At 42.2% G+C, this 138,475-nt stretch overlaps 4 protein-coding genes across 18 annotated transcripts; 1 reads left to right on the top strand and 3 right to left on the bottom strand.

The window, feature by feature from the left end:
• Nucleotides 1-20,001: 20,001 nt before the first annotated feature.
• Nucleotides 20,002-23,236, bottom strand: LOC121865547 (vegetative cell wall protein gp1-like). The gene is made up of 3 exons (XM_042365063.1): nucleotides 23,214-23,236; nucleotides 20,615-21,007; nucleotides 20,002-20,545 (listed from the first exon to the last, which is right to left on the bottom strand). The coding sequence occupies exons 1-3, from the start codon at nucleotides 23,234-23,236 to the stop codon at nucleotides 20,002-20,004; spliced, it is 960 nt and encodes a 319-aa protein (XP_042220997.1).
• An 11,201-nt stretch (nucleotides 23,237-34,437) lies between these two features.
• Nucleotides 34,438-53,585, bottom strand: LOC121865493 (ER membrane protein complex subunit 1-like). The gene is made up of 17 exons (XM_042364999.1): nucleotides 53,467-53,585; nucleotides 50,830-50,948; nucleotides 49,988-50,159; nucleotides 49,713-49,865; nucleotides 49,273-49,465; nucleotides 46,431-46,556; nucleotides 45,843-46,038; nucleotides 45,430-45,543; nucleotides 43,181-43,350; nucleotides 42,722-42,877; nucleotides 42,322-42,459; nucleotides 41,490-41,645; nucleotides 40,663-40,852; nucleotides 40,154-40,302; nucleotides 39,717-39,923; nucleotides 39,118-39,316; nucleotides 34,438-38,674 (listed from the first exon to the last, which is right to left on the bottom strand). Exons 1-17 carry the CDS (start codon nucleotides 53,574-53,576, stop codon nucleotides 38,514-38,516), a joined length of 2,709 nt encoding a protein of 902 aa, XP_042220933.1. The 5' UTR covers nucleotides 53,577-53,585; the 3' UTR covers nucleotides 34,438-38,513.
• A 585-nt stretch (nucleotides 53,586-54,170) lies between these two features.
• On the top strand, nucleotides 54,171-59,325 carry LOC121865494 (trafficking protein particle complex subunit 4-like). Of its 4 annotated transcripts, none has more exons than XM_042365002.1 (5): nucleotides 54,171-54,205; nucleotides 56,953-57,132; nucleotides 57,638-57,795; nucleotides 58,420-58,540; nucleotides 58,969-59,325. In XM_042365002.1, exons 2-5 carry the CDS (start codon nucleotides 56,958-56,960, stop codon nucleotides 59,166-59,168), a joined length of 654 nt encoding a protein of 217 aa, XP_042220936.1. In that variant the 5' UTR covers nucleotides 54,171-54,205; nucleotides 56,953-56,957; the 3' UTR covers nucleotides 59,169-59,325. The 4 variants fall into 4 exon arrangements, with proteins under 4 accessions (XP_042220936.1, XP_042220937.1, XP_042220935.1 ...); XM_042365003.1 differs by having other exon boundaries at nucleotides 54,180-54,193; XM_042365001.1 differs by having other exon boundaries at nucleotides 54,184-54,245.
• A 1,963-nt stretch (nucleotides 59,326-61,288) lies between these two features.
• On the bottom strand, nucleotides 61,289-122,748 carry LOC121865492. Of its 12 annotated transcripts, none has more exons than XM_042364987.1 (25): nucleotides 122,460-122,748; nucleotides 121,145-121,641; nucleotides 109,393-109,652; nucleotides 108,950-109,066; nucleotides 105,708-105,893; nucleotides 101,841-101,941; nucleotides 100,054-100,152; nucleotides 95,349-95,442; nucleotides 95,046-95,248; nucleotides 94,620-94,899; nucleotides 93,666-93,846; nucleotides 92,508-92,647; nucleotides 91,493-91,814; nucleotides 90,415-90,653; nucleotides 89,084-89,269; nucleotides 88,709-88,879; nucleotides 88,300-88,508; nucleotides 85,911-86,790; nucleotides 85,137-85,281; nucleotides 84,616-84,940; nucleotides 74,415-74,546; nucleotides 73,706-73,862; nucleotides 73,108-73,574; nucleotides 72,640-72,771; nucleotides 61,289-64,031 (listed from the first exon to the last, which is right to left on the bottom strand). In XM_042364987.1, the coding sequence occupies exons 2-25, from the start codon at nucleotides 121,231-121,233 to the stop codon at nucleotides 63,669-63,671; spliced, it is 5,478 nt and encodes a 1,825-aa protein (XP_042220921.1). In that variant the 5' UTR covers nucleotides 121,234-121,641; nucleotides 122,460-122,748; the 3' UTR covers nucleotides 61,289-63,668. The 12 variants fall into 12 exon arrangements, with proteins under 12 accessions (XP_042220921.1, XP_042220922.1, XP_042220931.1 ...); XM_042364988.1 differs by having other exon boundaries at nucleotides 122,472-122,748; XM_042364995.1 differs by adding an exon at nucleotides 64,272-64,337 and having other exon boundaries at nucleotides 63,891-64,031; nucleotides 121,145-122,748.
• Between the last annotated feature and the right edge of the window lie 15,727 nt (nucleotides 122,749-138,475).

The raw sequence follows: 138,475 nt of genomic DNA, 5'->3' as shown, positions 1-138,475 counted from the left end.
GCATAGTGATAGGTTGACTTTTAATGCAATGTTGCAATTTGTGTTGGAATAATTTAGTAAGATATTGAGTTTTAATAGGACGTTGCAATTTGTAAAGGTGTAATTAGTAAGATATATATACAGTCTTTTAATGCAACGTAGTAATTTGTAAAGGAATAATTCAGGTCTCCAAGGATATGGTCATTTGACTGTGTTAGGTCAGCCTTGGAGAATATAATCATCCCTCATACTCGAGTTATACAGTATACACTAGTCAAGTCAGGAAAGGAGGATATCGTACTGGACCTAAAACACCATAACAAAAGACTAAGCGATAACAGCAGTGTAATAGTTGATATATTTTACAGTATATATATATATATATATATATATATATATATATATATATATATATATATATATATATATATATATATATATATAAACAGTTGATAAAAGCAATAAAATTTGTAAATGAGATATCTTAAAAGTGATATCTTAATATGTTAAGACTGATACCTTAAGTGATACCCCGACAGTGAGAATTTGGGAGTGACATCTTGAGAGTGACATCTTAGATATCTTTAACATTTGACATCTCAACGTATTTCAACTATTGCAAGAAAGAGTTAGGGGAGTAAACACGTGTGGTAGCTGAAGTATATGACAGGAGTGACAAGTTAATCTGTTGTTTTAAGTTGAGAGAAAAAATATTATCCTTCGGGGAGTCAAAATATTTCTAAGTTCCGACGCTTATTAGTGATTGAGTGTTGCTGTTCATGTTGGTGGGGAATTTATGTAATACTGCAATTATACCGAGAAGGGTAGGGGGATGAAAGTGGGGGGAGGGAAGGAAGGGTGGGGAAGGAGGAAAGGAGGGAAGGAGGACGGGAGAAAGTGGGGGAGGAGGGGAAAGAAAGAGGGGAAAGGAGGAAAAAATGCGGTGGGCTACGGAAAGAGGAGGAGAAGAATGGATAAGATAGGGTGAGGAAAGAAAGTGGATGAAGGGAGGTGAAAGAGTGGTGAGGAAAGGAACAAGGAGGGCTGGGGGTTGAAGAGGGAGGAGGGAACAAGGAGGGGGTGAAGAGGAGGAGGTGGCGGGAAGGGGAGGAGGGGAACTTGTCACGTTAACTAAAACTAAATAATCCCTCACAATGCACCTTGTTCTATAATGTCCTTTTAACGTGTAAATCTATACCCAGTAAACACGCTGTTACTAATGACTGCATGTACGTATGAATGGTGCAAGGATGGTATGATATACATAAGGACGCCATACATACAAATACACAAACATAAGCCTGTTACACATATAAACATACACAAATACATAAAACAATAAATATACACCGACACATACAGTACATATATACACGGACATGGTTCAGGCGAACACAGCCACGGGTCGAGCTAATCTCACTTCAACACGAGGGGGTGAGCTACCATTAGTTGTATATAATTCTTTCTGTCTATTTATATATATATATATATATTAACTAACTAATAATAATAATAATAATAATAAATGGTTTATTAATAGAGTTGCAGCCGGTGGCTGAAAATATACAAACTTACATTTCATTTAGTCATAATGATATGTGTTGAATACATTTACAGGGCTGTACAGTACATAAATCAGGAGTTGTTTATTATTTTAACAATAGATGGGATAGTGCTACCACTGTATCTATCCGTGTATGTGAGCACACATAAATAGAAGACACACACACACACACACACACACACAGGTAAGCAAACATTTACTCTTTCACTCAGGGATAGTTATGTACACAGGGGCGTTTGTTAGTGTTAATTGTACTAAAACCAACACACCTCTCCCTCACACCTGGCGAAATACTGCTACACGAGAGGTGAGGTGAGGTGAGGTGAGGTGAGGTGAGGTGAGGTGAGGTAAGGTGAGGTGAGGGAGGGAGGGAGGGAGGAGAGGATAGTTGAGGTGTTGTTTTTTTATTATTATTATTATTATTACTATTATTATTATTATTATTATTATTATTATTATTATTATTATTATTATTATTATTATTTCTCCCGTCTCTCAGGTATAGGTCCTTTAGCTCTTCCTCATTTATCGGGCCCTACGCCTCTTCCTCTGAATCCTCAACTCTCTCTTATCCTTCCCATACACATTTCTGTATTAACTACCCGCCGCTGTAGTAATTTAGTTGTTTGTAAGTCCTTTATAAGTACTCTGAGTGACCTTCGTTGCCCAAGGCGTCATTACAGAGGGACTTAATATACCAATACTGGGTGAGAAGTGGGAGGTGGGAATTTACATAATCGTTCAGTAATGTGAGTAAACAGTTATATACAATGTGAGGTATCAGTTTGTTTGTTTTATATATATAGGGGTTCTCAGCCACACACAGAAGGGAGGGGACGGATAACTGTTGATATATTGCTTTAGCGTGTGTGTGTAATAATAATAATAATAATAATAATTAACGGTTTATTGAAAGTTCTGCAGCCCGAAGGCTGAAAATATACATTGGGCATAAATGACTTATTACATACATTGGTGGTTTAACAAAAGCCTTCATTAGAAAGGTAAAGGAACACAGTGAACATTCAGATTAATGTAGGTGTTGAACAGCAAAAATAAGTGTAGTAACTCCTCCCAGATGGTATTAAAGGACTCGTGGTGTAGTGGATTTCCTCACAGATGGTGTTATGAGGGGCCTCGTGGTGTAGTAATTCTCACAGATGGTGTTTCACGTGATAATTCCCTCACAGATGGCGTTATGAGGGGCCTCATGGTGTAGTAATTCCTCACAGATGGTGTTATGAGGGGCCTCACGTGGTGTAGTAATTCTCACAGATGGTGTTATGAGGGCCTCACGTGGTGTAGTAATTCCCTCACAGATGGTGTTATGAGGGGCCTCACGTGGTGTAGTAATTCCCTCACAGATGGTGTTATGAGGGCCTCACGTGGTGGTAGTAATTCCCTCACAGGTGGTGTTATGAGGGGCTCACGTGGTGTAATGCTCCTTCACATATGGTGTTATGAGGGCCTCACGTGGTGTAGTAGTTCCCTCACAGACGGTGTTCTATAAGTGAGGTGTGGTCCCAGGCCTTCCTATCAGACAGGATTAACACATCGCTGGCTGTTGGGTGGGCCGTTATCACTGGGTACCTGGGACCTCACTGTGTGAAGGTCACTTGGGTACCTGTTACTGTTGAGTTGTTCTCACTGACTTAGCACTGTTCACCACTGTTCACCTCTGTTTAACACTGGTTCCTTCCTTTTCCCAATGAAATAGTAACTTCTGGCGAGAACTTGTTGATATTCCGGTGGGGAGAGGGTTCAGGGAGGGTTGGTATGGGCCAATATAACAGTTGACGTGGCTGCTGGGAGGCGCCAGGCGTCTTGACCCTTCGGTGTGTGTGTGTGTGTGTGTGTGTGTGTGTGTGTGTGTGTGTGTGTGTGTGTGTGTGTGTGTGTGTGTGTGTGTGTGTGTGTGTGATGGAGAGACAGAGAAAGAGTGTGTGTGTGTATGTATGTATATGTGTATGAGTGTATGCGGTATATGTACAGTATGTATGTGTGTGTGTGTGTGTGTGTATGTATGTGTGTGTATGTATGTTTTATTGTTGTTGTTGGGGTGGTAGGAAGTAGTAGGATAAGTGACATGATTTTAGGCAAGGTAGACGCGAAATACTTACAAGGATCCTTCAGGTAAAGCCAAGAGGTGTATCTGAAGGAGGCGTGCGTGAGGGAGGGAGACCCACTGTTGTTGGGAGGTTGGGAGGAGCCACCACATCCAAACAATATTATCCTACAAAATTTGTTTTATTTTACGACGATCGCATCCCACACATTATACGACCCCTTATATGGGCTTAAGTTCATCCTGGCGCGCGCGGTGTGTGTGTGTGAAGAAACCCACAATGCCAGACGACTTAACTCACCTTCACCCCAGTATTATATTTTCGTTAATGATGATTGTTTTTTTCCTCTGTTCCTCGCCACAGGTCCCAAGTTGAGCCTCCCGCCCCGCCGCCGCTGTGTTCACCTGTGGAAAGATTCTTAACTTAAGTCTTCCTCAACGATCACTTACTTTACTCATAAGACAAATTCATTGATTTACCTTTGAACTACCTTACCATTTACACCTCTTTACTTCAATAACATCTAATTAATACAGGTGTGGAAGCTAAGGTAATTATCAGCCAAAATATCATATATGTATACAGTATAAATATATAATTTCCTCTTATATGATGAAGAAATTAAACACTGTATTTTCATAATCCATAAAAAAAATCTACCAAATGATTTATTTACGGAATTTTTTAAGAATATTTAAATAATACTTTAAAAATGACGCCTTTAACTCTAACTGCAGCTCTTAATTAATCACAATACATCAAAGAATTTTACCAAAGTCATCTAAATTTTAATCTTCCTAAGCTGGCTATTACAAATGTTAATAAGACCATTCCTATAAATTGGATTACTCTAAATAAAGTTTTTCGCTTCACTAAAATCATGTGTTTAAGAGACTCAGGTGAGGGCCGTGTGGCTGATCAGGTATTGGAATGATGAACCTGTAGGGAACACCTGGCTACACAACAACACCTGAACCATACTCTCTCTCATTAAGTCCAAAATTTCCTCTGCTAAACATTAATACTCCTTAAACATCCATCACCACCACTACAGGAGGGGAACCATCCACTACCACTCACTAAGCAGGAGGAGAACCATCCATCACAACTCACTACAGGAGGGGAAACCATCCATTACCACTCACCACAGGAGGAGGATCATCCATCACCACTACCACAGGAGGAGAACCATCCATCACCACTACCACAAGAGGGAACCATCCATTACCACTCAATACAAGGAAAACCATCCATTACCACCAACAGGAGGAGGACCATCCATCACCACTCACTACAGGAGGAAACCATCCATCACCACTCACTACAGGAGGAGAAAACCCATCTTTATCACTCACTACAGGAGGAGAACCATCCATCAACACCACTACAGGAGGAGAACCATCCATCACCACTACTACAGGAGGGAAACCATCCATCACCACTCACTACAGGAGGAGAACCATCTATCACCACTCACTACAGGAGGAGAACCATCCATCACCACTCACTACAGGAGGAGAACCATCCATCACCAATTACCAAGCAGGAGGGGAACCATCCATCACCACTCACTACAGGAGGAGGACCATCCATCACCACTCACCAAGCAGGAGGAGAAACCATCTATCACCACCACTACAGGAGGAGAACCATCCATCACCACTCACTACAGGAGGAGGACCATCCATCACCACTCACTAAGCAGGAGGAGGACCATCCATCACCACTCACCAAGCAGGAGGAACCACTATCACTCACTACAGGAGGGGGAACCATCCATCACCACTACCAGGAGGGGAACCATCCATCACCACTACCTACAGGAAAGGAGGACCATCCATCACCACTCACTACAGGAGGGAACCATTCATCACCACTCACCACAGGAGGAGAACCATCCATCACCACTACCAGAGAGGGGACCATCCATCACCACTCACCAGCAGGAGGGGAACCATCCATTACCACTCACAACAGGAGTGAGACCATCCATCACCACTCACCATGTGAGGGGAACCATCCATCACCACTCACTACAGGAGGAGAACCATCTATCACCACTCACTACAGGAGGAGAAACCATCCATCACCACTCACTACAGGAGGAGAAACCATCCATCACCACTCACTACAAGAGGGGAAACCATCCATTTACTTCCACTCACAACAGGGGAGGAGGACCATCCATCACCACTCACTACAGGAGGGGAACCATCCATCACCACTACTACAGGAGGAGCAGAAACCATCTATCACCACTCACCAGCAGGAGGAGAGGGAACCATCCATCACCACTCACTACAGGAGGAGAACCATCCATCACCACCCAGGAGGGGAACCATCCATCACCACTCACTACAGGAGGAGAAACCATCCCATCACCACTCACTGGCAGGAGGAGGAACCACCCCATCACCACTACTACAAGAGGGGAACCATCCATTACCACTACCACAGAGGAGGAACCATCCATCACCACTCACTACAGGAGGAGAACCATCCATCACCACTACTACAAGAGGGAAAACCATCCATTACCACTCACACAACAGGAGGAGGACCATCCATCACCACTCACTACAGGAGGGGAACCATCCATCACCACTCACTACAGGAGGAGAACCATCTATCACCACTCACCACAGGAGGAGAACCATCCATCACCACTACCACAGGAGGAGAACCATCCATCACCACTACTACAGGAGGGAAACCATCCATCACCACTCACTACAGGAGTAGAGGACCATCCATCAACACTCACTTACAGGAGGAATCATCCACTACCACCACCAAGCAGGAGGGTCCCAGGGGAACCATCCACACACTCACTCAAGGGACCATCCATACACCCACAGGAGGGACATCATCACCACTACCGAATTCATCACACTACTACAGGAGGAACCATCCATCACCACTACAGAGGGGAACCATCCATCACCACTACCACAGGAGGGAACCATCTATCACCACTCACTACAGGAGGAGAGAGAGGACCATCCATCACCACTACAAGGTGGGGACCATCCATCACACCACGACAGGAGGGAACATCCATCACCACTCACTACAGGAGAGACCATCCATCACCACCACTACAGAGGGAACATCCATCACCACTACCACAGGAGGCACTAAGGAGAACCATCCATCACCACTCACTACAGGAGGAGAACCATCCATCACCACTCACTACAGGAGGGAACCATCCATCACCACTACTACAGGAGGGAACCATCTATCACCACTCACTAGCAGGAGGAGAACCATCCATCACCACTCACTATAGGAGGGGAACCATCTATCACCACTCACCACAGGAGGGGAACCATCTATCACCACTACCACAGGAGGAGAAACCATCCATCACCACTACCACAGGAGAGAACCATCCATCACCACTCACTACAGGAGGAACCATCCATCACCACTCACTACAGGAGGAGAACATCCATCACCACTATACAGAAGGAGAACCATCCATCACCACCACTACAGGAGAGAACCATCTATCACCACTCACTACAGGAGGAGAACCATCCATCACCACTCACTACAGGAGGGAACCATCCATCACCATCACTACAGGAGGAAACCATCCATCACCACTCACTACAGGAGGGAACCATCCATCACCACTCACTACAGGAGGAGGACCATCTATCACCACTCACTACAGGGGGGAACCATCCATCACCACTCACTACAGGAGGGGAACCATCCATCACCACTCACTACAGGAGGAGAACCATCCATCACCACTCACTACAGGAGGAGAAACCATCCATCACCACTCACTACAGGAGAACCATCCATCACCACTACTACAGGGGGACCATCCATCACCACCACCACAGGAGGAGAACCATCCATCACCACTCTCAGGAGAACCATCCATCACTCTCACTAAGGAGAACATATCACCACCACTACAGGAGGGAACCATCTATCACCACTACTACAGGAGGGGGAACCATCCATCACCACTCACTACAGGAGGAGAACCATCCATCACCACTCACTACAGGAGGGGAACCATCCATCACCACTCACTACAGGAGGAGGACCATCATCACCACCACTACAGGAGGGAACCATCCATCACCACTCACCACAGGAGGGAACCATCCATCACCACTCACTACAGGAGGAGAACCATCCATCACCATCACCAGGAGGAGAAACCATCCATCACCACTCCACACAGGAGGAGAACCATCCATCACCACTCACTAACAGGAGGGGAACCATCCATCACCACTCACTACAGGAGGAACCATCTATCACCACTCACTACAGAGGAGAACCATCCATCACCTACCACAGGAGAACCATCCATCACCACCACACAGGAGGAAATATCATCACCACTCACTACAGGAGGAGAACCATCCATCACCACTCACTACAGAGGAACCATCCATCACCACCACTAGAGGGAACCACTATCACCACTCACTACAGGAGGAGGACCATCCATCACCACTCACTACAGGAGGGGAACCATCCATCACCACTCACTACAGGAGGGAACCATCCATCACCACCACTACAGGAGGAGAACCATCCATCACCACTACACACAGGAGGGGAACCATCTATCACCACTCACTACAGGAGGGAACCATCATCACCCTGCTAGAGAGGACCATCCATCACCACTCACTACAGGAGGAGAACCATCCATCACCACTCACCACAGGAGGAGAACCATCCATCACCACTCACTACAGGAGGGAACCATCCATCACCACTCACACAGGAGGAACCATTCTCACTAAGGTGAGGAGAACCATCTATCACCACTCACTACAGGAGGGGAACCATTCATCACCACTCACTACAAGAGGGGAAACCATCCATCACCAGTCACTACAGGAGTGAGCAGAACCATCCATCAACACTACTACAGGAGGGAACCATCCATCACCACTCACTACAGGAGGAGAACCATCCATCACCACCACTGCTGGTGAGGGAAACCATCCATTACCACTCACCACAGGAGGAGAACCATCTATCACCACTCACTACAGGAGGGAGAAACCATCTATCACCACCACTACAAGAGGAAACCATCCACCACCACTACAGGAGGAGAACCAAACCATCCATCACCACCACTACAGGAGGGGAACCATCCATCACCACTCACTACAGAGTGAGAACCATCTATCACCACCACTACAGGAGGAGGACCATCCATCACCACTACTACAGGAGGGAACCATCTATCACCACTACCACAGAGGAGAACTATCCATCACCACTACTACAGGAGGAGAAACCATCTATCACCACCACTACAGGAGGAACCATCCATTACCACTCACTACTGGAGGAGAACCACATCCATAACCACTCACTACAGGAGGAGAAACCATCCATCACCATCCTTACTACAGGAGGGGAAACCATTCATCACCACTCACTACAGGAGGGGAACCATCCATCACCACTACTACAGGAGGAGAACTATCCATCACCACTACTACAGGAGGAGAAACCATCTATCACTACTCACTACAGGATGGAACCATCCATCACCACTACTACAAGAGGAGGACCATCCATCACCACTCACTACAGGAGGAACCATCCATCACCACTACTACAGGAAGGAGGATTCATCCATCACCACTACCACAGGAGTGAGGACCATCCATCACCACTCACTACAGGAGGGGAAAACCATCTATCACCACTCACCACAGGAGGAGAACCATCCATCACCACTCACTACAGGAGGGAAACCATCCATCACCACTCTCACTACAGGAGGAGAACCATCCACTACTCTCACTACAGGAGGGGAAACCATCTATCACCACTCACTACAGGAGGAGAACCATCCATCACCACTACCACAGGAGGAGAACCATCCATCACCACTCACTAAGCAGGAGGAACCATCCATCACCACTATCACAGGAGGAAACCATCCATCACCACTACCAGAGGAGAGAACCATCCATCACCACTACTACAGGAGGAGAACCATCCATCACTACTCACTAAGCAGGAGGAGAACCATCCATCACCACTCACTACAGGAGGGAACCATCCATTACCACTACTACAGGAGGAGAACCATCTATCACCACCACTACAGGAGGGGAACCATCTATCACCACTCACTCAAGCAAGAGGGAACTATCCATCACCAGTCACTACAGGAGGAGAACCATCCATCACCACTCACTACAGGAGGGAAACCATCCATCACCACTACTACAGGAGGAGAACCATCCATCACCACTCACTACAGGAGGAAACCATCCATTACCACTACTACAGAGGAGAACCATCATCACCACTACTACAGGAGGGGAACCATCTATCACCACTCAATACAAGAGGGAACCATCCATCACCACTACTACACGGAGGAGAACCATCCATCACCACACTACTACAGGAGGGGAACCATCCATCACCACTCACTACAGGAGGAGAACCATCTATCACCACTTCACTACAGGAGGAGGACCATCCATCACCACTCATCATGTGAGGTAGGAACCATCTATCACCACTCACTACAGGAGAGAACTATCCATCACCACTCACTACAGGAGGAGAACCATCTATCACCACTACTACAGGAGGAACCATCCATTACCACTACCATAAGGAGAACCATCCATAACCACTACCAGAGGAGAACCATCCATCACCACTTACTACAGAGGAACCATCCATCACCACTCACTACAGGAGGACCCATCCATCACCACTCACTACAGGAGGAGGACCATCCATCACCACTCACTAAGCAGGAGGAACCATCTACCACTCACTACAGGAGGAACCATCCATCACCACTACTACAGAGGGAAACCATCCATCACCACTACTAAGCAGGAGGAGGACCATCCATCACCACTCTACCAGGAGGAACCATCCATCACCACTCACTACAGGAGGAAACCATCTATCACCACTACTACAGTGAGGAGGACCATCCATCACCACTCACTACAGGAGGAACCATCCATCACCACTCACTACAGGAGGAGTGAGACCATTCATCACCACTCACTACAGGAGGAGGACCATCCATCACCACCTTCACTACAGGGGAACCATCTATCACCACTACTACAATAGGAGAACCATCCATCAACACTACTACAGGAGGAACCATCCATCACCACTCACTACAGGAGGAGAACCATCCATCACCACTTACTACAGGAGGAACCATCTATCACCACTCACTACAGGAGGAGAACCATCCATCACCACTCACTACAGGAGGAGAACCATCCATCACCACTCACTACAGGAGGAGAAACCATCCATCACCACCACTACAGGAGGAACCATCCATCACCACTCACTACAGGAGGAGAACCATCCATCACCACTCACTACAGGAGGAGAACCATCCATCACCACTCACTACAGAGTGAGAACCATCTATCAAATACCACTACAGGAGGAGAACCATCCATCACCACTACTAAGCAGGAGGGGAACCATCCATCACCACTACTACAGGAGGGAAACCATCCATCACCACTCACTACAGGAGGAAACATCCATCACCATTCACCAAGCAGCAGGAGGAGGACCATCTATCACCACTACCACAGAGGGAAACGTAACCATCACCACTCACTACAGGAGGGGAACCATCCATCACCACTACTACAGGAGGAGAACCATCCATCACTTACTCACTACAGGGGAGGAGAACCATCCATCACCACTCACTAAGCAGGAGGAGAACCATCCATCACCACCACTACAGGAGGGAACCATCCATCACCACTCACTGGTGTGAGTGAGAAACCATCCATCACCACTACCACAGGAGGGAACCATCCATCACCACTCACTACTACAGGAGGAGAACCATCCATCACCACTACTACAGGAGGAGAACCATCCATCACATCTCACCATTGAGGAGAACCATCCATCACCACTACTACAGGAGGTGGTGAAACCATCTATCACCACTCACTACAAGAGGGGAACCATCTATCACCACTCAATACAGGAGGAGAACCATCCATCACCACTCACTACAGGAGGAACCATCCATCACCACTCACTACAGGAGTGTCCATCTATCACCACTACCACAGGAGGAGACCATCCATCACCACTACTACAGGAGGAACCATCCATCACCACTACAGGAGGAACCATCCATCACCACTACTACAGGAGGAGAACCATCCATCACCACTACCACAAGGGAGGGAACCATCCATCACCACTCACTACAGGAGGGGAACCATCTATCACCACTCACTACAGGAGGTGAACCATCTATCACCACTCACTACAGGAGGAGAACCATCCATCACCACTCACTACAGGAGGAGAACCATCCATCACCACTCACCACAGGAGGAGAACCATCCATCACCACTCACTACAGCAGGAGGAAACCATCCATCACCACTACTACAGGAGGGGAAACCATCTATCACCACTCACTACAGGAGGAGAAATCCACCATCACCACTCACTATAGGAGGAACCATCTATCACCACTACTACAGTGAGGGGAACCATCTATCACCACTACTACAGGAGGAAACCATCCATCACCACTCACTACAGGAGGAACCATCCATCACCACTACCACAGGAGGAGAGGACCATCCATCACCACTCACTACAGGAGGAACCATCCATCACCACTACTACAGGAGGAGGAACATCCATCACCACTCACTACAGGAGGAGGACCATCCATCACCACTACAGGAGGAGAACCATCCATCAACACCACTACAGGAGGAAACCATCCATCACCACTCACTACAGGAGGAAACCATCCACCACTCACTACAGGAGGAACCATCCATCACCACTCACTACAGGAGGAGGACCATCCATCACCACCACTACAGGAGGAACCATCTATCACCACTCACTACAGGAGGAAACCATCCATCACCACTACTACAGGAGGGGAACCATCCATCACCACTACTACAGTGAGGAGGACCATCCATCACCACTCACACCAGGAGGGAACCATCCACAACACTACCACAGGAGGGAAAACCACATCATCACCACTCACTACAGGAAACCATCCACTCACTACCACAGAGGGAACCATCCATCACCACTACAGGAGGGAAACCATCCATCACCACTCACTACAGGAGGAACCATCCATCACCACTCACTACAGGAGGAGGATCCACCACTCACTACAGGAGGAAACCATCTATCACCACTACCACAGAGGGAACCATCCATCACCACTCACTACAGGAGGGAAACCCATCCGGGTCACCACTCACTATAGAGGAGTGACCATCCATCACCACCACTACAGGAGAAACCATCCATCACCACTACTACAGGAGGAACCATCTATCACCACTACCAAGGAGAGGACCATCCATCACCACTCACTACAGAGGAACCATCCATCACCACTCACTACAGAGGAGGACCATCCATCACCACTCACTACAGGAGGAGGACCATCCAATACCACTCACTACAGGAGGGGAAACCATCTATCACCACTCACTACAGGAGGAGAACCATCCATCACCACTCACTACAGGAGGAACCATCCATCACCACTCACTACAGGAGGAGAACCATCCATCACCACTTACTACAGGAGGAACCATCTATCACCACTCACTACAGGAGGAGAACCATCCATCACCACTCACTACAGGAGGAGAACCATCCATCACCACTACTACAGGAGGGGAACCATCCATCACCACTACTACAGGAGGGAAACCATCCATCACCACTCACTACAGGAGGAGCAGTATCCATCACCACTACTACAGAGAACCATCTATCACCACTACCACTACAGGAGGAGGACCATCCATCACCACTCACTACAGGAGGGAACCATCTATCACCACTCACTACAGGAGGAGAACTATCCATCACCACTCACTACAGGAGAGAACCATCTATCACCACTCACTACAGGAGGGACCATCCATTACCACTCACTACTGGAGGAGAACCATCCATAACCACTCACTACAGGAGGAGAACCATCCATCACCACTTACTACAGGAGGAACCATCTATCACCACTCACTACAGGAGGGAACCATCCATCACCACTCACTACAGGAGAACTATCCATCACCACTACTACAGGAGAGCCATCTATCACCACTCACTACAGGATGAACCATCCATCACCACTCACTACAAGAGGAGGACCATCCATCACCACACGGGACCATCCATCTCCCTCACTACAGGAGGAGGACCATCCATCACCACTCACTACAGGAGGAGGACATCCATCACCACTCACTACAGGAGGGAACCATCTATCACCACTCACTACAGGGAGAAGACATATCACCACTCACTACAGGAGGGAACCATCCATCACCACTCACTACAGGAGGAGAACCATCCATCACCACTTACAGGAGAACCATCTATCACCACTCACTACAGGAGGAGACCATCCATCACCACTCACTACAGGAGGAGAACCATCCATCACCACTCACTACAGGAGACCATCCATCACCACTCACTACAGGAGGGAACCATCCATCACCCTCACTACAGGAGGAGAACCATCCATCACACTCACTACAGGAGGAGAACCATCCATCACCACTCACTACAGGAGGAACCATCCATCACCACTCACTACAGGAGGGAACCATCCATACCACTCACTACAGGAGGAGGACCATCCTATCACCCTCACTACAGGAGAGACCATCTATCACCACTCACTACAAGAGGAAACCATCTATCACCACTACCAAGGGTGTGTGAGGAGAACCATCCATCACCACTCACTACAGGAGGGGAACCATCCACTACTACCACAGGAGGAGAACCATCCATCACCACTTAATACAGGAGGGGAAACCATCTATCACCACTCACTACAGAGGAGAACCATCCATCACCACTACTCACAGGAGGAGAACCATCCATCACCACTCACAGGAGGGAACCATCCATCACCACTACCAAGCAGGAGGAACCATCCATCACCACTACCAGGCAGGAACCATCCATCACCACCTTCACTACAGTGAGGAGAACCATCCATCACCACCACTACAGGAGGAGAACCATCCATCACCACTACTACAGGAGGGAGAACCATCCATTACCACTACTACACAGAGTAGAGAACCATCTATCACCACCACGCCAGGAGGAACCATCTATCACCACTACCAAGAGGGAACCATCCATCACCAGTCATATAGAACCATCCATCACCACTACTACAGGAGGAACCATCCATCACCACTCATCACAGGAGGAGAACCATCCATCACCACTCACTACAGGAGGAACCATCCATTACCATCACAGGAGGAGAACCATCTATCACCACTCACTACAGGAGGGAACCATCTATCACCATACCACTACAAGAGGGATCCATCACCACTACCACAGGAGGAGAACCATCCATCACCACTCACTACAGGAGGAACCATCCATCACCACTCACTACAGGAGGAGAACCATCTATCACCACTACTACAGGAGGAGGACCATCCATCACCACTCACTACAGGAGGAACCATCTATCACCACTCACCACAGGAGGAGAACTATCCATCAACACCAGCAGGAGGAGAACCATCTATCACCACTACTACAGGAGGGAACCATCCATTACCACTCACTACACAGGAGGAAGAACCATCCATAACCACTCACCACAGGAGGAGGAACCATCCATCACCACTCTCATTACAGGAGGGAACCATCTATCACCACTACCACAGGAGGAACCATCCATCGCTCACTCACCACAGGAGGAGAACTATCCATCACCACTCACCACAGGAGGAGAACCATCTATCAACATCATACCATGTAGATGGAAACCATCCATCACCACTACTACAGGAGGAGAACCATCCATCACTCTCACCGCAGGAGGAGAACCATCTATCACTACTCAGCCACAGGAGGAACCATCCATCACCACCACTACAGGAGGAGAAATCCATCATCACCACTACTTCTACAGGAGGAGAACTATCCATCACCACTCACTACAGGAGGAGAACCATCTATCACCACTCACTACAGGAGGAACCATCCATCACCACTACCACAGGAGGAGAACCATCCATCACCACTACTACAGGAGGAGAAACCATCTATCACCACCACTACAGGAGGAGAACCATCCATCACCACCACCACAGGAGGAGAACCATCTATCACCACTACCAAGGGTGAGGGAAACCATCCATTACCACTCACAGGAGAGGAGAACCACTATCACCACTACTACAGGAGGAGAACTATCTCATCACCACTACTACAGGAGGAGAACCATCTATCACCACTACTACAGGAGGGAACCTGAATATCCATTACCACTCACTACAGGAGGAGAACCATCTATCACCACTACTACAGAGGAGAACCATCCATCACCATCACTACAGGAGGAGGACCATTCATTAATACTCACTACAGGAGGGGAACCATCCATCACCACTACTACAAGAGGGAACCATCCATCAACACTCACTACAGGAGGAAAAGAACCATCCATCACCACTACTACAGGAGGTGTGAAACCATCCATCACCACTCACTACAGGAGGGGAAACCATTCATCACCACTCACTACAGGAGGAGGACCATCCATCACCACCTCACTAAGTGAGGAGAGAGAACCATCCATCACCACTACCACAGCAGGAGGAGAACCATCCATCACCACTACTACAGGAGGAGAACCATCCATCACCACTCACTACAGGAGGGGAACCATCCATCACCACTTCAATACAGAGGAGAACCATCCATCACCACTCACTGGCCAGTGGAGGAGACCATCCATCACCACTCTCACTACAGGAGGAACCATCCATCACCACTGCCAAGCAGGAGAGGAGAACCATCCATCACCACTCACACAGGAGGAGAACCATCCATCACCACTACTACAGGTGATAGAGAACCATCCATCACCACTCATACAGGAGGAGAACCACCATCACCACTCTCACTACAGGAGGGGAACCATCCATCACCACTCACTATGGGAGGAGAACCATCCATAACCACCCACTAGACATGATCAGGTATCCCGCCGTACTATACCACGTCCAACACCTTATAATAAAGCATATACCGGTATAGCCACGACAGGAGTAGAGCTGTGGGAGTGCCAATGAGGTTTGTTTATGAACCTGAGACTGGAAAACAAAGGGGGCCACGACCAGGCTAATTACCTTCATCTAATGAGCCGTCTTCCCGGGGCCTAATAATATTGTTGTCGTGTTTTTGTCAATTTTTCTTTTCTCATCCTAAAAATATATGAATATGCGAAGACCAATTGTTTTTTATCATTATTCTTTTCTCTCCAGTGTGTGTGAGTTGAGTTGTCGTATTTAAAACAGACAAAAGGTGCTGTTTGAGTGTGTGTGTGTGTGTGTGTGTGTGTGTGTAGAGTCGACTAGTTCAACAGAAAACCAGCACCACTGCCACCAACGTAATACCACCACCATTACCACCCCACCTCTATACCACCACCATCTTCCCCCCAGCTCACCACCACCACCACCACCACCACCTCTACCACCACCAACCAGTACCTATCAAAGTATACTGTATATATTCCCACATACATACACACATAGCCTACATACATACATTTCCGGTTATCAATATATCTTTAGAGTAACTAAGATAAAGAAATGATAAAATTAATTCTGGCATCTTTACCTCCAAAACCCCCACCCCCACAAAATTGTCACTGAAAATAGTAACACAGTGTTGTTATATATTCAATGATTTGATGACTTTTGTGGGTTTCACGTAAAAAAGAGGAAGCAATCACAACGTTTACTAAAAATAGGTTTAAAGTTGAGTGTAAATGATCGAGGCGTTACTGTATTGGGAACCTCCTGGGCTGTTAGTGGACAGTGTGACTTAGCCGAGAAAAAACGTAGAGCTTTCGGGATGATAATAATAATAATAATAATAATAATAATAATAATAATAATAATAATAGTAATAATAATAATAATAATAATAATAATAATAATAATAATAATAATAATAATAATAATAATAATAATAATAATAATAATAATAATAATAATAATAATAATAATAATAATAATAATAATAATAATAATAATAATAATAACAACAACAACAACAACAAAACAACAACAACAATAATAATAATAATAATAATAATAATAATAATAATAATAATAATAATAATAATAATAATAATAATAATAATAATAATAATAATAATAATAATAATAATAATAATAATAATAATAATAATAATAATAATAATAATAATAATAATAATAATAATAATAATAATAATAATAATAATAATAATAATAATAATAATAATAATAATAATAATAATAATAACAATAATAATAATAATAATAATAATAATAATGATAATGATAATGATAATGATAATAATAATAATAATAATAATAATAATAATAATAATAATAATAATAATAAAAATAATAATAATAATAATAATAATAATAATAATAATAATAATAATAATAATAATAATAATAATAATAATAATAATAATAATAATAATAATAATAATAATAATACTCTAATAATAGATCTGCGGCTCAACTAACTCAACACGGCTAGGATAGGTACTTATGTATTAGGATATTTAATTTTAAGGTTAATAAAATGGTGGCAATGGTATGGCTGTAAGGGGAGGATGGAGGCCAATAAAATAGTAGTAGTGGAGGACTTTGAACACATCTAACGAAGCCCGTGTGGACGTCAGTACTGAGGATTCTGGACGTGGGGGACAGCGAGCCTTCTTCGACACATCAGATTTTGATCCCATGGCCGTTTGTCACCGTAACCTAGCTCTCGATGCTGCACATAGGAGAACGAGAACGACAAGAGAAGGCATGGGAGAGAATTAAAACGTTGGATCAAGACAGCTTCACTCCTCTAGTGTTCACAACCTCTGGTGGATGGGCCTGCGCAAGATGTTTCACGCCAGACTTGTTTGGATCTCCGAAGAAGCAGCAGCCCGTAGTTATGTTACAGCTCGGATGAGATGTCGACTGTCCTTCTCTCTCCTTCGGTCGGCTTTGCTCTGCCTCAGGGGAACGAGAGCTTCTGCCCCTACTCCGACAACTGCTGCAGATATCGACTATGAGGCTACAGTCACCGAATGCCGCATAGATCTGCGGCTCAACTAATTTAACACAGATAGGATAGTTTCTTATGTATTAGGATATTTAATATTAAGGTAAATAAATGGTGGCGAAGGTGTGGCTATTGGGGGAGGCTGGAGGCCACGTTAAAAAAAAAAAGTAGTAGTAGTAGTAGTAGGTATCACTCGGGCTGGCAAATCATACCCACACTGTTGCCCGAGTTTTCCTTTCCGAGTCCTTCCTCAAGATCGCCTCGGTCATTCACAGTACCCTCCCCATATAAGAGGGTTGGTGACCACAATCCTCCACTCTAAACGTTCTCGGGCTTATCTCTGGGACTCGCTTTTTATACCAGTCATCCCTCCTAGTCTCTGCCTTCCCCGGGCCCTCCAACCCTCAACTTTGCCCATTAATATTTCTGTTATTATCCCCTCATCCTTAATTATATGACCAAAGTATCTCATTTGTCTTTTTCTGTACAATTCAAGTATCTTTTTCCTTGCATAGAATCAAACAAAAACAAACAGCAACTAAACTTTCAATCCCTGAGCTTAAACAAATACATGATTTTTTGTATACAATTAAGTTCAGTGATCCAAAGTTGGCATGACTGACTTTTAGGCCACTAGACAATATAAACACCTTCTTTGCCCACATAAGCACACGCCGTACGACCTTTGCACCATTAATACGACTCCCCAATGCTAATAACACGCAACAAATTAATATTTTATCATTAAAAAAAACCACATGGAGGTTAAATTAAGGCCATGAGTGTTGATTAACCGTGATTATAATTTACACAGATCTGAGTTACGTCTTGAGGACACCGATCTCCGCTATTGATTTCCCTCGGGATTACCAATTATATTATTACCCACGACCTGATGACCTATTTGAGAACTATTATGAACTCAGCTGTGTTATTGAGAGGCTACCAATCCAACTATGACTGCAGCCTCATAATCGACTCTTCTCCGACATTCACAATGACTAAAACCAGATAATGTTAAAATCTCAAGGTGGTCATGGTATCCTGTTTGAAGCATCAGTGAGTTCCTATATAAAGATGATATCCTTGTGTTCCTCCCACCAGCGCTTACCAAGGTTCCCACTAGTACCTCCCCCCCAGAGCCACCCTTCCTCCCCCTCAGTGCCACCAGTGCCACCAAGTGTCATCTCCTCCCCCATCAGTATCATCCTAACTGGCACCAAATTTTGCTTCACTGCTGACAGGACATTAATTTTGAGGAGGTTGTAGAGGGCGGGTCAGGTACACGCGGGACACACAGGTGATCAAGTTGCCTGGTGGTGGTGTAGGAGGTACTAGTGTCGTGAGAGGTGCTGGAGGTGTAGGTGGTGCCAGTAGCGTGGGAGGACCTGGGGGCATGGGAGGGTCTGGGGGCGTGGGATGGTCTGAGGGCGTAGGTCTGGAGGCGTGGGAGGGTCTGGAGGCATGGGAGATGCTAGAGGTGTGGTGGTGCCAGTAGCGTGGGAGAATCTGGGGCGGGAGGGTCTGGGGCGTGGGATGGTCTGAGGGCGTAGGTCTGGAGGCGGGAGGGTCTGGAGGCATGGGAGATGCTAGAGGCGTGGTGGTGCCAGTAGCGTGGAGGCCTGGGGGCGTGGGAGGGTCTGGGGGCGTGGGATGGTCTGAGGGCGTAGTCTGAGGCGTGGAGGGTCTGGAGGCATGGGAGATGCTAGGGAGGCGTGGGTGGTGCCAGTAGCGTGGGAGAATCTGGGACGTGGGAGTGGCCTGGGGGGCGGGATGGTCTGAGGGCGTAGGTCTGGAGGCGTGGAGGATCTGGAGGCATGGGAGATGCTAGAGGTGTAGGTGGTGCCAGTAGCGTGGAGACCTGGGGCGGGAGGTCTGGGGGTGGATGTCCGAGGGCGTAGGGTCTGGAGGCGGGAGGGTCTGAGGCATGGAGATGCCAGGAGGCGTGGGTGGTGCCAGTAGCGTGGAAGGGTCTGGGGGCGGGAGGCCTGGGGAAGTGGGAGGTGGTCTGGGGCGTGGGGAGGGTCTGGGGGCGTGGGAGATGCTAGTAGCGGGAGGGTCTAGGGGCGTGAGTCTGGAGGCGTGGGAGGTGCTAGAGGAGTGGGTGGTGCCAGTAGCGTGGGAGGGTCTAGGGGCGTGAGTCTGGAGGAGTGGGAGATGATAGAGACGTGCGTGGTGCCAGTATGCGGGGCTTAGAGGCGTGCGTGGTGCCAGTAGCGTGGGAGGGTCTGTGGGGTGATCATGAATGGCCTGGCTGGAGTCGTTAGAGGCGTTATGATAATCTGATTAGCTTTTAACTGGCGGGAATGACGGAGCATTTTCCAACACCTCAGTAAAAAAAAATCAAACTAACCTTATGTTCTATTTTCGTTTCAGTTATCCTCCTCTACCATACAAAGTGATGAACTTTACGGTATGTCAGGGTCATGGCGATAAGGTCAAAACACCGATATTAACCGAATGTTCTTTTACTGGTGAATTATTTACAAACATATCACTTACGTTTCTCCTCTCAGTGAATCATTTACAAAGTCTCCGTTTTCTTTTACGAGCAAGATAGAGGGTGGGGGGAGGGGGGAGGGAGGCGGGTGTTGCGAGGCGGTCCTGGTGGTATAAGCAAACTGTGAAAGGAGGACCCACTCAAGCAGGGGATACACCGATTTAAATCCTTTAATGGTGAGATTATGGCGCGGATTTACATCATTTAATGGGGGAGAATATGGAGCTCACTTAAATCCAATAATGGGGAGATAGTATTGTCGGGATTTGTGGCTTAATCAACGTGGTATTTTTAGACGGTCGTGGTGGCTAGTGTAGGAACCCAGTCAAGGCATATAGACGGACCCAATAACACTAGTCTACTGTGACAGCTTTGACACCGGGGATATATAATTCACGATTCAAATTTCTGCTCTTAAGTTGGGTTAGGTTAAGTTAAGTTAAATTGGGTTAGATTTGATTAAGCTGGGTTAGGTTAGATTAAGTTGAGTTCGATGAGATTGTTGGCTTAGGTTATGTATGAAGACTGGTGATCAGGGCCATCCATTCAGGGGGTTTTGAGCTGTTCTCACCAGACCTCCTAGATTCTGTATCGTTCCAGGGACAACAGCTTTTGATCCCATCCCAGTTTTCTTAACCTCTGGGTCACGTCCTCAGCTTTACCCATTAATACAAACTGACGTAGATGTAGAGGAAGATATATGGATTTAGGTACTTTAATCTAAATTACAACGAAAATAAGACAAATACAATACTAAAAAAAATATTATGTACAAATAATTATTCCTTAGATGATTAGGAATCTTAACTTATTTCACCCTAACGATAAATACAGGGGTTAGGTTAGGTTAGGTTAGGTTAGGTTAGGTTAGGGTGTTTACTAGGTGAGACAAAGAGAAGATATGAAACTGCACCTAACTGGTTGAAATTAACAAAAACAGGAAAATAACGACTAAAAGTAACATTAATAATTACAGTGAAACTTAACCTAAGCTCCATCAACGCGCCTTTATAATTATGATCGTTTCATTGTAATTTCGTGTAGTCTCTGCCTGTACGCAACACATTCCCTCATGATAATTTTGTCATAATTCACTACCATAATAAAAGACGTTTTAGTAATATAGCATAGAAAACTGTGCTTATACATTTATATAATTTAACAAAGGTAGACAAAAAGAGTTACAAGGTGATTGATGCACGCGGATAATAATTCCCCCCCCCCCTCCCCCTGTTCTAAAATCGTATCACTAGGCTAATCTAAACACAAGGAGACGACGCTAGCTGTTCAATGCCTTGTCTGATTTTCATGTTTCTTAATAATAAACAATGAACTATTACCTGACCCCTGGTGAGTATTATTTCTCCTAATTTGTAATAAAATCTATTCATTTCTCAGATTAGAATTCCTTAATAGACTGTCGCTGGTAAAGTTGATATGTAAGATAATGCTCACACGAAAGTAAAGTGACTGAGACGTTGTGGATAATACAACGCTTCTCTGGTTGACTCTATCATCATGAATATGTAGGTAACACATTAATATATTCCATTACATGAGCTTGGTGCAGGTGTTGGCGGAGCAGAGATTAGCCTACACGATGACGACGACCCATGCACCTCTCTTGTTACTATCTCTGTCAGGACCTGGTGTTATCTGTCATATTGTTTCTGTCTGTTACTGTCTCACGTTTGTTATTGTCTCTGTAAGGACCTGGTGATGGGGATGTCTATATCTGTCTTCCTGTCTCTGTCTGTTACTGTCTCGTGTCAATTATTGTCTCTGTTAGGACCTGGTGATGGGGATGTCTATATCTGTCTTCCTGTCTCTGTCTGTTACTGTCTCGTGTCAATTATTGTCTCCGTGAAGATAATTGGGTTGTCTGTTACTCTGTTAATCATATTTAAACCCATAGACAAGTACTTGACGTAATGCTTAGGTGATAAACGTATGTATGTACTGTGAGTCCTGTGAGAGCGTCATGGTGCCGGGTTGTTGAGTATCAGAGCAACACACAGTACACTAAAGGGACGCTGCTTCCCATATAACTTGATGATGAAGAGAGAACGAATGAGAGAGATGGGATGAAGGCGTAACGTTAAGTACAGACTGGTGTGCCTATGGTTAAGGGGTCATATCAGGGGTTCAAGTTAACACGGTGATGTTTCTTGGGTGTGTGTGTGTGCAAGAGGGCAGGTGTGAGATGAGAGGCAGGGAGGAGGCGGCTGAAGGTGCGGGAGGAGGCGGCTGAAGGTGCGGGAGGAGGCAGGGAGTTAGAGGAATAGGCAACTCTTACATTTTTTACATGAGTAGATGGATGTGGAGGAGGAGGCCATCCTTAATGTATAGCGGAGTCTGGGTGGTGTTGGTGGTGATAGCAGTAGTGGTGATGGTAGTGGTTGTGATAGTGGTGATGGTAGTGGTAGTGATAGTGGTGTTGGTAATGACGGTGGTAGTAGTGGTGATAATGGTGGTATTATGGACAGCCCAACACTACTCATTGAAACTTTGAGCAGATGTGAATGAGTGTAGGGTTAGCTATAATATTAACTGGGGTGAGACGCAATGATGGAGGGGGAGGTGGTGCATGAGAGACACACACACACACACACACCCACACAGTCTTACATTGCGCCCTCACACGTTTCTTTTCATTACACCAACAACTAGACCTAAAAGAAAGACAACCTCTCCCTGACACTCACACAGGCCTCCTATACGACCAACATAACGTTATCGGAGACCCAGAAAGTTGTTATCGGGTTTTGACATGTATAAACTTCACGGGTCTGAGGGTAGAAAAAAGTGTGTTATCATTTGTCGGGAAACTTGTCGCCGCAGGTGTTGACGAGGCGTTACACCCCCCCGACACCTGTCCTCTGGTGCTAGTGAGTGTGATGATGGTGACAAACTTTAAGGCGCAAGTTATTGACGTGAATGGATATACTGTATTATGATTGCAGAACTAAGTAAAATGTATATGCGTATAAGGTATATACATAGATACATTGATTGGAATATACATCGAAAGAGACAGACAGATCGATAACTATACAATCATACAAGTAAACAGATTTGTATACATATTCACATTCGCGGTACAGACCAGCACACACACACACACACACACACACACACACACACACACACACACACACACACACAACCAGTGCACTAGTGGTAATCAACGAGGCATGGTCAGAGAGGCTCGAACGCTGGTATAACCCTGACTATGCTAGGCTGTCCCACACCACTCACCTCACACCCACACATAACTACAACAAAGGTCTTTAAGCGTGTAACAAGGCTAGTAATTACCTTCTAGTGGGCACAGCTGGGGAGGACGCCAGTGAGCAGCGAACCTGTATTATTTTACCATATTTTATGTCCTTTAAAATGGGATTAGGTTAGATTAGATTAGGTTAGGTTAGATTAGGTTAGGTTAGATTAGGTTAGGTTAGGGTTAATTTCCAAAGATAAACACGCATTATTACACATATTTTAAGAATGACTGACAATGCAACACCAACATTTGAACTGACGCAAGCGTTACTATACTGGGAGTAAATACTAAACCCGTATCCTATTGCATACATTAAAACACCCGTATACCAAGGAAACAGAAAATGTGTATATATTCTACATGTAAACAACTCCAGAAAACACACAGACGCACATCCCAAACACATCATGACAATAACCACAGTGTGTTAAGGAGGAGGAGGAGAGAGAGTGAAAATCGCGTGCTGATGTGTAACTAACCAGCATCAGGAGAGTATCGCCACCTGCGTTAATTACCAAGACCGTCACATTCAGGTATAACATTACAGTGAACCTCGGCAGGGAGAAACAGATGTAATTAAATAACTCCTCACTCCTACAATGACGTCATTCGGAGGGAGGTAAGGAGTGAGAGACAGCTGGCGTTACAGAGGGTCAACAACAAAGATCAAATATATAGCTAAATCCTGCAGATATGATTGGATTAATATATACAACGCTAGCCACACCACAACAGCGACCACATCACAACAGACCACAACACAGGCCACACTACAACACTGGCTAAACACCATAAGGCCACACCATAACACTGACCACATCACAACAGACCACATCACAGGCCACACTACAACACTGGCTAAACACCATAAGGCCACACCATAACACTGACCACACCACAACACTGACCAGTAACCATACCACAACAGCATCCACCCCCACAAGAAGCATCCACAACACCTCAAGGCAGTAAATACGTTCCCCTTGACAGATCACATCTTGGGTGTACACCTGGTCCCGCCTCCCCATCATTACCTGTCGCCACTGGGTGAGAGGAATAACATAGTGCCCCAGGAATCATTTACCGGGTATTACAGCGTCAGTCTCCTGTAGGCAAGTTACACACGCTAGTGGGAATGTGATCTGTGGTTGTATCTTCAGCGGTGGAGATAAACTTATGTGGTAGTGGAAATTATAAACATTTTGGCGGGTTTCAAAGTTGGAAATGAACGCTGTAGTGGAAATAATAAACGTTTTGGTGAGTTTCAGGATTGGAAATAAACGTTGAAGTGGAATTAATAAACGTTTTTGTGGATTTCAGGACTGGAAATAAACATTGTAGTATTTTGTTTTACCTCTCCACCACTCCAACACTAGATAACCCACTCCACTATAGAAAAAAAACCCACTCCACAACCCACACACCATTGTACAGCCCCCCACCACCACTCCATTCTTTCTCAGGGCAGCGGCTCCTCATCTGCTAAGAAATTTAACAAGGAGACTCTTTCAGGAACACGAGGGGGTTGTCACGCTTGGCTCGTCACACTAGATTGTATGGTGAAGCGCTGACCTTCCATGTTACTTAAAGAAAATTGAAATAATATGAAAAGAGATGTTGAGAGCCATGAGGACGTGTAGGTGAAGTGATGACAGTGAGTGATGGCGTGACAGGTGATGACTATGAGTGATGACGTGCCAGGTGATGAGCGAGTGATGGCATGACAGGTGATGACAGCCAATGATGACATGCTTTAAGATGATGACAGCTTTGGTGACATTTTTTTTGTGTCCAGAAACAACTTGGGAAAAAAATTACGATAAAATACACCATACGTAAACCATTTTACCTAATTCTTAATAAATACTGTCTAGTGTAGAACTTGTAACTTAGCGAACGTTTTAAAGACAACATACACAATATATTTTTCAACAGAGTTCTTAAAGACGACAGTACTCTAGAATTAGCTATTTATACTCACTCGTGTTATTGATACGAGTTTTGAAATAATATTCAAAGCAATATTTTCTATTTCATTATATGTAAAATAGGTACTGAACTTTATATTCTTCTCGTTGTAAAATTTTCGAGACTATTTCTATATACAGTATATGTTTGTATGTCTAGCTATAAATAAATCAACGGATACTAATCTCAGGGTCAGAAAATGTTGAAATGTGGTGAATGTGAGAAGGTAAGTTTTTATTGTTATTCATACATCAACTGTTGCCAGAACCACCTCCTTCAGCACCACCAGAGAGTATACGTCAGACCACTGTAATATACGACCTAATATTTATCTCTATCGATTTAGAGAAAATATATTGCAAAATAAATACGACTTGACTTATATTCCAAAACATGTTAATAATTCTGCTGTTGTTGTTGTGGATTATACATACTGTATTATGATGATGAGATTTTGGTAAATTTGTATATTTCTCTAGTGTATTTATGTGTGTTTAGACCGAGTATGACCTTCAGTTCCGTCGGAAAATGGCCGTTTTTTTATCGTTTTTTTTTTTTCGCGGGGTGTTTTCCGAAAAAAATGGCTAAGCGAATACAAAAAAAAAAAACATAAACCTGACCTAACCTAACGTAACTGACTCTCACCAATTGATGGAATCACTTATTTCTTACCTTATTGGCCGTCTCTTCTTTGTCTTTGGGATAAGGGAGGAGTTATCACAATGCCACATATGTTGGTCTTGACGATATTTACATTCGTTCTTACTGAGGTCGGGAGAACACCATGAGATCGAAAAAATGCTATAGTTTCTTGGTTTTTTTCCCCCAAAACTCGCAATCAACTCCATATAATTGAAGTGACACCCATCGCAGACTTCCATGGTCGGAAATGTATTTGAATTTGGAAATATAAGAGACCCAAAATAAAAATCGAATTTAATTGGGCCAAACATACCTCGAATTAAACCACAAATCATTTTAATTGGTTCTCCCCCAAAACGCTAATGATTGGCCACGTGACGCGTAAAGGAACTCATGCACGTGGTGATTTATGAAGGAGACAGGCAGTGTGGGAGGTGAGGTAGGCGATAATGGCGGAAGATTAATGGAAGAAAATAGAGAAATTTTTGGATGAGCTATCTCCGTTATAATACATTTGCGACGGTAATGTAATAGAAGAAAATTATCTTATAATTAGACATCTTATTCGAATATGATGATAGACACGGGGTAGGAATGTCGGGTGCGAAAAGACAATAATACCGAGATTTTGAACATCTATTTGTTTATTTATTTAGTTATTTATCTATATTTATTATTTTTTACGTGTGTTATAGTGTAGAGGTGACGCTGAAGGGGACCAGCACCAGGACTTTGTGAGAATCGGGGAGTAGGGGAAGGGAGGATGTGTTCAGGTGCTCCCACGACTGTATAGGAATAACAAGACAATACAAGAATAAGATACTTTGTCCCGGTAAGGGGGTGAAGGGGAGAACAAGAAAAGACAGTAAAGTATAAAAGGTATAAAAAAGACTGTACAGTAAAAGTGAGAGGCAGGGCGAGGCTCAGATTGCTGTTCCTATTGTTAACCAGGGAAGGATAGATATGATCAAGGAAGCACACTGGCGCCATCTGCTCCTCTGTGATCCAACTTACTCACGCTCGAGTAAACAAGGGAATGGGGAGTATAAAGTAGGGATACTTTCCGCCGTTTTTTAGCAGTTTTTCCACAACATCCCAGCGTCGATTCACTTGTCCACGATCCTCTAGCAGCCAGACGGACGAGTGCAAGGTACCTTGGACGAGTGGGCCTCCCTGGAGAGCAAGGAATATATAGAGAGGAACTATTTCTTCTATACATTCCCAGTTGATCCCTAGTAATGAAGAAACTCCCCTGCAGATGTCTCTCCCATCAGTAGCGCGTCGTCTGTTTGTTAACGTTCGTCACTCTTTTACTTTTACTTTTTTTTCTCCCGTTTCACTTAACTTTTCCACCCAGCTTGACTGCAGTTGTCAACTGTCACAAATTTAAAGTTTATCTCCCCAATCGTAGTCGGAGTGTTAGTAAGCTGTATGCTGTCTTAAATTAAAAGAAATTATAGTGTGTGTGATTCTCATCAGAACATTCAAACATGTAATGTATTTCGGCCTTATCCACCCTGAATTATATATATTTTCAAAACTGAAAGCTGAAACTTAGTCTTTATTACTGCTTTCTAATTTTTTGTGGATATCATAAAGATTGGATTACCTGCCCGCTTGCTTTTGATGTTTTCTTAACTTATATTTATCTACCACCTAAGTCCCTTATTTAGAATTATTTCATGTACTGTACAACATGGTATAGCTTCTTTTATTTAAGAAACATCCTTGTTCGTGAATATATATATATATATATATATATATATATATATATATATATATATATATATATATATATATATTTTGGTGTATCTGATAACAACGCCTTGCTTTCTCTATTCAAGACATCTTCAGAGGTACCGTTGTTTTTTTTATATATATATATATATATATATATATATATATATATATATATATATATATATATATATATATATATATATGTTTATTTATGCAACGGCCGCTAAGAATAGAAAATGTATATGGCTCATGACAGGAGTTTACGCTAAAGACAAGCTCGTTCTCTAGACAACAACACGTTTTCTATGATGAACGTAAATATTTATGTCAAAATTAATTCAAGAGATGGCGCAGTTGTCAGGGCTGAACGTTAATTGAATGTAGTACAAGTTCTCTATATATTCCTTCCTTGGTATAACACACCATTGTGACGTCACTAGCAAGCCATATGCCTGAGTGAGCCTTAAAGGAAGGTCGTTCCGTGACTGGCTGTGGTGATTAAATTTTTAGTATATTTTTATTAGTTATTTAAACACAATCTTATTTCGCTACTGTCCTTTGTGGTGAGTAAATTGTTGGTATTTTTATTTTCATAATTAAGTTACATGTGATGTTAGAGAGTTGGTTACTGAGTTTTATTCCGTCATGAAATGGAAATTTAGGTGAAGATGTTTTATGAAAGGGTAATTGCAAAGATAAACAACGTCATTTTATATATTATGCTGCCTTGGTATTAGTGTAGTTTATATTGGTGTTTGTAGTAGGAAATAATTCGTTGCCGTCGGCGTAGCTAGAGTGTGTGCCGCCAGAGCTATATGATTCTGCCCCTCCATGACCATACAAAAAAATACAAATTGCACAGTGACTCACCTAACCTAACCCAACCAATAATTAACCACAGAGAAGAACAGTATATTTTACCCTCAACTATTTAATTATGTCCGTAACTTTTGAAAGCCCTTACTGTTGTCAGACAAAAGCCACCCCGATCAAAGTAGGGGGCTTTTGTCTGGGTGGCTTTTGTCAGTGTGGCTTTTGTCGGGGGGGCTTTTGTCAGGGTGGCTTTTGTCTGGGTGGCTTTTGTCAGTGTGGCTTTTGTCAGTGTGGCTTTTGTCTGGGTGGCTTTTGTCAGTGTGGCTTTTGTCAGTGTGGCTTTTGTCGGGGGGGCTTTTGTCAGTGTGGCTTTTGTCTGGGTGGCTTTTGTCTGGGTAGCTTTTTGTCTGGGTGGCTTTTTGTCGGGGGGCTTTTGTCAGTGTGGCTTTTGTCAGTGGCTTTTGTCTGGGTGGCTTTTTGTCAGTGGCTTTTGTCAGTGTGGCTTTTGTCGGGGGGCTTTAGTCTGGGTGGCTTTCGTCTGGGGGGCTTTTGTCTGGGTGGCTTTTGTCTGGGTGGCTTTCGTCTGGGGGGCTTTTGTCTGGGTGGCTTTTGTCAGGGGGGCTTTTGTCTGTACCCCAGTGAGGATAGTGTCTTAGTATAAAATCGCAATGCTGTGAAACAAAATCTTAATATTTAATCTCAGTACCGCAGCAAGTCACATCAATATTTTTTAACCAATACTTTAATATTTCTTACCTTATAGTATTATGTCTTCCAACGAAGTAAATAACTGGATCGAAAACACAAGAGAACTTAAAAGTCGTCTAGCCTCCCCTCGTCTTGTAACGATGGAGACTTGTGCAGAACTGAAGTGAATTGCTTGTAACTGGTGGATTGGTCGGCTGTACATGAACTGTTATGACCCGAGACTGCATGGTTTTGCAGCTACTGGAGACGTTAATCCTTCCCTTTGTATCGGCGGCAAGTTAATCCTCGTCGTGTCTGACCTAACACCTGACCCACACCACATGAGCTCACTGGCGTACTTGTTTGAAGTTGTTTCCTTAATCCTCAACAGGTTACAGGTTGTGTGTGTGGCGGGGGGCCTCATAGCAAGGGTGTAGCTCATGACGTGGCCGTGATGATGTGGGTCAGGTGTTAGGTCAGACACGACAAGGATTAACTTGCCGCCGATACAAAGGGATGGATTAACGTCTCCAGTAGCTGCAGATATGGGTGATGAGCAGACCCAAAAGTGCCGCCCCCCAAAAGTGCCGCCCGGGGTGGCAAGACCGCCCCCAAAGTGCCGCCCGGAACCAGACCCCCAGTGTCGCGGGGCGGACCGCCGCCGCCCCCCAAAAGTGCCGCCCGGGGCGGGTCCCCCCCCCTAGCTACGCTAGTGGATTTGGTGAATTGACAAAAATTAATAGCACCCATGCAGCCGTATCATATCACGTTCAGAAAATGCCTCAAATTTCAACATATCATAGTGAGTTCTTTGTTTAATATAACGGGAGCTGAGTGAAGGTTTATACCAGAAATAATTTATGGAATTGAACCAAAATTTCTGGAGATAATATTTATATGATACCGAACACGAAAATGGAAGTGAGAATGCACAGAACCTATTAGAACCTGACCTAACCTTACCTCCCTTTCAAACCTGCGCATTGTCGTTTAAATTTCCGGTAATACTGCAGCAGGCGGGTAACACCAGGAGTTGTTCGGTTATGTGCATGTTTTTTTTTTCCATAGAAGATCTTTGGATGATAGTAAGCAATAAAACCATTCAAGAACTTTCTATGGTGTTACTATAGTGTGCCGTCTACACAGGTATCTCTAGTCTAATCTTACCCAACCTAACATTGACCTAATATAACCCGATCAAACCAAACCTAACCCATCCCGACTCAACACGACCCAACCCGACCTGTTCTAACCCTACCTAACCTAACTTAGCCTAAACATCTTGTAACCTGTATGTGATAGTTACATAAAATAAATAGATGAACCATGTTTCATATCCGATCGATGATTTTTTTTAAGTTATACTGTGCACGTGAAGGAGTCAAAAGGCTTGTGTCATTCTCAGCTTTAGGTTTTTTTTATCAAATTATGAGACTCACAGAGATAACACCTCGCTCAGTGGGTAATGGGATGGTTGGGTCACAATGATAGCGTGACTCGCTCACACCAGTGTGTCTCACCCCCACGGTGCCACCAACCGTGAAATTACTGACGTCACACATTGCTGACTCATTTCACAGATCGGTAGCTTTGACTGACGCTGGAAGCTGACACTCAGAAGATGCCCAATGGGTTAATGTGTAATTCATGGCTACAATACTTTTGAGTCTGTGGCTGTGTATGTGCGTGTCTTCTTTACATATAACACACACATACACACAGGTGCTAAGTACAGTTTAATCTCTCCAATAGCTTTTGGAAACCGATAAAAAACTGACAGTTATGCACTATCTCAACTACAAGTTTATCCATGAATAAATAATCAACCTATCTTCACTATTCTCGCCACAATAGCAGAGAATCTTAGGAGACGACTGCAACTATCGCGTCTTGATTTCCTTCCATCTCCCAGATCAAAAGACCCAGTTAGAGTAACAAGGGGTGCGGGCCGTGATCCGCGCCGCCCTTGTTAACAGGGAACAGTGGCACCTCATAACCCACTCTGATCCTCACCCCTCGACCTTATTACTATATGGCAAAATATGTTTGTGGGAGGTACAACGGCTCCTCCAAGACTCATGACCTAGATTCTCAAAAATTATATATATATATATATATATATATATATATATATATATATATATATATATATATATATATATATATATATATATATATATATATATATATATATATATATATATATATATATATATATATATTTTTTTTTTTTTTTTTTTTTTTTTACCTATCACAGGTCACTGACCCACATCGGGGCCTGGGGGGCGAAAATGTAGTAGTAATAATAATAATAATAATGATGATGATGATGATGATGATGATGAAATTTATGATAAAAAAACAAAAATAAAATAATGATAAAAAAACAAAAATAAAATAATGATAATAATACAGTAACTGTAATAATAATAATAATAATTTTAATAATAAAGAACTATAAATACAAAAATGAAGAAAAAGATCAAAAGTTTTTCAAGGTACAGTATTGTTAAACTAGTAGTTTATTAAGTAATCAAGGTCAACATAATGTATTGCAAACATTATGAAACGTTTATATATATATATATTATATATATATATATATATATATATATATATATATATATATATATATATATATATATATATATATATATATATATATATATATATATATCGGTACTTAACTGGTTAGACAGTTTGGTATATTTTCATAATTTCGTCTGGATAATGAATTTCTTTTCATATTAATAATTTCACACATACTGTGGGTTTATTTTTTTCTATTGGCTATTTACATTTGGATTATACTCTGTATTACTGAACTCTTAAAACAGTTTATCTTATTAATTCCCAGTAACAAGACGAATACAAAAGAAAAACAAAAATATAAATTAAGTTCTATATTTCTGCCATAGGTGGCTTGGAAAATGCTGATCCAGAGTTCAGTGTCAACTGTTGTAATTTTTGTAATTTATTCTGTAATTATTTTTTTTTAATTTGTTTTATATTTGCATACAACGCATAAGCATTTACTACTGGTGATTCGCCCTCAGATAATAAAAACTAACTCATAAACTAGTTATCACATTAACCTTCAACTTTAATACGAAAGATAATTTGACCAAACAAAAATTGCAGTAGCCATAGAACCAGTAATAGTTACAAGTCTGAGGAGCCAGTAACAGCTATGACTAGTTTACCAATGACAATAAGGTAATTTTTTTTTATTTGACAACCCTAAATTATTAGTGTATTATATTTTAGAACATGCAATAAACCTAAAAACCAAAATAAAAAATAAATAAAAAATAATAAATCAAAATCAGTAGTAATAAAGTTTGATCATTATAAAGAACATTTATGATTTTTAGGTTCCTGTTTATTGCACATCCTAAAATATACAATACTGTAGTAATCATTCGGGGTTCTCGAACAAAAAAAAATTTTTTTTCCTTAAGAGCATCCCACGAGGATCACTGCCGTGTCTCATCTATATTGTCAACAAAGTGTATCTAACTGTAGCTGGGGACATGAAGGCAGTCGTGTAGTGCCAACCACATTGCCTCCTTGAGTACTGTACAATGTAGTAGCATTCAGTGTGTTGCATGTATACAGTATTCATACTGTCCCTAACAAGATCTCAAGCCTATGGGACCTACTTTACATTTTCAGCACTGCACTGTAATAAGGAAATCTTTTACTGTATTCAACATTTTTGTTTAGCAGTCACATTACTGTAGTTCCATTCTGTATGTCCCATTCTCCTGCATACTGCATTGTAAAAAATTATCAACAATTGTTTAAGTGAATAAACACATATGCTAATATCCTTATACTGTACGGCTTATATATTGCTAACCTTAAGATCAGAAAACACAGTGCAAGTGTAATTTTTCCTCTCCATTGCATAGATTATTTATATCTCAAAAATGGAAAACAGTTATAGGCAATATGCATTCAGTAACAGAGGCCATAATATTTATCAAAGCATAAGACACCAATATACTGTATCAATATTTTCATGGTAGGATAATCCCAAACAGTGAAGAACTTTTCCTATTTTATATATTGCCAAAGTAACACCACAATACCATTTAATAACCATTCTGCATGTACTCTTATAAAACAGTTGCATTACATCATTCAAATGAGTCTGACTTTGTGAAGCCTATTTGAGATCATGAATGTAACACTTAACTACTTCACTTTAACTCTTGGATAATGAACATTTTATATAAATTTACAGCAGCATTCTGTCATTTTTTCATCATTTGTACATATATTCATTATGTGATTTTTCTCCCACATAGATTCTACTTTTCTTAATTTCTACTTCATGTAAGTTTATAGAGAATCTCCCAAATTATTAAAAAAAATTCATATTTTTTGGATATCACTCCGATCCCAGCTCACCAACACCTACAGTATTTTGTCAGCAATATTATAACCAATATTTTTTGTTACCATTATTTCTTACTGTGCAAATTCTGGCAAGCCAAAATTATACTGTTAATTTCTCCAGCTGGATAATTTTATACATCTGCAAATTATGATGCCAATCAGGTATATACTCATCTTGAAGAAAAATATCATTTAATGCATCCATAGTGTCAGATTGTCTTAGTCATACTGCACCCTTTACAGTTTTCTCTCTACTAAATCAAATACATTACATTCCATGGTACAGTATATGAACTTCCTCTTATGACTGCATTCACTTTAGTGTCCTTAAAAAAAATTAAAGCACACTTATATTTACAAAATGAATAAAGATCATATAATGCACAATATACCTGCTGGTATACTTCTCAGTCATGTTTGACATATATGTACTAACAGACACTATCACACAGTCCAAGAAAAATGTAAGTACCCAATAGGCAACATCTACCAGAACAAATTCACTTCTATATATAGTATAAACTTTCCTTCACTGTCATATATAATTGGGTAATTAGTATGGAGAGCTGCCATCGGGTATTTACGGCAAACCCATATAAGTGTGGAAAATGACCATAAAACGTTGATGATGATGAGTATAAAACTTCTTTTACTGTCAGATTAAATGTTTGATCAATATATGAATGAAATCTTGTGGTCTATAAATTTCTTGGTGTGGAAACTTCTCAGTCAACAATCAATCAGAACCTTTCAAAAGTCCAAACCCAGGAAACAGACCCAGTTATACAGAGGAAACATGTCCATTAAAAGATTCACACACACAGTCAATAAAAGTGTTTCAGAGAAAATGTCTTCGGGTATTCTTAGGTCATGTCTAAACAAATAGCATCCATCACAAAATTCATATAGGAGATAAAATATTTACAGGTTCTTATGTAAGTCACACACATGAATAGCTAACACACACAACAAAAAATAATGGCAGTAAACCCTTAGTTGAATTACCATCGATATTTTAGTATCTCTAGGAAGGATAACAGTACATGTACAGTATAAATAAAATACCCCACTACAGGAATAACTCCTATTTCATATTTACATAAATAATATGTATACATGTTCTTCCCAAATCTTTAATGCATCAAGGAAAAATAATAATACAAATCACTTTAAACATTACCTAATTTATACTTGTAATATAAATTTCCCACTCATATCAGTTCACTGCTGGGTGAGGCCTTCCTTAGTGCTGAGAGTTCTTCAATGAAATGGCATAAAGGATAACTCCATCCATGGCTCATTGTCTACCTGGTACTGATCATTTTTCTTTACAAAAATTCCTTCTTCCTATATTCAGCATGGGATTCAACATTCAGATCCATTTCCAAAAATTTTTGGCCATCACTGTATCTGCATCTCAGCAACAATACTTGAGCCATTACTGGTATCTTAAAGAATAATTTACACTGGTTTGACTATAAAACTGGAGAAAGGTATGGCATCTGCTTGCACTTAGAAATGGGAATGTGAGAAAAGAATACAGACTGGCAATGACAGTACAGCACACACAAGGAAGAAAGGGCAAGTTTAAAGCTAGAAAAGAGGATTAAGTTATAGAAATAATAAAATATAAACGGAAAATAACAATATTAAAAGCATAAAATGAGATTGACTTAGTGTCACTAACACATGTTAAAATAAATCTCTTATTTAAAATGCTCCATCAACAACTATGCACATTGAAATTAAAACAATAAAAGAGACATTATATGAATGATGACCTGCAGTGCAGCTGTTCACATGGCAGCCAATAAAAGTTACAGTAAAGCCATTAGGTACACAAATACAATCATGCACATCATCCACTACATGGCTGTGAATTAATTTATGCTTTCAATACAGTATTTAGAAGAGAATATTGGAAATTTCTTATTTTCAGTGTGAAATTTTTAGTTTACTGTATATTAAAATTATTTTTTAAACGCTGTTGGAAGACCAGCTAGTTTTATGGTAAACTTGTGCAAGTTACTATAAACAATACCTCTACTGTACATTTCAAATACAAGTACAGTATTGTATAAACCAAATTGGGTGAGGTGTTACCAAAAACTTAATTGTTTAAAACATACATGTACAATGGTTCAATTATGACAGGTAATCATACTGTACACTTCATGTACTGTTCCAACAAATTAAAAATTGTACCACACTATTGGTCCCATGATTTGGTAGATTCATGAGTATTTGTGTTGTAACGTAAATATTAACCAAATTTGATGAAATACACAGTAGACCAGTTCATTCATAGCCCAATAGAGCATTACAATGGATGACACAATCACCATATTTCCTACAAGTGGTTCTTTTCTTAAAAATATAATTTCACACAGCATATTAACTTTTCTTATCTTCTCACCATTAATACTACTACTCTTACACCTACTTTTCTGTCTTTCTCAGTGTATCATTAGTTTAGTTTCACCCTTGTGTATACCCGATAACAACCTTCATTCTCATTTCTTCAAGTGCCAGTAGTTGAGTTTCATATTATAGTTTAATAACTTTGTTCTTCATTTAGTGCTTCCATTATTTGTCTGTTCAAAGTTTGCGGTGTGGAAATGACAACTAACTAATCTTAAGGAAAGTCCTCCATGAGCTGTTGCTCCTTCAATGTGGGATACAGAATTAATTACATAAAGTGAGAGGTAGATTCCTGTTCAGTCTAAAAAAGAAAAACTTCCTTAGACAAGAAGATATATACTGTGTGTATATATACTATATATATTCACTTAAGATGACAGTTGTCAGTATCATTACCAGAGGTACAATGATAAAAGGAAACCTCAAAGGTTAAAATAACATCAATACAAAATCCTGCTGTGGGTATCATTTATTCTACTTCAAAAGACTATTTCAAAGGCAAAGTCAACCCATAAATACTCAGCTTATTAAAATAATTTTCTACTACCAGATATTCTCCTAATCAGCAAATAACAAACATAAACAACAGATTCAGGACACATTATACCAACAATATACAGTACAGTACAATATTTGCATCATAACTTAACACCACCTTGGGTGTACAATTAACATCTCTTATGCCAGCTGTTCTTGTTCTGTAGTGGGCTAGTGGCAATACTCTACTTCAATTTTTATGCTTAACACAGAACCATTTATAATTAAGCACTGAAAATATTTACAAAAATTTTAACTTATTACCAACAGATATACAAACGGTAACAACAGGACAGCAACATCCATTATGTACACAATTAGCTGTAACTCAAATATAATTTTGGTAACTAAAACACTGATGCATCAACCCACTTATTTATAAAATGGCTCAAACGAGTACTTACCCATATAAGTCATTGAGAAATTTGCCACCTTTCAAAACACGACTATTAAAAGCTCTTAAAGACTTGCTAAGCTTAGTACATACCAGCAATGACTGTATCACATCACTATACTGTACACATTATTATCATTGTTTTAAATGTATATACACACAGTTTCACCACAAACTATTAAAGGTTCTTGAATATTCACAAATGCCTGATACTTTCTTAACACATACAACATTGACACCTGGGAGGACTTGAAGTTTATGTTAAAGATGTGGCACAAGAGAAACTCCACTCCTCTTGAATTTATACATTTTGACCAGTTCATTTATTATATGTGCTGTTTACACTTTCCTTTCAATCAAAGGGATAAATGTTACTTCCAAGCTTGCCTGAGTGCTTTTTTCTGAGCTAACTTCCTTGTGATTAGAGCAGCAGCAACTAGTGCCAGAAGAGCCCCACCTATCAGGTAGTGGTCGAAATCATCTTTTAATACATCAAACATCTTGCTTGGGAAAACGCGGGTGTAGAACAAGTCTGCAATAAAAAATACAAATCCTCAAATTTGGCATTCAAAATATTACTTTCATATTTAGCCCCCTCCCCTCCTGGTATGTATATGATACTCTGATGTAACCTTCACACTCTATTCCAAGATTTCACTTATATTTCAATTCCAATAGTCATTTTTTTTTATTTCATATCAAATTATACCTTTTTTTCATAGCCAACTCATCTACTCAAGACACTTCACCAACTTGCTATCCTTTAATCTACTCATTCTACTTATACCTATAACCTTTATTTCTTATTGTTTTTCCTGCCTCCTAAATTTTTATACAAATGAATCTTTCCACTCTCATAATTAATTGCAACTTGTTAGAAATTATATTGGCCCATGAAGTAGCAAAAGTAAAGGGTCAGAAACTAATATAAAGATGTTACCTTTCATAGAGAAAGATGCCAAACAGCACACTCACCTAGGCCACAGACAAGGACCAAGCATGCAGATTCCAATCCAGTAGGTGCAGTATGGATAGCTGAGATACGAGGGAGGGTATGATTGTAGGTAATCATCTCATGAGGTGAAATTCGTAGTTCTGGCATGTATGGCATGAGACCCTCTTCACGTGGACCACCAGTCATGGGACGGCGGGGATCAAGTAACCATTTTGACATCTGGAGAAAAGTAATTTGTGATTTCAATTTAGTAATGATAAACAATCACCTGTGAACTTACGACTGTCTGAAAATGGTGCACTGGAAAGGACAATGGAATAAGATACACAAAGTGAAAAACTGTCAGTTATTGGATTATAATGAGAAACCAACCTCATTTATTCTAAAGTTAGAGACTAGAAAAGGAATACTAACAGGCAAGTCCTCCTGAAGCTTGGATACAGAGGAACAAAGATTATGAATAATTTTTTTGAGAATGAGAAATTACAATTAATTTAATAAAAGGAATTATCTATGAATTGTGATATACTCTTTTAAATACTCAAATAGAAGGTAATTTAACTGTAATACCAAATCTATGACATCGGCATAGAAACACTATACAGTACTGTACACATACCTGTATAACATTTCCAGACTGCAGAGCAAACAAAATAAACTTGGTTGTGATGCCCTTCTCTGTTGTCGTATGTGCTGTAGCCTGTACCCCAATTGGCAAAATATAAGCCTGACGCTCTAAGATTGGTGGAGTTGCTCGACCTCCAAATGATGAAAAAGCTGTAGCATTAACTTGACTTAAGCCTTCAAAAAGCTCCAAAGAAGTTACCTGCAAAAAATAAAGGAAAAAATATAATTTACATAGGAATTTTTTTCATGACCAAGGCAGATTACAATGCGAGTCTTCTGTAATCATCAATGCATTTTTTACACACAATACTCAAAAGCACTTTAGTGGAACAATGCTATATAACTAAGCTCTAGTTCCAATCCCCAACCAGTTAACCTGTTCCCATGCCTATCAACACAAATACTGCGCATAAAAATAATACTGCTTACCTCAAAACGTCTGTATTTATCATTGAAACAGGTATATACAACCCAGTTTTCTGAATGAATAATATGAATTGGTCCTGACACTTTCTTGTGGGAGACAGACTCAATGACTGCACCAGTGACTGTATCCACCAAATACAAAGTCAATGTGTCTGTAAATACATAAACAAATGTATCATCAGTCAATATCATAAGCCCCAAACAGCACCCATAAATCAAAACAAATGTTGGTGATGAAATAAGTTAAGTCTTCAAAGCCTCTGAGTTACCACTAAGTAAAGTTTTGCATGAGATAATATACAATGGGGCATAACAATATACTGCACTTACTAAATTTCTACACTAAGAACTTCTTCAAATCATACACCAGCTGCATTACATTATTCATAGTTCTGGATATTTTCATCTCATACATTTTGTTTTGAAACGTAAATAAGCAAAAATTTACACAGTTAACAAATATAAATAGTACATTTATCTGCAACTACAAGACTTTCAAGTATTTCACTTACTTTTGTTAACATGGTCATAACCTTGAGTGGTGACAACAGCCAGGTTGGGATTGACATATTTGTAGAGCACAGAGCGGTCAGCCAAAACTCTTCCAGGGGAATGTACCTTCTCTGAGGCAAGTTTTCCATACACACCTGTAATTGGTCCACCTCCTAAAGAGACTGTCCACACTTCTGTAAGGGTTAGTGCCTGTAATGATATCAAATAATTATTTCAAACAGACTATGTTTCAAAAAATAAAATCCAATAATAATAAACTAATAAAGAACACACAAAATGTTCAATATTAGATACATTTTGTCAGAATCCTACATTTTAAAACTAGTAAGCTTATGACAGTGTTTAAAACCCATTGATAACAACACAAGGGTTAATATACAATATGCCCTGACAATTCGTGGACCTTGATTATTCGCGGACAACACCCTGGATGTACCCAAGGATGTCTAAGGGTAGTTTTAAAGTTGCTGGCATTTTCGCGGCCAGGACAGGGAGCCATTCGTTCTATAGACAGTAATTTCTTTTACCTGTAGTGTGTGTGTGTGTGTGTGTGTGTGTGTGTGTGTGTGTGTGTGCATGTGTGCGTGTAGACACACACACACACACACATATACTGTACATACGTGGCCATTTTGAGAACCTAAACCCCGCAAATTTTAAGGGCATGTTGTATACTCATACATGTGTGCAGTGCAGATAGATTTTGATAAATATGTTGACATCTGATTAGCATAGCATAATGTCATCCCAGCCATTCTTATACATATGCTCACTGTAAATAAATCATATCTATTCTACTAAGACACAAAACCACCTAAATACTTACCCCTGGTTGAGAAAATCTTAAAGAGTATCCTGTAAGGACACTACTACCAGGTCGAGTCAAATGAAGGAAGATGGTGTCTTTGTGCTCTAATACAACTTTTTCTCCACTGGATGGGAACATGTGGGGGATGAGTGCTGTGTCCACCAACATCAAAGGCTGGAAATACAAACATTACAAAATCTGTTACCCAAAACTCCACAAAGAATACAGTCAGTCAGATGAGACATAAGAGGCATAGCTATAACTGTCTCCAGGTCACCCTAAGAGCAACTACACCTCCTGACTCACATTAAAGATACATTAAAATGGAACTATTTTTTCACTACAATTTAATTTATATAAATTATATGACAAATCACAAAAGCATATTAATATAATTTTCATGGGATTCTTCACCTATGATAAAAATCATTAGCCTTGCTTAAATCACTGCAGACCATAAACTGTACTAACAGTAGCTTTACTGAATGATAAAAATTACACCTAGAGTTTCTCTGAAATTGGACACTACATAAATATTTATTTACCCTTTATTAAGCAGACAACATCAACATCATGTTTAACAGTCTGTGAACCTCTGAAATTTCTTATCTTCTCTCAATCCTGTATACTTGTCAACAAATACCAGTTATAAAAAATTTATGTCATCTACAACTCACACTCAACACAAATATGTCTAACAAATATTTATCATTCCCACTGCAGTTTCTCACGTCATTTACTAAGTCGTTATAATTCCCTAGTACTGCAGTTCCAAACTACTTTTATAGCCCTAAACTTCCTTCATACACAATATTTTGTGTCAGATACTTCATTGCCTACTGCTACTAACCTTGAGGTACTGTTCATCGGCATGATGCATAGGTAATGCTTGAGTAAGTTGGTAGCCCAGAGGGATGACTCCTCCCCTATCTCCAATTGCTGTGCCAGAGATGGGATTAAACACAACAAGAAGGCCTTCACCTGTCACCTGCAATGAAAATGTTAGTCACAAAAAATATTCTAAAGAAATTAACATGCCTACAGTATTAATGTACTGTACTGCATACACACATTTTGAGATTTCTTAAAACAGCCCAAACTACAAAGCAAATAAAATTTATTTATTAATATAGATAATCATTTTTTTTATCCTCAATTAAAAAAAGGGAAATTATCTTTAAACACCGCAAACCAGATAAACATTTGTATTAGCTAAAACTCATACAGCAACAAAGGAGGAGTTAACATACCCTGTGTCTCCCAACCACAACACACTGTGGGTGGAGAGGAAAATGTGCTGAAGTGCGCTGGGAATAGAGTAACAGCTTGTTGCCTTGAAGAGGAGCCAGATGAGCCACATATATGCTCCACACCACATCCCCATTCCAGCTGTCAACACCCAGGATCTGAAAGAATTATTTTTACTTAATTTTCACCAACCACTAAAATCAAAACCCAAAATGATTCCTAACCATTGTTCACCTCATTTGCATAATCACTCCCCATTCTACTATTTAATTTCATCTTGCTGATCTTAACTGAATTATGAAATAAGTGTTTAGGGAAGATTATACAGGCATTATTCTGCTCCTGCAGTTAGTGAATGGGGTAACTAAATAAAAATATTGTAAGATGAATGGGGCAATAAATAAATATACTATACAGATGTGTGAGAAGTGATGAATATTATAGAGGCATACAAGACTCACCTTCCCACTGCCTGTAGCCACCACAAGCAACTTCCTGAGGTTCAGTTCATCCCGTTTCAGGGCATGAAGGGCTGCCTCAAAGGAGTCTGTACTTCCAACCAATGAGCTGAACCAGTGAGCAATCTGAGTGCACTGGGTCCTGACACGGTGCACGAGGCTGCCAACCAAGCCTGCGAAATAACACGATTCATTAGGTCTAAAACCCGAGAACCCGTTATGTATTTCCGAGTCATTCATTCAATATTTGTTTCTTGTTTGGAATAAAAAAAATTTAGATATGTTCAGCAGTTAAAACACTCATCCAAAGATCTGCTTGAGGTAAAAAGGTGCATTAATCTCCACAGAATGTATTACTGTATAATATAATTTCTCTTATAAAGAATACATAAAATTTAATGTTTATTCATACTTTCATACAATTTCCCTAAAAAAGCTACAAACTACATACTCTGTTGTTGAGCTACTAACACAACTGTCACATAACCCAATAATTTTATTTGCTGTACACAATAGCACCAACTGGGATTATTGTACAACACTAACTTAATACTGTATCAAGTTACGGTAATCAACTACACTATGACACAACAGTAACTTCTATCCAAAATAATGCCATACAGTATTTTTTTTAACAACTGCTGCTCCATCACTCTCACCACCTCAATCAACTTTGTGGTTCAACAGGAGTTTCAATCCAGATGTGGAATTCAAGTGTCAGTGCCAGTGTCCTCGCCTCCACTAATCCTAACTAAATACTTGTCCAACATTCTCAAATATTTTTTACACTTTTTATAAACTGTGTTAATAATAAAGCAATACAGTACAGTATTTAGATAAGAATACTGTATAATAAAATAATTAAAATAACAAGAGAGGAAGACGGAGAAAAAAAAAGAAGCCAGTTTGAGAGGCAAGAAAATGGAGGTCAGGTGTTTCAGATATCCCCCAGGGGTGGATTAGGTAGGAAAAGAAATGACAAGTGAAATGAATCAAAGAGTAGTGCTGTAGTAGAAAGTATGACAGTACAGTAATAGAGAATTGATATATGTACAGAGAGAGAGGGAGAGGATGGTGTGAAAAGAAACAAAGTTAAGGGACAAAGAGCAAAATCACTGAATCTACATTACTATATACTGTAGGTGTGAAGCATGGCCTTTGGATGCATGATGTGAATTACAAAGAGAGGTGAAAGGAGAGACGATACACTGTGTGATCATAGAAAACATGGTAAAAGAGATAAAGTGAGAAACAGATCATGTGACAAAGAAGTTGTAAAGAGAAAGTAAGGAACCAGTCACTAAGGAAACAAATAACTTCTAGATTGTATTTTGTCTAATAATGATAAACAGGACGGTGTAGCCCCATCCTACACGTGAAGGTATGATAAACAGGACGGTGTAGCCCCATCCTACACGTGAAGGTATGATAAACAGGACGGTGTAGCCCCATCCTACACGTGAAGGTATGATAAACAGGACGGTGTAGCCCCATCCTACACATGAAGGTAGAGTTTCACGTAAGAAAGGATGTGGCTCTTGTAAATAAATAAATAAAATGCATGAGTATAATTACCACAGCAGCTAAATCTAGTTATACTCTACTTATCAAGCCTATTTTGCTGCACATAAAGAAACCAAATTACACAAAAATTTTAAGATGTACAAAATATTGCTTTTTCCAAATACATAAAAAAAAACATATGAACTTACTTGAATTTTCACAAAAAGTTGGTGCAGACACTAGAGAGAATTAATCTTTCAATATGTGCAAAAGTAAAATTTATGTCTACCTGTACAGTATTAATAAAACAGTGAAAACATCATTAAATGCATTTACATAAGAATAACTACGGTATACACCACATTTACACAAGAATAACTATAATGTATACCACATAAAGACTTAAAAATCACATCTTTCAGCAGCCTCTGAGCAAAAGACCAACACACAACCGGGAAGATCAAACATCCTCACATTTGTAATAAAAGGAACAACATTTTATCTTATTCTTAACCGAACAAAGGGATGATAATAATAAAAAAGTGAAAGGTAGTGAGTGGTTGAAGGCAAAATTTACATTATACCTTGTACTGTAATTACTATTTATGAATAATATGCACCAGAGTTGAGAGAGAAAAATAATCATTCCAAGGTGTATGTTGTTTGATTATCTGCTTTGAACTGTTCTGCTAAACCATGGTAAAATAGTTAAGTCCACTTGAAGAAACAGAAGAAAAGTAAGACCTTACCTGTACGAGGCGGCAGTTGCTCGTGGTAATTTATGTTTGCCCCATCCACAGGAAGGTCAACAGCTTCAACTGCAATCACTGATGCTAAAGCTTCTTCTCTTGACCACACAACTCCTTAAAATTTATACAAAAATTAGCTCTTAACCAGCATCTAAATATTCCCTACTCTGACCCCACATGTACAAAAATGGAATGCAAGGAAAATGAACATCAGTTGAACATGGCCACTGTGCCTAAAGCAAACTTCCATGATGATGATGATTAGTTAGTCTCATTAAAAAATTGATAATGACCAATTCAGATAATTTACTGAAAAAAAAAGGAAATAACAAAGACAATGACTTCCTAAATGCTAAGTAGCTAGAATATAAAAATTTCTCAAAATTTACAGTGATAACTTTTACCTGACATACCTGCACTGCTGATAAGGTGAAGAGCATGATCTGAGCAAGTGACAAATGCTCTGAGTGCCATGCCTCCATCTCGTCTCTCAAAGCGATATACAGCAAGTGAGAGGACAGTGCCAGACTGGAATGGCAGCTCCACCACCACACCCTGCTCTCCTAGTTCATTACCGGACTCTAACTCGACCGCTTCAATTGTCACCAGCTGAAAAAATGCATTTGGTTAATTACACATATAAAACAATGCCATTAAAAACTAAAAAGTGAAACATATAATACTGAGGAATATAGTGCCACTACAGCAAAGATTAGCACAACATTAATGACTATTATGAGGTTAAATCTGCAATAAACTTAAAAGCATCAATCATTTGTTGAGTAATATTGTTAAAACTGATAAGTAAACTGCTGGCTGGTTTTAAGGCTCTGCTTACCACACAGATTGTCAATAAGGACTGTGATGTCATTCTTATTTACACATGAATGGTTTTATACTGGCACTGCAGATTTCCACTTTAGTCAATCTTTACAGCTCAACCTCTGAATAGATGAAATACTGCAATCCCTAAGAAATATCAATAAACATTCATGTCTCACCCTTCCTGTTTGGGTTATAGTATACAGCACCCCTTCTGTTATAGAGGATGCCTTGGTTCCAGTCAAATCCTGCACAAAGTGCAATCCATTCTCATGTACATGAACCAGCTTTCTAGCTCCAGCAACCTGTAAAAATAAAAATTTAAGTCCGCAGTACTGCATTAAAACATCTTTACCCCATCAAGAAACTAATGGAATCTACATTGGGTTCTTAGTCATTGAAAAAGAGTACAGTAAAAAAAAAAACATAATTATAAATAATAGGAGCTCTTGCCCTTACGAATTATGAGATTTTACAAAATATACAAAATAGGAGGGGCACCTCCCGAAGGAAAACAAAAACAAAATAACACTACTTTTCTGTTATCTGCCCCATCAAAATTTAAATGTTTCAAAGTAAAATACCATATTTAGGGTTATTAGACATAATAGCTCAAGTACTAGGCAATGATGGAAAATGCTTGTGCAGTCGACCATAGATGTACATTCCACGACTGACCAATGTGAACTGACCATCACTGACATTCATGACATGTACATAACAGTAAGGTACTTGTTTACGCTGAAGCGGGCGGTCACATTCTTTGGCGACATGTGCATCATATAATGTATACAGTGAACCCTCACTTTACGCGGTCAATTGAACCCACGGCGGCCCGCGTAAAGTGAACAACATAACATATGGGATTAATTGAAATAGAGACCGGGCCGATCCCCAAACTCCACTTTTTCAGACACAATACCTACGCTGTAGTAAAAATAACTTCTTAATTTTATGATGGTATGCACGCACAATTAATAATTAAGAGAAATATCAATAATATTAGGTTTTTTAACACTTACATTAGTAGAAAAGATGGCTGGGCACACGGGGATGGGGGGTTGGTTCCGAGGCAGAGGGCAGATTATTGGGCCTCACCTGTATCACTTGTATCAATTGTATCACTATCCACCACAGAGGTTTGCAGGGCCTCTTTGTCAAACCCCTCAAAGTCCATATAAGTCCATATCCTCACTATCATTATCACTATCACTGACTTGGGCCGGCTGTGGTGGGTGGCGGGTGAAGAACTCGGTAATGTTTTGATGACTGGGCGACCTTGTGCGCACCCTGCTCGCGCTGCTCTCTGCGTAAAAGGGTACACACACCGCGGAAAGTGAGCATTCCGTGTTCGGCAGGGTACCGCATAAACATAGAAGCGTGTAAAGTGGGACCGCGTAAAGCGAGGGTTGACTGTATTCGTAAATGTCTCTCATAATCTGAAATTTTACCAAATACTACACTACATATTATTTAGAACTTTTACCAAATATTACAAATACCATGTATTTCGTAACAGCAAATATTATGAATTATGAGTGATTTTGAATTGTGGGGTTTTTAGTGTATGTACATTCTCAAAGTACTGTACAGTACAGTACAGGTGTCCGCAACTTACAAGAGTCCGCCGTTACGAACGGGGTTAAACTTTAAATTTGCAGTACAGTGGTCCCTCAGTTAATTAACACAATTCGTTCCAAAGTCGTTCGCTAACCGAATCCACTGTTTCAATGGGATATTGGGTAATTGGTTCCAGCTCACAGAAAAGTACATACAAAGTAAAAAAAAATGCAGTAAAGTACACTTACTTTGAGGTGTGTATGTAGAAGGTTCCTGGTAGATGATGATGGGAATTAGAAGTGGGGGTGAAGAAGGGAGAAGAGAAGGAAGTGGGGATAGAGGAGAAATCACCTTTCAGGGGACCCATGCTTAATGCAGAAATTTTACCAATACAATTTTAAGTTCACTAAGTGTAATTCAAGATTATTTTATTTAAATCAACACTGCACTGCGCTATACAGTATATTGTATTATCAATATGTTAACTAAATTTCAGAAAGACCAATAAGTTTAATGTAAAAATGCAAAAATATTCAAGACACCAACAAAATCGATGTTCACTCTACTGTCAACAAAGCCAAACTGTCGCCTGGTGGCTGAGTCAAACAGCTGATGGGTGCACAAAAAACTAGTTCCCTGTACTGCATATATTATCAATATGTTAACTAAATTTTAAAATGACTAATAATTTTAATATAAAAAATGCTAAACATATTAAAGAGCACAACTTTCTTGATATTTACTCCACTGGAAACGAATGTAAACATAGAACAGATTACTGAATTGGCAGACTAGCCCATCAACTGATCTGCTGATGCTCACAACAAAACGTGTTTTTTGTAAGGATTTCATTAATCAAAGTTTTATTCATTAACCGAATTGAAGATCCTTATGGGAGGTAATTCGTTAACCGAGATTTCGATAACTGAGGGACCACTGTGTTATATTTACCTGGTGACTTAGATTTTACTTTCATTTACTGTACAGTATTTTGTTATTCTATTTCTTTTTTTGTCTTATATTAAGTGATTTTAGATGTATATAGCACATAGCATGTGTTCCGCGTTATGTACAAATCCAACTTAAGAACATCCTCAGGAATGGAACCCGTTCGTAGCCCGGGGACCCTCTGTACTGTACTGTACAAAATACAAACACTAACATACATCAATTCAGGGGGCTTCATAAAATGTATTTGATATATATATGGTTCATGGTGTGATCAAGGATTTTGACAGCCTAAACCTTTGAAGAGTCTGGGACCCAAGGCTAAAATTTCCTGGAGTCCCAGGCTTCCAGCATAGAAATTCTAGAGTCCTTAAATAAATACAATAAAGTTTATACTCTGCAAATATTCATAAATCCAATTAAAATAAAGTTATGTATGCACTCCAGTGTTATCAAGCATAAAAAAGTAAAGGATATTTATTGATAATACATGTACAGTAATGCCATTCATACCTGGATAATCAAATGGCTCTTAGATCCTGGTATCTTCTGCAGAGCTACTTGGGGGTTAGTGCCAGGATTCTCCAGGAAAACAGAAGCTAGAGGCCGTGATGTAAAGTCCGGTGATGCAGTGGTCAGTGGTAGTGTAAATATTAAGCCTAGAGACAGCTCCACACACACTAGAGTCTTCTCTATGGAAGTACACCTATAAAAAAATACAAGACAAAAGTTAATACTGTACATCAATGTTATTTGTCTGTAATGTAATAATGTTCAAGCATTCCTAGGGATAAACACTGGTCAAAACTACATCACCTTTACTGTACTGGTCAAATTTTAGAAAAAGGGAACCATAAATACATAATACAATACATAAAACCACTAAAAATTAAGAGACCACAGCACAAATATTAATTTACAACTGCAGTTATAAAGCTGGGAAAAGATCTTACTTGGTATCCGCATCCAGCCAAGGTGCTGCTACTGTCCCATGGTCCAGGGCAGCTCCAGATGATCGGTCTAGTGTTGTGACAATAACAGATCCAGCAACCAACTCAGCCAGAACCACCTCATTATCAGTGAGACTTACTGCACGCAGCAATACACTGGAACATTATTCAAAGCCCAGATCATAAACAATGCCATGGTGTACTCAGTTCAAGATACAATCAACTGTTCAAAAGTATTTGCACCATAAGATCATTTCAGGTTAATATGACCAACTTACCCAGCCACTGGGTTATGATCTAACTGGATCTCTTCAATGAGAGCAGCAGAGATGACATCCCAGCTTCGCAACAGATTACCTGCCACAGAAGTCACCTGTGGCCCCTCACTAACCAGAATGTCAATTTTTCCTGAATCTGAAGTCTCCAAAACATGACGCCATGTTATGTCACCTGTCAGATTAAAATAATGGTACAGTAACTCTTAGTGTATAAAATGATTCTTGTAGCTTTTCAAAATAATTCATCAAATACTATAATATTAAAAGCAATAAAAATATAATAAGAGCAGTTACAAATTACTGTACAGTACAGGTACTCCTTGACTTACGACCACCCGGACATAGGACCGCCCCAGTCGTACCAAAAAAATTTTAAATTATGTATTTTCGAGTCCCGACGTTAGTGATTGCACTGTGTACTGACAATTTTTTTTTTGTAATTCCCTTTAAAATGGCTGGCAAGCTTAAAAGTGAGAGTTTTGTGGTTCTGAGAAGAAAAAGAGACACCCATTTTAGATTTTCTATGAATTATTTTCGCAATTTGGACTTACAACCTGGATTTGGGCCCCTAACCCAGTCGTATGTTGGGGATTGCCTGTACTTGATACCACTCCTGCCCCTGCCACAAGTATAAGTATGACAAGGAGACACAGTTACCTCAAGCAAAATTATCCTTCCATTGGCCTTTTGTCAATTATATTTTTATAATTTAGGGAGAAATATAGCGTACAAATAGAGTCAATTTTGGGTATATTATTTTCATATGATACTGTAGTTTCCTGGCAGATCATTTCTCTTGACCAAAACAGAAAAGTATTAACTATATAACATTATTTCCATACCATTCTTAAGTGAAAGTGCAGCTAATACATTCTGGGCAGTAGACACAATGATCCGTCGTGCTGGTGTACTGGATTCATCAAACACAGCATGTTCAACCACACCCACATACTGCTGAACCCTGCAGGCATAACAAGATACAGTATTCTCTCACTTATTCATGGTGATCTGAAACACATTAACAATCATAGAGCATTGAACTCGAGTATAAAACCTCCCACAGTACTGCACCCGTATTTACATAACTGTGTTCCATTACTGAATTACCATAATATTCATAAAGATAATACTGTGATAAATTCATTGATATTCCATGGATTGGCCAGGTTAGGTTGGTACATTTTATTACTATGCATAATTTTGAATTACTATTGTATACATGAAGATTAAACACCCCAATTTATTTCTGATTATTAAACAACATACCTGTAAGGCTAACCTAACCTAAACTGTGTAATTAATCAGAATGAATGCCGGACAAATACGAGAAGTACGGAAAGGTCCATGACAGTTTTATGATGTTAAAAATTTAACACCATTTACCGCTATGCGATGGCTAAGTTCAGTTTTACAATGATAATGGCCTCTGGTGTTTACAAAACCTAATAAATACTGAACAGTACTGTACTTACAAAATTATTTCATAAGACACTGTACTTCTATTAATTTCCTTATCTAAACTATTGTGTATTATGAATTCTAACTGCTTGTGTTACTCTATTTCAGACACTTTGGTAAGCAACAGTGAAAGTTATGGGTCTTTTGCAAATTTTCTCTGTAGTTTGTGTGTTTCTTTTAGTCTTGCCTTGATTTCACTTGTGATATAGGACTTGGAGATAGATGTACTTTTTCACTTAGTCTAGAGGGGGAAGCATTTGTCAAAGCAAGCACTGATAATGCAAGAGAAGTAACAGCAGATTACGTTACAGTTGTCCCATTTAGCATTCATAAAGTTGTTTTCAAACAGGAGCATATTGTTGGCACAGTAGTATTAGATATGACTTGACTAAACCTTTCAGATCTTGTGGCTGTTTTATACATGGCAAAAACTGGGAAGTGATCTGAGATCTTGTTATAAATAATTCCACTTGCAAGATTGTTACGAGTGTTGATAGACACAGTTATTAAGGTGGCACCTCTAAAATAGAAGTAATCTTGTACTTATCAGGCATAAAATCACTCATGCCCTTGCTTACAGTTGGTGATTCTAAGAACTTCCTGAAGAACCAGACACTGCTACATTATATTATTTATCATTTGGAAAATGAACCAAACTTACCTACCTAACCTAACTTAACCTTATCTTACAAAACATATGTTAGATTAGTTAAAAACCTAACAACTGATCTCGGGATCTCAAAACTTTTGTGGGTGTATAACATAAAAAACTGAGAAGTAGCTATATGGTACTATTTAATTTGTGGCCACTCAAAGAATTTGGAGAATTTTTTGGTCACAATCAATAGGTCGTTTGCGAGGGAAATGTCATAGAAAATGTTTAGGATAATTTTCTAAACTATTGATTGCTACCATAAAATTCTCAAAATTCTATGGGTGGCAAAGTGAAATTTTACCTTTTAGATTAGACTAAGAAGGTTACTTTGGTTCATTTTATGATGGTAAATCATATGAAGTAGCAATATTTAGTACTTTGGGAAGTTACGCCAAATGTAATCAAAGGTGTTCAGAATTTTACTCCTGTTAAATAAAAAATTACCAAAACATTATCAAAATCGCTACTGATGGCACAAGAAACAGACCAGCCTGACCTGAGATGTAGGTTCATCACATCTGTGGCCACAAGTAACTTATTCCAATTATCTCGAGTAATTGTTCAATTTCGTTAATTTTTTCCACAGATTTTCTTTGAATGATAGTAATTCTTGTAATAAAAATGATGCAACAATGCACAGAAACTAATAGAAGCTGACCTAACCAACCAAAGAAACCTACCTCAACTTATCTAACTTTCTAGCCACATTAAAACATAATGTACTTATTTTGATATTTGATACCAAAGAAAACATCTCTGTTGAAGCATCATGGTGTAATTTTACATTTTGTTTTGTTTTTGTGACAGCACGCTTGGACCGAGCAGGTTGGTTGTAATCAAACAGAGCACAGACGACAATATGTGCTGATATGACAGAGTTTTTAGAGGAATACTTACAGTAAATAATTAATTTCTTCACATACACAACACAGAGACATCATATTAGTGTCATATGATCAGTTTTCACCGTGTTTTACCCCGCAAATGCCCTCATCCTCTATACCCCGCCCATTACAGGTGATTTTTGATCGTAAATATGTAAAAATCTAAAACAAATTAAAAATATTCATAAAAAGAAAAGTAGTTTTGTTTTTATTTCAATTATCCAAAGAACATGTGGAAAAAATTGAACGCATTCAAACTCCTTCTGGTGCTAGCCATCTGCTACAGTATAACCTTATATCCAAGCAGTGTAACCAATGCTTCACGTTAATCAATATATATCTAAACCAGCGGGAGGATCATTAACTCATTAAATTAAATAACTCATGTCAGCCTCACCACTACCCGGCCTCACCATAACTTACCCTTCCCTTTACAACCATCACACAGAGCCTTGGTCCTTCCTCTCAGGGTGGCCACTTACCAGTCAAACTTCCCTATCTGATCTTCATATAATCCGTGTGTGTTTCCTGTATAAGTAAACCACAATATTAACCCAAACAACACTCGGCTCCCTGCCATGGCTCCTGTCATCTGCACTAGGCACCATCAGGGTTATATTCTCGAGTATATTAAGAATTACTTTTATCTTTCAGCATTTTTATATTGTTTATTTCTTCATGATAATATATATTATTATATAAATATTTTACATAATATTATATTGAATATAATGTGTTCATATATATATTCATAGCGATTTTTAAACAGAACGTAACCTGGATATTGAGGGCAGAGTTACTGAAAGGCAAAAATAACTAAACCACAGTCAAGTTCCCACTAATATTTCTATTTTGAGGATATATTACTAACCTTTGTGTGTACTTTTAAAATTGAAATAGATTTTTCATGTATTCTCTATGGAATCAGATATATAAACGCAATAATCAAAGCATTAATAGAAGTTTTCGGTGTTCAGTGAGAGTTGGGGGAGTTTTCTTAAATACATATTATTCATTAGTTTTTATTTTCAAATAAACTTACGCATTACATATAAATATTTATCAAGTAAATTTAAAATATAATGATTATATTAAAAAAATATTATAATCTAGTCATTCTATCTAGATATCCTAAATTTATATAAGGTTTTTAATAATTTTCACTTAGTTTTACACAACCCTGTTATAGGTCCCGGGTTGGACTGTCAGGTAGTGTCAACAGTAAGAATCTGCTCCTCCCTCTCACCTAACCTTTAATTCTGTATAAACTTTAATTCTCATTTTATGTACCTATATCAACCAAACTATGTAAACCTAATAGTGTGATGTTATATTTTTTACTTAATTTATTTCTTATACTGTTAGATATAAGGTGTGTCGACCACCATCACTTTAAAGCTTCCATAGATATAATACATAGTGGATATTTTACCGTGAATGGCTAAGTTTCTACTAATGCAACGCTATTTTACCGTGAGTGCGCTCTGATTGGCTAAGTACTTAAGGTTAATATATAGGACTAACCCGTCAGGGCTCTATAGCGCCGATGTGACCGTTTCATCTCATCTAGAAAAACCTCAAATTTCACCATATCATAGTAAGTTCTTTGTTTAATATACCGGGGAAGTTAGGTCAGGTTAAGTAGGTTTATTGGTTTGGTTTGTTAGGTCTGTTTTTCATACCCACAAATGTTAAGTAGCGTTTATTTTAAAAATCCATTTTTTAACAGATTTCCATAAACTACAACAGTGTCCTCTATAATATATCAATGAAAATCCTGCTTTTTTATAATTGTTTTGAATCAATTTCGCTCACAGGTTATTCTTATATAATTACCATACTTTCTTTCAATATGACGGCCTCCGGCTAGGAAGTTAGGTTGGTTTAGGTAGGTGCCTTTGGTTGTTAAGGTCAGGTTCTAGTGAATGTCACATCTTTTATACTGATAAGTTCTCATGTACAACAGAAACATGGTTAGGTATGTTTATAACTACACAACTATCCACTCAAGACAAAATAAATGCCAAATGCCACCAGAGGTCAAATATATTTCTCACTTTGTTCACCGGTAATATACGATTCGCCAATCAGAGCACACTCACGGTAAAATAACGTTAGTAGGAACTTTCCAGTCACAGCAAAATATCTACTGCCCATAGAATATGGAGAATTATGATAATACTGTATCAAATGGGCGTAAAATCACGGGAACCTGTATTGCAATTCAGCGTGATTGGGAACTTTATTTTATACATTACTGTATATAATGAATCATTCTTAAAATGAGCCAAACTATCCTACCTAATCAAAGGAATGCTTCCCAGCAAACTTTCTATACAAATTGTTAACAAAATAGCATCATGACCAACCTGCCTAGCCTAACCTTAAGTAATGGTAATGTCTGAGAACAGCACTATCATCAGAAGTTGTTGTTTGATTCCAACCTGCCTAGCCTAACCTAAAATAATGGTAATGTTTGAGAACAGCACTACCATCAGAAGTTGTTGTTGGATTTCGTTCATTTTTTCCACGTTCCTATGATTATAGTACGTATTTTAAAAGGGTAAAATTGTTGTTTCGGTCATCCACCTATTTGTAAGTTGAACTTATATTTCCCGGTGGTTTTTGATGAGTTTTGAACGCTGACCTTCATTTCTACTGCAAATAACTACTTTTTGAGCTCCCTCGCCCTTATCCAATGATAATGGGGGACCCCCAGTGGAAACCAGGGGTTTTGTGTGGGAGAAAATCACAAAAAGTAATAATTTTTCTATATAAATTAATTAAGGTCAGAATCGTTCAAAACACACAAAAAACCATCGGAAAAATGTAATTTCAACCTAACCTGACCTAAACCTAACCACTTAAAATTCTAAAATTCGCTGGATGATCGAAACGATAATAATACCTTTAAAAGAGGCGACCAACCAAAGAAACCTATCTAACCTTACTTAACTTCCCAGTCAGGGGCTCCGCAACCCAGACCTCCCGCCATATTAAACAAAGTACTATTTTGATATCTGGTACCAATGAAAGTAACTTTATTAAAGTGTCATGGTGTAATTTTACGTTTTTTGTGGACATTAGAGTACGCTAGGACCAAGCGTATGGTAAATAATTAATTTCTTCATGTACAAAGCACAAAAACATATCATTGTAGTGTCAAATGATGATTTTTTTTACGGTTATTTACCCCGCAAGTTCCCTCTTCTTTCATGCCCATAGAGAAAAACTAAAAAAATAAATAAATAAATAAATTAAAAGTTGTCGTTTCTTTTAAAACACCTGTACTGTACTTACTATAATGATTAGAACGTATTTGGAAAAAATGAACAAAATTAAACAACTCCTTCTGGTGGTAGTGCTGCTCTCAGAATTTACCAAAATAATTAACTTTGGTAAAAGTGAAGGAGACGGTTAGCACCCGAAGGTGTTTATATAATTTGGTCATATTTTACACAGTTATTGTTTGGATAATAGTAACTAATAAAAATTATACAACCTTTTCCTTTAGCTCTATTTTTTATTTTCTACCTATGATCATAAATCACCTGTATGGGTGAAATTTGGGGGTAAAAAACAGCCAAAAAAATGATCTTATTGCAGTAATATCATGTCTCTACTTGTGTGTATTTACCATAAATATTCTGCCGAAAATTCTTTCATGTCATCACTTGTTGTTTGCTCTTAAACTATTACATTTTGAATCTGGTCTTGGATATCTTTAGCATAAATGATGGAGCGTCGGGCATTTTATTAGCATAAATATTGGCTTGAAATCTTTTATTTTCCAGGTTATGATGAGGAGATGATGTAATCTATTAATTTGTATCACCTTTGTTATTACAGGTATTACAATATCCTGTAACAAATATTATGTTGTCATATCTCAGTCAAATGTACAGTAAAGTAGTTTATGACAACACTAATGTATAAGTTTCATCAAATTAATCTTTATATTCTTACAGATAAAATGACAGTTCACAGCTTATATATTCTGAGCAAGTCAGGAGGACTCATATACCAGCATGACCACAACATACCAACTGTTGAGCATGAAAAGACTTTCAGCTATCCTTTAGAGGTGAAGCTGGAGGTGCAGAACAGGAACATTGTGGTGTCTTATGGCCAGCGTGATGGGATCAAAGGTAAGATCTTCAGGTTATCAGTGAGTGTCTTGTAAAATCCAAACCATGACAACACCTGTTGTAACTAAACTAAGTTATAATATTTATCCACAATGATGGGTGGTATCAACCATTGTGAGGAAGCATAATTGTGAATAGGGTACTGTAATATTATAAATTGTATTAAAATTTACCAATAATATATAATTTGTATTAATTATTATAATTGTATTGTTAAGGTTATATCTAAATTAATGGAGAACTGGCACGTGGATTACCGTTTGAATAGTTGATGCCAGTTGTGCAAGCTTGGTTATGAAATCTCTATGGTTGTATATATTTAATATTGTTGTGGCAATTCTGTTGTCAATATATTGTGTGAGATGTAGGTGCAGCTTTGGTGCTCATATGCTCTTCTTTCTGTTTAATTACCAGGTAATCCAGCCATTCTCTCTATCACCATTCTTTTTTCAATGGTCATTTCCTAATCTTTCGACCTTATTAAATATGATATATTTTGTTACAGTGGGTCACACGCTTATGGCTGTTAATGGGATGAAAGTCACTGGACAGCAGCTGGAGGATGGTCGTGATGCCATGTTAGTGTTGGCTGATGAAGCTAATTATCCAATTAACCTCAAGTTTGCAAGACCTAGACTAACAACAAATGAAAAAATATTCCAGGTAATAATGCAGAAAATTTGGATTGTATGAAGGTTAGCAGGCGAATTCCATATCACCAGATGGTTAAACACCATAATACTAACTTGTCTTTGCTTAACCTAACACCTCCAGGTAGCATTACAGTGTTTCATCATTAGGAGAAACAAGTTGGGGTTGATAATCTTCAGATGGTCCAGAAATTTCAGCCTCTTTATTTCATAGACTGCACCATCTGTTTGTTTCAGTAGTTTCTATATCTTACTCTCTTGCATAATTCTTAAGTTTTCTTTCCTCACTCTTGTCAATCTCAAAATTTCATTGATTAAAATTTAATCAATGTTCTTTTCAAAAGTTGGATATCCCAGTACAGTATAGGTATCCCCTGATGGGTGAGAGGATTATGTTCCTGGAAACACATTCATGCTTTTAAACTGTACTGCTGTTCACTTTTCTCACTAATTAATCAGTGAACGAATTTCACAGCTATTAATGTTGATAATATGCAAATGTACAAAAACAAATTATCTATAGAAGAAATAGTTGATGTCTTATGAGTGATGTATTGTATCTTCCATGTCATAAATTTCTTCAGTAAAGGAATTTCTGTAGAAGAAAAAAATATGTAATATTTTATATCTTTTTCAGGCATCAATGTTTTACCCACTATATGCCCTGGCATGTCAGCTTAGCCCAGAACAGAGAAGCTCAGGCATAGAGATTCTAGAAGCAGATAACTTCAGAATGAACTGCTTTCAGACACTCACAGGTACTGTGACTTTAGGTTTATTGCCAGGAGAATTTCCAAGCCAAAAATAGTTTTTAATTCTTATACACGTGCAATATAAGATTTACCTGTGGAAAACCTGTGGGTAAGGTTTTGAAAATACATAACCATGTTTTGATATTTCTTTATTCTTAAGTGTGATAAGTCATTTGTTAGTATTGTTTTGGTGAAAATGATGAACAGTTCTCTAACCCACATGGTGCCCTACAGAGGAAGATTTTGTAAACTATTCTTTTTGGGTAATGAAACTTAGGGATTCATAATGGATCTTCCCATGATAATAAATTTAATGGCTCTACAAATGTGTTAATACAGCAGCTTCTTGGTGTTGGAATAGTATAAACGGATGCAATTTGATTCAGAATAACTTCACGATTCGAATTTCCATACATTTATTTTCTTTTTTTCAGGGGTTAAATTCATGGTGATATCCGACGTCAAACAGACTGGTATTGATAACCTCCTCCATCGAGTGTACGAGATCTACTCAGATTTTGCCCTCAAGAACCCCTTTTATTCCTTAGAAATGCCCATCAGATGCGAGCTTTTTGACGAGCACTTAAAGAGCGCTCTTGAACAAGCCGAGAGACTGGGGATAAGTAACATATAAGTGAACTGTTTTGTATCTGTAAGGTATTAGGTAGATATTGTTTAATGTATATAATGTACAAGTGTGATTCTGGGAAAGATTATATGAAATATGCTTAATTTGATTTTTCTTCTATATGGAATGTGTTTAAAGTAAATCGTAATAAAACAAAAATTTATTTTATCTTCATTTAACCAAAGACTGTAAAGTACAGTGGTCCCTCGGTTAACGAGCACAATCCGTTCCAGCATGATGCTCGTTAACCGAAAAACTCGTTAACCAAAACCATTGTTTCAGTGGGTTTTTGGGTAATTGGTTTCAGCTCACAGAAAATTGCCTAAATTCAACAAAAAATGTAGAAAAGCACACTTACTTTGAGGTGTGGGTGTAGAAGGCTCCTGGATATGATGGGAATTAGAATGGGGATGGAGGAGAAGGGAGAAGAGAAGGCATTGGGGTGGAAGAGAGTCACCCCATGGCGCCATTTCACCCATAAAATTTTAGCTCTCTTGGTGTAATTCAAGATTATTTTCTTTAAATCAACACTGCACTGCATTATATATTGTCAATATGTAAAATAAATTTCAAAATGACCAATAATTTGCTTGGAAACACAGAAAAAAAGCATTTAGTTGAAGAGAGTCTCGAGCAATATGTTACCTCCACTGAAAAGAGAGAGAGACTAACGCCTGTTTGTGTGTTAACAGGCTGGATGGCGTGCCAGAAACTAGTCTCTTTACCTTCGATTATGTTCAATAATTGTTAAAATGACTAAAAAAATATTAATATTAAACTTTTAAAATTATTGAATAGTATAAACTTCTTGATATTTACTAAAATAGTAAGGAATTTAAGCCATAAAACCGATTACTGTATTGGCGGACTAATAGTACAGGTGGTGGACTGCCAGATGCAAGCGAAAACATGTTGAGGTCGGCTTGTAAAAAACTCGTTAATCGAGGGATTGCTTGTTAACCGAAGTTAAGAATCTTATGGAAGGTAACTTGTTAACCGAGGCGCTCGTTAACCGAGGGATCACTGTACTGGAAACATAATTTTAGATAATACTGTAATACCATTTAGTATATGCATTAAAAATTACCATAGTCCAGAGGATGAGGTACAACTTTTAGCCAAATTGTGCATTTTTTTTTACTTTGTACACTGATACCAAGACTCATGCGGGTCATTTTATAGATTGTAGGCAATTTATATCTGCCTGCTGGTGGCTGGCAGCCATTTTTCAAAATGGCCATGACACCACATTAAAATATATATCATCTTGCAGTTAACTTCGACTTTTGTGGCTTTACCCATGTTTTCAGACCCAAGGAATCTAATAGTAATTTTGGTACAGCTGTATTTATGTTGATAGGTAATAGTGTATAGAAATTTTTAATAAATACAAATAAAACCAAAAAAGTTGTTACGAATTTACAGGATAAATAATGAAATACAGGGGCCCTGTATATTGAAATACTGTACTGTAAATCAATGAATTGCTAAATCTTAAATGTGATATGGAATGATTACTGTATGGGATAAATGTGAATGCTGTACATAGTTATTGTTAGGAAAAGGGAAAGTGGTTGGGTGAAAGTAAGGCTGTGTCAGGGATGTGTAATGTCACCATGGTTTAGGTGCAGTAAAAGTGTTGAAAACAAAGTACAATACAGTAATGAAGAAGGAAGCAAGTTTGGCAAGAAGTGATATGGAATGTGAATAAAGGAAAGGTCAACTACTATGTTATTTCCAAATGACACTGCTGTAGTAGGAAGTTCATTATTACAGTTACAAATGTATTTAGTGACTGAATTCAGAAGTGCACAAGAAGGTTAATACAGAATGTGATTAAAAGTGATGAAAATAAGTAGAGAAGGGAGACCTGGCAAATGGATGTTGGTGTGAATGGAGATAATACAGCACTACTATTTTACAACCATTTTCCATACTTGCATGGGTAAACCATGATTACCTGATGGCATACTGTCCTGGTTGCAATCAGGTTAATATGAAGGAATTTTTATGGCCAGATGCCATTCCTTTAACCAATCCACTTTTACAGAGTGGAAACTGGGCATTATGTGTAGGACATATCCTACAATGGAAAGTTATGATTTTTATGAGTAATAAAAAAGCAGTATAAAAGGCCCATATATTTGATTCATGAATGAAAATTCACATTTGTATATGGATTAACAGGAACTGTACTAAGAGTTAGAACTTACAGATAATTCCAAATGTGATGTCTCATTATGGCACGCTAAACCAGAATGTAAAAAGCTTGCACTGAAACCTAAATTTTCTTTTAATTATTTGAAACAAAAAGTTTATCCCTAGGCCATCTATTGACAGCAATTTCTTCCAAAAACTGCACTTGGTTATATTTGTAAAAGGTGTGTTATTCATAGATGCTATGTTCTTATTTCATGGTTTATATTAGTCATGTTTCAATCATGAAATTAGTATAGAGACACATTAATTCTATGACACATGGTTAATAAGCAATTGGAACCAAATCTGTGTTAATGGGAGGTAAACAGAAGTACATATACTGTACTATATATTTTAGTGTGATACCTAAAATTTTCTTGATCCACATTTTTAATTAATAATTGTTAATAACACGACAATTTGTTCAAATATCACTTGATTCTATAGGTGGATGGAAAACCCTAAACACAGTACTGTTGTTCTGGGCTGAGTGACTGCTTCAGTTGATATTTACAGTTACAATGTGCCGTTTCAAATCTCATATTATGAATATCAGAAGAGTATTGGGGTTTGCATAGTGAGTTTGTAAATTTTATGTAGGGTACACACTGGGATGGACTGGTAAAGATAACTGAAAGACATTAGGAGTGGAAGGCCATGGTGACCAATCCTCAGGTGCCTGACTGACTGATAATAAGCAACAACAGGACTGAGTAAGCGGAAGGCATGTACTTGTATAAGGGATGAGTTCATAAAGGAACCTACCAAGACATTCTGAGCTAGAGTTTTGTGGAGGATAATTCACATACCTGTATGCTATTCTGCTTGGTACAAGGAGACCAACAGGATATAGGCAGAAGTTTTCTCTTTGATTAATCCACTGCTGTTAATGGGCATACATCAATATGACTAAGAATCTGTAAAATGTATAAAGCAATATAAACATGAAAATTACTGTACAGCTTTACCTTCCTAGTTTACTGTAACAAATTTTCTATCCTTTTACACAGTTTTTTAGTAATCCCATAAGTTTATTGTGTGCTTGTGTTAATATCAGCTGGTGAAAGTTTTTTGGTGATACTTAGTTTCTAATACATTCCTTGCCTCTAGAATCAAGTGTAACAATTCATCTGGGTACAATAATAATCTCACCATATATTGTACAACAAAAATCACAAACACTTAAGGCAGTTAGTCACAAAGTTGTGAAAGGCACCAGTACAGTTACAATCAATAATGCAGGAGCACAAGTTTCCTTGAGAAAAGTAATTATTACTACAACAGATTCAAACAAAATATTCATGACTGGTCATTGCTACAGCTGCTGCCTCAACAGTGTTACTATTAAACTAGTTTGATCACAGCTACCAATCACAATACAGTATACTGTACAGTACCATATTACCAACAATAATAAAAAGCAATGCCGGTAGCTATGAACCTAATTTAAAAATTATATATATATGTATAATATGAAATGATATTTATCTCAAGTTTTTACATAGTATTTAATTCCTAATACTTTTAATGATGACTTATGAATTAAATTCACAGTGATCCTGATTTAAACAAAAAATAAAAATGTTGTTCCTGACTTATGCTTATTTACAATGGTGTGTACAGCAGACAATGTAAATAATATCTTAATACCGTACATTCATTATGTGACCAGTCCACTATAATACATAAAAAATTCTGGTCCTCAGTATTTAATCTACAATGTAAAATTACTAGAGTATCATTATTATTTCAATACTATGTACCTGTACAAATATCACCTGAATAACAGGTAACATTAAATCACTAAAATTACATTGTAGTAAGTCACTTTATGTTCATACCAAAGGTCACTAAAATCACAAATGAAGTGAATGTGCTGAAGTTCTTCAAACCATTTTGGAGTTCAGATAATTGTCTGGAAGCTTGTAAGTACAGTGCACATCATTTACGAGACAGACTTGTTTTCTGCTCACTTTTTAAGTCTTGTGAATAACAAGATACTTTAAATTCCATCGTATCCCACATGATAATTATGAAACTTTTCAAGCTTCTGAAACTTCCTTGTGTACTTCTGTTATACAATACAGTATACCCATTTGTTTACACTTACTGTATGTAACTATTAACGTAACACTTAACTTAGTCACCCTTAATGCAACATTTGATATGTTGAATAAGGCATCAATAATCACACTAGGATGAGGTTATTCTCATTTTCTGTTAATATTTAGTCACATAAGATAATTTCTTTTAAGACTTTCACTACCATGTCACACATAAAATACAGTACAAAAACTTCAGATCACCTCAGCAGAAACTATCAGCAGCAGCATGCGTGGCTGGATCAGTAAGTGAGCCACACTCTGGACGCGCGTACCACCCAGGATGGTCACGGCGTCCCCCACTCCTCCTCCTGGGGACACGGCGCGGTGATCCAGAAGTGGCAGATGAATCATCGCTAGTGTCACCGTGAATTTGAGTTGGTCGTATTGGAATTGCTGCTGGACCCCACGGAATGCCAAGGTGTTCTGGGGATGGTGCATCTCTTCTTGGAGAGTGGGAGGAGTGGTGTGAGGGTGGCTTGGAAGATAAGTCCTGGCTAATTGTGTGAGAATTTCGTAAACCTTCACGGAATTGTCGAGGAACACTTCGAGCTGTTAAGCTGTGAACCTGTGGGATAAATGAATGCATTATTTCTTGAAGTGTTGTGGGACATTATACAAAAAAGTACTCTAATTTGTGTAAATATTTAAAAGCAATGTTTATCATTCGTTTGAACGTTCTTACAGCTGCAATTGAGATATGTTAAAGTTAAAATATTTGACAGCACAGATTACAAATATTGTTAGATAATCAACAGCAAGGCTAAATTTACTACACTTTCATGAACAAAGACAAGTTAAAACCTACACAGCTTTACATATCCATAGAAAATTTCTTCTTACACCATCTCCCATTATTTATAAACAAAAGCTGCTTGAAAAGAGAAAGACATACCACATCTAAATGCAGAGAAGAATAATAAAGGAAAAAGTCACAGCATGTGTATCCCGGTAAAATGTCTTGCCTACCTATATACTATGCTATACTATACAGATACTCCCCGACTTACGACCGACTCGACTTACGTCCACCCGCACTTACAACCGCCTCAGTTGTACCAAAATGTGGTCAAATTATGTATTTTTGAGTCCCAAAGTCAGTACACAGACAAAATTTTCATCTGTAATTCACTTTAAAATGGCTGGCAAGCTTAAAAGTGAGTGTTTTGTGGTGCTGAGAAGAAAAAGAGACCCAAATTTTCGATTTTCTGTGTTATTTAAGCATTTCCGACTTACGACCATTTCGACTTGCGACCTGGATGTCGGTCCCTAACCCGTCGTAAGTCGAGGAGTACCTGTACTTGTGTTCTTCCACCATATAGGATGGCTCACACATAGTACCATTTCCAAGGAGGCTTCTCCAAATATTAAAGGTTCCTTAGACATGTTTTTTCATTGTCTTTACACTTTACCGTATGTCACATTCTTGATTTTCACATACTTATAAGAAAATTACTTTGTCATTCTTTTCACATGTCCATGGCATCTCCATATGTACCAACCCATTATTTACTTTGTCATTCACTCCTTTCATAATTCAGCTAATCTTTTGATCTCATTCCTGTTCTTACCTACACTACGCTTTGTTTTACTGCAGAACATTTTGAGGATCAAGTGATGACAATGAAAAATTATCCTTCCGAATAACCTACTACACCGCCTCGAAGCCTCAGCCCAAGCAAGTACAGTGATATCTCCATTAGCTGGAACAATTGGTGCAGAGCACTTACGGGAATGAGAGATTTCTGGGTACCGGTAACAAGATGACTCTTTCAAAGCCGGGAAAAAATCCCTCATCCCCCGAATTTTCTGGAATTTTCGGGGTAACCGGAAAATTTTCTCGGAAGTTCCAGAAGTTGTGCATTACATAATCTCTTGAACCTGGAGCGAAATCCGCCATTCCCAGAATTTCCTCAGAATTTTCCAGAATAACGCATTATTTCATCTCTCAAAGCCGGAAAAAATCCCCCATCCACAGAATTTTCTGGGTACTGGAAAATTTTTCTCAAAATTTCTGGAAAATGCTCCTGATTTTCATCCCCCAAACCCAAAATAAAAATCCCCTATATCAGGAATTTTCCAGGTACCAGTACCGAGAAAATTTTCCTGGAATTTTCCCAACAATGGGCCCCCCGGGAAAATTTTTCCCAAAGCCAGAAATTTCCTAAAAATTCCGGTTTGGGGAAAAATTTTCCAAGAAAATTTAAATTCCGGCTATCGGAGAGTTCCGGTTAAAAGGGATTCCGGCTAACGGAGAGTTCTGGTTAAAAGGGGATTCCAGCTATCGAAGATATTACTGTACAGTACTTATCTAAAGAGAGTGAAGACGAAGTTTACACAGTGTGGGATCATTTTGAGTTTACAGTACTTATTTAGCAGTAACTTTTAACTAAATGCATAAAAAGTGATAGGTGTAGTATACTTTAATTCAATGTGGAATAATCCATTATACTAAGGTAAAAGTATATTAATTCCTCGAGTGGAAGCAAAATTACCTCTTACCAATAATATTAGTCTATGAGCAGACGTATAAAGTACATTACCTCATGTCACTCTATACTGTATTGCATTGTAATTCTCTTTCCTATACTGTATGCATATTAAGATGCAGGTACAGTAAGTAGTATTATCCTGTCAACAAGCTGCTTACAAGTTACCTTCATTATAAACACTAAAACTTCTTGAAGAATTTGCTGTAGACATTTGTATATTGGTATGGTGATGTAGTAAATGAAGGGTTTGCTTTTGTTTAAACTATGAAATTTAGAGTAGAAAAAAGTAAAGGTTCCCTTCATGAGCTAAACTAAAGGGAAAGTAGATCAGAGAGCGGAGAATGGTAAATGACAAGGTATATAATTAAAATATATGGTAATGAACATAAGCAAAGAAAGCTAAATAAGTTATTCCTTACCTGGTATCAAAACATGAAAAGCAAAACATACTCATTACTGTGTGTAAGTGGACAAAAGTAGAAATTATCATAGTTATAAATTACAATGACAATTTCCCTTATACTGTATATACTACAAATTAAAAAAGAATGAAATAGATATCATAGATGAACCACATGAAGTCAGTCACCAAGTTGTACAGTACACGTTCAGTCACTAGTCATGTGAGGTAAACGTGTCAAATAAACCCAAGTAATAAAGAGAGGAGGTCACTTGCAAAGGTCAAACAGATTTCAGCATGTCACAGTACACCTTTAAGAGAGACAGAGTACAGGAAGGAACATGTCACAAGACAGGTACAAGTCACAATGCCAAAGTCTCTTGGTGTGGTTAAAAGACTAGTATGCTAAGTTGTCACGAGAGGTGTGTGGACATCTTGGACTGCTCTTCCATGTGCTTGTAACTCTAATGAGGAATTTTATAAAAGCTAAAAAATATTACTCTTATTAAATTTATGTCAAAGAATCAATATCATGCTACAGTCACATAGAAGATTCAGAGTCCACTAGCACACAACTGCCTGAGACAACACCAAGGGTAGAGTTCTGTCAGGATTTCATAGACTAGAAAAGGAGTCATGTCAGATGTAGTTAACATTAAACAGATGTACTGTATATATTTTTTTTCAATAGCCAGTCAGTTACAGACAGTTCATCAAAAATAATCCCAAACTTAGGACCAACACCAATCACGGAGATCCCAAACTGAGTGTACGGCCAGGGTCTGCACCAAGACATCACATAAGAAAGCCTCCATACAAAGTCACTTCCCAACAGGATATAGCAATATTTTGAACAAATACCTTTGGCTGTAATCAATGAACAATGTTCGAACTGATAGCATTCTTTCAGACATCTAAATTTTTTGCTTTTACTATTAAGCAGGTCATACAATTATATTTGGAATTTGTGAAAGACCATATTTACAAAGCCAATATACTGTACATTCTAAAACTTGGAGAGTGAGATGTTAAGTGTTACGACAAGCAGTTAGGTAAATGGAATGGTTACTTATCACAAAATGAATTTAACCTTGAATCTTTGTTTTTTAAAGTAACATGGCAATATTTTTTTTGTTCATTCCAGACTGCAACGTCTAGCTTTATACCTAGATATGTAAATGCCTAGCATTAACTCGCCAGGCCAACATACAGGCAATTAAAACATCTAATAATTACTTAAATACGTAATATTAGGAAGACACGTCACTACCTGGCATTTAATTAAAATTCTCACCCCCCCCACACCCTCCATCACACGCATTGCTACCGTCATCTTCTTGCCTGGTGAATCAGCTGTAAATACGTGCAAGGAAAGCTCCGCTAATTTGTGTTGTAATAGCTGAAGTATTATGTGCCACGAGGATTTTATTTTTGGTATTTATACATCATAGCACGGTGAGAAAATCGAGTGACTTTTATTTTGATTATATTGTGTTTGGGGCAATTTTTTATACGGTCTGGTCAAGCATGGCGACCAGGGCTCGTCTTCTATCTCTAGGAAGACAGTCGATCTTTAGTGACTAATTTCCTCTGCTTTCAAGACACTTAGTGAATGATGTTATTTTATGCTCTTCGGGCTCAATTTCACTGAAAAATATATACCTGTATATAGATATATACTGTATACTGTATAAAAAAAAATAATTCTTTGTCCCAATTATACATGTGCAAATAATGAATACCATGATATATGTGGCCATCCCTCTCCCTCTTCTCATGTTCGTTCAAGAAACTTTTCGTGCTTCTGCCCTGGGCTTTCTGATTACTCTCAGCATGCAGGCTAAAGTTAAGTCTTCATAGCTCTATTTTATTAATGTCTTCAGAAGCGGGTTTAGCCTATCCAGGCGAACTTTACTGAGGCTGCTAGTCTTAGTGATCCTTCCGGACGCTGACCTTCCGTCTTACTAGCAATCTAGAGTTATGTTGTACTCTTAGCATTCAGGCCAGAGTTAAGTTTTTCTCTTCATAGCTCTATTTTATTCATGTCCTCAGTAGTGGGTTCAGCCTTTCCAGGCGAACTTTAGCGAGGCTGCTAGTCTTAGTGATCCTTCCGGACGTTGACCTTCCGGTCTCACTAGCAATCTAGAGTTATGTTGGGATGAACCTAGTATCCTCAGCCCAATACATCTTGCTAGAGTAATGGTGAAAGATGTTAGATAATGGAGCGCTATGGTAGCAGCTCAGCACTGTCAACCCTTCCGGGTGACTTGATGCTCACTCAGGCATCATCGCTCAAGCATGATTAGTTGAAGCGGTGACGTCTGTGCACCCTGATTGGCAGCAAATAGAGAACTTGGTGATCCCTCAAAATATAAGTGCTCTAAAATGAAGTTAGCTTGATTAAGAAACAAAGTTCACTGAGCTGAGGGATAATTGAGATAAGAGAAGGGAGAAGTGTATGATACAGTGAGTTAGTTGTGTATGATTGTCACACTGGTGACTTAAATAACAATAAGAGATATTAAATTAAATAACTTACTAAAATATCACAGTTACGAGTCATATTGATTATGTTTGAGAGAAAATGTTATCTCCCTTGTATTATTATGATGATACAATGTGATGCATAGTGTTCCTCCTAGTTTAGATGAGTGATGTGCAACCGGAGGATGAAGGACAGTTGTCTGGACTGCTAGATAACAGAGGAGACCATGGAACGGTCCCTGGGGAACTAGTGTTGAGTGAGGAGCTGCAAGGAATGGAGAGCTCAGCTCATACACTACATACAAAGATGTGAATTCAGTAGTAGTAGGTTCACCCATGACCCAAGTGGACCAACATACTACATGTAATTATCAAGGATGTAGGGTAACTTGGGTGTGGGAGGGTTTTTGAGAATTGCAATTAAATGCCAGGTAGTGACGTGTCCTCCTAATATTACGTATTTAAGTAATTATTTGATGTTTTAATTGCCTGTATGTTGGCCTGGCGAGTTAATGCTAGGCATTTACATACCTAGGTATAAAGCTAGACATTGCATTATGGACTATATCACAAAAACTGGTTTTTAGAAAAAAACTGCTTTTTCTCTACAGGAGATTGATTCGGTACTGCTGTCAACAACTACCGTACTAAGTTTTTTTTTATTATACAGTACAGTATCATGTAAGATCTTAGATCATTAGTTAAAAAATCTATATTGTAGTAACTGTAAATTTTTGTACTGTACATAAATGAGCCAGACCAAGTATGTCCAGATATACTGTATGCAGTACCACAATTATCTCTTATGATACTAAAAATATTATATCTGATGTCTGAGAGAAACTAGCCAAAGGAGAACACACCACAATGAAATGATCCAGAATAATACCTCATTCTGTGAACCCTTTTGATTCATGCACTTGTGCAGATTAGTTGCACTATACCATGGGTTCGCGTCCCTCCTCGCCAACGATGTCCAGGCTACTAGTTGATTTTGACTCCAAGGAAGTGGCTGAAGGAGCCATTTCCATATCACTGAACTGAGAATGTACACCCTCATCATATGAATCTCTGGGACCAAGTTGCTTCTTTATTGGGCCAACCTCAATGATTGATGTCTTAGTAACATTTACTGGGTGTTTAGCTTTTTGTCTTAATGGGGAAAATGGAGAATTAAGTGGAACTGTTGCTTTCTTGATATTTTGTCTCTTCGCTGCTCTTTGCTTGTTACTGCTGCCTGCACGAGAACTGCTGACAATCATCCTGGTAAGGGCAATTGGGTCATCAAATGGAATATCTTCATCACTAGAATTTCCAGGTGATGAAGAGGTAACATTATGCTTATGGGAAGGTGAGGGGTTGTCAGGTGCTTCTGTAACAGGTATCACGGTTACATGGGGTCCTTTGGTGTTTGGCATTTCATTACTATCTTCCTTGACAATATGAACATCCTTTTGCTCTAATTCTGGCGAAGTACAAGATGTATCAGTGATCGGTGAACCTGGACCTCTAACAAATTCAGACTGTATGGATGGTGAAGTTATTTTAGTCTCTGCCCTCAAGCCATTCACTGTTATATCACCAAGACTACATTCTGGAGAAGACTGTTTTATTGGTGCATTGACAATATTCATGTTACCATTAATATCCTTATTAATGGAAGAGACTTTGTCATAGATATTGCTTCTGGAAGAATCATCATGATTATCCTTGACATCATTTCCTACATATACAATGCTTGCATGAAACACTGGTGTGGCATTGGACAGCAGTGCTTCTGTATCTGGAACACTGATCACTGTGCTTGTGCCTGCGCTATCAGGGATTTTATTATTTGGAGACATATTTCTTGCCGTCTGAATTTCATCCCATAAATCCTCTGTTGGTTCTTTATCAATGGGTTTCATAGTTTTCACATTTTCATTACCATCATTTGTTCCCTTTGAATTATCATCCTCTAAATGCTCTGCTGGTTCTTTGTAATTCACAATCGTCAAACTTTTGTTGTGTTTACTGGTGACAGGTGAGAGTTTAGTGTTAACTGCAGCCCATGTGGTAGGGGGTGTTACCCAAGTACTGTCCTTAGACTTGGCAATTATCTGTATCTTAGGCTGCAACTTCATTTCATCGTCTGAAATAGTTATGATAGTTTTGTTTGATTCTGTTTTTGTTACATTTGGGATAACTTTTACATTTCGGAAAGCTGATTTTTCATCTAAAGATTTCAAATTAGAATATTCCTTTAACAAATCTCCAATACTTCTCTGCTTTCGTAAGGGATGCACACCTGTCGTGTTACTAGCACTTTTCTTCTTAATAACTTTATTAATCTTTACAGGTTGATCTCTGAAATCAGGTATTTCAATAGTTGATCCAGTTGGTGTTTGGGAATCTTCCTCCAGATTTGACTGAAAAAGGGAAACATGATTTTCATTCAGTTTTATCTTTAACTGGTCACCTTCCATGGTCTGGGTCACAGGAGCTGTGTATGTGCCATCAGACGTGTGTGAGGAAGCATCATCATCTGCAACATTAGTACTGAAAGTCTGGGGTAACAGATTAAGTGAGGCATAAGGAAGCTCTTCATCTTCACTGTTCAACACCACCTCCTGACTGTCATTAACTGGTGATGTCACTAGATCGTTAGTGAATGATGATGGTGTGAGATTATTTCTTGATGTTTGCAAAGAATTTTCTGTTGTTGCTGAATCGCTAACAGTCTTTGCGTGCTTTGGCAATTTAGACGACACATCATTTATTGTTGACCCAGATTTGTTTCTTGCCCCCATCTGCCAGACTTGGGTGTCTCTACAAGTGTTATCTTGTAATAAGGAACTATCAGTTGTATCCTTATTTGGGGCTTTTAATGACCCTTCACTCTTTGATTTCTTAAAAGTAGATTTCTTATTAAGTGATTCTTTTGGTTGGACTGGAACTGAATATCTTTGTTGCTTGTGTTTATCATTATGCTTTTGGTTTCTTAAATCTTCCTCAATTTTTTCATCAATTGGATTCATCTCGTGTAATGATTTATGGCCAGAATAACTGTTCAAAAAATCACACATCCTTCTTCTACCTTTTGGCACAAATGCAGGGCCAGATAGTGTATAAACGTTTGGCAAACTTATCTGTCTGTTCAACGGCCAATTGCTTAATACAGTTTGCTTAATGGCTCTAGCTTTGTTTGTCTCAAGGGAAGCTTCAGATGCCTTTGTTTCAGTTGACTTTGAAACTGAAGACAAATCTAATGAGCTGTAGTATTTTTTTTGATGTCTTAGATTATTGGAATCTTGATGAGATAGATCTAAATTGCTCCCATGATGTAATTTTATTATAGTTGATTGTCTGAGAGCATTAGGTGCATCTGAATCACTATCGGATGGTGTTACTTCTCTCTCTAGATCAACTGTGCTTGTACTTGATAAGCGTCTGTTCCTGTAGTTAATCTGTCCCTCAACAGAAGATATGCAGGAAACTGATGCATGCTTTCTACTGTCAGCACTGTTAGTTGGACTTGTGTTTGTCCTACGAAGAGTTACTCCAAAAATAATTTTATTACCGAACTGGTCACATGAAGTAGTCTGATCTAGGTCCCTATCGTCCACTGAATAGCAAGAGTCAGTGTCTATGAGGCTGGGGGTACTGAAGCTGTGTTTATCATTAAGTGAGGCAGGTGTGGGTGGTAGGCTAAGGCTGGTTACTGTTGCCTGGTCATCAAAATCAGAACTGTCTATATCACTATCATATGTATCAGTCACTGTGGCAGGATGGGAATCTTCCCCACCAGGCAAAGGTCTTACCTCTTTAACAATGTACGGCTTCTCTGTTCGCTTATTAAGGTTGTTTGTGAAGCTACGAGTGTATGGCTGGTCAGAGAATGTTGACTTCTCAATCAGGAGGATGTTTTTCTTCCCATAGTATGAAAGAGCATTCTGTTTATAAAATACAGATTAATTCTTTGAACCAAAATAGTACAGGCATATAAATTCAGTCAATGATGCAAAATAATAAGTTAATGAATACATAAATATTTCAAATATTTTATATTCTTATGGCTATATCACTTTGACTAAAGTAAATACAGTAATTCATATTTATGTTGTACTGTAATAATGCTAAACCCTTAACTGGCAGATATGGATTCCCTACCCCCTCCCCTTTTGCACAAAAATGTCAGACAATGAACATGAACCTTCCAAAATTATGGCCACCACTTAAGGGTTAAACACATCAACAATTACTATGATGAAAAAATTCAAAATGCTTACATCCTTTCCACGTTTGTCTAAATCATTAACTCTCTCTTGGCTAGCTTGGTCAAACTTGCAGGCTAATTTCCTGACAGACGGTAACACTGGCATTTCATCAGGCGTGCGTGTTGAAGCATCACTGTCGATCCCCTCACCTTGGCTCTCACCATCACTATACGTGCTCATACTCTCCATAGACCTGTTATAGTGTGTTTGGTGCTGGTAGTTGGCACTCTTACCCAGACCAGTTACACTGTTAATGTTAATATTGCTCATACTGCTCACAGAATTCATACTGTTCATATTCTGCTGAGGAAGTGACCCCAGGTTACGTAGATTGGAGACTTTGGTTGAGGGCTGGAGGTTATCAACGCTGGTATGTCTTAAAAAGGGCTGCAGCACAGTTCTGTCTCTTGGCTGTGCTGCAATAGTGTCCTCACTCACTGTCCTCCAGAGGTCATGTCGAGGAGGTACCAGGTATGCATCTATTACAGAATAAAAAGGTTAAATGTATGGTTTGTGTCAATGTTTTATACAAAAAAAGATTATGTGTAAACCCATTGATAATATCTTCAGCCTAAGCGAAAACTCTTACGGTAAATAAGAGACAACACACCAACACGTGGATTGTGGAGGACTTCCGTGGAACTGTCAGACTGTCCATTAGTGTGGGTACTTCTGGGAACAACTCGGGCATAGTTTTCCTCCCACCTCCGTTGAGTCTCGTCAATAGTTTGTTGGAATTTAGCAACCTCTTGTTCCACGTGGGCAGCCTGCAGGTGTAACCATACCATTTACTACAAGTGTATTTTACTGGACAGACAAAATGATACGTGTGATTTGTGTCATTTATTCTAACAGTTGTTTATAATACAATTAACTGAGGTTACTTTTGAAACTTATTTGCCTTATTGATTCACTGTAAAGCTCCAAGTGTCAATGTAAATATATACAGCACTTAAAGAGGTTATTAGTATCAGGACACACAGAAATGTACAGTATAAGGCTAAAGATTGTCACTGCTCTAGATTGAATTAAATACTGTAATCATTTTGTTTAATCTAACTAACCAAACTAGCAGCAAAAACTTGAAACAATAAAAGTAATTCATACACCTTCTAAATGCAATCAGGTAATTTAGGAATGTCAGTGAAGTCTAAAAAATTTTACTCCTGCACAAAGGAAAATATTTTTTGATTCCTACTAATAAACTCCAGTGGAATATCTATGATGCAGTTCATACCATTATGACCTTCATACAGAGAAGGGCATAAGTCACTATGTAAAATAACATCAAAGTGGACAGATTTATTCAGGTACAGTACCTGAATGTCACGAAGCTCGTCCTTCCAGTCACTAGGACGGGAGGACTCCACCTCTGCTTTCCGTAAACAGTGCAACGTTGCCTCACTGTTACTTTTGTTTGTGTTCTGTAGTCCACCTCCAATGATGTGTATCTGTTTTGGTTTCATTTTGTCAAATTAATGAGAGGCCTCATGTCTGATGCACCACCATGTTTTAAATAATACACACTACATATTATACGTACTGTGCATTCAACAGAAGAAGTAAAGAATATATGACAAGTGTTGAGCAGTCAGCATCACTCTACTGTAATATTATTGACATGATGAAAAACTGAAAGCCACGTTGAAATATTCACTGAAGATGGCAAAAAAAAGACGAGAATAACTAGAAAAATGCCTATAAAATACACACCTTTGCCTATGAGTAACACTATCTGGACACACAAAAAAAGACAAAAAATTAATGCTCCCTATTGATGGTGGGAGTGGTATTATGAGATGGTGAAGTAAGAGCAAATGTGGGATGATAACTTCAGTACAAGCATGTCAAACTGCCAAGGAATTCAAAGTGGATAGTGAAAGAGGTAACAGAGACCAGTGGTGTTATCTTCTAGCTGATAACACCAGCAAGAAAAATATAAACAGCAAAGCAATCACAAGACACTCGCCCAAAACCCACCTCACTGTTAGTCATATCTTATTTGAAGAGCTGCAATAATTTTTCTGTTGTAGATATGGTATTTCCTGTTCATTTAAGCAGTTATTTCCAAAACTAGAAAACTATATCATGTCATACCACACACAGTGCCTGATGAAACTATGGTACAATATATGACTGAAATAAATGTTCATTTTATAATATTCTAAAATAAATCCTAACACTACAATAGTCCTGAATAACTCCCTATCACATAAGTTCTCTGTATTAGTAAGAATAACATCACTATTACCCTCTTGCCTATGATTAGCCAAAATTTAATGAGGCATCAATCCTCTTCACAAAATCTGAAAACCTCATACCAAACTATCTTATCTACTTTACTGTTATCCTGATCATGTTAAATTTTAAGACTATCATACAGCATTTCTATATTCAGTACTCGATAGCTACAGTTTTATATTTCACAGGGATATTACAGTCTGAAAATTGTGCAGTTGTCACCTTTCTGCTGATGTGTGCATATAACCCTCCTGGTTAAATGCCTATCATTTACCATTGTCATTTACCTACACTATCTAGGCACACAGGAAACTGTTTACTCCCATGGCCTACATGCACCCTTTACAGTACCTACATTGTCAATACAGTAGTATTCATACAGATCTGTATAACTACATAGTTTATATATATGCCTCTCCAATTGTAAACCTTTATGACAATTTCACTGAATAAACATTACTATCTCCGACTACTTTGATGACACGAGAAGGGTCAGCAGGCTTTTGTTCTTTCTTTCTTTCCTTCACTTTCCACCAAATATTTCATCAAAACAAGGACCTAGCTGGTGTTTAAATGGATCTCTTGATTTCATGACTATTTTCTGGTCCTGTAAGTTGTAAAGGCTATATAATTCTTATAATGTGCTAATAAAGGCTAGATTTCCTAACTGCTTTGTGCAGTTCTTTTATCAATTTCCATATTTTATCCTTCAGTATATTGTCACTCGTCATATCATATACTGTAGTTCTTCAGGAGTTCCTAACCAGTTCAATTTTAAATTTTCATCCATGATGCTGGAATATGAAAGCATCTGCTCCTGCCCTCAGCTGTGGTATGGTTCTTAGTTCACACTACAGTATCAGTAACGGTACAGCTCTGACATGTCGTGTCAAACTATTCTTCCAGAGAAACCGAGACAGAATACAATACAACAGAGACGTGATGTGATGAAACATTGATGTTTCCATTAGTGTGAGCAGCTCCATTGAAATACCGACAGTAAAAATTTTTTTTACGGAATTTGACGATCCATGACAGTAAATGTGAATTGACCTTTAGACTTCATCTTTGTCTTTCAGTACCTTACAGTTTCATGCTTGATTATATAAAAGAATACCAGAAAAATTAAAAATTATTGATTTCCCAAGTGTGTATTAATTTAAATACAGTACAGTACTGTATAATCGCATATATAATATATCACAGAGGATGAGCCTGCTGTGGTGTGTTGAAGGTTTCTGATAAGGTGTAGAAAGATTACATTCAAATCCTGAGATATGATACTGTATGTGGCAAGCCTGTCTGCTTCCCTGGCACCTTCCCAAGAAAACCTTCAAATGTGATCAGGTACAGTACAGGTACCTACAAAATCTTCATATTCTATGACCTTGGCTGGGTCACACCTTACAAACCTTCATATTTGTTAAACAATTATAAACTATGTTCTAGATCTATGAATTTAGTCAGAACAATCATGCTTGTATTGGCCAACAAAATATCAGTAAACCCTTCCATTCTAAGCAACTATAAATTGGTAAGACATATTTCCTCTCACTCTGTCAAACCTAATCAAGAAATTATACTCCATGTCTTTCTCCACTCAACCTTCACCTAAACAGGACTAATGTTTCAGCCACTGAGGCACTTCTTAATTTATCTTTGTGTGTTGGCCAATTTAATATACACATGTAACACCATACACAGAATACATAGGGTGACTTGAGTTGTTACTAACTTTAACCCCTCGTGTATGGGATTCCCTCTGTTGCTGAATAAAATCGCCTGTCCCTATAATGAAGGGATTAAACTTGAAGAAATTATACAATTAAATAACAACAATAAATTTCCCAGAGAAGATGCATGAAATCTTCAGGAACAAGGATTAACTGGTGAGCTGGGATCAAGGTGACTGTGCTGGTATCAGTGATGTGGCCACCAATAAATACCCTCCTACCCTTCTATCTTTCACTGTTATTAATGTGTTCAAATAAACAAGCATGGGAAATGGTTGTAATATAGTGATGAATTATGATGATTGATTATGAGAACTGTAAAATGAACCTAGAGGTAGGCTGCAAAATGGTGATGAATAATGATGATGCTATTGATGATAATAAATGATGATGATGACTTTATAATGAATCTACAGGTAACCAGTTTTAAATTGTTGCTATTAGACTACAAACGACTGGTGATATAGACAGGACAAGTACCAGTACCTAATGTGCACGGAAAGGTTGTAGCCAAGATGATATAACTGTACATAACAAAGAAATATTTAGCTCACTCAGCACTAGTATATTAGAGGGTCTAGGGACAAATAATGCCATATCTACTGTACACTAAACAGTCTTTAAGGACAAAGTTTATAGTTATAAATATGAATCAAATGCTCACAAGAGAAAGGAATTCAGCTTTCTATAGTGTAGAGATGATATGCAAAATTCCTTCCCGGCTGGCCACAACTGATGCAATAAACTGCTTAACATTAAATTAAAACTATCCTATTGTAGCATGGGAAAATATACAGTATTTGAAATGTCACAGTAAGCATTTTGTCAAATTTTATAATCGCTCTTTTAACTTTGTAACTTGACAGGAAGAACAAAAACTATCAACAAAACGTTAAGATCTTGTACTTTGTCACTCAATCTTTATTAATCAAACTGGCAGAAATTTGATCCACAAACCAAGTACAGTAGATAATAAGTCGATGGTGAAGACATGTGAGGGAATGAATAAGACCAATTGAATCAATAAGTGCATGAGCCTATATAAGGAGGGGAGCAGAGCCTGGGATAGGCCAAGAATGACATGAGGAGAGGTTATAAGAAATTATGTTAGAGTTATGATCCTGACAGGAGAGACTGCAAGAGACTATGCAGCATGGAGAGCTCACATCAGGTAACCGTGACTAACCCACGCAAGTGTGGAAAATTGCTGTAAATCATTAATGATGACAATATTGCCGAGATGTGATTTAAATCAATTAAAAGAATCTTCACAGGATTTTTTTTCATTAATACAAACTTCATGCAATTAATTTAAAAAATAACAGCATTAAAAAAAATATAAAATAAATAAAAACCTGAGAAAGAAATGCCATAACTTGTCACAGTACAGCACCATAAACCTGAACAACATATTAACATAACCCTGGGTACCAGTGAGGGACACCTGAATATTGGGGTCATTAATCATATACAAAATCAAGAGCTACATCAGCTTTAAACTGAGGTGTTATCTTCAGGGCTTTATGCCAAGAAACTACACTACTCTATGAGATAAAATCATCTGATGCCTAATAAATGCAACATATCAATATCAAAGGTGTTTTGAGTAATTTATAAGAAATATCAGGTCCCAGTGTCTCAATGTTTCACTCATGTTCAACTAATAATTCATGAGAGATGGCTGACCATAGTTGATACCTTGGGATTAGTAGACTATCTCCCCTAACCCTTTCACTATTGAGACGCCACTTTTAATATCTGATTTGACTAATGATAGAAAATTTGATTCAGCTTGGAGGCAACACCATATACAAGGGGTTAAAAATATTCAATGTACCACTTAACCCACAGTCCAGTAATGACTTTATAACTTATTTTATGACACTTGTTGCACCTCTCTCTGTTTCTCTCTTGGTTCAGTTTAACCTCATGCAATAAAGACTTTCTTCCTAGTACCAACACTGATCTATTATACAAACATAAAACAAGAAGATTAACACAGGATCAATAATTTCTCACTGGTTACCTACTGGTTTAAAACACAATGTCCTAAGCAACATGCACAGACAGGAATAAGACTTTTGACACACTATGATGTCAGTTTTCTATTTTCATGTTAAGTAGTGAAAGGAAAGAAAGAAAGAAATCCAACAGATCATCAAGATGTGTTTATATGAGAATGGGTGCCCACCGTTACAGTTGAGTTAGTGAGGGTGGTCGAGTACAGTACTTTCATATTCTCAAGAGACAGGATGAACAAACAGGTGATTAGTGCATCCAGCTAACTCCACACTGGACAATAATGAAATACAAGTGATGTATGCTAACAATTTATTCAATACATCGTCTACAAGAGGGTGATGAAGAAGCCCGAGTCATGCAGTACAAGAGAATCACCTGGCATCATGCATTAACTACTGTACATCATTAATATACAATACCAGCAGCTAATTATACAGTGCTCTACTACCATCATGCAAAACTACATACACTGTACTGTTATTTATAGGAGAATGACATCATCTGCACATGCAACCACAAGGATGACTGTCTAAAGAGAAAGCAGCTATAATCACACAAAGCTATAATTAGTAACAGGTTTATTATTCAAAATTATTTACAGAAATTAGGTCATATACTGTATTAGTATCATAAATTATCTAACTTACTCAGCTGTCAAATTTTCAAATATGACAGAGTGAGTGAGTGAGTGTGAGTGTGAGTGTGTGTGTGTGTGTGTGTGTGTGTGTGTGTGTGTGTGTGTGTGTATTGAAAGAGCTTGGCAGCCAGAAGGCTGAAAATATACAGTTACATATTTGGGGAATGGGTTTCGAATTACAAATAATATACAAGTAACATAAGTAACACAAATAAGATATATAATAACTAGATGGGGAAAAGCTCAAACTACAGTTCATTTCAACATAGTGACAGTGCAAGAAGTAGTATTTACTGGGAGTGAATACACTGATTTATTACATCTGCAATGTATATATGTGTGTGTGTGTGTCAAAAGTTACACATCAGATGATTCCTACACTACTTCTTAACTTCTCTAGTGTGAATGATAATATTTGTTTCAGAAATAATCTACAAAACAGTGGACTATGTTGTCAAGACTATTTAATCACTCAAGCTAATTATATGCTAATGAGAAACATGCTTTTGTGAAGAGATGTGATGGTCACTGAGAAATACAGTACAGTATGTTTAGATTTATTTACAATGTATCATGTTTACCAGAATTTGAGGTACTGAAGAGGATGCCTGTCTTGTCTTGCTACTGAACATAGAAAAATTCATAACAGTCACACACACAAGCAGTCAGATCTATAGGCTAGCAATAATCAATTAGCAAGCAAGAGTTATATATATTATCATTGAAAAATAAGTACTTTCTTCCCCACACATGGATAAATTCCATAAACTGGTAATAGTCTATACAGCAACTATAACCACTGTAAAAAAAATAGCTCTAATTATCAATAACGAAGTGTTGTGAGGTATTGTTATGGTTCTAGTTGTAACAGAGAAGCAGTGCTGTTTCTCTGAGGATTTCTGAATAATTAGTTTACATCTACAGAAGTACTGTACTCTAAAGAACCTACATACTAAAGATAATAATCAACTCCTGTAGAACCAATTCCCTGAGTACTGTACAGCAGACTGATAAAGTGCACTATAAAAATTATACTAAGTGTTAAAGAAAAACATCAGAGTGAGAATTACAGAAACAATCTTACCAACAGTGTAAATGTCACAAAGTGTTCCAGGACCTTGTGAAGACTTAAGCACCTCCACTACCCACCACTTCCAACAATTCAACTCAGACTACTGCCATGTGTTATCTCATCACACAATACAAGTTTTTAATGAAAGTTCTTATCTAACCAGTTATTATCTCTTATTATCAGATATCAGCAGTAGTGCTGTAAGGGAGGAATGTGTGAGAGACAGGGTTTATCAGTGTATGTGCCCAGATAACAACACGAGATCAAGTGTTCTCTTCTGCCGTTACCCCAAATAACATGATCAAGTGCTGAGTTTAGCTAGGTTTTGAGCCTCTAGGAATTTGTTTAATGTAAATAATAATATGTATTCTTGTACCAACATTCTAATGATAAATTTATATCTAATTAGTAAGATTGCCAGTATTTCAATGAGTAGTTTCTATTTACAGTACTGTACTTAGCCCTTAACCAGTAGTAAATGATTCCATACTTCCGGCCCCACATGTGATGAAGAAGAAAAAAAATTAAAGCAAGAAACGTGAAACGTTCACTGATGATGATCACCGGTCCCACAGATGACCTGATGATGGTTGCCAGCCCTAAAGTTGTCTCTTTGACCCTGTGTTTCCTTTGCTACCACCAAACCAATGCTGTAATACTAAAACACTAAAGTAATACAATACTGTACCACCTAAACAATCTGGTTCTTCATCCTGCCAAGTGACAGATTTTGGTCCATCAGTTCCTTATAGTGATGGTAGCTGACAGAAGTCACTCTAAAATTTACCAACTGTATCATACAATAAGTTAATGTTCATGTGATTTGCCTTTCTTTTCAAATTCCTCCTTTCACTTGTTATCTGTCTACATCAAGTCACTCTGTCTTATACCCAGAGCAGTTTGGAGGCTGGAGTTTCTAACCAAAATATTGATATCTTAAGCTCCAATCGACAATTTAACCCCTTCACTGTGAGATGCCACTTTTAAAATTTTATTTGGCCAACATCAGACAATTTTATTCAGGATGGAGGGGACCCCATACACAAGGGAATAAATATCTTCCTAAGATTTCTACAGATCATTGGGTCACCACTAGAATAAATATGTCGATCTTTAATTTGTGTACACTTTCAACCTCTTTCCTTCAATATATTACAGCACATGGAGCCCTGAATTAATTAATATCTGCTGATAAAAATGTGCAACTGTATCACTATCCTATTAATCATTAACAGTACTTCTTGATTACTGTATAATGGTAATAATACATGAACAGTCAATATCTATCTGCTTCCATCATTTACATTCTTCAGAAACCACTAAAGAGAGATATATGCTTATGATGGGCCAAAAAAAAAAAAAGAAAAAAAAAACACGCACGCACACACACAGACCAACGTTAATGTTACAAAGAGGATTTATATTACTCATGGAACCGTCAACAAGCCTCTATGGATGCTTCATGACCATTGGGCTGTGCAGTATAATTTCTAATCAAATCATCCTCTACGGTACTGTATATGAAACCCCAAAATTTAGTGAAGTAACAATAGTACTGTATATTACTTAAAAGTTTACTGTAAATTACTCAGTATACACCCTAAATAAGGCCATTCAATACAACAATAAAATATGTACTGAACTTCTCCGAAAGGTTCATCTGCACAGTAAGAAAATTCATACTGCAATTTTCCTATAAATGTATCAACTGGTTACTAAGAAACTCTTGAGATAAGTCAAGCATGAAGTCATCAGTTGACTAAATGAACAAATGAATTTCACAATAAGCAAAAAGTGGTTTCTTTTCCACCTTCCCTGACCACAGTCTTCCGACTAACTCTATCAAAAGCTTTAATGTCAACATGATTTCTCAGACTACAGTATTTTCTAGATTTAACTCCTTTCCGTTAAATAAAAATTTCCATTATTTTCGCTCGATTTAGCGAACTATTTCACTAAAGCGAGCGCGGTTCCATTAAATTCCGCTGCTTGGCGTGTGGCATTTGTTTACATCTGCTCAGTCTGTGTCCTACCGCCACCGTGTGTGTTGTTTACTGCTACCTCTCGGTCTACCTCTCATTCAACTAGCTACTGTACTGTGCTTAGACATCACGCCGAAAGTCTCTCAGAAGTCTCAGAAAGGAAGTGGTGTGGGGAGAAAGTAAAAAAAAAAGTGCAGCTATCAATTGAAAATGTTTGAAAATAATAGAATAAATTGAAAACAAACACTGAACCCCCTAGTTTAAGGTAATCCATGAATAATGTTTCTAATGTTTCTATGTACAGTCAGGAAAAAAAATCTTGAACACTTAACAATACCTGGCATCTACTTCTGAGTTATACATATATGATTGGGATATACCAATAACACTACTTGTCATCACATATTATGCCTGAACCACAAAATAGGATAAAACTCTCCTTAATACCTAGGATCTTCAGGTACTTACATGCCAAATACTGTCAAGTGTTCAAGACTTTTGACCCCGACTGTACATATGTATCTGAGGTGTTTCCATAGGAGTGAGTGTATTAACAGAATTATTCTCGATTTTTAACTAGTTCACTAAATCAAGCGAAAAATAACGGAAAAAATTCCTTACGCTAAATCGAGTTTGTTTTATCGGATTCCATTAAATCGAGAGTATTGTATACTGTATAAGGGTTTACCCAGTACCTCCACTGAATGAATATGATGAAACAGCTGTTATCTTTGCATGTAATTAATTGTATGACAAATTACTCAAACAAGCTCTATTTTGCCACAGCCACTACAGTTGTTCTCATACAGTGGCTCCCAACTCTATTAATAAACTTCAAAACATCATGCTTTTCTTATACTTAAAACTTCCCCATGATTTGAGGTTTGATTTCTTCTGAGGAAGTCTCAGAGAACCACCTTTCCCAGGCAGCCTTTCAAAGGACTCCTCTGTTACTTGCGGCTTAGGAAGTCTTAGACTTCCTTCACGACTGAAGGATGAAAGATACGGCAGGGATTCATACGAGCTGTAATAATCTGATGATGGATCCGAGATACAAGAAGATGTCAAACTTTGAGGTGCGACACTTTTAAATCTTTTTTTGTCTGCATCTTGGCTTTCAAGCGACTTTGATTCATCTTCAAACAGTGGATTAAGGCTAAAACCTTTAGTAGCTTTACGAGCCCTGAAAGATGCACGCGCAAAACCATGACGGATCAACTCCTCTTCTAACTCCCCTATGCCAGGGCTCTCAAGTGTTACAGGAGTTACAAGCTTGGAGAGTGGGGAGATGTTAGGGGTGGTGGAAGGAGTTGATGTGGAGAAAGGAATAAATTGTAAAGAGCCTGTTACAGAAGAATGATGGACAGGAGGAGCATGGACAGGTGTAGAAGAACGAATAGGTAATGATGAATGTGTATAAGAGGACCTCTGGAATGGAGTTGTTTGGCTGGGTGAGTGAGAGGAATTTAATCCATTGTCAGTAGCACTACAAGACAGGAAATCTCTCTGTGGCTCTGACTTTCTTGTTATTTTACTTTCCTGAAAACCACCACTCTTGTTGAAACGTTCAATTATACGGCTAAACACTAAATCAGAACCTTCACCAATGTTAGAAATACATGCATCAGAGTCAGGAGTGTCAGAGATGCCTTCACTACTAGAGCACACATCAGCATTATGATTGTTAGTGTGTGGTTGTGGGAAACAGGAATGAGAAGCAGTGACTGGAAGAATGGAAACTTCTGATATGGGAGAGGAATTCTTCAGCTTCATATCCCCACTCCTTGACATGCAATGTGCTTGGGAATCCTTACAAGGAACTTGGCTGCATACCTGGGCATTTGAAGAAAAGTCTGATGATGTCCTCGTTACTGCTTGATGTCCATTGAGTGTCAGATGTTGATGAGTTTTGTATGACTGCTGTTGATGGCCTGGCTGCTGCTGCTGCTGATGTTGCTTCTTTTGTTGATGTGCTTGAGGTTCTTGATGCTGCTGTTGTTGACTTTTCTGGTGCTTGAAGTTTTTGGAAGAAGCCCTGACACCAGTGGCTGGAGTTACATAGTAATCCCGGCTGTACCTGTTAAGGTCAGTTTTTGGTGGCACTCCATCGCGCAGGCTGGGATCCACCTCCTCCTTCTCACCCTCCTCGGGGAATTCTCTACACACATGAAAAGTCAGAACTTATTACGTATCACTCTATATCTTTACTGTACTCCATAATTTCCTATTTTAGATTCCATAGTATTTGAAAATATTTTGTAAACTGGATTTACATGATTTTATTAAATTACAGTAATTTGACAAAACAGCCACCTGTAATACGGGCAAATATGACCCATGTGGAGCCGACTTACACACTGAGAGTTCGGCGAGGCTGGGGTGTGTGGTCTGATGTGTGGCAAAGTGAGAGGCGCTGAACAAGGCGCTCAGGGGCATAAGGGTTGTTAGGCAATGACACTGCAGCCTCCCACTTGCGATGTTCTCTGTCTGCAATTGTACCTGGCAGAAACAGATATATAGTACAGTATAAAAAAACAAAAACAAGTTGACAACCATATACGCTCTTTGTCCTTCTAAGAAAAGTGGATATCTACCTTCAATTGTATAACTTGTATACTTTTGTTACTTGTTCACTTTCCTGTTAAGGATACTAATGAAGACCACAAGATGCAGAAACTAGATGATATAATGTTACAGTGCTCGAAATATTATAACTCACTGGTATGTCTTACTATCGTCTAGTTTCAAATTCACTGAAAATGTTATATGGAGTGGTGAAGAGTTGGGGAAAAAAATGGCAGGGAGGGAGGGAGATGGAGAGGTGAAGACTTGGCAACGTAGCACGGAGATGGCAATTAAAACTCTACGACTTTCTTTCCACACCACAATTCGATTTTTTTTTAATTATGAGGATGACACAGCTTACACTCCCTCCCTGCCCAAGTATTTTTGTCCACAACTGTACCAGACAACACATCTAAGTTTGAATAATGTTAAGTAGTTATCTTCCTACAGAACAAGAGATAAGTTATTGTAGAACTTCTTTCAGCCCATGCAATTTGAAAAATCACCTGAAGCCAACTAACACACATATGTACTGAAGAACCATTAAGAACCCGCACAGTTACCTGTAGGAGGACGCGATGCAGTTAACAGGCAAGCAGGATCATGTTTATCACCCTGAGGGCATTCTTCATGCTCCTGATGTTGGTCCCTCAGGGTGGTATAAGCATGCAGCTGGTCAGTGGTTAGAGGGAATAGGGGGCTGATGTTTACTGAAGGGTCTATGTTAACTCTTTGATCTATAGCAGTTGAAGAGGAAGAGTAACTTAAAACTGATGACATTATCACTGGCAGTTCCTCTTTGTCTGAGGGGTTATCGTCATGACTGGAGGGATAATAGTCAAGGCCAAGACTAGCACCACAGGGAGAGCTGGATGGAGAAATTAAGCCATTGGAAGCAAGATTAGGGAATTCTTCACACAAAGATGACGAGGGGTTACTAATATCTTCTGCCAAATATTCTAAGCTGGCAGAAGCATCCTTGAATAATGGAGCATATGCATCAGCACTATTACCACCATCAGTAGTTGAATTATCTATTGTTTCACCGTACTCTATAGGTTCTAAGGACTTATCCATCCCAAGCACTTTACACTTATAAGCTCTGCCACCATCAAGCAACACTGAAGAGTTCAAGTCACTGTCTTCATCCACAGTTGTTTGGTCATGAGAGAGAACATGCTCGTTGTCTACAGTTGGCCCATACGTAGAGCTGAACACATCCTCCTGAGTTATACCTGGTCTTGTTGGCACCTGCTGAATATCATCCAGGTCATCAACGTCAGTGTTAACACCTGAGGATGTAGTTAATTGGTCCCGATGTGGCAGACTGGATGTTTTGGCAGAGGTTAGTAGGTTCCCCGAGGTGGGCCGTGTGGTGTTGGAGGGGTAGGAGCCAGGGTTGTGTTTCTTGCGATTGTGCCTGCCACCTGGCCTGGGGTCCTGCTGCCAGGGAGAACACCACATGGCTGGTTAGTGACACTAGTCGAGGTACTGGTGACAGTATATATGGCTGAGATATTATTGTTAACATCTGGTATTAAAAGCTTGTGTGACTAATATTCAGTTATAGATTTTAAGTCTGGCTTTACTATCAATAAAGTGCAGTATTTCCGAGTGTGCCAGAAGCTTGTTGAAAAAATATTAATACAGCTTAAGTATTAACATTAACTTGCTTATTAAGGGCAAGCAACAGCCTGTACAGTACTGTACACACATGCAACAACAAATATTGTGTGCAGAGAAGTGGAAATTACTCTTCACTTACATAATAAAGAAAAAAAAAGATTAAACACAAATTAAAAAAGCATAAGTTTCTTTGAAGAACCAAGTATAGTATACTGAACAAACTGTCAGTGGTCTGATTAGAAAAAATATATAACATGCCAAATCCCTTAAAGGTTGGCACAATACACAACAACCTGTAAAATAAAAAAGTACTGCAAGACAGACCAGTTTAAATTATGTTGAACATAAACCTACAAAAATAAAAAAGTACCAAACAAACAGCAAAATGACACAGGCAGAGGCTGGAATTCTTGAAAAAAACAAAAAATGGTGTAAAGATTTTCTGGGTCTAGGAAAATGTGGTGGCAGCCGTTACATATATCTAATCAGTGTTGGAAATGTCCATTACAAATGTCTGCCTCAGGACTGAAGGAGGAGTGGGGTCGAGTCGTCTATTCGAGGGCGGCCCCAGCAGCACAAGAGGTATCTTTGGAGAATTTCGAAGATGGAGCGGGAACTGCCGTCATTGTCCCCCTACACATTAAAAATGCCAGTCAGGGGTATCCTGGTGAATTTTGTCTGGCTCTTAATACTACTAACCAAATCATTCTAATTATGAATTTAAATACAGTACATGCAGCTCATCGTTACTTCCAAATGTAAAAATGTCATCATACAGTACGTGTAAAACTGACCTGCAAAAAAAATTAACAATTACACATTACAGTATTAGTTGAACAGGGAAAAGGATTAACATCTTTTATGTATAGATATGCGATTAACATCTTTATGTATAGAAAGCATATAAGATTTTACTTCAAATACTTTTTGCTAAAGCCGATTCTCTCAAGTCATTCATAGTACAGTAATTATTATCACAAGGATTGTGATGTCATCAACTGGATTACACACACATGTCATTAACAAATGTCAGTCCAAACCCAGCATGGCCTCAGTTACAAGGCCAAATACATCACTCATGAAAAAAATCTTCATACACAAGCTAAAACAGTAAAGTGCTCCTTATCATATGATGTTAAAGACTCACATACACAAGCTAAAACAGCATACAGTCAAGTACTTCACACACATCAATCAACATAACTTATGGGAAAAATTAGGTTACATTCCTCATTAGTTAGATAAAGGTAAATAGTAAAAATTAAAACCCCAATACACATTTACACATTAAATATTAAAGACTATTACAGTGGGTGGAATGCAAACCTGTTTATTTACTTGTGAGCTTGATGGCTTCAATCTCCCAGTGTCAGTGCGATCTTGTTGAGGAATAGGGGTACCTTCTGGGACAATCCTGACGTGACATCGGGTGGTTATGGTGCTCATCATGTTAAAAGCAGTGGCGGTGATTTCCCCACTGTCTGCTAGTGTGCACTCTGCCAGTCTTAGTGTCCAAGTACCATATTGATCACTCTCTACAAGGAGATGGGTGAAGGAAAATTATTATGTTACATGTAATGGAGAAATGGTGATATGTTTCAACAACAGGTTATATCCATCCCTGTCTTTAAGATTTTTCCTAACTGGAGCATTACAGTGGAGATCATAATGTACAAGCAGAGAGATTTCCAAAATTGCACAAGATTATAAAAATTATTCCTGACCAACTACTTACCTACAGCAAGCCGGGAGGAAGGTTCTAGTTTCACTAGGCCTCTTGAGAAGATGACTCGAGGTTCTGGGTGACCTTGTACTTGGCACTGAAGGTTCAGTTCTCCACCCTCCTCAAGGGTGATGTCTGACAACCCTTTTGTAAAGGTGGGACGTTTCTGAGGCCTTGAGTTTGCTGAAATAAGGAAAGAAAAAGATAAATTTATGAAATAATACACAGCAAAATAAAACTAAAAAGTTTGCTTAGAATCAAAATATAATTCAATTAACAGTTTCTTAATAAGGTTTCTCAGTCCTATTTCTAAAACCACCACTACACCACACCACTAATACTACTGGTGCTACTACCATAACACAAGCCAACTCCTTGTCTTTATACCTTTATGTTGTACTCTACAGAAGACCCAAACACAGTGGGTGGTAGTGTAAGCAGCGGCAGCATACACACCAGCTGCAGAAGGTGTCATGCCATACACGTGTAGGTGATGATGGGATCCTCGACGAAACACCCAGTAGTCGCGATGATTCACAGGGACCAAAGAACCGTTGTGATACCAACTCAAACCTGATGGGGATGGAGCTTAAATATGGAGATACCTTCTTTGATACAGCACTTTATATTGAGCAGCAGTGTAATGTTTACTCTGGTTTAGTCATAAATATAAAAAATTCTGATACAGTACCATACAGTAATATTAATATGACTACAGTGGTCCCTCGGTTAATGAACGGTTCGATGAACGAAATCTCGGTTAACGAATTACCTCCCATAAGGATCTTCAATTCGGTTAACGAACAAAACCTCGATTAACAAAATCCTCACGAAAAACACGTTTTGTTGTGAGTATCAGCTGATCAGCTGATGGGCTCGTCTGCCAATTCAGTAATCTGTTCTATGCTTCCATTCGTTTCCAGTGGATTAAATATCAAGAAAGTTGTGCTCTTTAATATTTTTGAATTTTTGATATTAAAATTATTAGTCATTTTAAAATTTAGTTAACATATTGATAATATATGCAGTACAGGGCGAGTCGCTTGACTCACCCACCAGGCGTCAGTTTGGCTTTGTTTACAGTGGAGTGAACATCAATTTTGTTGGTTTCTTGAATATTTTTGCATTTTTACATTAAAATTATTGGTCATTCTGAAATTTAGTTAACATATTGATAATATATATAGCGCAGTGCAGTGTTGATTTAAATAAAATAATCTTGACTTACACCTAGTGAACTTAAAATTTTATTGGTGAAATTACTGCATCAAGCATGGGTCCCTGAAAGGTGATCCATCCCCACTTCCTTCTCTTCTACCTTCTCCTCCACCCCCACTTCTAATTCCCATCATCATCATCAACCAGGAACCTTCTACATACACACCTTAAAGTAAGTGTACTTCACTGCATTTTTTTTACTTTGTATGTACTTTTCTGTGAGCTGGAACCAATTACACAATATCCCATTGAAACACTGGATTCGGTTAACAAAATTTTTGGTTAACGAACGACTCTGTGGAACGAATTGTGTTCGTTAACCGAGGGGCCACTGTATAGAAACAATTATATTTTCTGTACTAAACTGCCAAATTGTCTTGTTTATAATCTATTTTAAAAATTAAAGTCAACAGCCATGCTCTCAAAATGCTGTATATTATAAAAAATCAGTAAACTAAAACATTAAAATTTTTCTATCTTGTCTGAACAATGACTCTCACCCATAGGCTTCTTGGTGTTAACTTGACAAGCAAGACGCAGCGTACGACCTTGCATCACTGTATAATCTTCTGGAGTTTCCACAAACCACACTGTCTCACTTGTACTGGATACATTCTTTGGGTGAGGCATATCCAAGGGAGGACTTAAAATGGTCAAATCTTCTGCTGGAGATGGTAGAAGCTGCAGAGGAGACTTCATAGATGTCTTGGAAGGAGGTGTTGTGGCCAAAGAAAGTTTCCTATTGAACAGAAACAAATACTGTATAATCATCTCCATAATCTGAAGATGTTTGTGTCATACAGCAACATAAAATGATGATGTAATATCATCACAAACAGCAAAAGATTGACACCATCAACCATAACTAAAGATAATGTGTTTTAATACAGTAATACTATTCCACCCGACCTCACTTGGTTGGTATAAACTTTCTAGACTAAGAATTTCCTATTAAAGGCTCTAGAGCAGCGATTTTCAACCAATGTGCCGCGGCACATTAGTGTGCCGCTAAGCATCCCTTAGATGTGCCGCAGGAGATTAAATAGCATTTGGATAGCATTTAAAAAAATAGCATTTGGATATGTTTTGACATTACTGGTACTTTTATGGAGCACATTAAACTCCTTTTTTTCAATGATGCAATAAATAAACAAATGTGTTGTTCATTAAAAGCCCAAATGGCAGTTTTAAATTATGAACACATTCTTATCATTCATTTTCTTTTAAATGATCAAATCTATCCTTAAATACTGATAGTGTGGCTCGACCATTTTAGTGCCTGGCTCACTGTGTCGTGAGGTGAAAAAGGTTGAAAATCACTGCTCTAGAGTCTAAAGCCTTTAATAGGAAATTCCTAGCCTAGAAAGCTTATCACTGTAGACTATCTAGAGTCTAGACAGTCTACAGTGATGGAAAAGTTGTCCAAACAAAACAAAGCACTGTTATATTGACAATCAAAGCAGGGAGTAAAAAAAAAAGTCAATCACAGGAAGCATTAAGCACATCTATACGGTCCTGATTGCTGATTGCGAACAGAGGTGAAACTTAGGCTAAGAGTTAGAGAAAATCTTTACATACCTGGGTTTTGGCACTGGTCTCTCACTGTCTGATATAGTATCTGGATCTACTCGTGGCTTTCCAACAATTACAGGATTTCTTATTCCTTCTACAGTTTTCCCATCATGATAGCCTGTGGGAACTTCTTTATGACTTGTGTAGAGATAATGAACTGACTGTGGCATAGTTGAGGATTTATGAGACTGTGTAGGTGAAGGCTGTGTGGGTGAGTGCTTCCTGCCACCTCCCTGCTGTGTTGTGGATGCTGTTGTGACTCTGCTGGGAACACTGTAGTCTACTGTGTACTCCTGGTCCTGTTGAGCAAACTCTGCCACAATCTCTCCTGAAAAAATTATCAAAATTTTAAATGGTATTTGCTCATCCCAAATTACTGCCTGATATTAGTAGCGAAGGTTTATTGGGTACTTCAGATAAGATGGACATTTATTCAGTAAATTTATCATACAACTTCATATTAATTTAGCATGTACAGTATAGAGAAAAAACAGGTATAAAGTCCATCATGTACTGGATAGAGAAAATTCAGGTATACAATGTACAGTCTCGTTCAAGATTCTTCGAACACTACTGGAGACAGCTGGCAACTCAAGGCCGTTTGTTTACTATAGTACGCCGTACATTATAATATGAAACAACAAAGCCCAACCATTAATTAAGCAACCGGCAAGTAAGTGATCAATCACCAATTACCTTTTACATTCATTCATAATTTTTACTACGTACTATAGTAAACAAACGGCCTTGAGTTGCCAACTGTCTCCAGCAGTGTTCGAAGAATCTTGAATGAGGCTGTACAACCCATGCAGGTATATAAATAACATACTGTACCTAGACAGTACAGATATACAAAATCCTAGGCAGCGCAAGTATAAAAACTATCTACAGTATCTAGACAGTACATGTACACAAACAATGGTAAACAGTAAGACAATAATATTTAACCAAGGTATAATTCAAAATGGTTGTATATATAGTTAAAGGTTCATGTAAATGTAGTGTTCTTGTTCTAACATACCTGCTAAGGTGGAGAGTTCTCTGGAGGCTGTGCTGGGCTGGTAACTCTCCCCTGCCTCTCCTTCACCCTCACTGTCGCTCCATGGCTCTCCACTACCAAATGACTGTTGCTCCGACAGCTCTGACAATTCATCCACATCCCTGTGAGAATAGTCAAGTGTAATATTCTGTCTCTAATATAAGATTAATTATCATCCCTCTTCACACACCTCAAATAGCTTTATGAAAATGTTTTTAATGTACTGTCATCTAAATAAAAAGTTAAACTACAGAAGAATTCATGGTTGTGTTTATATATTCAGTCACAATAAACAATATGAGTTTCAGAGATAAAAGTGTTATGCACAGGTTACTTCTCAGTGGGTAAGAGTACCTTGAAAATTATAAATCCCATTATCTATACAAGCATTTAACATTAATAGATGAAGCATAACCATCAACACATGTATTAGTATTACAGTGTGGTGGCCTTCTAGTTGATGTACAGTATACCAATCTAAATTAAAAAGACTTACATTTATCACCAAATACAGTACAATACAGTATTTCTTCCTGCTCTACAGTACAGAATCTAATTTTTAAGCTCCTTAGAATACAAAATTTTTCAAAATAGAATGTCTTCAAGGTACACATAACTTACATAGTATTCAAGTACAGCTGTACGTAAAACAACTTAAGATAAAAATAATCCAACTATGTTTGCATAAATCTGTAAAAATTTCTATAGGTACTTTCTTTTGTGGAAAAAATATTAAACCCAACAGCAGAGGTCTACAGCATTATTATCAAAGCTGTAGGAAGGTTCAAGTAGTAACAACACCTCCACAGTATTGTTGCTACATTGCATAAAATCCTTTTTTTACCCTTTCTTATGTTAACAATCTGTATTTATAATTTAGACACCATAAAGATGAAGTGGGGGAAATTTTATTAGTAAATCTCAACTGTAGTAAAAATTGTCTCTTGAACAAAATAACCTTGAACCTCTAAAAACTGGACTGGGCCTAAATATGGACAAAGATGGTGCCTGGACAAACTGAACTTTGGTGTTCTCTTCTATCTATCTTAAAAAAAAAAATCTTCCTTCCACAGGATGACTGAGGCTGAATGCTGGATAGATACAACACAATAATGGAGAGAAGAAAAGTGAGACACCAACCTGTTGCCCACGGTGGCTGGAACATGGGCCTCGGGGTTTGGGATGAGCATGGTGACAGGGTCAGAACCAGCGGCCCCCACCAGCCGCTGCCGACGGAAGAGCCAGTTCTCCTCCCATGTTTCCGAGTCCACCACCATGTCGCCGGGACCAGCCTCGCACTCGTCTGCATCAGCATATGAGTCTGAAATGTCAAGTACTGTACATACACACTCAATGACAGACAAAAAACAGTACATGACTACCTAAAATCAATGATATAATCCGGTACTGAACTTATGATAACATGCTCTTGTCTCTCAATGCTTTCTGACAAAATATTTTCATCACGTATTACAAATGCTTGGTAGAATGATTATGACTGAATAAAATATTGAATAAAACTCAATAACAACTGCTTGTAGTTTGCTGTTTGTACCTGATTTTTTTCAAAATTCCAAATACAGTGAAACCTCCATCTAACAACCTTGATCATATGGATATACCTGTACTGTAATATAGTCCGTCAGGTAGAGATTTCACTCATAAAAGACTTTAATCTAATGGACTAAACTCTCCCATATAGTCAGCTAATTGGAGGTTTCAATGTAAAAGCTAATTTTGTGAAATGCATCCTCTATACAGTATCCCAGCATAAAATACAAAGGCTACAGTGAATCATGGCAGTCATCCCTTGCAAACTTTTTTTCAGATACAGTACAGTAATTAATATTTGAACCTCACTTTCATTATTTATGCCAGTCATTTCACTAGTTCTTATTACTTAATCTCACAACCAGGCACCTACAGTACTCTCATAACCTGCTACAGTATGTGAGGTTACTATTACAGTACAGTATTTCTTGTAATAATTATTTGGTTTTAATTATCTATCATGCTGTCTCTTTTTCAATAGTCTAGAAAATATTGCATGCCTTGTGGAAGCATTAACGCTGTAGACACACACTGAAGACTGACCATGAATAATATCAGCACCAAGCTCGGGAAATGACACCCTCCTGGAAGTGATGTGGGCGGGGTCAGGAAGAGCAACGTTAATGGTGGACAGTAGAGGATCTTCTGTCACTGAGTGGTGAGACACTTTATGGTGTCTCCTCTCTCTTGAGTCATCCAAGGAACAGCGGGAACCTCTCCACGACCCGCCAGAGTCACTGACGTCTTCATCATAGATCCCCTCCAGGTCCTGGTCATCATCAGTCAGGTGGTGGGTGGTGATCTCCTCGACGTGTTCCTCAATCTAAGGGTGAGACAGCGTACTAATAATCTCATGCTTTAGCTGGTACTGTACGAAGCTTAAAACTGGTGAATGTCGTTGGAAAATTCTCATACCAAAATTCACTTAAACCATTTCTATTTGTTTGAGCATTTCTACAGTAAGCACACCTTAAATTGTAGTGGTGCACCTTCTGTTGTGACAGCATTGGCCCAGCAATCATCCGTGACTACACCCTGGTCAGGGCTGATGGTGGTTGGCCTGTGGGCAGGATGGCGAGGAGGAGTCAGAGATCTCTCCTCACTGCCCTCTGACCCAGCCTCACTCACTTCACTTCTTTTGTGTCGTCCTCGCCGACTCTCCTTGGCTCCACCTGAGGTACAGTACATGTCATGATTCCCTCTGCTTTAGTTTAATTAATCACATTTCATGTTCAACAATATCATAGTTACCAAAGATGACCACTCTCTGACCTGACATGCCACTATCTGTGTCTGTGCTGGTGACATCATGGCTGACCTCTATTGTCACCTCATTTGGCCGTCCTCCCTCACATGATTCTAAAACCTGTAAAGAAAAAAAAAGTAAAAAATAATGCAACATTACCCACACCACATACAATATCTGTATACTGTACCAACCTGACAATACCTATCTGCATAAAAAACTCATTTATTACAAAAATATAAAGATTATCTTTTTTAAAATGTTTTGATTTATATTTATAATCGGTGTCTTAGTTTTGTATGTACAATACGTATATGCAAGTTTAATGTTTCCATATGTTCTATGCATTCACAGAAGGGAAAAGAAAATATACGCAATTAAGATCTCAAACTTTAGGGGAACACTGAATAGTAGTTTGGTTGGTCTTGGTTACCCTTGGGTGTATTACAGTATCACTGAAGCTATGGTACAGCATCTATCTTCTCTATTTCACACTGAATTTCTATACAGTGAACCACCACATAATTCCAATTTCCACAGCTGTATATTTACCTGCCTTATTTACCTAAAGGTCACCCACCCACTACATCTATCATATATATGACTACTGTATCACTATGAAATTGATTAAGCAGACTTCATGAAGATTAGGAAACTCTGCTTATATCACCTGATGATTATAACACCCTTACTTTTTTTTTTACTTTTATCCTCTTCACTACTGATCGGCTCGTTAGCCGCTTGGGCGATCGGTCACATCTCTGTTATGCACTGTTGGCAAGTCCTGGGCATGTACTGGCTCCTGAATGTATCTGAACCTGCCCCAGTGCTTGTCAAGTCTGGTCTTGAAAGAGCTCACACTCGGTACCGTCACAACACTCTCTGGCAGATTGTTCCACGAGTTCACAACTCTCACTCCGAAAAAGTTACCCCCTCACAGTTTTCTGGGCTTGTGGCTTCTTCAGCCTTGAACTGTGACCCCTGGTGGGGAGAGCATCCACCAGCTTCAGGTAAGGGCACTCGACTGAGTAGTGCCCTTTGAGATGTTTATACGCCTCAATTAGGTCCCCAATTACCCATCTGTAGTAGAAGCTAGGCGCTCTAACCTCTCAGGGTAGCAGAGGTGCCAAAGTGCTGGCACCAGCCTGGTGGCCCTCTTTTGGACATTTTCAATCAACTAACAGTCTAACAGTCCCTAGCATATCTCGGGGACCAGACGGAGTGACAGTACTCCAGACGGGGAAGCACCTCACTCTTGAAGATCGTTACAAGGGACGGGTTGTCTAGATATTTGAACGATATTCTTATAAGACCTAATAATTTGAGGGTTCGGTTATGTTATGTTAGGTTAAGTTAAGCTGGTTACGGTAGATTAGGTTAGGTTAGTACTAAGGCGTGTAATCATCAGGTGAAATAAGCTTGGGTTCCTACTCTTCACGAGAACTTATTTAGGTTATGCAAGTCATACTTGAAAAAAGGCATCCTAACTGGTGATTACCTGTACAGTACCTTGTTACCTTCTATCTTGGTGACTGATGGTGACTCACTAGTGGTGGTGACTGATGGTGACTCACTAGTGGTGGTGACTGATGGTGGCTCACTAGTGGTGGTGACTGATGGTGACTCACTAGTGGTGGTGACTGATGGCGACTCACTAGTGGTGGTGACTGATGGTGACTCACTAGTGATGGTGACTCACTAGTAATGGTGACTGATGATGACTCACTAGTGATGGTGACTGATGATGACTCACTAGTGATGGTGACTGATGATGACTCACTAGTGATGGTGACTGATGGTGTGATGATGGTGACTGGTGACTCACTGATGGTGACTGATGGTGGTGACTCACTAGTGATGGTGACTGATGTTGTGATGATGGTGACTGATGACACTGGTGGTGACTGATGGTGACTCACTGGTGATGGTGACTGGTTGACTCACTGGTGATGGTGACTCACTGGTGATGGTGACTGGTGATGGTGACTCACTAGTGATGGTGACTGGTGATGGCGACTCACTGAGTGATGGTGACAGATGTTGACTGGTGGTGGTGACTCACTAGTGATGGTGACAGATGGTGACTGGTGGTGACTGATGGCGACTCACTGGTGATGGTGACTGATGGTGACTCACTAGTGGTGACTGATGGCGACTCACTCGTGATGGTGACAGATGGTGACTCACTAGTGATGGTGACTGGTGGTGACTCACTGAGTGGTGGTGACTGATGGTGACTCACTAGTGGTGGTGACTGATGGTGACCACTGGTGATGTGACTGTGATGGTGATGGCGACTCACTGGTGATGGTGACTGATGGTGACTCACTAGTGATGGTGACTGATGGTGACTCATTAGTGGTGGTGACTGATGGTGACACTAGTGATGGTGACTGGTGATGACTCACTGGTGGTGGTGACTGATGGTGGCTCACTAGTGGTGGTGACTCACTAGTGGGTGGTGACTGATGGTGACTCACTAGTGATGGTGACTGATGGTGACTCACTAGTGATGATGACTGATGGTGACTCACTAGTGGTGGTGACTGATGGTGACTCACTAGTGATGGTGACTGATGATGACTCACTAGTGATGGTGACTGGTGGTGACTCACTAGTGATGGTGACTGATGGTGACTCACTAGTGGTGGTGACTGATGGTGACTCACAAGTGGTGGTGACTGATGGTGACTCACTAATGACAACGACACCATAAGGCTGGTTGTACCCTGGAGGCGAGGTGAGAGGAGGGGGTGGCGGGGGGGGGGACGTGAACCACTAATGAGTTACTTACCTGGTAATTAATCCAGTCATTAAGGCCACAGGTGACCCCACAATCACCACTCATCAGTTACATCCCGCCAGCCAGCAGCAGCCCATACAACACTGGCTGGGGATTGGCTACAGATGAACCAATTTCAACCAATCAAACTTCTTTTAAACACCGAATCTGTGGTGATGATGATAACTCGAGTCACCACATCAAACAGCAGCCATATTAGTCACCAACGTAACATTTCGCGTCACAGTACCACGGGAGGAAGTATACGTGTGGTAGATTCTCCAGGACGCGTCACACTGCCAGTTTAATGGATGAGGGACGTATGTGTTTCTGCTAGACGTAGGGAGTCCACCGGTTCCCTCACACCTAACTCAACAGAACCGAGGATGAGGAAGTTTATGTTCCTGGAGTAAACACTAACTTGTAGATGCGAGAAGTGTTTTATTTCAGGTAAGGAGTTTTAGATGTTGAAGAAAAACAAATATGGTAGCTTAGTATAATTGTCAGTGTTTGTTTGTTTTGCTGCTAGGTGAGGAGAGTTTTGTTGGTAGAAGGTAAATTGTGTCTACACTTGAGTTTTTTTTAATGTGTTGTGGGTGTAAGGAGGGTGTATTCTTTAGCTTACGTGGGTGTGGGTGTGGGTAAGGGGTGAGTATCTCCGTGAACGAGGGCGTAAATACGGGGCAAGATCTGGACGTGTGTGTGGGTGGAGGGAGGGAGTAAGAGTTTTAATACAGCACGTGTTCTGGTGTAGTTAGATGGGCGTGAGCACGGGCGTAAGATGCGTGGTGGTCTGCTGTGCTTGAACGTGGAGGCAGCAGCGTCAAGTGGGCGGGCGGGCGGGCGGGCTTGCGAGCTTCAGGCACCTCCGCTCACTATGGCTGCTTCCCGAACACTGATCGCCTGACTGACACACATACACACACTAACACTAACACGCCTTTCTCCTCCTCTAACACCAAAAAAATTAAATAAAACCGAACCAAAAGCTAAAAATAATAAAATAAAAACACAAAACCACGGATATAAAAAAATAAAAAAATATATATACGACTAATAACAAATCACAAGACACCGACTGCAGCAAGTGAGGTAAAACTCGACCCTCCCGACCTATGAATCTACCACCGCACTTGTCAGGTTTCCCACAAGCGTCATGGGCTGTATATAATGGTGACACAGAGACCAAAACAGCAGATGAAGAGGGAGAGAGGGAGGGGAGGGAGGGGGGCGCTGTTCCTGTGCTCACCCCAGCCTCCTGAACCACACACTCACGCCATCATCCACTCTTCTGAGGACCTGTTAATCTGTTCCGGTAAATCTAAATACAGTCTTAATATTTCCCTGAATGATATACAAGTGTTTAGAGAAGAGAATAGAATAAAATTATCAGTGAGGACTTCAAACCCTTACCATCACCTGCCACCAAAAGTTTACCATGTCTTAAGCTTGCTGCTGCTACCATTACAATCCACTGCACCACCATTGTCCCGCCATAACTACCATTACACTAACAACCACGCTAACAACTGTTCTCTCTTAACTCCATCAAAATCTTTGGCTCAGCCCCCCCCCCCCTACAGTCATGTTACTAGCAAGAACTATGTTACGTCTGTCACGATCACTGATTACTACAACGGCTGGAACGTGACTCCGGTGATTATTATTACCACACACTGTCACAGATGCTTCTACCCCCTCCCCCACAGGTGAAACAAGACCAGGAACCACAAACTATTATGAGTCACCCATGATTGTTGTAATATTCTTACGATTACTAAAGAAACATCATTCCCTCTTGTAAATGCGTTACAAAGTCATTAAACAGTGAGATATATACGTTAAATGATGTTAAATAACCATATGAGTGATCAATAGAGAAGCCTGTAAAGGGGCGAGTAGAGGAAGATGAGTGGAGCCAGGTGGGGCGGTGATGTAGGTTACAGTACCTTGTTGAGAATGGCGGTGGCCAGGATGTCCTCGTAGGTGTGGGAGTTGAAATCCTCGACGGGCGTCTCCGGGGAGACGGCCGGGTCGTACCCCTCCATCTGTTGGTGCAGGGAGACATTACTCACACGCCCGGCTACTGTCTATGTTAACCCCTTGTGTACGGGCCTCTATCTGTGTTGAACAAAATCGCCCGAGGTAGCCAAATAAAATAATAAAAGTGACGTCTCAGCGGTGAAGGGGTTAAAGAACACTATTGACAACGCCATCTGCTGTATGAGAGAAACATTACTAACGTCATCAATTACATACAAATCCAACAGAAACAACAGTACCATATATCTATGAACAACGGAATAACGCCTCTATTATGTGAAAGGAACACTAACAAACACCATCATCTGTTTTACTCCCAACAAAAACAACAGTGCCATCTATCAACAAGGACACTAAAGAAAGAAAAAAAACTAAACACATTCCCATCTCTCGAGTGTAAGCCGTAATTAGCCACAACAACGCGAAACCAATACCCCTCAGCTGTGTAACCCGGGGCTATCTGACGAGACCACAACTGCGATAATAAAACAATATACCTGATACTGCCCTAGTCCACCACCATCACCAGTTTATTTAAGAGAATAACAACCCCTAAATTCTAAACAAAAGACAAAAACATCAATAACCAATCACAGTGTTCCTAGTTACAAAATCACCCCCAACCAAACCACCATTCACACCCGAGATTCTTAAAACGTTCGTAAATTTGTGTTATTTCTTCCTAACTTCTGATACAACAACAACACAGCCACATACATCACTCCGGCCATGACATAGACACGAGGGGGTGAATCATGGCGCCGAGATAATCCTGAGACTCGACAGTAACTGGATTAAGTGGGGTCTTCATTAGCCTGGCTCAGTTATGGAAAACATGCGCACACAGACAGACACAGACAGACACATAAACACACTAAAACGGACGTAGATAGATACACACAAACAAACACACACACACACTCTGACAGACAGACAGACAGACAGACACAGGTCGTCCATAATAACATACTCCAGTAGCCCCCAGGTGAGGAAATAACTCGGCCCTCTATCTATCTATCTATCTATCTATCTATCTATCTATCTATCTACATCTAAGTATCTATATATCGTATCTGTCCATCTATCTGTCTATCTATATATACATTATATCTGTCTGTCTATCGATGAAGAAGAGAAGAGAAGAGAAGAGAAGAGGAGAGAAGAGAAGAGAAGAGAAGAGAAGAGAAGAGGACACACGCACACATTACCTCACGTATAATCAAGAGACATTAAACTTAATTAAACAGTTCATCCCCTGGAACTAACCTGCCTGGCGTCAAGAACTGTACAAAGGTGAACAAAAACAAAGGTGAAGAAGAACAATGGTGAACAAGAACAATGGTGAACAAGAACAATGATGAACAAGAACGGCAGCGAGAACACAGTGCCTGGGAAGGAGATCTACCCGACGTGGGGACTGGGGACCTACCTGACGTGGGGACTGGGGACCTACCTGACGTGGGGACTGGGGACCTACCCGACGTGGGGACTGGGGACCTACCTGACGTGGGGACTGGGGACCTACCTGACGTGGGGACTGGGGACCTACCTGACGTGGGGACTGGGGACCTACCCGACGTGGGGACTGGGGACCTACCTGACGTGGGGACTGGGGACCTACCTGACGTGGGGACTGGGGACCTACCTGACGTGGGGACTGGGGACCTACCCGACGTGGGGACTGGGGACCTACCTGACGTGGGAGAATCATGGCGTCCTTGATGGCGTGAGTGAGCTGATCTGAGAGCTGGGTGTGGCGGGAGGTTGGCAGGTCCTCAGTAGGCAGCGGACGATCTGAAGGAGGCGGTGAAGGAGAGAGATGGGTTAGTGGTGCCTAAACTGTGTGGTGGTGGGTAGAAATTTTGGGGGTTGTTTGTGGTGGAGGTGGTTGTGGTTAGGAATTTTGGTGGTTGGGTTGTGGTGGTTGTGTGGCGGTTGTGGTTGTGTGAAGGAGATGGTTGTGTTGTGGTGATGATAATGGTAACGTCAATATATTCCTAACAATTTAACATACAGAGACCATAAGATAAAAACATTAACAGAAGATAATAAAGTAATATTTTTAGTACATCAACATAAACTAAACTATTTATTCTAAGACATAACACTGTATCCCGTCTTGCTGTGAGAGTCGAGAAGGTGGTGGTAGTGTCAAGGGGATTAGTAGATCTTTAGGTATTAGTTAAATGAAGACAAGTTTGTAGTTACTTAAAAAAAATATTAATACTATTTTTTTAATTTACTGAGAAAGAGAACAGACCTAACCTAATCGAATCCAACCCTAACTTAACTGTAAGCTAACCCAACCCTAATCTAACCAAAACTAACCTAATCCAACCCAACCTAACCTAATCCAACCCACCCTAACTTAAGCCAACCTTGACCCAACCCAAACCTAACCTAACCCATCCTAACCAAACTCAACCCAGCCTAATCTAACCCAACCGTAAAATAATCCAACCTAAACACAAGTCTAACGTAAATCATCAACTTAGCCTATACCTTAATCAACATAACCTAACCTAACCTAACCTAACCAAACCTAACCTAACCTAACCTAACCAAACCAAACCTAACCTAACCTAACCTAACCTAACCAAACCAAACCAAACCTAACCTAACCAAACCTTAACTTGGTCCTAACCCAACCTAACCCAACCCAAACACAAGTCTAACGTAAATCATCAACTTAGCCTATACCTTTTAATCAACATAACCCAACCGAACCAAACCAAACCCAACTCCAACCTAACCCAACCCAACCTAACCCAACCTAACCAAACCAAACCTAACTCAACCTAACCAAACCAAACCAAACCTAACCTAACCTAAACCAAACCAAACCTAACCTAACTTAACCTCGCTAAACATAACCCCACCCTCGCCCAAATGTTCTCTCCTTCCTTCCTACTCCCTCACTTCTGTCTACCTTTGCTCGCCTCATTAATATCCTCATGCCCCCTTTGCCTTTGCCTCTGATCATCAAATTCAAACACCCCCCTTCTTCCTCCTCCCTCCCCTGATTCTTCCCAAACATCCTGATTCTTCCCCAAACACCTCCCTTGATTCTTCCCAAACACCCTCCTCCCCTTCGTCCCTCTGTTCTTCACCCAAACACTTCTGATTCTCTCTAAACACTTCTGATTCTCTTCTCCAAACACCCTCCTCCCTCTTTCTCGTCCCTCTTGTTCTCACCCAAACACCCCCTTCCTCCCTCCCTCCCCTGATTCTTCCCCAAACACCTCCCTCCCTCTTCTCTCTGTCCCTCTCTTTGTTCTCACTCCAAACACTCCTCCCCCTCCCCTGATTCTCTCCCCAAACACCTCCCTCCCTCTTCTCGTCCCTCTTGTTCTCTCAACTAAAACACACCCCCTCCCCTCGCCCTCGCCTCACCCCCTCTGGCCCCCCACTTACTCAGTATGGACATCTGCAGGGAGTAGGAGAGGTGAGCGATGGCCTGGCTGAGGGCCCCGTGGTGTCTGCTGAACAGGCTCCTCTCTGCAACATGCAACACCAACATGCACATCAACATCAACATGCACGTCAACATCAACATGCACGTCAACATCAACATGCACGGCAATATCATTAATAAACACATCGACGTCAGCATTTAATGAGCACGTCAGCAGCAACAGAAACGTCAGCCACATGCATCGTACCCAACATCCAGGGGAAGAAATGTTCTCTGTAAGGGTAACATTCGCTGACAACATTCTCTCACACGCTACAACATGCAAAACATTCAACCTCACCTGTAAACAAAATAATCAACGAGTAATATACCTGTAAACTGAGGCACAGGTTGAGTAAGCAATTGAGATGAACATTTGTAATCGAGAACACAAACCGGATTTAATAATTCAAGTCACCATTGTCAAGGTCACATAAACAAGAAAGTCTGAATCTGAAGACAAAGGATTTAGGCGGAAGAGGAGGAATGGGGATGAGAGGAAGAGGGGGAGGAATGGGGATGGGGAATGGGAATGAGAGGAAGAGGGGGAGGACTGAGGATGGGAGGGGGAAAGGGGAGGAACGGAGAAGACGGAAGGAAGAGGAGGGGTGACGAGAGGAGGAAGAGGGGGTGATAGGGAGGACAAGGGGAGACAGAAGGAAGGGGAGGGTAGGAGAGGAGGGGGAGAGAGGAGACACCTCACCTTGGCAACCAATTATCGGGTGGACAAAACCTGGTTACTTAGGGGGGAGGAGGTGGCAGCCACGCCCACCATGAAACATATCCAGGTGCTCACACACACACACACACACACACACACACACACACACACACATCCTGTTACATCCGGACGCTTACTTGGTTAGCTCAACCTCAGCAAGAGAGTAACATATTCATGATAGGGGTAGGGTAGGTAGGGGTAGGGTAGGGGTAGGGTAGGTAGGTAGGGTAGGGTAGGGGTAGGGTAGGTAGGGTAGGGTAGGTTAGGTTAGGTTAGATTGCTAGACTAAAATAAAGACTAGGATTAGGTTAGGAGGGTAAAGATTAGAGATTAGAACAGAATCATTACATCAACGAGCATCATTATAAAACAAAAACAAAATCGTCGACGCAAAATAACAATCAACAAACAAGACTCGAATAAACCTGAATAGAAACAAAAACAGAATTAGGTTTGTCACTACGCGCATGTGGCAGGGTAATCCTCCCCCCTCTCCTCCACCACTCTTCCTCCACCATCTACACTCCCCCTCCTCCTCCCTTCCTCACTGATCACCCCCTCCCCCACATCAAGGAGGCTCACGATGACCAGGAGTGGTGGTAGATGAGCAGACGAAATAGCAAGTCTAGCAGCAGACAGCAGAAATAGGGCAAATGAACAAAGAAGAAAGCAGATGTAGACCTTGTAGAAGAGTGATAGCAGATGTAGACCTTGTAGCAGAGCAGATACAGATGTAGGCCTTGTAGAAGAGCAGATAAGCAGATGTAGACCTTGCAGAAGAGCAGATACAGATGAGGCCTTTGTAGAAGAGCAGATACAGATGTAGACCTGTAGTATTACAGATACAGATGTAGACCTTGTAGAAGAGCAGATAAGCAGATGTAGACCTTGTAGAAGAGCAGATAAGCAGATGTAGGCCTTGTAGCAGAGTAGATTTAAAAAAAAGTAGGCGTAATGGCACAGCAGACGAGCAGATGCATGTCTAGTGGATGTTGTAGCAGAGCAGACAGACAGACAAACGGTAGCAGGAGTAAACAAAACAAAGAGGAACAGTAAACAAACGAATGGTAATAACAGGAGACAAATAAGTGGCATAAGCAGACAACCATAAGCAGAAACAAAGCAGATAATTGGTAACAGTAGGCAGACAAAAATCAACAACAAAAAGCAGAAACACAGGAGACAAACATTATCAGACAAATAAAGTACCGGGTAACAAAAGCAGACATACAGTTAGCAGGTAGCAGACAACAAACAAAAATAAAGCAGACAAAGAATAAAAGCATATACACCATCACCACTATTACCAAGCAGACGAATTACTGTACACACACACACACACAAGCAGTTAGAGACAGACAAAAACAGAAGAACCAAAACAGTACCACCCATAGGAGAGAGAAAAGCAGCAGCAGCGGCGGCGGCGGCAGCGGCAGCAGAAGGGGAGACAGCAGAAGTAGAGGCTGCAGCAACACCCCCTTCTTCCTGGTCCTCGTGACAGAAACAGTAATAGTAAAGTAGTAGATCCCACTTGGAGTTTTCCGAGATCTTGTCGAGGTCCAGTCGAGCAGCTTGTGAGAGAGAGAGAGAGAGAGAGAGAGAGAGAGAGAGAGAGAGAGAGAGAGAGAGAGAGAGAGAGAGAGAGAGAGAGAGAGAGAGAGAGAGAGAGAGAGAGAGAGATTTGGTTAGTTGGTATAAGAGACATACTTGGTTAGTTATTGCGAGAGAGACTAGGTTAGTAACTACGAGAGACTACGTTAATTTAATACAAGTCATTATTAACTAGAGCAGCTTGTAAGAGAAAAAGACTTTGTTAGTTAAGTTACCACATCCATCCATTACCCCCTTCTCGCAACTCTTTAATACCGTGGTGGCTGGTGGGGGGTCGAACCTTGATCCTCAAACACATCAATAGAAGTGACCTAATCTCCTCCAGTATTCATCAAAGTCTTCCCTAAAAAAAAAAATAAATAAAAAAATACAATAATAGTAACCTGAGGAGGGAAGACGGGGAGGAATTCATCTTCATTCATCGGTCCACCGCCATCAAGTCTTACACAACATGGCGAGTAAAGGTCGATATATAGAAGGCCCCCGTAGGATGGTTCACTAAGGCTGATCCATGATAAGGACCTATTTTAAGAAGGACCTACGAGAAGGGCCCATTTTAAAGACGACCCACGATAAGAACTCATTTTAAGAAGGACCCACAAGAAGGACCTACGATAAGAACCCATTTTAAGGAGGACCCACGAGAAGGACCCATTTTAAAGAGGACCCACAAGAAGGACCCATTTAAGGACTCACAAGGAGGACCCACGATAAGAACTCATTTTAAGAAGGACCCACAAGAAGGACCTACGATAAGAACCCATTTTAAGGAGGACCCACGAGAAGGACCCATTTTAAAGAGGACCCTCGAGGACGACTCAGGGACGTAACCCGGAAAGTTTGTGGCCAAGTTTTGAGAGTGAGATAATTGAGGATCACAAGCGTGTTGCCTGGGCCCTTCCCTGCCAGGACCTGTGTGTGTGGTGAGGGACGTCCACACACACTCACACACTCTGAACACCACTCACCACAACCACTCATGACCACACACTGACACCATGACCACAACCACTCATGACCACACTCACCACACCACTCATGACCACACCACTCAGACCACAACCACCATGACCACAACTACCATGACCACACCACTCATGACCACACCACTCATGACACAACCACTCATGAACACACCACTCACACCACATGACCACACCCTCACGACCACAACTACTCACTGACTGACAACTACTATGAACCACCACTCATGACCACACCACTCCTGAACACACTACGACCACACTGACCACAACTACTCAGACCTCATGACCACCACCATGACCACACCACTCATGACCACACCATTATGACACACCGCTCATGACCACACCACTATGACCACAACCACTCCGACCACACCACTCAACACACCGCTCCTTGACCACAACTACTCATGACCACACCACTCCATACACCATTCATGACTACACCACTCCACCACACCACTCATGACCACAACCACTCATGAACACACCACTCATGACCACACCATTCATGACGCACACAACTACTGACCTCATGACCACACCACACATGACCACACCACTCACCACAACTACTCATGGACCACACCATTCATGACCACCACCACTCGACGACCACAACCACTCATGACCACACCACTACCACACCACATGACGACACAACTACTCATGACCACACCATTCATGACCACACAACTCATGACCACACCACTCATGACCACACCACTCATGACCACACCACTCATGACGACAACTACTCATGACCACAACTACTCATGACCACACCATTCGCCCACACCATCATGACGACCAGACGACAACTACTCGACCACACCATTCATGACCACACCATTCATGACCACACCATTCATGACCACACCACTCATAACCACACCTCATGGACCACATCCATTCATGACCACACCTATTCATTGACCACAACCACTCATGACCACACCATTCATGACCACACCACTCATGGCCACACCATTCATGACCATACTATACTCATGACCATACACTCTGACTAGACCACCACTATGCCACACCATTCATGACCCACAACTCCATCAGACCACACCACTCATGACCACACCATTCATGACCACACCATTCATGGCACACACAACTCATGACCACACCACATGGCCACCACACACCATTCATGACCACAACTACTCATGACCACACCATTCATGACCACACCATTCATGACCACAACTTCTCATGACCACAACTACTCATGACCACAACTACTCATGACCACACCACTCGACCACCCACTCATGACCACATCACTCCTGACCACAACCACTCATGGCCACACCACTCATGGCCACACCATTCATGGCCACACCATTCATGACCACACCATTCATGACCACACCATTCATGACCACAACCATTCATGACCACATCATGACCACATCACTCATGACCACAACCACTCATGACCACACCACTCATGGCCACACCACTCATGACCACAACCACTCATGACCACACCACTCATGGCCACACCACTCATGACCACAACCACTCATGACCACACCATTCGTGACCACACCTCAGATTCTCAAAGTTACAATATCAGTAAAACTTTAACATTAATATCATAAATCTTTGTGGAATAATAGATAGAGTGAGCCGCCCCACACTCGTCCGCTACACCTGTCTGAAAAAAGTGATTAATTAAGACAGGTGAGAAACAGGGAGACAGGAGAGATGGTGATAAAAGAGAAATGGTTCACCTGATGATTAACCCACCTCTACCTTATTTCACCTGGTGATTAAACAACACCCAACTCTACCGGACGGGGTTAGGTTAGGTTAGGTTAGGTTAAGCAAACAGAGACGATGTTCCTCTACTAATGTTACGTAGGAATGTTACTTTTAGGACAGAGGTCATCTAGAAATGTTACTTTAAGCACAAAACCACTTTAGATATGTTACTTTAAGTGAGTAGAGAGGGTGGACCATGGAGACAGAGGGTGGGCCATGGGTAGTGAGAGTGGGCGGTAGATACATACGGTGGGGCTGGGTGGTGGAGGGGGCGGCGGTGACCTGGTCGAGGGGGCCGCCTACCTGGGACTCCACCAAGGCCTCTATGTGGGAGCGAACACTATCCTCCACTTGTCTCAGGTGTGCTGGTGGACGACATACAGGTGAACAGTTAATTAGTAGATGATGAACAGGTGAATGGCGACACATGTGAGCAGTTAATTAGTAAATGATGGACAGGTGAAAATTAATTAGATGATGAAAAGGTGAGGGCACAGGTGAACAGGTAATTAGTAATGAGTCATGAGGTAACAGTTGGGGCAGTATAACAGGCTTTAAGAATGACTGACACAGCTGACATGTTCCTATGATAACTTATTATGTACACGGATTATGTTGTTATTATTACCAGATAGAGTATTATCATCATACTGTGTGAAGTACTAATAAGAGTTCATTAAGACATACTCACCATCATCAGGGGTCTTGGGAGTGGTGGTGGCCGCATGCGTGGTAGACTGCGGCTGCTGGGTAGAGCACACGCCGCACACGTAGGTTTGGGCAGCGGTACTCCACGGGGCGCACTTGCGGCACACGGGTAGGCCACAGCCGCCGCCGCACTGCACCCGCTTGTTGAAGAAGATGGAGAAGGCTTGGCCGCACCTACCGCACCCTCCCTTGGTGCCGCCGCCGCCTGCGACCACCCCTGCGCCAGACGACGCTACGCTGCTACTGGCGGAGAGAGTGAGGCTGTGGTGAGAGGTGGCTGTGGTGAGAGGTGGCTGTGGTGAGAGGTGGCTGTGGTGAGGGGTGGCTGTGGTGAGGGATGATTGTGGTGAGGGATGATTGTGGTGAGAGGTGGCTGTGGTGAGGGTGGTGGTGAGAGGTGGCTGTGGTGAGAGGTGGCTGTGGTGAGGTGGCTGTGGTGAGGTATGGTGGCTGTGGTGGCTGTGTGCTGTGGTGAGGTGGCTTGGTGTGGCTGTAGTGGGCTGTCTGTGGTGAGTAGCTGTCACGCCATCAGTAAACACCCTCCCTGGCCACACACACAATAAACCTCAAGAAACACAACAGATATTTGTAAACACAGAGATTGACATACAATAACAGCATACCCCCCACCTTATCGGACCTGCTGCATACCCCCCACCTTATCGGACCTTGTCTTAGCATACCCCCACCTTATCCGGACCTACTGTATCTTAGCATACCCCACCTTATCGGACCTATCAATCACCTATCTTAGACCTATCTTAGGACCTATATCTTAGCATACCCCACCTATCGGACCTACTGTATCTTAGCATACCCCCACCCTCGGACCTACTGTATCTTAGCATACCCCCCCTTATCGACCCATCTTAGCATACACCTTATCGGACCTACTGTCTTAGCATACCCCACCTTATCGGACCTACTGTATCTTAGCATACCCCCACCTTATCAGACCCCATCTTAGCATACCCCACCCACCCTTATCGGACCTACTGTATCTTAGCATACCCCCACCTTATCCAGGACCTTATCCAGACCTTATCGCATACCCCCCACCTTATCGGACCTACATATCTTGCATACCCCCCACCTTATCCGACCTATCTTAGCATACCCCCACCTTATCGGACCTACTATTAGCATACCCCCACCTTATCGACCCAACATCTTAGACCTATACCCCCCACCTTATCCCACTATCAGACCTTCTTAGCATACCCCCCACCTTATCGGACCTATCTTAGCATACCCCCCCTTATCGGACCTATACCCCACCTTATCAGACCTATCTTAGCATACCCCCACCTTATCGGACGGACCTTCTTGCATACCCCCACCTTATCAGACCTATCTTAGCATACCTTATCGGACCTACTGTATCTTAGCATACCCCCACCTTATCGGACCTATCTTGGGACCTACTACCATCCCCCACCTTATCGGACCTATCTTGGCATACCCCCACTTTCTGTACCCCCCACCTTATCGGACCTATCTTACATACCCCCACCTTATCGGACCCACTGTATCTTCCAGCCACTTATCCCCCCACCCATCGGACCTACTGTATCTAGCATACCCCCACCTTATCGGACCTATCTTAGCATTACCCCCACCTTATCGGACCGACTGTATCTTAGCATACCCCACCTTATCGGACCTATCTTAGCATACCCCACCTTATCGGACCTATCTTAGCATACCCCCACCTTATCGGACCTACTGTATTAGCATACCCCCACCTTATCGGACCTATCTTAGCATACTCCCCACCTTATCGGACCTAATATCTTAGCATACCCCCACCTTATCGGACCAATCTTAGCATACCCCACCTTATCGGACCTATCTTAGCATACCACCCCCCACCTTAACGGACCTAATATCTTAGCATACGCCCCACCTTATCGGACCTATCTTAGCATACCCACCTTATCCGGACCTATCTTAGCATACCCCACCTTATCGGACCTATCTTAGCATACTTCCACCTCTATCGGACCCTTTAGCATACCCCCACCTTATCGAACTTATCTTAGCATACTCTCCACCTTATCGGACCACATCTTAGCCATATTCCCACCTTATCGGACCTATCTTAGCTTGGACCTATCTTAGCCCCCCACCTTATCGGACCTATCTTAGCATACCCCCCACCTTATCGGACCTATCTTAGCATACTCTCCACCTTATCGGACTATCTTAGCATACCCCCACCTTATCGGACCCTATCTTAGCATACCCTCACCTTATCGGACCTATCTTAGCATACCCCCACCTTATCGGACCTATCTTAGCATACCCCACCTTATCGACCCCTATCTTAGCATACCCCCACCTTATCGGACCTATCCAGCATACCCCCCACCCTTATCGGACCTACTGTATCTTAGCATCCCCCACCACCTACTGTATCTCAGACCCACCTTATCGGACTATGCTACCCCCCACCTTATCGGACCTACTGTATCTTGCATACCCCCACCTTATCGGACCTATCTTAGCATACCCCCACCTTATCGGACCTACTGTATCATAAATTCTCCCCACCTTATCGACCTACTGTATCCCATTTAGCATATCCCCAATCGACCCTGCTATCTCAGGCCCCCCACCTTATCTGTATCTTAGCATACCCCCACCTTATCGGACCTATCTTAGTACACCCCACCTTATCGGACCTACTTAGCATACCCCCCACCTTATCGGACCAATCTTAGCATACCCCCACCTTATCGGACCTATCTTGCATACCCCCCACCTTAACGGACCTAATATCTTGTATACCGCCCACCTTATCGGACCTATCTTCGCATACCCCCCACCTTATCGGACCTATCTTATACCCCACCTTATCGGACCTATCTTGTATACTCTCCACCTTATCGGACCTATCTTAGCATGCCCCACCTTATCGAACTTATCTTAGCATACTCTCCACCTTATCGGACCCATCTTAGCACCCCACCTTATCGGACCTATCTTAGCATACCCCCCCACCTTATCGGACCTATCTTAGCATACCCCCCACCTTATCGGACCTATCTTAGATACCCCCCACCTTATCGGACCTATCTTAGCATACTCTCCACCTTATCAGACCTATCTTAGCATACCCCCACCTTATCGGACCTGTCTTAGCATACCCTCACCTTATCGGACCTTATCTTAGCATACTCTCCACCTTATCGGACCTATCTTAGCATACCCCCCACCTTATCGGACCTATCTTAGCATACCCCACACCTTATCGGACCTATCTTAGCATAACCCCCCCCACCTACTCGGACCTATCTTAGCATACTCTCCACCTTATCGAGGACCCATCTTAGCATACCCCACCTTATCGGACCTATCTTAGCATACCCCCACCTTATCGGACCTATCTTAGCATACCCCCCACCTTATCGGACCTATCTTAGCATACCCCCACCTTATCGGACCTATCTTAGCATACTCTCCACCTTATCAGACCTATCTTAGCATACCCCCACCTTATCGGACCTATCTTAGCATACCCTCCACCTTATCGGACCTATCTTAGCATACCCCCACCTTATCGGACCTATCTTAGCATACTCTCCACCTTATCAGTCCTATCTTAGCATACCCCACCTTATCGGACCTATCTTAGCATACTCTCCACCTTATCGGACCTATCTTAGCATACCCCCCACCTTATCGGACCTATCTTAGCATACCCCACACCTTATCGGACCTATCTTAGCATAACCCCCCCCACCTACTCGGACCTATCTTAGCACCTTACCGAACCTACTCTATTAGTGAACCTATCTTGAGAACACACCAGTTTAAGCGCTGCAAAATATAGATTCACTTAAGCGAGCGTCCTGGCACTCACCTCAATATAGCGAGCCTCTTAACCGGGTCTTACACACTAGAGCGGGTGAGTCTTTTATCGTGTTAGTGAATATCGGATTTCAGGACTATAGCTTGGTCGAGACGTGAGTGCCCATTACTACTCTGTCAGCGGTTCTTCCTTCCTGCTAGTGCAAGTGTTGGGTCAGCGAGGGCGGGGTGTGGGTGGGGAAGGGCGGGGTGTGGGTGGGGAAGGGCGGGGTGTGGGGGGGGAGGGGTTTGGGAGGGGAGGGGAGGTGGATCTTACAGTCCCCTGAGAATTGGGATAGTTAATATAGCCTGTTTCCGCTTTACAAACCCATGCATACTAAAATTGTCACAAGGCCTCTGTGTCTGGTGGTACTTGGCAACCTTTGTTTACCCATGTTAGAACACTCGGAGATATCTGGCAACTCTTCTTTCATAAAAAAAAATCATATATTTCAATACAAAAACAAATAAGGAATCAAATTAAAAGCTATTACAGAAAAATAAACAATATAAATAAATAAATAAAATACTGTTGGATACACCGTAATGTAATCAGTGAATCATTAATGCGAAATAATAACAGCAATCACATGAACTCTGGGTAATTGGATCGGTCGGTCGAGTCCTGGTTCACAGAGACTCGTAGGGTAAATATCTCTCGTAAGTGATGACGTCAGAATATATCTACTGTATAAATATATGAGAGGATCACCTGTAGAATCTCCTAACCTAACCTAGTCTAACCTAACCTAACCTAATCTATCCTACGCTTATCTATCCTAATCTTACCTATCCTAACCTAATATTAACCCAACATAACATAACACTAACCTAAACATAATTTAACCTAATACTAACTTAACCTAACCTCGACGGTCCAGCAGCTGATGTACTGTATGTAACACGGTAAAAAAAACCCAATACGGTTGTCTTAAAGGAAAGGAGGTTGTCTTGAAGGGGAAACAGCTTATCTTGAAGGAGTCAGAAACTAAAGTACTGTACGATGGTTTGTCTTGAGTCACACACACAGATGGAGTTGTCTTAACGTAAACACTGCACACACACACACACACACACACCTCCACTGACAGGCGCACATTGTCTTTAACGGCGCAAGAAGGGTGCGTCTTTAAAGAGGAGGATGAGAAGTAGGGTAAGATGGAGGAGGAGCAGGAAGAAGAGAAGGGGGAAGAGGAGAAAGAGAAGGGGGAGGAAGAAGAGAGGGAGGAAGAAAAAGAGGAGAAGAAGACAGAGGAGGAGAAGGAGGAGGAGGCTACGTCTTTAAGAAGAATGAATGAACTGGAAATTAGCCCCCAGCTTATCTCACCTTAATATTAACTTCCCTAACCTAAGCTAGGGTGGGTGTGGCTAATCTTCAGGTGATCCACAGAGAGGCAGGGAAGGGGACAGGTGGACTCATGTACACACAAACTTGCACGGGAGAGACAACTGTAAGACCCAACTCACCCCACCACGACCCCCCCCCCACCCTACCCCAACAGGCAACAGGAGGAGGAGAAGAATCACAATAACTAACATCAACAACAGAAGAAGAAGCAAACAGGAGCCAACAACGGAATCAACAGGAAAACCAACAATAGCAAAAAGTAGAAAGCGACAGGACCACTACCACCACTACCACCACCAGCAGCAGTAACGGCAGGAGGAGGAGGAGGGCGACGACGAGGGCCAGAGGGGGACACCACTCAGCTTTAACCCCGGGGCCTGTGATTCGCCTCAGGGCCGGGTGCTACTGCCGGTGGTGGCCACATGCTGACCTCCTCCTCATCCACACACCTTCCACTCGCGGTGGTTTATGACCTGGGGCCGTGGTCAGGCTGCAAAGGGTCGCCACACCTCACCTGAGAAACCAAGTGAACCAGCTGGCGTGGTAGGCTCTGAGCAGCACCAAGTCACAGCACGCACAGCACGAGCAGCACCGTCGACACCTCCCGCAGCAGCAGCAGTGGGCGGGGGCGGGCGTGCAGGCTCCAGATAGGGAGAATTTGAGCGTGGAGGAGAACTGGGAGGTTCCGAAATTGGGTAAGAGCACGGGGGTTTTAGACGTGGGCGAGGGCGTGAAGATCTTGAATGTAGAGGACTTAGACGTAAAGACTCTAGGAGTGGAACCTTTGGACGTGAAGGCTCCGGGAGTGGAACCTTTGGACGTGAAGGCTCCGGGAGTGGAGGACCTTTTCCGAGACGTGAAGGCTCCGGGAGGAACCTTGGACGTGAAGGTTCCCTGGAGGAGGACGAAGGCCTTTGGACGAGGTTCGGAGGAACCTTTGGACGAAGGCTCCGGGAGTGGAACATTTGGACGTGAAGGCACCAGGGGTGGACACTTTGGACGTGGAGGCTCCGGGAGTGGAACCTTTGGACGTGAAGGCTCCGGGAGTGGAACATTTGGACGTGAAGGCACCAGGGGTGGACACTTTGGACGTGGAGGCTCCGGGAGTGGAACCTTTGGACGTGAAGGCTCCGGGAGTGGAACATTTGGACGTGAAGGCTCCAGGGGTGGACCCTTTGGACGTGGAAGCTCCGGGAGTGGAACCTTTGGACGTGAAGGCTCCGGGAGTGGAACATTTGGACGTGAAGGCTCCAGGGGTGGACCCTTTGGACGTGGAGGCTCCGGGAGTGGAACCATTGGACGTGAAGGCTCCAGGAGTAGAATCTTTGGACGTGGAGGATCCAGGAGTAGAATCTTTGGACGTGGAGGATCCAAGCGTGGTACCTTTGGACGTGAAGGTTCCTAAAGATGAATCTCCAACCTCAGGATATCGGCGACGGTAGGCAGTAAGAGAAAGTAATGACGATGACGACGACCACCAGCAGGACGAGGATGTACACTTGGTGGAGGGCGACCCTTCAGGACGCCACAAGGAGGCCACCGACGTCCTCGTAGAGAGGGACAGGAGGCTTCGTCGTGGGAAGGAGAGGGAAGGGGGGGTCTTGGTAGGGGGACACAGGGGGGAGGACAGGTGGCCGCCCCTTGAAGGCATCACCACCTGGACAAACATGACGTACAAGCTTCCGTTGCTGTTCAAATTATTCAGTTATGTTTCGGTTACTCAAAAAATCATTTTTTTTTTGTGAGTTTCAGTTCCCAAAATAACTTCAGGTTTTTCTCAATAAATTTCTGATCCCAAACACAACATTATTCAGGTTTCACTCATCTCTAGGGTCTTAAATTCCACAACATAATCTCACTCCTTCAGTCAGTTCTTGGTGAAGACTCCCTCCTCTTTCTTCTTTCTCAAAAATGTCGCAGTTTTCCATTTTCTGAAGAACCTTTTGGCGTTTTCCTTGTAACAACTATAGGTATTGTTTCCGCCATGGTTTGTTTATTTAACTTAAGCATAAAATTCCAATCAATTTCACTGACACACACACACACACACACACACACACACGGAGGCCATTGGATTGTGGGAGTTACGTCAGGTAAATACACAGTGAGAAAACACCTTTACGTCTTTCAAGGTAAATCATTCCACCTCCTCCACCACTGTATCTCACTAGTACTATCTCTTCCCACATGACTGTGAGGGGCGGCACGTCGGTAATGAGGGGCAGCGAGGTTGTGGTGAGTGGCAGTACACGAAGGAGGGGGAGAAGGAGGCAGTGATCTGGACCAACCATCCTCACCCTACGAACACAACAACAACACCGTCGCTGTCGTTCGCTACTTGCTCGACCAAACACCCCACCCACCCCCACACACACACACACACCTGGCTTCATTAAATGCCCTTGAACACCTGTGCTACATTGGGCGTGAACACTTGTGTAACTGTGCTAAGGCTTATGTGACGTTCCACCCCCCCCCCCAAACATTCCCAAATTTAATAACTGACGTCCTTAATACACCTTACAGATATATAACGTCACGTATATGATAAGATAACATCTGTCTCCAGTCCAACAGAGAGAAAGAAAATGAGACAGAAAAAAAGCAGGAAGAGAGAGAGAGAGAGGAGAGAGAGAGAGAGAGAGAGAGAGAGAGAGAGAGAGGGAGAGAGAGAGAGAGAGAGAGAGAGAGAGAGAGAGAGAGAGAGAGAGAGAGAGAGAGAGAGAGAGAGAGAGAGAGAGAGAGAGAGAGAGAGAGAGAGAGAGAGAGAGGCAAAACACAGGAACATCAGGTATATCTTTGACTTTCATCCACTCCCCATCTCTCTAAAATCATTCTGAACAAAATCAACGATAACATCATCCTCAACAAATAGAACTGAGAGTCTGGTAACATAAACAAAGGGTTCGAGTCTTTGACAACATTCTGTAAACACAAGTGAGGGGCGTGTCTGTAATGTTACTCTTATGTACACAAGTATGTAGTTATATGTCAGATACAATATATCATGTACGTAACTGTGTATGTACGTGTTTATTTGAATTGATTTGTGTGTGTGTGTGTGTGTGTGTGTGTGTGTGTGTGTGTGTGTGTGTGTGTGTGTGAGTGAGTGTGTGTGTGTGTCTTTAGCCTTAATGTTAAGACTTGTAAACGATATTACGTTCTCATCGAACTAATTCACTGAACTCAGGAGAAAGGTTTCGTACTCAAGGGGTTAAGTCATCGTGTTCAAGGGGATAAACTTAAATCTCCTCACGTTGACTTAAAAGGTAACCCCCTCATTCTCACACCTGCACCCCCCCTCTTAACTATACCTGTATTCCCTACCCACCACACCTGTCTTCCTTTAATCCCTCCCCCAAACACACATGTGACCCTCAGGGGAATGGGTCAAGGCAGATGAACACACCTGTATAGCATGAATCACCTGCTCCATTAAGCATCTAACAGCTGACGAGTTGTTTACACACAAACTCGCGTGCACACAACCATCACAATAGGACGAAACGAATTAAAACAAAAACTGCAACACTACAACGCAAATTAGGATGAAAAAATATATAAACGACACGGCAGACAACTCTTAATATAAACAACCTCTGTATTAATATCACTAATACAAATAATACAACAGAAAGTTAACTACAACAACAACATTACCACAACACAAAAAAAAAAATTATATAAACACTATTTTTGGCGCGTAAAAATTCGATTCAATTTGACATCATTACCGAAGAGAATCAATATAAACAAAAACTTTGGCGCGTAAAATTTTCAATGCTATATGACGTCATAACAATAAACAATATAACCTCAGTTTTTGGCGCGTAAAACCAGACATTACATCACAACAAAACACAATAAACCCTGAAACTGGAGGAGGTTGAGACGCAGCGAAACTATGATGACCTTAGCCTTTGATAAACCCCAAAATCAATACGACCTTCCCCCACCTTGGATAATAATTTCATTTGTGCCTAAAAAAAATTAATCTCCCTCAAGTAGTTCCCAAAAAGTCGTCCGGATAACATGTGTTTTTGTTTTTTACTTAATATAGATTCCAGGTCACTATGCCAAGATCCGGACAATAATTCCCAGCTGGATACAAGGTCACTGAGCTTAAGTGGAAGGTCACACACGAGCTACAAAATATACAATACTACACACGAACGCTTTATGGGTCGAACGGTCTCTGTTCATACGTACTAAACCTGCCACGGATAATATAGAGATGGTCTAGACACGTTCCCGCCGTCCGTCCGCCCACCCACCACCCCGCCACCAGGCTCGGCGGGAACACCCAGTTAACGATAAATCATGGTTTGTGGCGCGCAAAATCCGATAAAAGCCGCCAGTTTTCCTGCATTCAAGCACAGCCTTCATACACAATACCTTCTGAAGCATTCGAGGGCAACCATGTTACCATAAACAATAATAAAACAGATAAAAACAAAAACGAAACTCCGATGTTTGCAAGTCAATGTCAAATATTCTTCCCCTCCCTCCCGTTACCTCTGACCTTGAGTCCTGCAATGTCAACAAATAAATTAACAAATATTGAAGTCTCCTCTTACAGTCGTGTCTACACTGCCAAAATATATAACGAAATTAAAAACAGTAACCAGTAATCTTGTGTCTTAAATCCTCCACTCCTGGACTGCCACGTTATCAGAAATCGATCAATTGCGTATCATTTCGGTCAATCAGTGTAGCTCATCGTTTCTGCTCAATATTGTGTGTTTTGATGACAATATACGAGAACCAATGATCCCCAGAATAAAGGATAAAAAAAAAAGAGTCGGGGTGTATTAAAGCAAGATATTTTACTCTTCAGGATATGATAAAATGGCCAAATACGAAACAAAAGACAAACTAACTCTCTCCTCCTCTATCCTCGGGAGATAAGAGACATAAATAACAGCGGGAATAGAATAAATAAAATGTTACCTCGTCAGCTGATTTGGCAGACGGACAACAACAAATACTCGAAGATGCGCGCGCTTTCCGGTATAAATAAACAAAGAGACGGCAACTGGCTGGTATGACGGCATTACTAACACATACAGTCATAGACGCTTCGAGAAATACACCAACACGAGACAAAAAATGTATATCGGTGAAGTTTAAAATTATAGAATAAATGTATATATTTTTTTAGTCAAATGCCCTTTCACTTTTAATGAATAGTAATAAGAATAAAATGATGTATAAATGTAGCAGTAACGTATAGACACTGACTAGGTATAGTACTTGTTTATTTAAAAAAAATATTCATCCACAACAACTACCACCAATACAAACATCATAACCACAACCAAACCAAACAATACAACCACACATACCACCACCAAAACAACCAATACACAACCACACCTACCACCATTAAAGCACTCAATCACAACAACTACAACCACCCACACCAGTACATGATCGTCCTCAACAAGAACACACGTCAGTTCAGGCAGGCAGGCAACCACCCACAATGACCTTGGCTGAACATTACCAAAGGAAACGACTCGACTCTCCCGAATAAAAGTAAGACTCAGGAAAGTGTTTTGTTGAGCACGTCGGTCGTTAAGTGCTAGAGACTGAGTTTACGCTCAAATTTCCAACTCAAGTCAGTTTTTCTTTTGTTGGTAGAGTGAAGATAATGTTTTTTTGTTAATGTATTTCCACAGTTGAGAATAATAGTAAAGGATAATGTTATGATAGAGTAGCATTAACCAGTTCGGAAAAAAAATAAATACTTACGTGTGCTTTAACCGACTTGGAATTGTTATACAGTCTTCAGTTCTTGTATATATGTATTGACAAAAAAATAATGATCAATATCGACAAAAACAATAATAATAAAAGACCATATTTTTGCTTGATATACAGATGTAAATACCACCAAGGAGATACAACGGTAGTAAACATACACTGAATGATAATACCTTAAGTGTGAAACGATAATATGACAGGCGAGGTACGATACAATAACACAACGCCAGCTGTGTATCGCGGCGGTATCGAAAGTCTACGGACATTTACCCCCAGATTTCATTTCTTTTAATGGACTATAAAATGACCGACTGACTGACTGACACACACACACACACACACACACACAGGTATATCTTCTCATTACACGGGTTGAAGATTGACATGATAAAATTGTCTCTGAAACGTAACACAACTCTTACAACAGTATCGTGTCACTCTGAACCCCCCCAAAAAAATTACCACTTAAGACCTCAGAATAGTGGAGAGGCTGTTGGGTCATCACTTCTATAATCATAAAATACACAAAAAATTACTTGGTGTTATAATGATCGTTAAGTTTACATGTTGGCGTAAAAAATCTATAATTGACTGAGAGAGAATTAATGAAAGGGGTAATGGAGAGTTAACATGCACCTGCTTATCACCTTGATCATTAAGACTTAAGGTTATTGCGTAATGAACTAAGACAAATGACCTCGTTTTCCTCGTGTTGGGCGGAGAGGGGGAAGAAGGGGGGACGGGTGGATAGTGAGATCTACCGTCTTACCCATGGAGGAGGTGAGGGTCGAGGCTTGGTGGTGGCCTCTCGTGGTGGTGTTCCTGCTGGTGGGGAGGAGGAGACCCTGACGCCATCATGTAGCACCAACCGGAGGAAGACGGGAGGTGGGAGGGCCTCGACCATCAACCGGGAGAAGCAGGAGAGGTGGAAAGTGGTAACCAGTACAGCTCCCCGGCAGGAGGTGAGACAGAAGGACGTCCAGCATAAACCGGGAGGAGGAGGGATGGGAGGAGGCAAGGGGGAGGAGGGGGGAGGAGCTCAGGGGGTAGTGATGTTCCTCATAGTGGGACACTAGCTGGTGTCTGCTACTGCAGAAGTGGGTGGCCAGGGGCGCGGCCGACTGACGGTGGAGAAGTGTGCACACTGTGGCCCTCTGGTCGTCATCTTCGCTGTACACACACTCCTACCGCTCTCACTCCTCCACATATGGCAGGCGGGGAAACACAGCCTCTGGCATTATCCGGGAGGGGAGGTCCCTGGGGAAGCTGGTGAGTGGCGAGGGTGAGAGATAAGTGATGAGAAATGGGGTGACGGTAGAGAGGCAGGCGTGGGTGAGAGGTGAGTGAGGGCGTGGAGGTAGGAGACAGTGAGAGGTGGGCGAGGCAGGACGTCACCACCGCCAACACCAATCAGCTGACCCTACGACGCCGCCGCCACCTCCACTAAACCTGTTGATGCCGCCCCTAACACCACGCCACGTTGTTTACACGCCTCACCAACCACCCAACCAACTCCTCCTCACACAACCAAACAACCAACGCAACACTTAACACTCTATGCTCACTTCCTGGGAGATGCCACAATCTTTCTCTTCACACACACACACACTTATGTCAACACTTCAATAACACTTAAAAGACACTCTTGATCTATTAACTATTGATCGATTCCTACGTTATTGTCTTCCCGACGACCATTACACAGCTACCCAGTACGTGGTGGGGGGGAGGGAGGTACGTGGGGAGGGTACACAGGGGAGTAATATCCGCTTCAATAACGTTTTTGTTGTGAGTCGTAACTAGGAGTACTTGCGGCCAGCGGCACCCCCGGCCTCCGTCGATATTCGGCCTCACGCTCCCTCACACACACACTCTCTCTCTCTCTCTCTCTCTCTCTCTTTCCTCTCTCTATTTTTCTCTCATCCCTTTATTCCTGTCGTATGTTTTACTCATTATCTCACACTACATTATCAGTCGTACACACTCTTTACTCCAGACCTCTTCCTCCTCCACCTCCTCCTCACCCACTCACTACATCCTCTCCTCGATCACTACTCTCCAAACTTTGAGACTATTTTTGTTACCCCATCACTCACTCCATAGGTCTCATCACATCACTGTCCTCATCACTTCCCACTCTCCCAACACCACACAACACGCCCCTCTCACACGCCCCACAGCGCTCCAACCACCGAAACGTCAGCAGCACCTCCTCGATCACTTCCTGCCGGGGGACTCCTTTACACGCTATCAATGAGTGTCGCACGAGGATGAGAGGAGAGTGAGAGGTGAGGCCAGACGCGAGTGAGGAGCCAGGAGCAGGGAGAGAGGGAGAGGCTGGATTTAGAGCCAGGGAGAGTGGCTGGCACGGCGGCTGAGGCAACACTGGGTGGCTCGCTCACTACAGCTGGCATCCATAGTGCCTGCCGGGGGAGGGAGGGGTGGGGTGGGGTGGGGTGGGAAAAATGAGGTAAGAGAAAGGAGGAAATGAAGGAGGAGAGGGAAGGAGGAGGAGCAGGGAGGCGGGGATGGGGAGTAGGAAAAGTAGAGGGAGGGGAAAGAAGGAGGAGGAAGAGGAGGGAAGGAAAGAGGAGGAGACGGGAAGGGGGAGGAGAGGGGAGAGAAGGGGGATGGAAAAGGAGAGGGAGGTAAGGGGAGTCTGGAAGTGGTAGAGGGAGAGGGAGGGAGGGAAGGGAAAGGGGAGGTAAGGGAGAGGGGGTAGAGAGAGGGGAGGTAAGGGGGAGAGGGAGGTAAGGAGAGAGGGGATAAGGAGAGAGGGAGGTAAGGGGAGAGGGAGGTAAGGGGAGAGGGAGGAAGGGGAGAGGGAAGAGAAAAGGATATGGGAAGGAAGGGAAAGGTATTACCGAGTGTGAGAGTTGGAGAATCAGTTGAGCGTGAGAGGGGAGGGAGGAAAGGAGGGGCAGTAGGAGGTGAGAGGGCAGTAGTGAGTGTGTGGAGGGCAGTAGTGAGGAGGGAGTGTGTGAGAGGGCAGAGTGGGAGAGGGGCAGTAGTGAGGGAGAGGAGCAGTAGGGAGAGGTGAGAGGCAGTAGTGAGGTGAGAGAGGAGCAGTAGTGAGGGAGAGGGAGCAGTAGTGAGTGTGATGAGAGGGAAGTAGTGGGGAGGTGAGGTGAGGTGTGTGAGAGAGGGGGCAGTGGGGAGGTGTGAGAGGGCAGGTGAGTGTGTGAGAGGGGTGTGGGGAGGTGTGAGAGGGCAGTAGTGAGGTGTGAGAGGGGCAGTAGGAGGTGTGAGGGGCAGTAGTGAGTGTGAGAGGGCAGTGAGTGTGGAGAGGGCAGTAGAGGGAGAGGGAAGTAGTGAGGTGTGAGAGGGAAGTAGGGGAGGTAGAGGGCAGTAGTGAGGGAGGGCAGGGAGTGGGGAGAGGGGCAGTAGTGGAGAGTGTGTGAGGAGGGCAGTGAGAGTGTGAGAGGGCAGAGGGAGGTGGGAGAGGGGCAGTAGTGAGAGAGGGCAGTAGTGAGTGGAGAGGGCAGTAGTGAGGGAGAGGGCAGGTGAGTGTGGTGAGAGGGGAAGTAGAGTGTGAGAGGGCAGTGAGGGGGAGAGGCAGTGGAGTGTGGAGAGGGCAGTAGTGAGTGAGAGGGGCAGTAGTGAGTGTGTGGGAGAGGGGCAGTGAGGGAGAGGGGCAGTAGGAGGAGAGGGCAGTAGTGAGTGTGTGAGGGAGGGCAGAGGAGAGAGGGCAGTAGGAGTGTGGAGAGGGCAGGGGAGAGAGGTAGTGAGGTGAGAGGGCAGTAGTGAGGGGAGAGGGAAGTAGTGAGGTGAGAGGGCAGTAGTGAGTGTGTGAGAGGGCAGTAGGAGGGTGAGAGGGGCAGTAGTGAGTGTGTGAGAGGGGCAGTGAGTGTGTGAGGGTAGTGAGTGTGTGAGAGGGGCAGTAGTGAGTGTGTGAGAGGGCAGTAGTGAGGTGTGTGAGAGGGGCAGTAGTGAGAGTGTGGAGAGGGCAGAGGGAGAGTGTGAGAGGGGCAGTGGAGAGTGTGGAGGAGGGGCAGAGTAGTGAGTGTGTGAGAGGGGCAGCAGTGGAGTGTGAGAGGGGGGCAGTGGTGTGTAGAGGGGCAGTGGTGAGGTGTGAGGGGGGGCAGTGGTGGGGAGTGTGGGGCAGGGCGGAGTGGTGGGTGTGTGGGGAGGGGCAGTGTGGTGAGGTGGGGGGCAGTGGGTGAGGGTGTGGGGAGGACAGGTGAGGTGGGTGTGGAGGGGCAGTGGTGAGGTGTGTGGGGAGGGGCAGTGGTGAGGTGTGAGGAGGGGCAGGTGGTGGTGTGTGAGGGGGCAGTGGTGAGGGGTGTGGGGAGGGGCAGTGGTGGTGTGGGGAGGGCAGTGAGTGAGGTGGTGAGGAGGGGAGTGGTGAGGTGTGAGGAGGCGAGTGTGAGGTGTGTGTGAGGAGGGGGCAGTGGTGAGTGTGGGGAGGGGCAGGTGGTGAGTGTGTGAGGGGGCAGTAGTGGGGTGTGTTGAGGGGGCAGCAGTGAGGTGTGTGAGGAGGGCAGAAGTGAGTGTGTGAGGAGGGGGCAGTAGTGACAGTGAGAGGCAATGGTGAGGTCGACCACCACAGCAGATAACCCCCACCCCCCATAGTGACTAACAGAGGAGCTGCCATGAGTCCTCTCTCCAACAAGGGGGGATAGGGACAATTTTTACACAGTACATCCTGACGTCACGACCCATACATACGTACATACATATAAACTCTCCTCTCTCTCTCTCTCTCCAATTGAAGTGACGGTGATCAAGTATAGTGCCGATTTATTTTTTTAATACTGTTCGTATCTACTGCCTAACAAGTCGTCAGCCCTAACAAGTCGCAGCCTAACAAGTCAGCCCCTTGGGATCACTTTGACAATACCGAACAGAAGTGTAATAATAACGATAATAAAAATAACAACAAAAAATAATAAAAAATATAATAGTAATAATAATAATAATAATAATAATAATAATAATAATAGTGATAAGAAATTAACATCATGTCACAACTTAAAAAATTTACATAATCAATTTTCTTCATTAAAACTGATGATGGTTTAGGCTGCTCTACACACGCCTGATTATAGAAACTTGTGTCACTAATTATACGAGATTATACGTAAGTTATGGCGTCTCTGGCTGACCCATGATTATCTGCAGACTTGTGTGTGTGTGTGTTTTATATAGCGGGTTTAAGACTATCACGGGTTAGACTATCACAGGTTAAGACTATCACGGGTTAACACTATCACGGTTAAGACTATCAGGGTTAAGACTATCAGGGTTAAGACTATCACAGGTTAAGGCTATCACGGGTTAAGACTATCACGGGTTAAGACTATCACAGGTTAAGACTATCACAGGTTAACACTATCACGGGTTAAGACTATCACGGGTTAAGACTATCACGGGTTAAGACTATCACAGACAGGTTAAAGTGACTCCTGTTTATCTCACCTGAAGATTATTATCACTGTAACTCGACCCTGACGCTCTCTGGAAGTTAGGTTAAGGTTAGGTTATGGTTAGGTTAGAGGTAGGGTGGTTAATCTGCACCTAACCTAACCTAACAGTCAGAACCTCAAAGAAATGAATAAGACAGAGGCCTCTTGAGTGTTGGCTGGCCCCTTACTGTACACCAAGCCAGCTGCTATTATTAAAACTCTTCCTGCGCTCTAACCTCTGCAACACCGTACCCAGCTGTTAGGAGGGACCACCACCACCACCAGCTGTGAGGTATCACCACCACCAGCTGTGAGGGACCTCCACCACCAGCTGTTAGAGACCACCACCACCACGCTGTGAGGTACCACCACCAGCTGTGAGGACCCACCACCAGCTGTTAGGAGGACCACCACCACCAAGCTGTGAGGTACCACCACCACCACCAGCTGTGAGGACCACCACCAGCTGTTAGGAGGACCACCACCACCAGCTGTGGGGACCACCACCAGCTGAGGGACCACCACCACCAGCTGTGAGGGACCACCACCAGCTGTGAGGGACCACCACCACCAGCTGTGAGGGACCACCACCACCAGCTGTGAGGGACCACCACCAGCTGTGAGGGACCACCACCACCACCAGCTGTGAGGACCACCACCACCAGCTGTTAGGAGGACCACCACCACCAGCTGTGAGGGACCACCACCACCACGCTGTGAGGACCACCACCACCACCAGCTGTGAGGGACCACCACCAGCTGTTAGGAGGACCACCACCACCAGCTGAGGACCACCACCACCAGCTGTGAGGGACCACCACCAGCTGTGAGGACCACCACCACCAGCTGTGAGGACCACCACCACCAGCTGTGAGGGACCACCACCACCACCAGCTGTGAGGGACCACCACCAGCTGAGGACCACCACCACCAGCTGTGGGGACACCACCACCAGCTGTGAGGGACCACCACCAGCTGTGAGGGACCACCACCACCAGCTGTGAGGACCACCTGTGAGGACCACCACCACCAGCTGTGAGGGACCACCACCACCAGCTGTGGGGACCACCACCACCAGCTGTGAGGGACCACCACCACCAGCTGTGAGGACCACCACCAGCTGTGAGGACCACCACCACCGCTGTGAGGACCACCACCACCACCAGCTGTGAGGGACCACCACCACCAGCTGTGAGGGACCACCACCAGCGGGACCACCACCACCAGCTGAGGGACCACCAGCTGTGAGGGACCCACCACCACCAGCTGTGAGGACCACCACCAGCTGTGAGGGACACCACCACCAGCTGTGAGGGACCACCACCACCAGCTGTGAGGACCACCCACCACCAGCTGTGAGGGACCACCACCAGTTGTGAGGACCACCACCACCAGCTGAGGACCACACCAGCTGTGAGGACCCACCACCACCACCAGCTGTGGGGACCACCACCACCAGCTGTGAGGGACCACCACCACCAGCTGTGAGGGACCACCACCAGCTGTGAGACCACCACCACCAGCTGTGGGACCACCACCACCAGCTGTGAGGGACCACCACCAGCTGTGAGGACCACCACCACCAGTTGTGAGGACACCACCACCAGCTGTGAGGGACCACCACCAGCTGTAGGGGACCACCACCACCAGCTGTGAGGACCACCACCACCAGCTGGAGGACCACCACCACCAGCTGTGAGGGACCACCACCACCAGCTGTGAGGGACCACCACCACCACCAGCTGTGAGGGACCACCACCACCAGTTGTGAGGACCCTGAGGACCACCACCACCAGCTGTGGGGACCACCACCAGCTGTGAGGACCACCACCACCAGCTGTGAGGGACCACCACCACCAGCTGTGAGGACCACCACCACCAGCTGAGGGACCACCACACCAGTTGAGGGACCACCACCACCAGCTGTGGGACCACCACCACCACCAGCTGTGAGGGACCACCACCACCACCACGTGTGAGGACCACCACCACCACCAGCTGTGAGGGACCACCACCAGCTGTGAGGACCACCACCACCACCAGTTGTGAGGACCACCACCACCACCAGCTTATGAGGGACCACCACCAGCTGTGGGACACACCACCACCAGCTGTGAGGGACCACCACCAGCTGTGAGGACACCACCACCACCAGCTGTGAGGACCACCACCACCACCAGTTGTGAGGGACCACCACCACCACCAGTTGTGGAGGACCACCACCACCAGCCGGGAGGGACCACCACCACCACCAGCTGTGAGGGACCACCAGCGGAGGGACCACCACCACCACCAGCTGTGAGGGACCACCACCACCAGCTGGTGACCACCACCACCACCAGCTGGAGGGACCACCACCAGCTGTGAGGGACCACCACCACCACCAGCTGTGAGGACCACCACCAGCTGTGAGGGACCACCACCACCACCACCAGCTGTGAGGACCACCACCACCACCAGCGAGGGACCACCACCACCACCAGTTGTGAGGGACCACCACCACCACCAGTTGTGAGGGACCACCACCACCACCAGTTGTGAGGGACCACCACCACCAGCTGGAGGACCACCACCACCAGCTGTGAGGACCACCACCACCAGCCAGGAGGGACCACCACCATCAGCTGTGAGACCACCACCAAGCTGGAGGACCACCACCACCAGCTGTGGGGACCACCACCACGAGCTGTGAGGGACCACCACCACCAGCTGTGAGGGACCACCACCACCAGCTGAGGACACCACCATCAGCTGGGGGACCACCACCAGCTGTGAGGACCACCACCAGCTGTGAGGGACCACCACCACCAGCTGTGAGGGACACCACCACCAGCTGAGGGACCACCACCAGCCAGGAGGACCACCACCAGCTGTGAGGCCCACCACCACCAGCTGTGAGGGACCACCACCATCAGCTGTGAGGGACCACCACCACCAGCTGTGAGGGACCACCACCACCAGCTGTGAGGGACCACCACCACCGCTGTGAGGGACCACCACCACCAGCTGTGAGGACACCACCACCAGCTGTGAGGACCACCACCAGCTGTGAGGGACCACCACCACCACCAGCTGTGAGGGACCACCACCACCCAGCTGGAGGACCACCACCAGCTGTGAGGGACCACCACCACCAGCTGTGAGGGACCACCACCACCACCAGCTGTGGAGGACCACCACCACCAGCTGTGAGGGACCACCACCACCAGCTGTGAGGACCACCACCACCAGCTGAGGGACCACCACCACCAGCTGTGAGGGACCACCACCACCAGCTGTGAGACCACCACCACCAGTTGTGAGGACCACCACCATCACTGGGGGACCACCACCAGCTGTGAGGACCACCACCAGCTGTGAGGACACCACCACCAGCTGTGAGGGACCACCACCAGCTGTGAGGGACCACCACCAGCTGTGGGACCACGGAGGGACCACCACCACCAGCTGTGAGGGACCACCACCATCAGCTGTGAGGGACCACCACCAGCTGTGAGGACCACCACCACCAGCTGAGGGACTCACCACCAGCTGTGAGGGACCACCACCACCAGCTGTGAGGGACCACCACCACCAGCTGGAGGGACAAGGAAGCTCAGTCAGTTTGGTCCGGGGTGTTGGATCGACCGCGTGACGTCACCAATGTTGTCTTTCCCACCCTCCTTCCTCCCTACCTCCGCCTTGCTTGTCCGGGAGGAGGGAGGAGGGAGGAGGACAGGTGTTGGTGTACTGAGGAAAGAGAAGGATTAGGTGTTAGCGTGGGGGAGGAGAGGGAGAACAAGTGAGGGGAGGGAGTAGGAGACAAGTGAGGGAGGAGTAGGGAGAACAAGTGAGGGAGGAGTAGGAGAACAAGTGAGGGAGAGTAGGGAGAACAAGTGAGGGAGGAGTAGGAGAACAAGTGAGGGAGGAGTAGGAGAACAAGGAGGGAGGAGTAGGAGAACAAGTGAGGGAGGAGTAGGAGAACAGGTGAGGAGGAGTAGGAGAACAAGTGAGGGAGAAGAGGGAGAACAAGTGAGGGAGGAGTAGAGAACAAGTGAGGGAGGAGTAGGAGAACAAGTGAGGGAGGAGTAGGGAGAACAGGTGAGGAGGAGTAGGGAGAACAAGTGAGGGAGAAGAGGAGAACAAGTGAGGGAGGAGAGGAGAGAAACAAGTGAGGAGAGTAGGGAGAACAAGGAGGGAGGAGTAGGAGAACAAGTGAGGGAGAAGAGGGAGAACAAGTGAAGGAGGAGTAGGAGAACAAGTGAGGGAGGAGTAGGAGAACAAGTGAGGGAGGAGTAGGAGAACAGGTGAGAGGAGTAGGAGAACAAGTGAGGGAGAAGAGGGAGAACAAGGGAGGGGAGAGGAGAACAAGTGAGGGGAGGAGGAGAACAAGTGAGGGAGGAGTAGGAGAACAGGTGAGGAGGAGTAGGGAGAACAAGTGAGGGAGGAGAGGGAGAACAAGTGAGGGGAGGAGTAGGAGAACAAGTGAGGGAGGAGGAGAACAGGTGAGGAGGAGTAGGAGAACAAGTGAGGAGAAGAGGGAGAACAAGTGGAGGGAGGAGAGAGAACAAGTGAGGGAGGAGGAGAACAAGTGGAGAGAGTAGGGAGGAACAAGGAGGGAGAAGAGGGAGAACAAGGAGGGAGGAGAGAGAACAAGGAGGGAGGAGTAGGAGAACAAGTGAGGGAGAAGAGGGAGAACAAGTGAGGGAGGTGGGGAGAACAAGTGAGGGAGGAGTGGAGAACAAGTGAGGGAGGAGTAGGGAGAACAAGTGAGGGAGGAGAGGAGAACAAGTGAGGAGGAGAGGGAGAATTAGGGTGGTGAGGTAAGGATGTGGAGGAAACAGTATAGGAAAGAGTGTTGGAGGAGGAGGTAGGGAGGGGTGGTGGGTGTTGGGGAATAATCAAATTGGTGGAAAGACAGGTAGTGGTGGAGTATTGTTGGAGATGACATTGTGTGATAGTGGCGGCGATGAAACAGGTAAACAGTGAAATTATTCTACAGCATACACACACACACAGAGGGAGAGAGAGAGAGAGAGAGAGAGAGAGAGAGAGAGAGAGAGAGAGAGAGAGAGGGGGGGAGAGAGAGAGAGAGGAGAGAGGCCATTCACACACACTGTATTATTCAGATCACAATACTCATGTTGCCGAGTTATTTTATCAACACACCTGCAACCACCTCTGTCTGTGTCGTCTGTCTGTCTGTGTCTCTGTCTGTGTCCCTGTCTGTCTGGTCTGTGTCTGTATCTGTCTGTCTGTCTGTGTCTCTGTCTGTCTGTCTGTGTCTCTGTCTGTGTCCCGTGTCTGTCTGTCTGTGTCTCTGTCTGTCTGTCTGTGTCTCTGTCTGTCTGTGTCTCTGTCTGTCTGTCTGTGTCTCTGTCTGTGTCTCTGTGTCTCTGTTCGTGTCTGTGTCTGTCTGTCTGTCTGTCTGTCTGTGTCTCTGTCTGTGTCCTGTCTGTGTCCCTCGTCTGTGTCTCTGTCTGTGTCTCTGTCTGTGTCTCTGTCTGTCTCTGTCTGTGTCTGTCTCTCTGTCTGTGTCCTGTCTGTCTGTCTGTGTCTCTGTCTGTGTGTCTGTGTGTCTCTGTCTGTCTGTTCGTGCTCCTGTCTGTCTGTCTGTGTCTGTCTCTGTCTCTGTCGTGTCTCTGTCTGTGTCTGCTGTCTGTGTCTCTGTCTGTGTCTCTGTCTGTCTGTTCGTGCCCTGTCTGTCTGTGCCCCTGTCTCGTGCTCTGTCTGTCTCGTGTCTCCTCTGTCTGTCTGTGTCTCTCTCTGTGTCTCTGTCTGTGTCTCTGTCTGTCTGTGTTCCCTGTCTGTGTCTCTGTCTGTGTCTCTGTCTGTCTGTGTCTCTGTCTGTCTGTGTTTGTCTCTGTCTGTGTCTCTGTCTGTCTGTGTCTCTCTGTCTGTCTGTCTGTCTGTGTCTCTGTCTGTGTCTCTGTCTGTCTGTGTCTCTGTCTGTGTCTCTGTCTGTCTGTGTCTCTGTCTGTCTTCTGTCTGTCTGTCTGTGTCTCTGTCTGTCTGTCTGTGTCTCTCTGTCTGTCTCTGTCTGTGTCTCTGTCTGTCTGTGTCTCTGTCTGTCTGTGTCTCTGTCTGTCTGTGTTTCTCTGTCTGTCTGTCTGTGTCTCTGTCTGTGTCTCTGTCTGTCTGTGTCTCTGTCTGTGTCTCTGTCTCTGTCTGTCTGTGTCTGTCTGTCTGTCTGTTGTCTCTGTCTGTGTCTCTGTCTCTGTCTTGTCTGTCTGTCTCTGTCTGTGTCTCTGTCTGTCTGTCTGTGTCTCCTGTCTGTCTGTGTCTCTGTCTGCTGTTGTCTGTCTCTCTGTCTGTGTCTGTCTCTGTCTGTGTCTCTGTCTGTCTGTCTGTGTCTCTGTCTGTGTCTCTGTCTGTTCTCTGTCTGTCTGTGTCTCTGTCTGTGTCTCTGTCTGTCTGTCTGTGTCTCTGTCTGTCTCTGTCTGTGTCTCTGTCTGTCTGTGTCTCTGTCTGTGTCTCTGTCTGTGTCTCCTGTCTGTCTGTCTGTGTCTCTGTCTGTCTGTGTCTCTGTCTGTGTCTCTGTCTGTCTGTGTCTCTGTCTGTCTGTGTCTCTGTCTGTGTCTCTGTCTGTCTGTCTCTGTCTGTGTCTCTGTCTGTGTCTCTGTCTGTCTGTGTCTCTGTCTGTCTGTGTCTCTGTCTGTTGTGTCTGTCTGTGTCTCTGCTGTGTCTCTGTCTGTCTGTCTGTGTCTCTGTCTGTCTGTGTCTCTGTCTGTGTCTCTGTCTGTCTGTCTGTGTCTCTGTCTGTCTGTCTGTGTCTCTGTCTGTGTCTCTGTCTGTCTGTGTCTCTGTCTGTCTGTCTGTGTCTCTGTCTGTCTGTCTGTTTCTCTGTCTGTCTGTCTGTGTCTCTGTCTGTGTCTCTGTCTGTCTGTGTCTCTGTCTGTGTCTCTGTCTCTGTCTGTCTGTGTCTCTGTCTGTCTGTCTGTGTCTCTGTCTGTGTCTCTGTCTCTGTCTGTGTCTGTCTGTCTGTCTGTCTCTGTCTGTCTGTCTGTGTCTCTGTCTGTCTGTGTCTCTGTCTGTGTCTCTGTCTGTCTCTGTCTGTGTCTGTGTCTCTGTCTGTGTCTCTGTCTGTCTGTCTGTGTCTCTGTCTGTGTCTCTGTCTGTGTCTCCTGTCTGTCTGTCTGTGTCTCTGTCTGTCTGTCTGTGTCTCTGTGTCTCTGTCTGTGTCTCTGTCTCTGTCTGTGTCTCTGTCTGCTCTGTGTCTGTCTGTGTCTCTGTCTGTGTCTCTGTCTGTCTGTGTCTCTGTGTCTCTGTCTGTCTGTCTGTCTCTGTCTGTCTGTTGTCTCTGTCTGTCTGTCTGTCTGTGTCTCTTTCTGTCTGTCTGTCTCTGTCTGTGTGTCTGTCTGTGTCTCTCTGTCTGTGTCTCTGTCTGTCTGTCTGTGTCTGTCTGTCTGTGTCTCTGTCTGTGTCTCTCTGTCTGTCTGTCTGTGTGTCTCTGTCTGTCTGTGTGTCTCTGTCTGTCTGTGCTCTCTCTGTCTGTGTGCTCTATCTGTGTCTCTGTCTGTGTTCTGCTGGTCTGTCTGTCTGTGTCTCTGTCTTGTCTGTGTCTCTGTCTGCTGTGTCTCTGTCTGTGTGTCTGTCTGTGTCTCTGTCTGTGTCTCTGTCTGTCTGTCGTGTCTCTGTCTGTCTGTGTCTCTGTCTGTGTCTCCTTGTCGTGTCTCTCTGTTTCGGTTCATCTGTGTCTCTGTCTGTGTCCTCTGTCTGTCTGTCTGTGTCCCCTGTCTGTGTCTCTGTCTGTCTGTGTTCTGTCTGTCTGTGTCTCTGTCTGTCTCTGTCTGTCTGTGTCTCTGTCTGTCTGTCTGTCTGTGTCTGTCTGTGTCTCTGTGTCTCTGTCTGTGTCTCTGTCTGTGTCTCTGTCTGTGTCTCTGTCTGTGTCCTGTCTGTGTCTCTGTCTGTCTGCGTCTCTGTCTGTCTGTCTGTGTCTCTGTCTGCTCTGTGTCTCTGTCTGTGTCTCTGTCTGTGCTCCGTCTGTCTGTGTTCTGTCTGTGTCTCTGTCTGTCTGTGTCTCTCTGTCTGTGTCTGTCTGTCTGTGTCTCTGTGTCTCTCTGTCTGTGTCTCTGTCTGTGTCTCTGTCTGTCCGCTCTGTGTCTCTGTCTCTGTCTGTGTCTGTCTGCGTCTCTGTCTGTGTCTCTGTCTGTTCTGTCTGTCTGTGTCTCTTCTGTGTCTGTCTGTCGTGTCCTGTCTGTGTCTCTGTCTGTGTCTCTGTCTGTGTCTCTGTCTGTGTCTCTGTCTGTGTCTCTGTCTTGTGTTCTGTCTGTCTTGTCTCTGTCTGTCTGCCCCTCTGTCTGTCTGTGTCTCTGTCTGCCTGTGTCTCTGTCTGTCTTCTCTCTGTTCTGTCTTGTGTCTCTGTCTGTGTCTCTGTCTGTCTGTCTTGTCCGTCTGTCTGTCTGTGTTCTGTGTCTCTGTCTGTGTCTCTGTCTGTCTGTGTCTCTGTCTGTGTCTGTGTCTGTCTGTGTCTCTCTGTGTCTCTGTCTGTGTGTCTCTGTCTGTGTCTCTGTCTGTGTCCCCTGTCTGTGTCTCTGTCTGTGTCTCTGTGTCTCTGTCTCTCTGTCTGTCTGCGTCTCTGTCTGTCTGTCTGTGTCTCTCCTGTGTCTCTGTCTGTGTCTCTGTCTGTGTCTGTCTGTCTGTGTGTGTCTCTGTGTCTCTGTCTGTCTGTCTCCTGTCTGTGTCTCTGTCGCTGGTTCTGTCTGTGTCTCTGTCTGTGTCTCTGTCTCTGTCTCTGTCTGTCTGTGTCTCTGTCTGTCTGTCTGTGTCTCTGTCTGTCTGTCTGTGTCTCTGTCTGCCTGTGTCTCTGTCTGTGTCTCTGTCTGTGTCTCTGTCTGTGTCTGTCTGTCTGTCTGTGTCTCTTGTCTGTCTGTCTCTGTGTTCTGTCTGCCTGTGTCTCTGTCTGTGTTCTCTCTGTTCGTGTCTGTCTGTGTCCTCTGTCTGTGTCTCTGTCTGTCTGTGTCTCTGTCTGTGTCTGTCTGTCTGTCTGTGCTGTGTCTCTGTCTGTCTGTGTCTCTGTCTGTCTGTCTGTCTGTCTGTGTCTCTCTGTCTGTCTGTCTGTCTGTCTGTGTCTCTGTCTGTGTCTCTGTCTGTGTTCTGTTCGTGTCTCTGTCTGTCTGTCTGTCTGTGTCTGTGTCTGTGTTCTTGTCTGTCTCTGTCTGTCTGTCTGTCTGTCTGTGTCTCTCTGGTTCGTCTGTTCCTGTCTGTTCGTGTCTCTGTCTGTGTCTGTGTCGTGTTCTGTCTGTGTTTGTGTCTCTGTCTGTCTGTCTGTGTCTCTGTTTGTCTGTCTGTCTGTGTCTGTGTCTCTGTCTGTCTGTGTTCTCTGTCCTTGTTCTGTCTGTGTCTCTGTCTGTGTCTGTGTCTCTGTCTGTCTGTGTCTCTGTCTGTGTCTCTGTCTGTCTGTCTGTGCTGTCTCTGTCCCTGTCTGTGTCTCTGTCTGTGTCTCTGTCTGTCTGTCTGTGTTCTCTGTCTGTCCGTCTCTGTCTGGTCTGTGTCTCTGTCTGTGTCTCTGTCTGTGTCTCTGCTCTGTCTGTGTGTCTGTGTTCTGTCTGTGCTCTGCTGTCTGTCTGTGTCTCTGTCTGTCTGTGTCTGTGTTCTGTTGTGTCCTGTCTGTGTCCTGTGTCTGTGTTCCTCTGTCTGTGTCTTCTGTTGTGCCCAGCCACACACAATCACCTTACCGTTATCACACGTCGTCAAATATTTAAAGTTATAATCTCTCTTTTCTCTGGGAGGTGAGGGATGAGAGAGGGGAGGAGGGGATGTGAGGAGGGGAGGGAGAGGGGATGGAGAGGGAGGGGATGGAGAGGGGATGGGAGAGGTGAGGGGAAGTAGAGGGATGTGAGAGGAGGGGGAGGGAAGGAGAGGGGATGGCAGGAGAGGGGATGTGAGAGGGAGGGGATGTGGGAGAGGGAAGGAAGGAGAGGGAGAGGTGAGGGAAGTGAAGGAGAGGGGATGTGAGAGGTGAGGGGAGTGAAGGAGAGGGATGTAGAGGTGAGGGAAGTGAAGGAGAGGGGATGGAGAGGGGAGAAGGAGAGGGGATGTGAGAGGTGAGGGGAGGAAGGAGAGGGGATGAGAGGTGAGGGGAGTAAGGAGGGGATGGGAGAGGTGAGGAAGTGAAGGAGAGGGGATGTGGGAGAGGTGAGGGGAGTGAAGGAGAGGGGGATGGGGAGAGGTGAGGGGAGTGAAGGAGAGGGATGTGAGAGGTGAGAAGTGAAGGAGAGGGGATGTGGAGAGGTGAGGGGAGGAAGGAGAGGGGATGTGAGAGGTGAGGGAGTGAAGGAGAGGGGATGAGAGGTGAGGGAAGAAGGGAGAGAGGGAGAGGTGAGGGAAGTGAAGGAGAGGGATGTGAGAGGTGAGGGGAGGGTAGAGAGGGGATGAGAGGTGAGGGGAGGAAGGAGGGAGGGGATGTGAGAGGTGAGGGAAGTGAAGGAGAGGAGGAGAGGTAGGAGGAAGGAGGATGAGAGGTGAGGGGAGGAAGGAGAGGGGATGTGAGGTGAGGGAAGTGAAGGAGAGGGAGGAAGGAGAGGGGATGTGAGAGGTGAGGGAAGGAAGGAGAGGGGATGTGAGAGGTGAGGGGAGTGAAGGAGAGGGGATGTGAGAGGAGGGAAGGAAGGAGAGGGGAGGAGAGGTGAGGGAGGAAGGAGAGGGGAAAAGGAAGGTGAGAGGGAAGAAAGAAGTTGGATCAGTGGAAAGAGAGGAGATAGAGAGAGGAAAAGGGGGGAGGGAAGGGAGAGAGATAACAAAGGCTGATGAAAAGAAGAGAGAGTAAACAAGAAAACAAAACATAGTTCAAAGATAAAACGCCACGAACTTTGACCTTGACCCTTGACAACCTCTTTTAAATGACCTTGTTCTTGATCTTCCCCTTTAAATGACGTTGACCCCTGACGTCCTCTTTAAATGGCCTTGACCTTTGACCTCCATTGAATGACTTTAACCTTCGAGCTTCCCTTTACATGACCTGTTCTCTGACTCATTTACATGTGACCTAACTTTACATGACCTGTCTCTGACACCTTACATACTCCCTGACCACCTTTAAATGACCCAGACCCCCTTTAAATTACTTTTGCCTTAATCTTCCTTTAAATCGCCTCGACCTTGACCTCCGTTAAATGACCTTGACCTCTGACCTCCCCACAAAAAGAAACATAGAAGAAATATAATAACATCGAGGAGGAAGGAATTAGAGGAAGAAGAGGAGGAAGGAAAGGTTTAAAGAAGGGGGAGGAGGAGAAAGAAGAATGGGGGATACTAAAAAGAGAAGTGGGAAAGAGGAGGAAGAAGGGGAAGAGAGAAAGAAGGGGAGAAAGAGGAGGAAGAAGGGAGAAAGAGGAGGAAGAAGGGGAAGAAGAGGAAGAAGAGGAGAAAAGAGGAGGAGGAAGAAGAGGAGAAAGAGGAGGAAGAAGGGGAAGAGGAGGAAGAAGAAGAAAAGGAGGAAGAAGGGGAAGAAGAGGAAGAAGAGGAGAAAGAGGAGGAGAAAGAGGAGGAAGAAGAGAAAAAGGAGGAGAAGAGAAGGAAGAAGAGGAGAAAAAGTAGGAGGAAGAGAAGAAACAGGAGGAAGGAATAAACAAGTAGAAGAAGTAGTAACGATGACTCACCGGGCGACCCAAAGCAGCGATAACGATTGACATTCCCCCACTTCCTCCTCATTTCCCCTCCCCACCATCTCACCCTCCCTCCCTCTCCAACATCACCCTCCCCACCATCTTCACCCTCCCTCCTTCAACACCCCTCCTTCTCCAACATCACCCCTCCCACCATCCTCACCCTCCCTCCTTCAACACCCTCCTTCCCTCCAACATCACCCTCCCACCTCCCTCACCCCCTCCTCCTTCAACACCCTCCTTCCCCCTCCAACATCACCTCCCCACCATCTCACCCCCTCCTCTCAACACCCCTCCTTCGCTTCCAACATCACCCCCACCATCTTCACCCCTCCCTCCTCCAACACCCTCCCTCCAACATCACCTTCCCCACCATCTTCACCCCTCCTCCTTCAACACCCCCTCCCTCCAACATCACCCTCCCCACCATCCTCACCCCTTCCCTTCCTCTCACGAGCAACTACCCTTCCACTACCTCTTCATCCCCACCAATCCTCCTCCTGCCCCCCTCACACTGCATTATACACGAGACAGACAGGTCTGACTGACTCACCTCGCATTACCCGGAGACGAGACACATGTGTTAACCTATGACGCTTACCTTGATGGTCTTTGTACAGGTAACACGTATTTACCTTTATTGTCTTTGTACAGGTAACACGTATTTACCTTTAATGGTCTTTGTACAGGTAACACGTATTTACCTTTGATGGTTTTTGTACAGGTAACACGTATTTTACCTTAATGGTCTTTGTACAGGTAACACGTATTTACCTTGATGGTCTTTTACAGGTAACTACGTATTTACCTTAATGGTCTTTGTACAGGTAACACGTATTTACCTTAATGGTCTTTGTACAGGTAACAATTATTCCTTGATTTTCTTTTAAACATATTTACCTTTATTGTCTTTGTACAGGTAACACGTATTTATTGATGTTCTTGTACAGTAACACGTATTTACCTTTATGGTCTTTTACAGGTAACACGTATTTACCTTAATGGTCTTTGTACAGGTAACACGTATTTACTCTTATTGGTCTTTTGTACAGGTAACACGTATTTACCTTTTGATGGTCTTTGTACAGGTAACACGTATTTACCTTAATG

This window comes from Homarus americanus, unplaced genomic scaffold (genome assembly GCF_018991925.1).
Source record: "Homarus americanus isolate GMGI-L3 unplaced genomic scaffold, GMGI_Hamer_2.0 scaffold25483, whole genome shotgun sequence".
NCBI classification, from domain to species: Eukaryota; Metazoa; Arthropoda; class Malacostraca; order Decapoda; family Nephropidae; genus Homarus; species Homarus americanus.
Note: the sequence above shows the minus strand (reverse complement) of the source record. Positions and strands in the feature narration are given on the sequence as shown.

Excerpts from the sequence above, each read along its gene's own strand:
- LOC121865493 (XM_042364999.1), bottom strand. The coding sequence starts at position 53,576 with ATGACAGGAGCCATGGCAGGGAGCCGAGTGTTGTTTGGGTTAATATTG. Across the intron at positions 46,039-46,430 it reads CTATAACCCAAACAGGAAGG|CTGGTGACAATTGAAGCGGT; the intron begins GTGAGACATGAA and ends GCATTTTTTCAG. Across the intron at positions 39,924-40,153 it reads ATAAATACAGACGTTTTGAG|GTAACTTCTTTGGAGCTTTT; the intron begins GTAAGCAGTATT and ends TATTTTTTGCAG.
- LOC121865547 (XM_042365063.1), bottom strand. The coding sequence starts at position 23,236 with ATGACGCTCTCACAGGACTCACA. Across the intron at positions 21,008-23,213 it reads ACGCTCTCACAGGACTCACA|CCAGGCCATTCATGATCACC; the intron begins GTACATACATAC and ends TAACGACTCCAG. Across the intron at positions 20,546-20,614 it reads CCCCAGACCTCCCGCCCCAG|ACCTACGCCCTCAGACCATC; the intron begins GTCTCCACGCTA and ends CCACGCCTCCAG.
- LOC121865492 (XM_042364987.1), bottom strand. The coding sequence starts at position 121,233 with ATGATGGCGTCAGGGTCTCCTCCTCCCCACCAGCAGGAACACCACCAC. Across the intron at positions 88,880-89,083 it reads CTGTAGAGTACAACATAAAG|CAAACTCAAGGCCTCAGAAA; the intron begins GTATAAAGACAA and ends TCCTTATTTCAG. Across the intron at positions 84,941-85,136 it reads CCTCGCCGAACTCTCAGTGT|AGAATTCCCCGAGGAGGGTG; the intron begins GTAAGTCGGCTC and ends TCATGTGTGTAG.
- LOC121865494 (XM_042365002.1), top strand. The coding sequence starts at position 56,958 with ATGACAGTTCACAGCTTATATATTCTGAGCAAGTCAGGAGGACTCATA. Across the intron at positions 57,133-57,637 it reads CCAGCGTGATGGGATCAAAG|TGGGTCACACGCTTATGGCT; the intron begins GTAAGATCTTCA and ends ATTTTGTTACAG. Across the intron at positions 57,796-58,419 it reads CAAATGAAAAAATATTCCAG|GCATCAATGTTTTACCCACT; the intron begins GTAATAATGCAG and ends TATCTTTTTCAG.